At 37.3% G+C, this 123,115-nt stretch overlaps 11 protein-coding genes across 17 annotated transcripts; 3 read left to right on the forward strand and 8 right to left on the reverse strand.

Annotated features, from left to right (window-relative positions):
- Nucleotides 1–1,304: 1,304 nt before the first annotated feature.
- On the reverse strand, nucleotides 1,305–2,674 carry LOC121599542 (probable chitinase 10). Its single transcript, XM_041927413.1, has 2 exons — nucleotides 1,972–2,674; nucleotides 1,305–1,898 (listed from the first exon to the last, which is right to left on the reverse strand). Exons 1-2 carry the CDS (start codon nucleotides 2,550–2,552, stop codon nucleotides 1,586–1,588), a joined length of 894 nt encoding a protein of 297 aa, XP_041783347.1. The 5' UTR covers nucleotides 2,553–2,674; the 3' UTR covers nucleotides 1,305–1,585.
- A 2,835-nt stretch (nucleotides 2,675–5,509) lies between these two features.
- LOC121599549 (probable endochitinase) lies at nucleotides 5,510–6,350 on the reverse strand. The gene has a single exon (XM_041927425.1). The coding sequence runs from the start codon at nucleotides 6,202–6,204 to the stop codon at nucleotides 5,575–5,577; it is 630 nt and encodes a 209-aa protein (XP_041783359.1). The 5' UTR covers nucleotides 6,205–6,350; the 3' UTR covers nucleotides 5,510–5,574.
- A 121-nt stretch (nucleotides 6,351–6,471) lies between these two features.
- On the reverse strand, nucleotides 6,472–7,191 carry LOC121598701 (peritrophin-1-like). Its single transcript, XM_041925924.1, has one exon. It carries the CDS (start codon nucleotides 7,189–7,191, stop codon nucleotides 6,472–6,474), a length of 720 nt encoding a protein of 239 aa, XP_041781858.1.
- A 1,769-nt stretch (nucleotides 7,192–8,960) lies between these two features.
- Nucleotides 8,961–10,347, reverse strand: LOC121599540. The gene has a single exon (XM_041927411.1). It carries the CDS (start codon nucleotides 10,243–10,245, stop codon nucleotides 9,229–9,231), a length of 1,017 nt encoding a protein of 338 aa, XP_041783345.1. The 5' UTR covers nucleotides 10,246–10,347; the 3' UTR covers nucleotides 8,961–9,228.
- Nucleotides 10,348–10,887: 540 nt separating this feature from the next.
- Nucleotides 10,888–11,731, reverse strand: LOC121599547 (protein obstructor-E-like). Its single transcript, XM_041927421.1, has one exon. It carries the CDS (start codon nucleotides 11,702–11,704, stop codon nucleotides 11,006–11,008), a length of 699 nt encoding a protein of 232 aa, XP_041783355.1. The 5' UTR covers nucleotides 11,705–11,731; the 3' UTR covers nucleotides 10,888–11,005.
- A 105-nt stretch (nucleotides 11,732–11,836) lies between these two features.
- LOC121599538 (peritrophin-48-like) lies at nucleotides 11,837–13,435 on the reverse strand. Its single transcript, XM_041927408.1, has 2 exons — nucleotides 13,327–13,435; nucleotides 11,837–13,252 (listed from the first exon to the last, which is right to left on the reverse strand). The coding sequence occupies exons 1-2, from the start codon at nucleotides 13,331–13,333 to the stop codon at nucleotides 11,913–11,915; spliced, it is 1,347 nt and encodes a 448-aa protein (XP_041783342.1). The 5' UTR covers nucleotides 13,334–13,435; the 3' UTR covers nucleotides 11,837–11,912.
- Nucleotides 13,436–14,916: 1,481 nt separating this feature from the next.
- On the reverse strand, nucleotides 14,917–16,322 carry LOC121599541 (probable chitinase 10). The gene is made up of 4 exons (XM_041927412.1): nucleotides 16,214–16,322; nucleotides 16,060–16,130; nucleotides 15,273–15,984; nucleotides 14,917–15,184 (listed from the first exon to the last, which is right to left on the reverse strand). Exons 1-4 carry the CDS (start codon nucleotides 16,218–16,220, stop codon nucleotides 15,018–15,020), a joined length of 957 nt encoding a protein of 318 aa, XP_041783346.1. The 5' UTR covers nucleotides 16,221–16,322; the 3' UTR covers nucleotides 14,917–15,017.
- Nucleotides 16,323–17,407: 1,085 nt separating this feature from the next.
- Nucleotides 17,408–18,565, forward strand: LOC121599548 (peritrophin-1-like). Its single transcript, XM_041927424.1, has 3 exons — nucleotides 17,408–17,521; nucleotides 17,608–18,203; nucleotides 18,272–18,565. Exons 1-3 carry the CDS (start codon nucleotides 17,506–17,508, stop codon nucleotides 18,317–18,319), a joined length of 660 nt encoding a protein of 219 aa, XP_041783358.1. The 5' UTR covers nucleotides 17,408–17,505; the 3' UTR covers nucleotides 18,320–18,565.
- Nucleotides 18,510–19,521, forward strand: LOC121599552 (probable chitinase 10). Its single transcript, XM_041927428.1, has 2 exons — nucleotides 18,510–18,602; nucleotides 18,667–19,521. The coding sequence occupies exons 1-2, from the start codon at nucleotides 18,599–18,601 to the stop codon at nucleotides 19,266–19,268; spliced, it is 606 nt and encodes a 201-aa protein (XP_041783362.1). The 5' UTR covers nucleotides 18,510–18,598; the 3' UTR covers nucleotides 19,269–19,521.
- Nucleotides 19,522–24,677: 5,156 nt separating this feature from the next.
- LOC121598583 (pleckstrin homology domain-containing family G member 5) lies at nucleotides 24,678–117,074 on the forward strand. 7 transcript variants are annotated; one of them, XM_041925619.1, is made up of 17 exons: nucleotides 66,569–66,624; nucleotides 68,675–68,865; nucleotides 90,229–92,097; nucleotides 96,274–96,363; nucleotides 98,987–99,454; nucleotides 101,193–101,284; nucleotides 104,250–104,341; nucleotides 104,424–104,707; nucleotides 104,807–104,969; nucleotides 105,100–105,194; nucleotides 110,782–110,916; nucleotides 111,051–111,377; nucleotides 111,736–111,987; nucleotides 112,896–112,967; nucleotides 113,235–113,863; nucleotides 115,566–115,673; nucleotides 116,106–117,074. In XM_041925619.1, exons 3-17 carry the CDS (start codon nucleotides 90,607–90,609, stop codon nucleotides 116,452–116,454), a joined length of 4,647 nt encoding a protein of 1,548 aa, XP_041781553.1. In that variant the 5' UTR covers nucleotides 66,569–66,624; nucleotides 68,675–68,865; nucleotides 90,229–90,606; the 3' UTR covers nucleotides 116,455–117,074. The 7 variants fall into 7 exon arrangements, 6 of the variants coding, with proteins under 6 accessions (XP_041781549.1, XP_041781554.1, XP_041781553.1 ...); XM_041925616.1 differs by having other exon boundaries at nucleotides 90,255–92,097; XM_041925617.1 differs by having other exon boundaries at nucleotides 66,602–66,620; nucleotides 90,255–92,097.
- Nucleotides 37,473–40,197, reverse strand: LOC121598584 (protein snakeskin). The gene is made up of 3 exons (XM_041925621.1): nucleotides 39,854–40,197; nucleotides 38,002–38,328; nucleotides 37,473–37,912 (listed from the first exon to the last, which is right to left on the reverse strand). Exons 1-3 carry the CDS (start codon nucleotides 39,902–39,904, stop codon nucleotides 37,817–37,819), a joined length of 474 nt encoding a protein of 157 aa, XP_041781555.1. The 5' UTR covers nucleotides 39,905–40,197; the 3' UTR covers nucleotides 37,473–37,816.
- Nucleotides 117,075–123,115: the final 6,041 nt, after the last annotated feature.

Below are 123,115 nucleotides of genomic sequence, written 5' to 3' on the forward strand. Positions count from 1 at the left end.
ACTTAACGGCTGAATTGAAATATGCAGTAGTAGACCCACAGGCATAACCTAACCAAAAGCTAGATTGCAAATGTTTTTCAGAGTGACCATATGTAGTTCTATCGATTTTCGATCGAATATTGGTTTACAATTGAGCACACTAAAACTCAATTTTTCTGACCGAAATTCAAATATTTTTCTAAGTATTCACCGTTCAACAATAAATTTGAAATTTAATAAATTTTGTGAGTGAATAAAAAGTTGTTTTTACCGAAAATTACCGAGTTTGCTTTAGATTTCCTACCGATAACCTCTAAAAACAATCTGGTCACTCCGTGCCAGCAACCGGCCTGCTGAAATCAATTGCTGCTAGTCAAAAATCCATTGATCGTAATCAAAAATAGAGGATGCTAGTCAAGAATCTATTGCGACTATTCAAAAAAAGTATGCTTCTAGTCTAAACTCAATTGGAAAACCCTGTACTGTGAAGCTGTCATCAGACTGTCGGTGTCGCTGTAAATACCTCCAATTATGTTCGTCAATCGTACTAACTTAGCATGTTTAATTATGGTTCCGCAGCAGGATTTATTTAGATTATCTTGTGTACAGCTGAATCCCACATGAAAACAACTCCAAATGATGTTTAAAAAAAATATCATTATTGATACCGAAGCTTTTTTACGGCACCCACAGTCTAATGACAGCTCCTCAGTATGCTTTTAAAATCCCCTAATCGATTGAAACACTCCCCTATATGATTGCAAACTTCCACAGCTTGCTTGCAACATTCCCCTACCGATTTGCAACATTCCCCTAAGTGATTGAACTATTTCCTTATATGATTCGAAACCCTGTAAATAGCTTTGTTGCAAACTGTTGTAAGGTTTCCAAAGGACTGTCAGCAGAGGCAATGTTTTGTGTGTGTGCGCTAGCATATAAAAAGTGAGAAAAACCGCGGAAATTGTTTTAAGTGACCAAAATACGTACGAGCGAAAATGTAAAGAAAATAAAGGAAAAAACTTTTTTATTATCGCACCTTAAGAACCAGTCTAAAGAATTTAATTTGTTTTCTTTTTTAATTAGAGCGGCAATTTTTAACAAGCTGAATAGAAAAAATGTTAACCATTTAAAAATCTAAATTTAAATAAGAAGTAAATTTAAATAAGACTATAAGAAATCATACTCATAAAGAAATTTCTTCTTTAATAGTGAAAAAGTGGTCAATTTGAGATTTTTCCACAAGTATAAATTCATCTCTCGGGCTTATTGATATATCATCACTTATTACAGGAAAGTTCTTTATGAATTTATAACTGTCCCGCTACTTAACAATTATAAAAAGTAATTGATTTTATTTTCCATTAAGTTACGAAAACACAATCCAAAACAGTGAAACCTGTACCATCGGATCCAGTGCATTTTTTATGTTTTTAATTTTATTTTAGTCATAGTTCACATCAATTGAAACACAAAAATCAACACGATTAGTAGAGACAAGACTTTCACCTACATACTTGCATTTGCATTCCCTTTATGGTAGTATCAATATTTTATTTGATAGTTTGCAAAACTTCAATCCAAAGGTAAGATAACGTTTATCCGTTGATCAGTTTTCATAGTTACACGAGTGTGTTGTTTCATCCCAGATGAGCCCATCATCACAGCGTTTTAGCAACGACTTGCCCTTGTAGCAGAGATAATAATGTCGTTCGCTTTTTGGATGCTTGACCCAACGGGCATGGTCGTCCATACAACTGACTTTTTTTGGAACCAACGTCGGTTCGTTCACTTCCATGTAGGGTGTGAAGTTTTGACACTTTGACTCCGCGATTGTCGTACACCAGTTGTTTAGTGGATCCCAGTGTAGTCCTGGGGCACAACTGTGTGGATGGAACTTTCCGTTGTAGCAATAGTAGTACCTACACGGGGTAAGGAAATTAGATGTGAATATTATTAATTACACGGTTGATGCTATGCATTTCCGACACTCACTTGGAACAATCAAAGCGATCTGCTACAAACACAAGCTTTAGTGGATCGTCCTTCTCAGGACACACATGCTCCTGCAAATCGCAACTAGCTAAGCTGGGGAGAGTGCACTGACTTTGCGCTGCATTAAAATGAAGTCCAGGGGCACATCGCTGCAGCACGGCAGTACCATCGAAGCACAGAATATACTGTGAACAGCTGCGTCGATGTGGTATGCTTAACACGCCTTGCAGTGGGCATGTGTACTCTTCAGTCTCAAAATCGTCTGGCAGACTGTTGTGGTTTTCATCCAGTATAATTCCATCATCAGTTGGTGGCACGTAAGGTGTGGTCTGAACAGTTGTAGTAAGTTTGGCCGTACAAGACACTAGTGCCGCTGGTAGACACAGCCGCCGAAAATTATCCCAGGAAAGTCCGGACATGCATTCACCGTGAGAAAGATATCCTCCGAGACAGACCCGATATTTACTACAGCTGTACTCGTCGGCAAAGGTGGCTCCGTTGCGTTTGCCAATGCACTCTTCATCGAATGCCATTGCAACACTCACGATACCGACGAACAAGGTCGCGGCTAAAGGATTCATGATCAGGATGTATTTGACCAGCCTACTAACTAGTAAACGTATTGTAATACCAACACTATTGATTTGCAGTCGAGCTGGTTAGTGTCCAGATCACTGTTGTTGAACGCAATGAAACAATTCACTTTTAAAGAATAGGTTTTTATTTCCCGATCGGCTACAAAATACCGGGTACTAAATTGATGTGAACTATATCAGTCCAGGTGATCAGTTGTAATATAAATTGGAAAGCTCGGTAAACAAGCTTATCAAATTGTTTCTGGCATGAAAATTATCTTTCATGCAAGATCGCGATACTATGCGAAAAAGGGTCTGTTTCGTTTGTTGTCTGCGCTTGAAATGCATTTTTTGCGCTGCCCTGAAGTTTGATAACTGTTCACAGAAAACTTGTTTCTTTTCTTTGATAGAGTGTACGACAAAAGATTTCAATTTTTCCATTGCAATAAAGAAAAAATGCACTTTTATCAATTGAGTTCGTGTTATGGCTAAATGTCGCAGCGAGAAAAACTGTTAAATTAACTTATCTCGTTATTCGATCGTGCCTGAATTTGTTTATTGTACATAAATGCTTTAGTAATATTCAGTAACACAATTATTGAATCATGAATTGAGATAGAGTATGTATGTACAGAAATCCAAGATAGAAAGATAGATTCTGATTTATTTTGTCTTTAGAAAAATAAGAATCCAAGCAAAACAAACTCCTAACCAGTCCCGTACCACTGTCTTCAACTCGTACGACTCAATAACATACCTTTGATTGGTTCAAGCCTCAAATGAACCGTCCCCGGTAGCAAGGGCAGACTATCCGACTGCGTGGTACCTCAATATGTCTCGAAAGCCTGTGTAGGCCGGTATCTCTGCGTAGGACATAACGTGAAATATAAAACCAAGGTAAAACATAAGCAATAAATGTATCAATTACTATCTTAACTAAAAAAATACATAATAGGCGGATTACAGCAGTATAGACACCCTGCTGGAATCTTGGAGGTCCAATTTTAAAACTCCTACGGATTAGGTCTCAAACAGCCTGCCTAGTTAAAGACTAGACGGGCATATAATGGAATCAAAAGTGCTTGTAGTGAAAAATATGAAGAACATCGAAAAATTATTGATATGTTGCACACTAGCTTAAAATTTTTAGTTATTTTTGTACTTGAAGTAAAATCTTTTTGATATTTTAGCTGCTGATAAGAGCCAACATTATTCTTGCTTATCGCTAGAGCAATACTTTGTTATCAAAAGCAAAAAAACAAGACGATACGTCACACGATGTATTAAATTTGCGCTCTGAAGTAAATTCTAGAACAAACACAATTGAGGGTAGAAGAAGGGTACTGCTGAAAGCTAGACGTGGATTATGCGCTTCCGCACAGTTATAAATCAAAAGCAATGAGCGCCATCGCAAAAAAACAACAAACAAAACAACTAGAGGTCTGCTTGTCTGGAGGGTTGGTGAGAAATAAAAATTTACCCCCCAGCACGGAAAAAGTGCGGCACCTTCGTATTATTAGCAACTGTTTATTGTCGGATTAGTGATTTTTTCATGTCTTGAAACCATGGCAAAAAACAGTACAAGGCGCAATTACTGTATTGTTATCAACTCGAACGTTTCATCAGTTTGTCTGGACTGAATTGGATGACGTTTTTTGGAGCAGACCAGACGAGACAGAGTAATCTGTATACATTTGACCGTCAGTGACGTAATATTGAAGGTGGCAGGAAATTCTAGGAAACGGTAGACATCTTCAAGCTTAGGGACAAATGGTTTTTAACACCCGTGGGTTTTTCACACCCAGACGTTGTTGTATAATATGCGCTGAGTGGGTTGCCTCTAGAGTAATAAATATTACAGCTGCAGGCCAAATTTTAAAGCGAATGCCATTAAACGCTGTGTCGTATCTTAGCTCAGGTGACGAAAACGTAATCACGTGTGAATTGATGTTTCATATTGTCGCGTATGTAATCATGCTTAGACCATACTTAGAGCGAACTTATGATTTTTAGATAAAAATGAGACGTCTAGGTAGCACTTAGTCTTAAGCAAGTAAGAAATAGGTGCAGATTTGGTGTAAACGACCAGTTATCTTTAGAAATATTAAATCCATCATGGATGGTTTGGTGCCATGGAATGTTATAGCTATTCCGGGCGCAAATCGAGTATGGATCGAGTCTTCAACTGGTCCTGCTATCGATTATAGATTATCTTACTTAGTTTTTAGGGGGTTCTTAAGGAAGCAAGCGCTGAATTTCCTGTTACGAAGTATTGTATAAGTCTCGAAAGCCTGTATAGGCCATCATGTCCGCGTAGGACGTGACGTCAAATAGAAGAAGTCCTAGTCCTTAGCACATAGGTAACATACAGTTTTTCATTGATTTGTTTTACGCTTTTTTAAAATACTACACTAACCAGGGTATTGTTAAGTCCTTACACCAGATGAATGCCTTTTGTTTGGGATTGATTCCTCTACCTACCTTGTAGGATTCATCGCTTAAACCATTAGAGCAGAGTTCTAAATATTTTTCAGCTCGCGAGCCGCATTGCTTCGCAGATAACGGTGTTGAGGGCCATTCAACGTTGCTTTTAGGTAATGCGATCGTTTAAATTTCGTTTTGTAAGAAAATACAAACAGAACATCGAAATATCTATAGATTTTTATGATTGAAGCTTAGTCTACGTATAGAAAAAATAAAATTAGATAACTCTACGGTTGTTACGCTAGTCCAGTTTGGTGTCCCGTGAATCCCGATAGAGGTCATTATTTCAGTGGTCTTGTGTCCCCATAGCCGAATCCCGATCGGGATCATGATTCTCGTTGCTTAAAAATACTTGTTTTTGAATTGAATAGCATATTTCGGGCGAACGACAGAGTGTGGTTGTAATGTTGGCAACAGAAGGTATATATATTCTTTCTCTTATTTCACATTAGGCAAAACATTTTAATAATACATTTCAATTAAATTTCATTTCAATGCATGCTTTATTTACCAATTGGAATCTGAGGAAATGTTAGTATGTTGTTTAACATTTTTTAGGATCACCAAAAGCGCATAGCTTAATATCAGAGTAGAATACTTCATTCTTTCCACAAGACTGGATGTTTGGTTTGCCCAGTACACAAATTACGAACTTGTTGCAGTTACCCGGGTGAGCAATCATGTCAATGACAACACCTTTGCACATACCCTTCAGTTCGTTTTGCGTTGGTTCGGGACCAGTTGTCGGTACTTCCGTTGATGGTTCAGTGACCGTGGTAGAAGATTCGCCTTCTACGGTACATACCACATTTGGTTCGTAATCGCACACTCCTCTAGATGAATCAAAGATGGTACCACTCGGCACACAGGTAGCTTCAGAAGCCTCGACTTCTCCCTGGCAAGTGACAAAGTTAGCACAGGTCGTCAAAGATGGTAGAATGGTTCCATCGGGTTGTCCAGCACATCTGTCACTTGAGGAGGCCGTTGTTGTTGCGGGTGATTCCGTACTGGATACCTCCTTTGAAGAACTCTCATTAGAAGCGCTCTCTTTGGAACCGGAATTTTCCTTAGATTTTTCTTTTGATTTTTCCTTAGAGGATTCCTTGCTCTTGCCGGCAAATGTTGCCGAACAGAGAACGGTAAGCACCAGAAGAATACACAACTTCTTGTTCATCTTGAAGAGATTCGAGTATGTTACGATTGTGTCGACCAAAGGCACCTTAAATACTATTTCATGGCAGTACTGTAGAGATAATGAAGCAGACAAAATCAACAGATCAGGTCTAGCTTGACTGCGGTCTTGTCTGGCGGTGACAAGCAAGCTATAAACAAAAATTACGTTTTGTTTATCGTGTATTATACAGGAGGTTCACAAAAAGCACAGATTAAATTTGTTATTGTTTTATTCCCTTTAAACACATAGATATTACGATGAAGTTGTTTAGCGAACGTATGAAGTAGCTCGTCGGTAGGAGTCAATCCAAATTTGGCTAGCGGCGCAGGTCTCTGTATCGCCGAATCCGCAAGTTGCAAGTTCCGCAATAAAGATGGTATTGTCTGGACACTGTTGCACATTAGGTTGTCCCAACACACAGATGACGTAACGTGTACAGTCGGTGGGATGCTCTATCATTCCTACGGTAACACCACGGCAGAGATCCGTGGGAACATCTGGATCTAGTGGAGGACGAGTAGGTTCAGAAGTCGGCATCGGTGGCGCATCAGTACTGTTTCCTGATGGACCCGATTCAGCACATTCCACGTTCTCTGGATGATCGCATACTTCCCGCTGCCAGTCGAATAACGTTCCTTGTGGCTGGCATGTGATTTCTTCGGCAATGTCTTCATTTTCACAACGGAAGAAATTGCTACAATTCCGGGAAGGCGCAAGAGAGCCATCGGGCCTACCAGCACAGGCGCCTCCTTCATAACACTGCACGTTCTCTGGATGGTCACAGACTTCTCGTTGGTAATCGAATAGTGTTCCAGCCGGTGCACAGGTAACTTCCTCGTTTTCTAGTTCGTTCATGCAGATGATGAAGTTAGAGCAGTTCGTGGCAGGGATGAGAGTTCCATTTTCTCGACCAGTACAGCGATTTTCTTCCGTCCAGCAGGTCACAAACTCGGGATGATCACACACCTCGCGCTCGTAGTCGTACATGGTACCTTCCGGTAGGCAACCCGTTTCTACCTCTCTACCTCCCTCGCAACTGACAAAATTTGAGCAATTACTAGAGGGAAATAGAGTTCCATCTGTTTGCCCTTCGCAGCGACCTCTATCTGCTGACGAATTGCGTGGCACAAAATTGCCCTGAATCAGTTTTGTTTGACGTTGAAAAGAAGCCAGTCCAGCTCCTAAGAGGCAGCACAAGCCAGCAAATACAAGCAATTTTGTCATGTTGTAGAATGTTTCGTTTTGAGGCCCTATACACACTGATGCCGAGTGTTGGCTTGTACGGTAGCTTTATAGGGCGATTCGTAGATTAATGATTAGCCTCTTCCCCCAAACATCATCAGTTATCGACAAGAGAAGGGTAGGGGAGTCAGGTAGTATCTGCTATAACGATTACGTCTTTGCAGAAAATGATTAGATATTGCGGCCAGGTTAGGTTAACTTCAAATAACCGGCATAACCAAAATATGCATGCTTGTAACATTTAGTGTTATTCATTCGCAGAATGTAATTCATATAGTGTTATATCATGTTCATGCAGTGTGTAATGTAACTCATTCTAATAATATATGTCTCATCTAGTGATGAAAAATATTCCCAACGTTTTGTAACTAGATTTTTTTTATTTTCTTACTATGAGGGTTGTATAATAATGTCTTGAAAATATTACGACAGCTAAGATTTATGTGATACATTGGCATCGGCTGTTATTTATCAGGATAATTAGCATTTTTTCAGATATTCATAAAACCTTATTTAACGTCTTTTTGGTACTCAAATCATAATTTTGCTCACCTTATGCAAAATAAAAGTATGAGAGATTTAGCCAGTCCACTAAAACTAATAAACCACATAAATAACTAATCCTATAGATTTTGATATGCCCAATTTGTATGAATGGAATGACACTAAATCTTTTATACATATTTCAGACACGTTTACACTTCTTATTCTTCTGCTTCTTCTATTTGGCGTAAACGTCCTACGCGGACATGCCGGCATATATAGACTTTCGAGACTTTATTCAGTATCACGTAGCCGAATAGTCAGTCCTTGGTACAAGGGGACGGTCCATTTTAGGCTTGAACCCATGACGGTCATGTTATTGAGTCGTACGAGTTGAAGACTGTACCACGGGGTCTACGCATATTTTGTATACTGGATTGTAATACAGTAATATAATAATACGTATTATTATTAGTTAATATTTCACGGGTCAACCGGCCTATTTAAAATAAGTAACATTTAAAAATTACATAGCAAACACAAGCATTTTATCACAGTTCCCTACAGCCACGGCAGAAACCGACACATTATTGCATTCAGCCGACATGCGGAACATAGGGTCTCATCGACCAGCGCTGAAGCGAGGTTAATCCAAACCGTAAAGTCTGCTAGACCTGAGTAATCGGGATGGTTCGTAGATATTGATGCGATGCAGCATTGATTGTTGATGTTGCCGAAAATTCGATGGAGTGATTTAGCAGGCCAGCGATAAAAGAGCACTATGCATTGCGTATTCTAACCGAAAGAGAGTCAAGGCCTAGAGGACGACACTGTCTACCACACGAAGGAAAATCATTACGATCCTGCCAGGGAAGTAGGCGTAGGACATGTCATGTGAGATTTCATTGAATATTATTGTTATATTTTATTGAATGCAAATAGAACACAGCAATATATAAGAAAGCTGTTGAGCAAGGCTGTACGTGTTAAATACATCACTCTCCATAGCAAGGATACAAAGTACGCTTGTATAGGTCAACATAATCGAGAAGGTTGCAACTCGAAAGAAGAATAATTCATTCTAAGTACAAGAGTCAATTCAACAGTAGAAAAAAAATGAGACAAAAAATGCTGTTTGTCATTTATTTTACTCATTGTTAAGAAAATGGTGAAAGTGTTGCTAGCAGTCTGAATATATTTGTCATAGTTAACAATCCAACTATGAATTGTATTTGCAGATGATTCAATCAACTATTTCAGCATCCTAATTATTAGTTATCAGGTTTTTTGACAACATGTTTAATGGACATACGAAACTACTCTCTGATAAACTTCAACCCAAGTTCTGCTAGCAACACAAGTATTTGGGTCTCCAAAGCCACAGGTGGAGAGCTCAGGTATAAAGATGAAATTATCGGGGCATCGTTGGATTGTCGGTTGCCCTAAGACGCAAATAACATACTGTGTGCAATCACTCGGATGTACGATCATTCCTACTGTAACTCCACGACATATATCGCTGGGCACATTGACATCTAGTGGAGGACGCGTCGGTGCAACTGAAGAGGTTGGTGGCCTATCCGTACCATTACCGCTTGATCCAGATTCCCAGCATTTCACATTTTCCGGATGGTCGCATACCTCTCTTTCCCAGTCAAAGTGAGTTCCGTGGGGTTGACATGTGAGCTCTTCGAATATGGACTCATCCTCGCATATAAAAAAGTTACTGCAGTTCCGCGAGGGAGCCAGAGATCCGTCTGGTCGTCCGGCACACATGTCGCTTTCCCAACACAATACATTTTCGGGAAAGTCACAAACCTCGCGTTGATAATCGAACAGAGTTCCAGCCGGTGCGCAGGTAACCTCTTCATTTTCCAACTCGTTCATGCAAATAATGAAGTTAGAGCAGGATTCGGCCGGAATAAGAGTACCATTCTCCCGACCAGTGCAGCGGTTTTCTTGACTATAGCACGTCACAAATTCAGGATGGTCACACACTTCACGCTGATAGTCGAATAAAGTACCCTCGGGGACACAGGCTACTTCAAGCTCGTTACCTCCCTGACAGGTGATAAAGTTGGCACAGTTCGGCGAAGGGAAGATACTACCTTCTGGCACCTCATCACATCGATTGCGGTTGATGGGGGGTCGACCGGTTGAGACCCACGGAGGACGTCCTGTAGACACCCATGGAGGCCGTCCATTTTCATTAGATTCACTGGAAGACGACGACGATGATGAGGAGCTTTGCAATGAGCTGTGTACTAAACAACCCACCATAATCACAATAGCCACTAGCCAATAGAACTTATTCATCTTGGTGATTTTTGTCTGACTCTTAGTATTGGCAGTTGAGGTGTACCTTAAATTAATGTACCTCGCAGTCCTATATAAGAAAAATCCCGCGAAACGTCGAACAGTTGACCCGATGTTGTTTGTTTATCAGAATTAGATTACCTTACATGATATATAACCCCTACGAAACATATCGTATAGATGGCGTGTAAACCGCAAAAGATTACGGCCAGACAAGCGATATAATTGTAGATTAGATGTAAGTAGTTAATTTTTTTAGTCTGAAAAAAACGACCATGCTGTTACCAGCGAGTTACCAGGGTAAATGTTTAAAAAATAAAATAATAAAATAAATGAAAAAAGGCGGAAAAGTTACGTGTAAACTATTCAACTGGTATGACGTGAGGGATGGCGTTTTACGAAATGGTAAACGGAAACATGACGTCACTAAAAACGGTAGTTGCTACGTCTAGATTGTTATCAGGGTCTTTCTATTGAGCATCGATAGGACTATTACGTATAGCAAAGAAGGGTGTTTCAATTAATTCCTGGAATTTCAATTACAGAGGTGTTGGTTAATCGATTTGTTATATTGATGTGGTGGTAGAAAATGAAAAACCGTGTTATTTTTTGTTAAAAAGAAACGCCTAAATGAGTTATCAATGATTTCTGTAATTAAAGAAATTCGTGTTTATTCCTCAATAATCAAAGGTATTTATAACCGGCCATATTGTTCAAGCTTTATAATATGTTTTTGTTCGAGTTTGCTGCAGGATCATATTTATTGAGGAGCTTTCGTGTTAGCTGGACACTCCACATTTTCCGGATCATCACACATATTGGTGTTAGGATTGAACCATAGACCCGAAGGACATTGATTCGGATAAGCAATACCTTGATAACACGAATAATATCTTTCACAAAGCGTATTACTAGGTATAAGCTTGAAATCTGGCTGACCATAGCATATATCAAGAGGATCAACTGTGGGTGGAGTAGGTACTGTAGTGGTAGTTGACGCCTCTATGTTACATTCCACATCGTAGAGCGATCCACATCGTTGAAGCGTTTCGTCAAACCAAGAAAATAGTGGACAGGAGAGACGATATGCTATTCTATCTATGCACTGGTAATACCACTGACAGGAGTCAACGCTAGCCACGTAACGAAAGTTCAGTACATCATCACATAGTGGGGATGGATCTGGTGCGGGTGCTTCTGGCAAAACGGGTGGCTCGGTTAGGTCACATTCTGATTGGTCTATCGGTGCACATTGCTGCTGCTGCATTGAAAACCATTCGTCTGGAGGACAAATTTGTGGGTATGCGTTGCCATTGATGCAGCTGTAGTATAAGTAGCAAGCGTTTGGGCTGGGAATGAAGCTTAGATCCGGGACTCCTTGACAACGATTATCTTCAGCAAACACAAAGCTCTGGAGTACGATGAGAAACGACAGTACATTGAATTTCGAACACCACATGTTAGTAACTTCACATTCACTAAATAGCTCCGCTGTCAACGGGCAGCAGTTTTATACACCCGGTTTGTCTTCGGAAGTACAATAAACCATCAAAGGAAGCGCTCAGATAAGCAACCTTATAGCCACAATATGTCCAGCAATAATCTGAGAGTAATATTTATTGGAATTTTTCGTAAGACAAAAATATTTACTTCTTAAACGCCGACTGTTAGACAGCTAATCTGGGGAGCGAGACATTGCACGTCACATTCTCCGGCAAATCACAAAGCATCGTTATTGGGTTGAACCACAATCCACCAAGGCAATTGCTGGGATATGCGCCACCATTGAAGCAGATGTAAAAACTGCTACAGTCAGCTGGGCTTGGTAAATAAGTTCCATTCGGCGATTCATTACATAGTTGGTTACCCTCCTCTGGTGGTCCGCTTGGTGGGACGGTAGGGGGGATAGTTGGCGTTGGGGGTGGAGTCGGTGGTGTAGGAATATTACAGATGGCGTCGGATGGTGAAATACACTCACGAGTGTTTTGGTCGAACCACAGCCCGGGTGGACAATATAGAATGTAGCCGATTTCTCCTGCGCAAACGTAATAGGCTTCACAACGTTCTGGGCTAGGTACGTATACACCATCCGCAACATCAATGCACACGCTTGGTGTCGGTGTTGTTGGTGGGCCATTCGGGCAATAGACATCTATTGGCTTGCCACACGCTTGTTTTTCAACGTCCAGCCATTGGCCGTCCGGGCAAAGTGTCGGGTAAGCGTTACCTTCGACACAAACATAGTATTGATTACAGAACTGCGGATGTATAATCATCACACCGTCTTGTACACCGTCGCAAATGCCTGGAGTTATACCTGGAGTGGATCCGGGAACATTCGAATCATCGCATTGTACTTCTTCCTCCGGCATGCAGTCCTGAGCGATTTCATCGAAGAAAAATCCATTCCGACAGATCATGGGGAACGGAGTTCCATTAAGACAGTAGTAGAACAGGTGACAAAATTGCGGACTTCTCACATAAGAAAAATTGGGACGCCCGAAGCACAGGTTAGGTTCTGATGGCCCTGGAGGAGCGGTGGGAGGTTGTGTTGATTCCTCAATATCACATTCAACCTCAAACATGTTACCACACCGTCCAAGCTCAACACTGAACCAGTAGCCACGTGGGCACGACAGTCTGTACGCGAAATTATCAATACATTGATAGTAGAACTGACATGATGTACTGCTGGGAAGATATGTGAAGTCCGGCAAATCCTCACATTCCGGAGACGGAGGTCTTGGCGGTGCTTCCGGTAGCTCAGGTGCAGGTTCGATGTCACAGTCTGCTTCCTCTTGCGGCACGCATCGTTGTAATTCCATCGAGAACCAAAGATCATCGGGGCACGTGTATCCATATGCCTGACCATCGATGCACGCATAGTAAAGGTAGCATGCTTGAGGGCTTCTCACATAGGTGAGATTAGGGACACCATTACAAATTTCATTGTATGCGTGGCTGGAGCACACCAATAGAACGCAGACGAACAAAGTCTTCACCAGAGCTGGAAGTTGGAAAATTTCATGAAAATACATTAAAATGGAAATCCATATAAACTTGACACTGTTGATTTCTTACCTTTCATTTTCTAACACTTCGTTCTAATTCATTGTACAAAGTACCATTTGTGGTTTATATAGGAAAATTATGTACAGAGTCTTTATACTTGCTGACTGTAGATTGAATTAACTTATCTGTTATCAGCTATTGTGAATTGATGATACTTCCGACAAACTGTTTTGCTTTATGGTCCATGCTCTATGTGGTCAAACCGGCAATTTGAAGATAATTCAGGAAGGAAGTTGTAAATGTACCATGCCGTTACAATCTGCACACCCGGCACCTTTTCAAGGTAAGGCTGCGGCATTCTTGTAATAATTTGATGTCCAATACGCTATTGAAGGATTACGAAACGATGAATGATTATAGCAGCGCGTCAAAATTTGATTGGATTGTTTCATCTACACCGATCATGCGCTAAGGCAGGGGTATTAGTACGGTGTGTTCCTTTTCTCGGAAAGAATGGAAAACTTGTCTGTTTTAGTCTTTCTTTGATGAGTATTATTACAAAAGATTCAGCGTGTTTAGCTTAAATTACCAATTAAATTACAGGATTACATTACCAATCTTCTTCTTGTTTGGCTCAACAACCGATGTCGGTCAAGGCCTGCCTGTACCCACTTGTGGGCTTGGCTTTCAGTGACTAATTGATTCCCCCCCATAGCAGGATAGTCAGTCCTACGTATGGCGGCGCGGTCAATTTGGGGATTGAACCCATGACGGGTATGTTGTTAAGTCGTACGAGTTGACGACTGTACAACGAGACCGGCATTACCAATAATTACCAACAATTCTAGTAGTGTTTGTAGTTGGAACAATTGGAATGTCTGGTGATCTTCACTTTAAATTGTGGTGGAACGCAGTTAAGAGCAAAACAAAATTTGCTCAAATTTTTGCGCATTTAAGAGCAAAACAACCGGTTTTGTGGTATAGAAAAATGTGCAACAAGACTGTGGCGGACATGATCAATATCTATTTACTTATCAAACATAAAAACAAGCGGACATCAAAATATCTGATAATACGGTCGATCGTGAAAGCGGGAAGGTTATGATGGTTTAGATTTACAGTCGGTATACTTTTGAGGTAAAGAGCCAAGTTTAATAAATGATCGAGAGCTGCGAGCTATGAGCAAGCATTTTTTGAACTTTTTGGATTTTTTTAGAAATAAAATAATTGGTTAATCATATTAAGTATTGGGAGTATTGATATTGCTGTTTATATTCTTCTGTAACTGTAATCTGTTGTGCCGGTGTCATATTGTTGTTGGCAATTCGTACGACTTAACAACATCCCGTCATGTGTTCAATGCTCAAATAGACCGTGCCGCCATACGTAGGACTGATTATCCTGATATGGGGGATAATCCAAAAGTCATTTAAAGCACTAGCCCTACCAGTTGGTACAGGCAGGCCTTGACCGACAACGGAGCCAAAAAGAAGAAGAACTTTAATCTGTATATCATCTAAGAAAGGTTCAAAAATGGTAGTATCTATTATTAAACTAACGGTAAAGATATATTAGTTATGGATGGACAACAAGTTAGTAAAAAGCAACAGTTCAGGTTTTTTTTTAAATATTCGTTTAAAAGATATAAAGTCCAACAGATAACAACCGATCGTATTTTTATTTCATGATCAGATGCGGAAGAAACAATTTATTCATGTTTTTCATCATTCAAAATAATCATTCCTATAAGAGGAATTTTGTTATTTCTGCGCACATACTGCATTACCAGGCTGATCACATTGAGATGTTTTACTATTCCACAAATAGCTGGTAGGACAGCTCATCAATATTGGCTGTAGCCCGATGCAGATGTAATACTGACTACAGTCGTTGTAGTTGGGGTAAAAAATGTTACTGCCGTAACAATCTGAAGGAAAGAAGAAGAAACATACTTTATGCAAGCAGCACTATCTGCGACCACATGTGATTATCATTTTCCATTTGATAAGCCTTACCCGGAGTGCTTGATATCGTTGTTGTTTCAGCGGACGGGGTAGACGTTTCCGGAGCGGCCGGATTAGGGAGATTAGTGCAGTCGGTATTTTCCGGGAAGTCACACTGATTGGTGGCTGTGTTCCAGTAAACACCATGTCCACAGCTATGCAGAATCAGCTTACCGTAGGCACAAATATAGTAACTCTCGCATGCTGTTGGGTGTGCGATGAAGCTAAACTCTTCCGGGGTACAGAATGGATAAGGGTTCATGGGTGGTTTGAACTGGGGAGTGGTTGTAATCACTGGACGTGGGGTAGTTGTTGGACGTATCGTCGGAATGGAAGTAACGACTACAGGAGGTCGCAGTGTGGGTGAAGCGGTAGGAGCTGTAGGAATATATGGAGGCTCATACGGGATATTAGTGGTTGTTCTCACTGTTACAGTTGTGGGTAGTGGCGTCGGTGCGGTCGGTATGCTTGGAAATCCTGTTGGTGGCCTGTACGTAGTCGGAATTGCAACAGAAGTGGACGAGGGTGCAAGAATAATTGGCGGGAGCGACGGTGTTTGTCCACACTTGACAAAAGCGGCCCAGTTGCATACCATCGAAATCGGATCGAAAAGGGTGCCGTATGCGCAGCGCTGAACTTTTTGCACATTGTACTCGCATACTATGTATGATCCGCAGTCATCAGTAATAGGAAGCTTCTGACCATTTGGCATTGCCAGACATATCTGGAAAGTTGAATGAGTTTTTGGTAGGTATGTAACGATCGTGTCGTAGGTATGTAACGATCAATCAACACTTACGTTATCAGATATAAATCGAGCTGATATTTCCGTTGCGCTCAAAATGAACGCTATAAAGACTATAACAACGACTAAAAAACAAGAAATAAAATAAATAAATGCTTAAGGAGTTGTTTCTTAGGGTGGTTTTGTTTTAAAATAATTGCCAGTGTACCTTGCATTTTAAGTCAAAGGCTGAAGCAGGTGTACTTGCCAATGTGAAATTTGTTGTCTGACTAAACACAGCGTCCAATTTTTGTCATCTCTTTTAATGGGGGGTATATTTATATCTTCAGTCAATTGAAAGATACTACTTGAAACGTAACTCATGTTTCGGACGCTTGTTTTTTCAGATGTTGTTTTTTGATATCTTAATGACCATCATGAGTACTGCGACTTTTTGTTGTTGTTACAGAATCGAACAAAGCACGAAAAATTTAAGCCATACAAAAGAAAAGAAAGCTAATGGGAAAGTAAGTTGCACGTATTCAAAGTGAAAGAAATAAATATAAATACAATCTGTTATCGAAAAGATATGCAGTCTGTACAATGCCATGAAAAGTTGTAACAACTTGGAAACACTGGTGGTAGGTGGCAGGTGGTAAATTCGGAATCAATCTACAAACTCAATCCACAACTGTTAAAACGGGTATATCGAGTTTAAATGAGCTTCACATATTTGCTCTGAAAACAATGTCGAATGTCATTGTGCTAATAATAACAACAACTATGATGAATGTACGGTAAACTCGTTTTTTACTTAATCTGTATACTGTTAATCTATATCTCATATCGATAAAGTACACCTAGCAATGACTCGTTAGACAGGAGACAGGAAAGTCAAACCATTGTTTTAGATCACAAACCAAAGAAGTCTCCGTTTGCTGTCCTATTTAATAATTTGTTGTTCTTTAGCCTGTTTATAGCTATAAAATAATTTATAAAAAAGAGTTGCATGAATATCATTCTTATCATATCATTTTATCAATATCATATTCATTCTAAAATATGAAGATATCATCTGAAAACATGCGCATTTATTTGTTTAATATTAATGTATTGATATATTGATACTTACTTAACTCGTCATTCAGATTCACTTGCGTTGAATTAAATATTTTTTACCGACAATAAAAGAATTACAACCAATGAGTTTGACAACCCTAGTTTGACGTATGTATTGTACTTCAAAATAATATGAGCATTTCCGAGGCCTTGGATGTCGCAACAGATATTCTGATGACGAATATTCTATCATGACTATTTTGTGATAGCGATTTGCTATCAGTTCACAATTGGTTACGCTATTGTGTTCGATAGATTCGCATGTCTGAGAGAGCTTAAATCACCACCATAAGCGATTTGATTTGAAATCGATTAGATAGCTACCGTTCTCTCGAAAACGTATAAAACACCAACGATATTGAGCCGTGATCATTGTGTTTAAATTATTACTGCAAGATCAGGATGATAAAAGCAACAAGTAAGTATGTTTAACCAAGGCTGAGTATCAATTAGAAAACACGATTTATGAAACTTTCGTTTGTAACACCGTGTTTCTTGTCCTAGGATTACTTGCTCTTGTGGCTATTATTGGTTGTGCTGCGGCACAAACAACTACAACTCAGTCTCCAGCGAGTGATCCATGTGTGGAAACGGCGACAGCTGACGGATTTCTCCCCCATCCAACTGAATGTACCAAGTACTTTTCGTGCTACGGCGGCAAAGGATACGAGCAGACATGTCCTGATCAAAAATATTTCGATCCAATTAATTTGTTATGTGACATTCCTGAGAATGTAGACTGCGTCGTGAACAACTGCCCACCGAATGAAATTGTATATCTGCCCGTTAATGGCTCATGTACAGACTTCATACGATGCATTGGTGGAGTGGCTTATGAAAGTACATGCCAGCCAGGATTGTTTTTTGATCCTGCACTACAAGAATGTAATTTGGAAAGCGCGGTAGATTGCGTAGTAAATCCCTGCACACAACCACCGCCAGACCCTCCTACCCTGGAAATCTATCCAAACCCAGGAAACTGCAAAGAGTATATCCTATGTTTGGATGGCGAAGCAATTGTTCGGCAATGCGCTCCGGGTCTGTTCTTTGATGAGCAGGCAACGAGTTGTGTAGCTGGCTTCGAGGGTGATGGCTGTACTGTAAGTATAATAACTAGTTGCACTTCAAAATGAATGTTCACATATATTTTTATTTTGTTTCCATTTAGAGTGAAATTGCTACCGACGCACCTGTAATGAATAGAGCTCTTTGGTAGAAGAAGCTGGAATTGGTTAGGTCTGTCGTATATTGCTGTTATGCAAATAAAGACACTGAACACCCAAAAGTTGTGACGTGAAATTAAACATTGTTATCTAGCCTCATGTGTTTCAACATGGCTTACGTCGGCGGGGTGTTATTCGTGAGACATACAAATTGAAGCTATATAAGCAAGTTTGTACTAACAACGGCAAGTTATTTGAAAGAATACACTGGCAGGCTTATCCAAACCATTCATAGCATACGCATACATAGTGTGACTTTTACTAGCTGAGAAATGAGTAAGTAAGTATCTGCTACAGAGCGATTAAAGATTTTAACATATCTTTTTGTTTGTTCGGTTAGACGCAGTACGTGGTTTGCTACTGTTGTCAATAGTTAGTCTGTGTGCTACCCAAACACCTCCGGTTTGTGATAGCACAGTAACTTCGTTTCACCCCGATACAACTAATTGCAATCAATACTACACCTGCTATCAGGGGGTAGCTACACTGCAGTCTTGCCCAGATCAGAAATACTTCGATGCTTCTAGAAGCTTGTGTGATGTTCCAGAAAATGTGCCATGCACCATCGGGCCTTGCACAGGAAACACCGCACTAAAGGCCGTGGAGATACCAAATATATGCACCAGTTATACATTGTGCGTCGGCGAAACAGCATATAACAGAACCTGTGCTGAGGGTACCTTGTTTGATTCAGCCTATGGAGATTGCGTGTTGGCACGCGACAGTTCATGTGTAGAGAATCCTTGTCTTACGGCTGATCCAGCTACAGCATTACCAACCACTTTATATCCAGTGCTAAGTTCATGCAAAAAATATATCATTTGCAATAAACTAGATCCTGTGGTGCGTACATGCGCCGGTGCAGCCGTATTTAGCCGTACCGTATCGGATTGCGTTGATCCCGCCAGCTATGTTTGTCCGCCAGGAACTTCCGACGTATGAACTGATTAGAAATTGTTTTTGGGATTACTGAAAAAATACTGTTTATAAAGGAAACATGCCACTTTATTGAGTAAAATAATGATTCTATTGTCATATAAAATACGTCCATCACACATTATGAAAACGTTTTATTATAAACGTTTACAACACATATTTACATATTTACAACACATTATAAATACTTAATGGTCTATATCATTGTAACCTAAACAATAAAACTGGGTTGTCGAGCTGTAGCGCATGTTAAACTAAATTCATCTGTATAAAGCAAGTTATAGTTATATTCAGTTTGTATGTATTATGGGCTGGTCTGGTGGTATAGTCGTTAACTCGAACGACTTAACAACATGCCCGTCATGCGTTCAACCCCCGAATAGACCGTGCCCTCATACGTAGGACTGACTATCCTGCTATGGTAACAATAAGTCACTGAAAGTCAAGCTCACTTCACTAGTGGGTGCAGGCAGGCCTTGACAGGCAACGGTTGTTGAGCGAAAAGAAGAAGAATAAGAAGAAGAAGAAGAAGAAGAAGAAGAAGAAGAAGAAGAAGAAGAAGAAGAAGAAGAAGAAGAAGAAGAAGAAGAAGAAGAAGAAGAAGAAGAGATTTCAAATATGCAGCAAGCATTTTCTGCACCTACACGCAAATACACTGCTTCTATTTTCTATAGCTGCACCCTTAATTTTGTGTGTTTGCTGTACATATCATCAAAATATATCAAAAAAAAAAATCTCAAATAAACCTGCTATTGTATTCCAGTTAGCCTTACTTACGTATTCTTGATTAAATATTAAATTTGTTCTTGTTTTTTTTCTTTTTTCTTTATGTGAAAGTTAACTTGTATTGTACTCATGAGCAAATTAAGACAACCTCTCTTGTGTTGGTTATTATAGCGGCAAAACTTTTTTGTGTACTATGGCTAAAGTATTTTTTGATATTATCTTAAAGTTTATACTATCTACACCATGTTTAAATCTACCTTTATTTGTATTTTCCATTCCTTCATTGATGTACTCTGTTCTTTCTTGTGTGACCGCCCTTATCGTTTCAGGCTTATGAATTTATTTTGGTAATTTCGCTCAGGAAACTTAATATGCCCTTTATGTTAACGTTATTGCTGTTCTTCTATCTCAATATTTTTTAGTAAAACCCTGCAGACTCCGAAACAAAACTTGTGCTCTCTTACACAAGTACATTATGTTGTTCACACCTTCCAGATATTTTATTATTTATTATTATACGCTTGGCTGTGTGCTATGCGGTATAGTGAATGTTGTTAAGGACATAGGTGCGTTAGACTTGGCACGATTAATTAACCGCATGCTTCTGAATAGACAAACATAATCACGTACGACCAACTACCAAAAACAAAAGAAAAGAAACAACAATATTGTAGTCAATTTGAGAAAAGCTTAGAAACAAAACTCGTATCGGGTTTCTACCTTTTTCATTTTTATTCGTGTAAATATTTGGTGATTTCATTCTTATGGATTTTTAATGCATTTTTGTCATTAATGGGGCCCTTTACGATTCTAGTCAGTTTTTTGTATGAAGTTTGACAGTTCGAGGCTGAAATCATGAAAACACTCCATACAAAACCGAACACAAAAATAGCCTTCAATTTTCAGGCTAGAATAATCTCTAACCTCAAAGTATGAATTAGATTCGAGCACCTGCTCGAAAAAATGGCAAAACAAGATGGTGTTTTCATTTATCCCAAGGTGAATTAAAGAGATCAGGTAAGGGAATCTAGATTCCAAGTGTATGTAGACTAGGTGGTCTCATAGCATGTTTTTTATAACCAAATTTAAACTTTCTGACAGCACGGGTGAAAACTTTTGCCCAAATTGGCTTTCTGGTAGCTGGAAGAATACACAAAAAAAAACTCTTAAAATCTTCATTCAGAAACAGAAGCAATAAAAATCAGCCTTCTAAATACACACATCTTGGGATAAGCCCGCCTGCATACTATACCCAATTTGACAGATGCCCGAAAACTGCTATACAATGCAAACAGCTGACAGGCTGAAATTTCAGCATACGATCTCAAAACGGCGAGGGGCCCAATAATAAAAAATTTTCTCGAAGGTATATATTCTTCTTCTTTGGCACAACAACCGCTGTCGGTCAAGGCCTGTACCCACTAGTGAAAGTGAGCTTGGCTTTCAGTGACTTATTGTTACCATAGCAGGATAGACCACCAGACCGGCCTCGAAGGTATATATAAAACATATTATTTTTTATATTCTTATATGCAGTTTAGGCAAATACATCATGGTCTCTTTACCTAAATATTTAATTAATTTTATTATATTTCTAACATGATCGTAAAAAAGGAACTGTTGAAAGATCGTTTAGCAAGATTGAGAGGGTGCACAACAAAACGCTTAACAGATTATCCACTGATCGAGCTGGATAATTTGCGTATTTGTCGTACAACTACGGTTTAAGCAAGGGCATATATGTTTGCATATATGAATTAATTGAATTAACAGCTTTTGGAGTTAAATACTAAATGCATACTTAATATATGTTTATACTAGTTTCAATAGCTAAGTCGTATTGCTTATGTAAAACAAGCATGCCTATTGCAATACCTTTTCATAAACAGAACAACAACCATTTCGATCTGGGGGTCACATTTGTAACAAAATTTTCTTGGCTGGTCTCATAATAATGATTCTCGACACGAATGGTCATACAAGTGTTTAAGCACTTTCTGTTAAAAGTTGTAGCAATGATGTTTTCTATGTTCTTCATTTAAGATATGTTCCAGCCATGTAATAGATATTAATTACATACAATGTGCTAAAGCTGACATTAACCGTTGCATTATTGAAAATCGCCCTATTTAACGCCAACGACAATTTGTAAACACGTCTTTACCGTTGCGACAATAATACAGGTTATTACAGTTGTAATAACACCGGTGTTACATTTATACATTACCTCAAAGCCCTAGTTTGGAAGTATCGTAACACGCTTGGCATAAAACCTAAAACCTAACAAGGCAAGCAAAATTATACGAAATTTATTAAGAAATATTTTCGCTAGAAACCTTTTGACGCATGCGGAAAAATTTGAAAAAATAAACCGTTATAAGACCACATTGTCATGACAAAAAATAACGCTAAAATTCATTGCATATTTCAAATATTCTCATTGAAAAAATATGAAGTTAGTAAAAACTGGCTAAGTTTTACCATAACATTAAATACATTAAAACTTCAAGTATTTGTGGCAAAGTATATAATTTGGCCCATTATTTGTGTTATTCGAGTATCCGGGCGAGGTCAAGTCCCGATTAGCACGGATGAACGGCGTTCTCCTATACTTTTTAATATGCAAGAGAGGAGAGTATCGTCTGAAACATCACGTGAACGGTGGGGTGGGGGGAAGGGACGTATGGAATGAGGAGGAATGTTAAAAGGAGAGAGAAGTGTAACCGCATCCGCTAAACCAAGTGTTTGTTGTTTTAGCTTTAAATGAACTATGGTAGACAAATTTTAAAAACAATCAAATTATTCATACATTAAAGCTTAAAGTCGAGCAGTAATGTACGGAATTTATAGACTCTCCATTAATAAGCTTTCGCAAGCTTAAAGCTCTGCTGAATAGCTTTCTAGTGTAGCTTTCCCAGAATTTTGTTTTTTTTTGTTGTTGTTCTGGATTCTGGATTCATAAAATATTACCGGAGATTTTCCTTTATTTGAATGTTACTGAGAAAATTTTAAGAAATATTTTTGAAGAAAACAACAGATATTTTTTAAAAATGTGGAATAATACAGTCTGCTGTATTATTGAATCACGCGGATTTAGAGATACACAGAAATTGACTGTTACTTCAGGAAGGAACACATTAATTTGGCTCATATGGTAAAATCTATTATAAAAAAATTAAAATATGCTAAGATTATGCACAAATTGAAGTTAACTAATAATGTAGTATAAAATCACGAGATTAAATAAAAAATAGTTTAATATTGGAGTAACAAAGCTATATAAACAGCGCAAAACGTTGCCAAAGTTTAGTATGTAACTTAGGTTCATTCATGCGTAATTCAGGTTAATATTTTCCAATGTTTCGTTATAAACAGATGACACATATTAAGATTTATCTAAAAACACATTTATAACTGTAATCACATGCTATGATAACTCCGCTGAAGAAAAAAAAGTACTAACGAATTAGCAACCAAATGTACGGTTACTTGATGATTTGAGTGTGTATTTTATTTAATTGGAAAGAATATAACGTGATTGACACTATTTTCGAGACTAAATCATGTTTCAATCTTTCATACTTATGAATTCTTATTGTCGCCCTCGTCTAGTTAGATTTGTCGTCAATTTTGCAAAAGTTGTACGTGTGGCTACGAGAAAGCACGCGCTTAATAGACAAAATCAACCGTTTCCGATCGTTTGTCCTTTGGAATATAGTAAAGCCGCCACATAGAGACTGTAATCCATACTAGCTATGAATACAGACCCCAGTATATGATGTTAAGTGATTGTTAAATACACAACAATTATTCCATGAGGCTTATATTAGCTTTGAGTTATTGAATGGCAAAACATGACATTATTCTCATATAAAACTTGCGCTGAAAAAGGGAATAAATATATTTGTTAGTCAGGATGCACCATACCAACTAACTATCGATCATCAATGAAGAAATGAATATAAAAACCTGTATAGCTGGCGGCATTAGTGTAGATCAAGAAAAGCTCACAGAAAAGAATCTAGAATACATATTTCAATACACATTCGTAATACAAAGTTTTCGTTGTATGATTACCACCGTTTTGAACTGATGAAACTGAAAATTCACAAAGAGATTCACGGCAACACACGAAAGCTAATGTTGTTTGATTATCACTTCATAATGAATCTTCTATTTGCATTTTAGTTCTCCCTCATTTTAGTATCCCAACACACATCGGACCGCTGTCCTATGACATCATCAGTTGGCATTTTTTATGTTTCTTTCATTGGAATGCTTCTCTGCATGCTATGTATGCTTCTGTTTGTTTGCAAAGTGTTGATAAGCGTTGTTTAGTGGTACAAGGTAATCATAGTTTGTTGATATATGTTTTAGCCCATTGATGAAGTGTGGGTTCAGTTACGCTATGCTGGTAAGTGATGGTTGGAAGGGTAACTAGCTGACCTACAACTTAACGCTACGGTAAACGAAAGTACAGCGAAAAAGGGTCGCAAAAACACCAATCCCACAGTTGTCTGATTCACCGGTCAACAGTCGCGCTTACTCACATTACATCATCACCGCGGTAGTAAGTGTAAACTGTGAAATTGTCCAGGTCAATGCTTACCACCAGTGCCACTGTGGGTAGATTGTGTTATTGCGAAGGAATAAAAAAGGCAATCACAACAATCTATGCACGAGTTGAACAAATCATCGGATTGAATCAAACCTGATCACTTGACTGATCGGCCTGCAATGGGACCAGTGCGTAAGAGAGAAGTTCTCTGAGAGACCATGTCTCGTGATCGAAGCTCCCGGGAGAAGAACCCCGATCGTTCCGCAGCGTATTTGGTCGCTCTCCAATCACCGGGCCAAGATGTCATTGCGAGCTCGGAGCACAGCACACAACACATGCACAGATGAACGTTTACATTGTGGATCTAACACCGAGTTTGCCGTCGATGATCGATAATGTGCGTGCGTACTGCTACGTAAACAGCTGATTAATTAGCGGCACAGCGTCTCCAGCATTGACAATTGTTTCAATGTGCGTGTAGCAACCAGTGATCGCACACTGTCAACGCGCACACCGGCAAACCGGTTGCTGACTAAGGCCAGCGCGCACACTGGCAGTACTGGTGATGCAGCGACCCAAACCATTGCATCGCTTACCCGCTAATGGTGCGAATGCTGTGACAGCCTAGCAATCTGCCGGACAGACGGATCGCAAGCGACGTGTATCGGGCCTGTTGCTGGTGACACTTTTACAGCTCGTTAAGCTATACATTGAGAACGCCTGTTATCGCGCTGGTTGGAAGAAAGAGTGTTGGCGCGGAGGTACGGTGTGGTGCTAAACGTTGTCGTACTGATAAGGTGTAAAAACTATTCCCCGAGCATGCCGTACATACTGCCGCCCTTTACCTTACGGTACTGTATGCTGTGGAATGTGTACGCTCGGCCAGTGTGCCGCGCTGACAAGAGTTGTGCGCCAGTGCAGGTGCCAGTGTGAAATCGATGCCAGGAAAATAAAGTATTCCGAGGCAAAAGATATTGGTTATCAAACGAGGTAAAGTGCAAGTATCCAGCAATCTTTTTCGGTCTGAAAGAGCACATTGTGCGCTTGTGTTGGTGCTCAAAAGTACACAGTTTGTGTATGCCAATTGCACTGTTTACTCCTTCGTGGCGGTGTAAAACAAACAAAGCGCTAAAATACGTATGGTTGAGTGAGACGACAACTCTCCATCGCAATGCAATGGAGATAGCCAAGGGATAAGGGCGTTCGGTGTGTCAAAGAGCTGGTTATATCAGCAGCAAGAAGAAGTCTCCCCAAAAAGTGTACACGAAAACATAAGTGGTTGCGTATGTGTGAGTGTGTAGATGACGACCTGACGAATACTCTCAAGGTATCTACAACGCGTTGATGGCAAGAAACATTCTTCGTGTTACGCTACCACTTTGCCGACAGCTTCTAGTTCCTTCTCCTGAACTGACCGTTGCATCTAACAAGAACTAGATAATGGCTACACAACACTGTGTGTAGAAAAGGTTGACTAGTCCACGGTTTTTAATTGCTGCAAAGACAAAGTGTTGCTGTTTGGTTGTGATCGAATGGGATGGAACTAACCGTGCCTTACACTAGAGAAGCGTGAAATACTTTTATAACTCTTTGCTAAAGAATATACGTTGGGGTAGGTTTTAAGGGTCAGTAGCAAAGGAATCAGAGCATGTTAAAGATGATGAATCGCGCGAAAAAAAATAATTATCAAAGCAGCCAGCGCAGCAAGGACGCCAAGGCGGCCCGAAACGGAGTGGGCGCAAGTGCGAACGTGGGTCCGGCAAAACCATCTCTGGCGCAAATGGGACCGCAGCCAGCGGCAAGCGTTCCAGGTCAACCGACGACCCCCAGTGCCAGTGTCAGTGGAGGTGGACGTACGAAAAAAGTGAAACAAACGTCCGCGAACAAAACTGCTGCTGCTTCTGTTGGTGGGACGGCACGGCGAGCACGTGCCACAGCAAAGGAAACGATGCCGTCGAAGGCTAACGAATCAATTCGGTCCGAGTCTAACGCCGACAATGGCGTTGGAGGCCTGGCCTCGGTGTCGGAGCAGCCGGTCGGACCCAAAATGGAACGATCGAATAGTTTCTTCCTGACGCGAAAGCTCTCAAGCCTGTATAGCAAGCTGAGCGGAAGCCGTGAAAACGTGTCCACCGCCAACGCGGTCTCGCCCGTAACCGAGGCGCTGCCATTTCAATTTGTGCGCAGTCGCAGCATGTCTTCGATACAGTTGAAGCGGGCGTACCGGCGCAGCCAGAACGAGTCCACTTTGCAGAATCTGCACGAGGACGCGATTTTGGAGCGATCGGAAAGCACAGAAGAAACGGCAGCAGTTGCGGGTCCGGAAGTGACTACAGCCGTACCGGAAGTAACACCACCACCGATACCTCGGTTCGAGCGATCCAACAGCATTCTTGCTTCGATAAGACGTAAAATTAGTTTCCGTTCAGATAGACGCTCTTCAAATGTATCCAACTGGAGTGCATCGTTGCAAAATCTACGCCAAGAAGATTTTATGATCAGCTACGATGATCTAAGCTTTATAGATTACGATCAGTTCAATAGTTACGAAACAAATATTTTGAAAAGGCGGTCTAGCCGTGTGCTGGAGCCTGGCACCAAAGGATCATTCATGGAGGATATATCTAGCTTAACAAATTGTGCTAAGAGCGTGCCGACCTCGGAGCATTTAGAAACAGTCCCAGTTACTGAAGCTACCAACGGTGGTGTCGTTAGACGAAGAAGGAAAAATGACACTTTACTACGGACGACACTTATTCGGAAAAGTATGGATGTCGAGGGTAACCTCGATCGTGATAAGAACGTTTACCGCAATAGTCTAGATGCGGATAAGCTGATGTGTATTAGTAACGTGAATCGAAAATCGTTTCGTTGGAGTGCGGACGTTGAACGAGATGTAGTAGCGCTAGATCTGGAGAGTGCAGATTTTGCAGATGCCAAACCTCTAGCAAAATTGGTTACCGGTAGACAAACCCCGCCCCCTCCATATGATGTTTGTGACAGTGGTATGATCGACGGAAGTGAAAGTGTCAAATTCAGTGCGATTTGTGATAGTGCGGGCAACACCGGAAGTAGTGTCGGCTATGTCAGTCGTAGTGAAAGTTTAAAACGATGCCGATCATATGGTGGTGAGGGTGGCTTTGCTTTCGAGGAAGGATTTGGTCGTCCTGCTAAACAGATAGAGGTGAGTAAAAAACTTTTATCAAGCAATAAAATGACATACTTTAAATACTTGAAATTGTGAGCGATACATATAAAACTTGCTTGAGTACGAGAAGCAAAACATTTTGAGCGGATTTATATGCGTTTTTATAATGAGGGAATTGCGATACTGTTTCACACTTATCTTGTAATTTTGAATCACATATTATTGTTTGCGTCTGTTCAGTCATCTACAACATGTTGGCATTATTAGCCAAAAATCAGAGCATCGAAAGAAAGCCCCCAAAAAGAAGTTGAAAATGAAGACCGAGGGACAAATGGCTACATTGCTGGATTAGTTTGGCCGGGTGGTGGATGTAACCGGCCAAACAGTGAAATAGTAGCTGAGAAATATGAAAGAACCTATCAAGAAGCAGCATGGAACCTATCGCGTCTACTGGTTCCGCAGTGGCAAGCAGTGAAGCTAAAATTCAATTCGATAATGTCAAGCAAATTTTGACTGATTTTTTGTACATCCTATTGCTGCGTCTCATCAAAATTGTCTGGACCAACATGGTACAAAAGCATTACTACATCAATTTTATCGCGAAAACTCAGGAGAAATTGATAAAAATCGAAGGTAGATACTAAAACATGCCTGCACGCATGACTTTGTTCGCCATGGCAAAAATTAACCAGATTATATCAACCTAGTAATTAACGAACTAAAAAACCTACCCGTCATGGGTTTACGCCCCGAATGAACCATGGCCCCATACGTAGGACTGACTATCTTGTCGATGGTAATCAATAAGTCACTGAAAGCCATGTCCACTAGTAGTACAGGCAGGCCATGGCCGACAACGGTTGTTGTGCCAAATAAGGAGAAGAAGAAGTAACTAACGAAAGGCTCGCAAGATCGTAGATTGATTTTTGCTAGTAATCTTAAATAATTTACTTTCAAAGAAATTATCTCTTTTAGTTGTTTATTCTACAGCCAGCCGAACAAACTCAATATTTTAATGCATACGTAAGTGTTTTAATCAAACCTACATTTATTACGCAAAACTGTAAGGAAAAGATGTACTGTTATTTAAGCTTAAAGGTTTCTGTATTTATTTGTAAATAATAAATAAGACACAGACACGTGATATTCGATGGTACTTCCACTATGCAAATGTTGCTTTTGTTTCCTTAACTCAACTTAACGGTTTTTTCAGTCCGATACCCCCGTTTGGGATCAAATTTCCTATATTTGTATCGTTTCATGTTTAATCCTATTGGGACTAGAATCTTGCCTGATAGCGATATAAATACGCAAACCTAAGAATGAATTAACGTAAGCAGTGCGACTAAGACTAAAGTATTTTTGTGTAAGCTATTGATAGATTGCAAGATGACTATTTTCGGAATGTCGTACTAGTGTGTGTTTTTTAATGTGAGTCCCATATCTAATGGTGGGTAACGCGAAGAAAACCTAGTAGTTTTTTATTGTTACTTCAGCAGTTCTAGATACAGTATGGTTGGGTTTTGTTAGGGGTTGGGGTGGGGGTCCATTTGAGGCTTATATTCACGACAGGCTTGTTGTTATAAGTTGTGTGAGTTGACAACCACGGGACCGTCCCTACACTCAATCTTTATTTTTGAAATTATTTTTGAGGGATCTTATCATACATACAATAGAATTTGGTTTCTGTTAAGTCATCTCATGTTTTTCTTTATGTTAAACCATGTAGCATAGGTTCTATGAACTATTGCTTGTTTAAAAAAAACAGAATAACTCTTTTGGTGAACAATGCAATTTGCGGACTGTGCACATTAAGGATGAGCGGCACAACCCGCACCTACCGGGGTGGAGCCATTCGTATAAGTTTCGAACTCGTTCGGGTCGGCCCGTAAGGTGCCACTAGGTTCAGTACGTACAAGCAAGCATAAGCGATTCCGACTCGTTGGTGCAGCTAGTACGGATCAAGCAAAAGTAGGTTCAAGGCGTGACCCTAACTCGTTGCATCTAGCAGGAAAATGTTCTCAACCAGAGAAGGATTGAGTAGCAATTTTACTTGCAAGCAGGGGGTGGGTTCCATTTTTTAAGGCCCCTCAAGACCACAAGGCCCCACGCGACCGCTTAGTTAGCTTAGCGCACAATCCGCCACTGTTCCTATGGCTCGACCTGGCTCTTACTCGCAGTACCAACGGGTCGGAGTCACTTATACTTGCTTGCACTTACTGATCGATCTGGTCGACCCGAACGCGCTGCACCCACGGGGTGAATTTGGTTCTGGCTCCGACTTAACGTACCAGCTGCACCCACGAGTAGGAATCGAATGGCTCGTACCCGACTCCAATTCGGGTCGTGAAAGGGTACTGAAACCTCTAGTTCATATTTACAGGGTATATATATTTGAGGGTCCAATAATCAACTGTCCACTTGTTTATAACAATAGTCGTTTTGAATAGACACCGCTGTCTACCACTTGCTCACACGTTAGATGGTGTAAGCTACTCTGTCCAATTCAATAACACAATTTTCGCCTTCGATTAGCAACTCTCAGACTCGGCATACACACTATCAGCTATAGACACATTGTAACACACTTTGGAAAGCCAAACCACACCATTGTAACACATTCATTATAACACATTCAGTAAATCCGATCATACCATACCAAAACACCCGGAAGAGTTCAGGCCGTCGATTCAAACAAATAACAGATGTGACACACTCCGGAATCAAATGTGCGAAACCCTTAACTTCATTTGAGTATAAATAAAACCAATTCCGACCGTGGCAAGTCAGATTCGTTCGGACTGTCAAGATAGAACGTTACGCTGCCTAAAAACTTCGCCTTCTAACTAATTTCAAGAGTTTAGTTATGTCCCCCTTCCCAAGGTAAGGTTTCTAAACTCCAACGTTTCCAGTTCCCTTCTGGATTTCTATGATCGCCTGGACGATCAAGTGTTGAAAAGTCCACTTCGAACAAAGTATTATTCTACCTCGATACATGTCAGCGAAACACTGACCTACCGCGACGGTACTCGAGGTACAGTTGTACGATCATCCCATTACAGTAGTATGTTTCCCTAGCAAAAGACTAATGGCAGGCCCCAGGGCATACTTCTAGAATATTTAATAACTTTAAAATTATGTATAGAAATAATACCTTCTTCAAAACTCGATGATATTAAAAATGTCTGATTCAGACCGTAGAGCGCTTGGTCTTGGTTATGTAATATATAAATGACCACCCAAACAAGCCGATGGATCTTTAATAAATGAAATCAAATGGTTTAAGGACCATACTGGTAAATATTGTCAAGCTACGTGGTAATTTTGCTAAGAAATGGAGACTGTCCGACTTTCAGTGAATCGCATAAATTCCATACCTTATATCACAATTATGAATTGTGTTCCGAGATTTTCAAAGAAATCGGTCTGATGTTTTGTATGTGCATAGCTAAAGAGTGTTTTCAAATACACGTGAAGACGTGTTTTCCGATAGGTGGTCTAGGGAACTGTCCATGGTGCTGCAAAGTCATATAAAAGGTGAAAATCTGAGGTGTCCGACTTTAGGTGACCGCCACTGTATGTTCGATGACCGATTACCATGGATCATCATGAATGTAATAACATGCTGGTGCGTATGTCCACGTAGATCGTTCAAACGCTTTCTAAAGCTTCTACTGCAAATTCTCACCACTATTCAAATTATGTAAGCAGTTATATCGGATGTACGCGATCTTCAGGTCTATGTCTCGATTTTGTTATCATTCTCGTCGATGGAAATCGGCTACCAAGTCATAATATGCGCAACCATGATCGATGGTAACCATGATATATAAATAAGAGGGATACAGATTTCACAGGTTTTTCAAAGTAGAGGGACAAAAATGTACTGAAAATGAAGGGACTGTGGAAAATGTTTAAATAAGAGAGGTTTTCCAAATTGGAGAGGGTTCACTGTATAAGTTTAACTCTTTAACAAGATTTTAGATGTTCAATGATAGTATTGATACAATGTGTCTAGTTTCAAAAGATTCATGCACATTTTCTTGTTTTTTGCTATATGTTTTAAAGATATGATATCAGTCGATATGGGGTAATATTTTTCTCATTATATTTAGATAAACACTCTTTTTCATGCATGTAGCTCTTACAATAATTAATAAACGTTCTTCGCCTGGGCGCCTTTTTTGGGCGGTCCCATTGTACAGTCGTCCACTCAAACGACTCAATAACATGCCCGTCATGGGTTCATGGGTTCAAGCCTAGAATGGACCGTGCCTCCGTAGCAAGGATTGACTATCCGGCTGCGTGGTAATGAATTAAGTCTTGAAAGCCTTTAAAGGCCGACATGTCCGCGTAGGACGTTACGCCAAATAGAAGAAGACTTTGCCTATATTTCAGAATATTTTTGTTTTAGTTTTAATTGTTTCATTTCGATGCATTTTGTGCATGTTCAAATACATCGAAAATCCTATTTGGTCTACTATTGACACAATTTATCAAAATTGTTTGTCTGACTACTTTGAAGTTTTCAAAAACTTCTTTTAACTCATTTGTATCGTAAACTTACCCGTATAGCTGAATAGTTTACGCAATTGGTCGGTAAAAGTATTGATGAGGATTTACAAAGCTAGTATCAATTAATATGATTTGCTAAAAATATATTTGATAGGCGCGCAAAAAGAATTCGTATATTCGGGGTTCGGCGTTATATGATCTATTAATTTGTTTTCATCAGTTTGTTTTCGGGTGATATGGTGTATTAGGCAAATGTCAATTCTTTGTATTTTCTCTTGCTCGACTTGGCCTTGAAACATGTGGTACTTTTTAAGTAAAATTTCTCAGTACTGTTTCTCAAAGTACTTGCAACATGCATGCAAGATTATGTTTCCCAATTTCTTTTCTTTTAAATTTGAATAATTTTGCTAGCTCAATTTTCAACATTGAATCTAAATATCATGGCACAATGATGTTACCGTTACACGAGATTTTGCTACTGCAAATAAGTACACTGTTTACGCCATACTAGACGATGATCGTATGACCTCGATGTGTCAAACTCATTTAAATCCGCTGATATAATCTTATTTGAAGTGAATTTCTTTATTATTTGATGCTCCTTACCTAATTAGGCCACTTTCGACTGATATTATTGATCAAACACAACATTTTCGTAACAAATATCGCATTCAAACTAAAAAATGACCAATTACAATGAATTCCAAGATGACCCACCGACATAATGTAACCTTAGTAGCTAGCTAGCTTAACTTAATGGCCATCGCTAAATGCACTGATTTTTGGGTTCTATTTGATTTTCGGGCCTTTCGTGCCTTCAGTTAGATTAACGGTCAAGGTTTGCTGCTTAGTTGTCAGTTTGACACGTAATTAGTGTCAGAAAAATTGTCAAACAAATGAAAGATTGGAATGTTCCACATGGGCTCTGTTATATTAACTCCTCCGCCTTTAGTGCCTCTCTGGCCGCTCCAAGTGCAAGTGAAAAAACAGAAATTCATTAATTTTGAATCAAGTTCTTGCGTAGTGTCATAAATGAGTCATTCGGGATAACTGACGAAAGGCAATTCGCAAAGTCTGAGATAAATTTGTGCAAGTAAGCTTTAATAATTACCTTTCAAATGATGTAAATTTAAAGAAATTGTCTCTCCTAGTTTTTTTCTACAGCTAGCCGAAAAAAGGCATTTTTTCACATAAAAGTTTCGGGAATATTGATCTTGAGTTCAGACATAACGAACGACTCGTCATTCCATAGTCTTCTTCTTATTTTGGCTCAACAACCGTTGTCGGTCAAGGCCTGCCATTCCATAGTACTTTAATTAAAATTGAAAGAGTTCGATGGCATAAAATGCTATTCTAAAAGATAGTTAGTAATTTGTATACGAATAGTTTCTTCCCATCTTTCAAAATCAGTCAAAACCTTTCGCGGGCCGGATAGAATGTTGCTGCGGGCCGCATTTGGCCCGCGGGCCGCATTTGGCCCGCGGGCCGGACTTTGCCGACCGCTGTTCTAAGGGGTTTGGTCTTATAATATACCCATTCTTGGATAATTATAATTCTTAATTCATAATTCATAATAATTCATTCTTGGCTACCAATAATAGCACAAGGACCTGTGTCAATGGTGTTTCAATCGCATGCTTATAGACGTTAAAAACCAAGCAAATGAATTCACGCTGTAATTTTCTTAAACATGTACGGGTCAGTATCAAACTTTCTACTAAAACGCTGTTTATTGGAGCTTTCTTTATCCCATAGTCCAATTCCGTGACTGTCGTAGTCGACATCTGCCGTATAGAACTTGAGATACTAATTCAATTGGGGATAGCTCCATCAATGCGGTGGAATGTGGTTGGCTGGTGAGTTGAATTGCTCAAATAGTAAACTGCTACTGCAAATCTCGGATACAGTTTTATCCTTTTCTGCAGAATCGCCGTGATCACTACGCTTTTATCAATCTACGGACGGTGTAAAGTACCGAATATACTTCTTCTTCTTCTTTGGCTCAACAACCGATGCCGGTCAAGGCCTGCCAACACACTTGTGGGGTTGGCTTTCAGTGACTTATTGATTTCCCCCCATAGCAGGATAGTCAGTCCTACGTATGGCGGCACGGTCTATTTGGGACTTGAACCCATGACGGGCATGTTGTTAAGTCGTACGAGTTGATGACTGTACCATGAGACCGGCTATACTAGACTCATTGAATTGCTTACAGATATTGACTAGTCCCTCTTATCTGGTTGCCCATCCATTGATGAGTTAAAAGAAATACATTAATTGTGGCAACTGCTAATCGTATCTATAATAAAGCCAGGTCGATGCCTCTCTAAGCATCGCGGCCTCAGATCCGGTTCCCCTCCTACTCTCGTTTCTTTTAACGATGAATTTTAGAATTCTCGTCATAGCTCACATACTTTGCAAAAACTGCTCACTCGCGAGAAATCATCCATGCTCACTGCTTAATTTCACTCCTGCTAACCCAACCTTTTAGTCGACAATTTTGCAACGATCTTTACTGAGATCATCCATGCTCACTGCTTAACTTCACTCCTGCTAACGTCATCAATGTCTGTTTACCTACGATTATCGTTGATCTTGTTTCTGGGCCCATCGCTAGACTTACAATAAGCCTTCCTTTGTCCCTGGGTTCGTTGATTTCTTAGCATCAGTCATAAAAAAATGCCGATCTTAGCCGGTCTTAGAATCTTAGTCAAACTGTTCTCTAAATCACACGTGTTGTGGACTTTTGCCTGCTGTATGGAAATTGAGCTTGCTTGTATCTGTCTTCCCGCTCGGTAGCATCCAACTATCGCGGTATATCAAGATTGTGTACCAGTACAAAACTCGACGAATCGGTGATTTTTCCACCATTAATGTATGATAGTAAACCGTGGTTAAGTCTTGCCTAATACCATTTTATGGCTGGCAGATCGTCAACGACTAACCTTGTAACCTTTGCATTTTTAAAAATAAATTGATTCCGGTTAAAAAAGTTTGATTCCGGTACATCAGTCGATGCTTTATATACTGATTTCTATGCTTCTTTTGAATGAGTTTGTCGTTGTTTTCTGTAAGCAAATCTACCCAAACTTGACTTCTAATCTGGTTATGTTGACTGGTTTGTGTATTACTTAAACTGTCGCTCGCCCAGAGTAAAGATTGGCTAGAGAAAACACGCAGCTTCGGTTCAACACGGACTCATTAAGGGACATTACTGTCCAAAAGGAATTCAAAGCTGCTTTAGACGAGTCTAACTGTGCAAGAAAGTCTAATAAACTTTGCAAGAAAACACTTGCTTTCATGCTACTGATCTTTCGGGTCGACCCGAACTCGTTGCATCCGCAGGTCGGATTTGATTTCGACTCCTACCTAGCGCACCCGCTGCACCCACGGGTCGGAATCGATTCCGGCTGGCTCGCACCCGACTCCGGCTCAGGTCGTGAAATGAATCGTATGACCCAACACTAGTCTGCGGCTCTTCTATGTAGCAGAAGCCTACCAAGGGATTGAACAGGCAAAGAGACTCGGATTTCAGATAAACGAGGCAAAGACCGAACTGATGATGGCAACATCAGCGGCCCTACCAATAAATAATCAGAACCTACGTAGGCGTGATGTTCAGATAGGTGAACGCACTTTTGAAGTCGTCCTATAATTCACCTATCTTGGGTCAAAGGTCAGCAACGACAATAGCATGGAAGCTGAGTTGCGCGCAAGGATGCTGGCTACAAATCGGTCATTCTACAGTCTAAAAAATCAGTTCACCTCAAAGAACCTGTCGCGACGGACAAAGCTGGGACTATATAGTACTTATATAGTTCCGGTACTCACATACGTCTCTAAGACATGGTCACTGTCCAAATCTGACGAAACCCTCTTTGCCGCGTTCGAAAGGAAGATGCGCAGAAGGATACTTGGCCCCGTATGTGTGGAAGGACAATGGAGGAGCCGCTATAATGTCGATCTATACGAGATGTACGACGACCTCACTATCATGCAGCTTATCAAGCTCGCGAGGCTCCGGTGGGCTGGCCATGTTGTACGCATGGAAATGGACGACCCAGCCCGTAAAGTCTTTTTAGGCTGTCTACAAGGACAGAGGAGGCATAGTAGGCCCAAACTGAGGTGGCATGATTTCGTGAAGGCATCTGCCATCAAGGCCGGGATAACAGACGAAGGCGCGAACGCTTACAAATGTTGGAATAGTTTATGAAATCATATCGGTCCTGATTAGTGTTGGCCGTTCCGGTCCGAACCTAGTAAAAAAGTTCCGTTCTTTATGTACGCCGTTCCGTTCCGATCCTTTATACAAAATCGTTCCATTCCGTTCATTCCGTTCTTTCCGTTCTTTCCGTTCTTTCCGTTCATTCCGTCCCGTTCCGTTCATTCCGTTCATTCCGTTCCGTTCCGTTCATTTCGTTCTTTCCGTTCATTCCGTTCTTTCCGTTCATTCCGTTCCGTTCAATTCGTTCTTTCCGTTCACTCCGTTCCGGTCTTTGCCGCTTCAATATTGTCATCAAGGTGCTATCGTTCGTGCGTTCCGTTCTTTGAAAAAACCGGCTTTGTCCGGCTGTTGCTTGCTGCATGCAAGATAACTGTTCACTCTTTCTCGCACACAGTATGTGTTACCTGTGCACTCTCCCATGCTCACAGGAATATTCATCGCACTTCGTCGCGTATCGATTTATGTGAAAAAAAAAACTATTTGTTTTAAGTAGTAAGTGAAATTCAAATAATTAGTCAATCTCGTGATACAATCGTCAACTCCTACTACTCAATAACATCGGCATGGGTAAAAGCCTCGAATGGATTGTGCCCCCATACGCTGGGATGATTATCCTGCTATGGGCATTTAAGTTACTGATAGCCAAGCCTATTAGTGGCACAGGAAGGATTTGACCAAAAATGGTCGTCGCATCTAAAAAGTTTAAAAAATGCTAGATAATAAATGCATGCTTTATGTTAGCACAGCTGGTACAGCTTACTGGACATAGGTTGAACCCATCTGGATTTGGTGATTTCAGCATGATGATTTAAGAAACGCCTTTTCATATCCTGTCTCAAGTAAACCCCCCCCCCTCCCATGAATGACAGTTTGGCTTCTAAGCTCTAGGTCGGTTCATTTGCACCCAGGTTCACGTTTCGTTCTTTTTGAAAAATGAACTAGTTCCGTTCCGTTCCTTTTTTTAACGAAATTCCCAACACTAGTTTATACCTATCAACAACACTTTTACCGCAGTAAAATTACCTAGACATTGACGAATATGTGTAAAACTTTTATTGTAAAAGAACTACAATCAGGTTGTTATTTTTGTGGTTTGGTGGTAATTCCTACCTTTTCATTTATTCGTCATTTATAGGAATCACTTGAACATAATTGTTGCAAGGCTATTGTTGTTGGAGGATTAAACTTTTAATTGAAAAGGGCGGATATTATGAGGAAGCATAGAGCTACACTTCAATGCCTTAAGGATTACGTTCTCTTGCATAATAGTTACCAAAGTATATGAATCTAAGTAATTAAAATAAATGCCTTAGCCTCACTAATCGTACAAACACTACATTCTAAACAATGTCAGCAATGTTCACTTATGGTGTATTCTAAAATTAGGCATATTTAGTGTAATGAATGAAGGCAAGCACAGAATCTGCTAGATAGAGGGCTCCGTTGATGACACACAAGGCACCTAATGCCAATCCAGCCTGAAATATAAAGCAAAAAGTGTTATTATTGCAATTTGTCTAATCTCAATCTATTAGATCTCAATCCATCTATCTACTATTAGACTTACCGTTCTTTCGGAAGTGATGTTTTCAAAGTCGTGCTCCGCTAGATAACCGTGCCAGTAGTGTAGTGCAGTACCACCGACAGCAACCCACATGAACGTACCGACCACGTTCATGATCGTGTCGGAAAGCTCGTACTTGTGTTTGGTGGTACCGAAACCAAAAGTAAGTAGCTGCACTCCGGTATAGATGATGAATCCGACAAATACACCTGACGCGACGATTTCTGCATCTGGGCTCTTCTCCTCGTTAAGGTTCCAAGTACCACCGATACCGAGGAAATCTCCTCCATATCCCGTTCGGTAAATGATCAGTACTACAATGTTGATGACCTGCAAAATGGAATCGACAGATACACCTTAAGTAATGGATCTAACATGCACACTGGGTCTCCCCGCAGGGTATCATAAACATTGTGTCCAGCACTAATGTTGTTTGCGCAATTTAATTTGGGAATGCATCCTGCTTAGATTGTGTCAGGGGTTTTATGTTTCTCGTTTCACGACCGAAGGTCGTTACAGACAAAAAATAGCATTCTATCGAGTGTACTGATCCCTTCTTGCGTGTACGTAAAATCGTGCGTGCGAAATAATCTTACTCGGTCCACCGCACCGTAAAAATAGCAGTGAAGAAAAAAGTTAAGTGCAAAGCCGTAACAATGTAGTCCTTCCATTGGAATGCTATAAAGATGGAGAACGTATGTGCTATGCCTCATTATGATACAGGAAAAAATCAATGTTCTACCCTTTGTTACAATATTTGTTCTGGTGTCCATTGATGCACATCCATACAACTTTGCGTTTACGGTTCTCAACATTGGTTTAGATGTTCTCTTTTCTTGAAAGCAACGGTTCGTTGATCGTTGGTATCATTGTATGGGGCGATATGGTGGAAAAAAGGCAACTCTCAATTGGTTGCTGTTGTGTGCTTTATGCCAGTGTATGGTCGCATTTTTCCGGTATGAGTGTTACGTCAATTTTTTTATTCCATGTTTAATAAAAATGAAAATTTGGACTCAAACTTAATAAAATTTAAATATTAACAGTGCAATTTTTTAGCTAAAAAGAAAGTAATATAAAATTTTACTCTCAGAAGAATCGATATAGCTAAAAATATTAGTGGAATTGTTTTTGGATAGTGCTGTAACCTACCGTAAAAATGTAGACAAGTGGAATTGAATATTTTTGCCATGCCGTCAAGAACGAACATTGCTAGTTGTTAGTGGTGACAATTCTTATCTTATCACTTGTGCGAACGCAATGTTGGATACGATAACCCTTTTTTCCGAATTGACCTGCTAGTCATCAAAATGGCATAAGCTCACGCATATATGGTGATAGATCGTTTACTATAAACTATTACTGGTTTTCCTCAGGCAAATTCGAGCTTCATAACAACCATAATATTTGATAGGGTAACGTAATTAATGTTTTTAAGAAATTATCAAAACAAAATATTATTAAAATTTGTGACTAGCTTCGATAGAAATATTATCTATGTTTAAGCAAATTAATCGTTTCATAGGGAGTGATAACATACAACACTTCACTATGGCACATTAAGATAAATATGTACAGGGAGTGGTCGTTTTGTTGATTGTAAAATAGACCCTTTAAAATCAATATCTTATGCATTAGCCAATCGTGAGACATGAATTTGATAAGGAAAATCAAACCAAATCAAATCTCCATGATTTTTTCTATGCTTTGCCTAGGGGAATTAATCACAGCAGAGTATTAGATGATAGTTAAAAACCACACTTCTTTAAATTTGTGTATTCCAAAACTGTCATTAGATTAACTAATTTATAAGATTTCATTCACTGATTTTATCCGTAACTAAGTTATAAATGCTCACCACTTTGAACACTTTTATAAAAATGGAACCAATCGTTTCTGCAGACACCATTTTGATGTGTGGGACAGTTGCGTATAGCAGCGAAGGACCACGATGACCACTTGTTGTTGCGACACCTGTAGCGTAACCTCAATTTAGCGGTTTGGCTGTTTAATCTTTTCACTGGTTATGCGCGGATTGGGTCTAAAGAACGATAGAAAAAGGATTCAATCTGTCACTATAAGGGCGTTGTGCGGTACGATGGTGGTAGAGGAAATCTTTTAGGATCGTCGATACGCCGTGCACGTACGCTCCTTCTGACGGATGAAACGGTTGAATTGACTCTGTCCAGGGAACGATACTCATAACCGCATTTCTGTATTCACTATCGTTGTTACCAATACGACCTGCTTATCAGCGTAGTGGGTACGGTTTGTAGATTAGATAACGGAAAATATGTTCAGTCTCTAGCTAACTAACCAGCGACACCTTCCTTTACATGACCTCCAATGTGTCTGTATGTGTGGTGAAGCCACACGTTGTTGCAAGAGATAAGGTAAGTTAACCGTAGTGAGTAATATCCGCCCAGTGCAAGGTGTAGACAACTCGATACCTGTAAAGAAATATTTCAAAATATTTGGAATATTTGCGGGTGAAATCTATTGGTATAATGATGCAGGTCATCAGCTATATATGATAGGTATTTTATGCTTCGTGGCAGTATTTTGAGAGATGGTTTCACTGATGTGCTGTAAGTTACTAAATTTTGAGATTTTTAAACAACGAGAGAAAGTGAAAACAAAACTTCTCAACACAATTAAACACTATCAAATAACTAAGTGATTGTGGAACATTTGGGCTCCAACATTATAGAAAACTTTAGTTTTGCCTATTTACATCATATGGCAAGTTATTTAAAATCATCGCTTTTCGGTTGTATGATAAGAACTTTGAAGCATTTATCATTTCTAGGTATATGTTATACGAATAGTTGTGATGACTAAGATACCATGCATTGGGACTGAGTATTATGATACGGATGATTCATTGTAGATGTCATTGTATATAGCTCATAGCTATCTTAGTATAATTGATATTAGTCTAAAGCAGTGGTCGACAAACTTTTTAGGTAAAGGGCCAAATTTATTAAATGATCGAGAGCTGCGGGCAGGAGGGAGATTTCTAAAAATATTTTTGCTGAAATTATTACATTATAAAATTTTAGAAACAGAATAATTCATTGATGCCATCGGACGCTCCAATTGTTGATAGGGTTATTTTTTGTAATTCGGTAATAATTGTATATAATATCGGCCAAACTATCTTCAAAATTGGTAGTTCCTATTTTTAAATCGCACAAAGATTCATAAGTTAAGGATCTGTTAAAAAATTATCGAGACAAACGTACATTTAGTAACTATCAAAATGCTTTTCGAACAAGTAATACCATTTCAGGAAAATTGATAACAGATCTTATAAAAATGCACTTTGACAATTGTTTCACTGGTAAAATGCGACAGTGTTGAAACGCCTAATTCGTAAAAACAAGTGAAAAAAATGTATGGACCTTTTTCACTATTACTAAAACTTTGTTTTGCATATATAGTTTTAGCGAATGTCGAATATCTCTCGTCGTAAATCGCGTTCGCTCCGCGTCAGGTCGTTACGTTTGTGATCGTCGCGAATCTGACATGTCACGCGCCGCGTTTATGAACTGTATTCGTGCCATACGGACTACTGGGTAAAAGTAAGGCTCAGCCCTCTACGTTACGCTAGCGTTACGCGTAACGCCAGTTTACCACAAACCCAAGCACATTTTTTGAACGCCTGTTTTAACCGTCGTAGATGAGCAAATTGATATATAATAATGTCTAATATTCGAAACTATATGAATGTTCAGCAATCATTCATAAGGTTTAGATTCATTGATAATTCATTAAAATAAAAAAAATATGACTATTACCTTACTATATTTGATATTCATTAATGTTATTTAATTTAATAATTACTTTTAAAACGATTAAAATATTAAAATGCTTATACATTTTTAAGCCCACTGTTGGTGTAAAACTATGATTTTAAAATAATAATCATAAATAAAAGCAAATTTATTTATTAACCTAATTCATCGCCCTTATAGTAGTGCCTTTAAACTAAATGTAATTATGAATTGAATTGGCCAGAAACGTAGATTTCATAGACAATAAATACATGTCATATATTTAACAGAATTAAATATATTTTACATATTATTTTATTTTCTACTTTTGGAAATGGTACTCCAATTTAAAGCTTCAAGAGTTTTTTTAAACTGTTATTGACTATTTTTCACTTTTATTTTCATCGCAGTTTTAAATATTTTTTATTGGAAAAATAGACTCTGGTCTGTCGCATGGATGACAAAATTGAAATAAAAATGTTGCTTGGGAATGTTTCAAGGCATGTAACGCTTCTCCTATGTAACGTAGAGGGCTGAGCCTTACTTTTACCCATTTCGAGAGGGACACATAAGACCCGTTGAGTTTAACAAATAAATCTTCTTCTTCTTTTTGGCTCAACAACCGATGCCGGTCAAGGCCTGCCAACCCACTTGGGGATGGCTTTCAGTGACTTATTGATTTCCCCCCATAGCAGGATAGTCAGTCCTACGTATGGCGGCACGGTCTATTTGGGGCTTGAACCCATGACGGGCATGTTGTTAAGTCGTACGAGTTGACGACTGTACAATGAGACCGGCTTAACAAATAAATATAAAACATCAAATATCAAGTAAAGTCGCATGCAAAACTTTCAATAAATTTACTGCCACTAGATATTAGTTTATTTTCTCTAGAAAAAAATGCGCATGCCACTTCTTCCATTCTTAAAGACTCACTGTCGTGTTGAAACAATGTTTTTATAATTACATATGCGAATATTGAAGACTAGTTTGACCATACTGATTGGTCTGTCATTGCGCATTGCGATAATGAAAGTTGAAAGCTACAACGGTATTAAATTTCATTCTAAAAGATCGCCAGTAATTTGTATATGAATACATTCTTCCCATCTTTCAAAATCAGTCGAATCCCTTCGTGGGCCGGATTGCATGTTGCGGCAGGCCGCATTTGCCCCGCGGGCGAGACTTTGGTAGAATAAAACTTTGGTCGAAGCGATCTTTTCAAGTTAATTTTCAATTCAAAGTTCGATTAATTTTCAGTTTAATTTTCAATAATTTATTTCTTCTAAAATTATTCAATTTAATGATCAATCCGCCATACGTAGGACTGACTATCCTGCTATGGGGGGAAATCAATCAGTCACTGAAAGCCAAGCCCACAAGTGGTACAGGCAGGCGTTGACCGACAACGGTTGCTGTGCCAAAGAAGAAGAAGATTCTATCTGGTTGCTTGATACGTACTTATACCAGAAGCCTGGCATATGCTGGCATGACCGTGTAAGTCTTATTAGCATGGAATAAAAAGTACCTCTTTTCATGACTTCTTTTTCTTGCAATCCTGTAAACACATAACCGAGTTTACATCAGGGTTGATTGTAATTATTTCATTTAGTTTTATTGTCAAAAATATTGACAATTTTTGTCAAGCAGCCGATAGGCATACCATTTTCACCGCTTCTTGTTACGGGGGTTGGTTGCAGGTAGCGATATGGTTTTGCTAGCTTGCATGTCATTCGTATAACATTCTGGATAAGAAACATGAGCCCATTGAATGAAGATAGAGTGGAAAATTGTGCAAATTTAATCACGAATTCAAGAATGTAATCACTTAAGAATATTTGACAAGGGTTCTTTTTGGGAACGAAATATAAAATCGACCACACTGATGACCGCATCCCACCGAGAGCCCTTTCGGTCTAGCGATGGATTTACACTTCAAGGAGTATGGAGTATCGACGATTTTGTTGTTGCATGAATCGTTCAGCGCCAAGGAGCGTAGTGTTTGTGGGCGTTAGAAATTTGTTGAATATTTATGTAAATCAACCGTACCCTTGGTCTGCAAAGGACATCTTCGCAAAGTTTCTGTAGTGTCGGGACGAAGAAAAGGACATAATAAAGTGCTTCAATGTTATTGGTTGATTGTCGCAAACGTTTGCGAAGATATTTTTTTACAAAATAAAGCGCTGATCGTTCTGAGCAATGTAAACACAAAATGAAGTTTTTTGTTCATGACAATACTTCTATATCAGCTTGGAAATATAAGTAAAGATGATCGATTGTGTGCAATAAGCAGTAAACACCCTAGCGAATAAAGTCACCATATAGTATCATTTCACAGGAGCAGGAGGACAGGAGTTTTCAAGCAGAAATCGTGCCATGGAAACAAAGCTAATTAACATCTTAAAATTAGTATACTCTCCCTGTTTTTCTTTATTTACCTTTGCTCACGATTGAGCACGTTGTTGTGCCGTGGCTCGGCTAACGGTAATTCTCCAGGTTACTTACTTCTCAGCTACAGCTTTCCATCACACCCGTGATGCATCATTTGTCTCCACTCAAGATGCGCCGCTCAAATACGAGCAGAGTTTTAGCTTCCTCCGCTTAGATGGTTAAGGCTCATGTCCATAGAAGAGCATTCCACGAAACACTTAACGAAATATCTTACTGTTTTTCAATATTCAGTATTTCTCTGCGACATCATTGTCCGAAGTTCAAGAAACTACAACTCCTATACTCCCTCTAGGTAAGCGCATCGAACATGTTGTGGAAATCGTTCGAATCTCACTGGGGTCTGTAAAAAGATGTTGAACTCTTCTATCTTCTCTATAACATATTTCTATCCAAGATGGCATCGACGTATCCAATGTAGGCACCCACAGTCTGATGACAGCTCTACAGTACGCTTGCAACATTCCCCTAATCGATTGCAAAACTCCCCTAAGTGATTGCAAACATCCACAGGTTGCATGCAATATTCCCCTACCGATTTGCAAAATTCCCCTAAGTGATTGAACTATTCCCTTATATGGTTCGAAACCCTGTAAATGCTCTTTTGTTGATAGCTTTATTGTTCACACATGCACAGAGAAAAGATAGAAAAAAACACCGAAAAGGTTTTCTGACGATGGAAGGTCTGACAATTAGTAGAGAAATCTGCGAAGTTGAAAATCTCTTCATAGTTCAGGTGTCCGGAATGTCTGACATGTACTATCGAAGTAGAAATTCAAAATAAATGTAGGCCCAAGCCATCGCGGGCCAACGGTTTGTCGTATCTGCTTAAGGCGTTGCTACTTGGTTGGTTCATCGACTGAAGGTTCTGCAACGCGGTACATTTGGACGATCGAGAAACACAAAACAAACCAGATTCGTTGAATAGATTCCAAGTGGGTTAGAGGGCGAAAAGTTGTGAGTCATCCTACTACCGAAGCATATTCCAGCATCACATACTATCAAACATAACAAAATTCAATATAAAATATTATGTTTTAATCTTACTTACTTACTTACTGCCTCACGAGTGTCCGAAACCGCACATGGTCTCGCGCCTTCGTCTGTCAATCCGTTATCCCGACCTTAATGGCTTACACCTCCACGCCGTCTTGCCACCTCAATTTGGGCCTACCACGCCTCCTCTGTCCGTTTTCATGCGTAAAACATGGCCAGCCCACCGGAGCCTCGCGAGCTTGATACGCTGCACGACAGTGAAGTCGCCGTACATCTCGTATAGATCGTCATTATAGCGGCTCCTCCATTGTCCTTCCACACATACGGGTCCAAGGATCCTTCTGAGCATCTTCCTATCGAACCCGACGTGACATCTATGCGCATCGACGGACTGGACTAGACTGACCTACTTTATTACAAATACAAGTTACACTTTAAACTCACATATACTTATACATATTACTCTTAAACTACAACCTCACGCATACACTACATTCTCCCGGACTAACTTGGATTTACACTATTTACAAAATTTTCTTGTAGGCTGACCCTTTAATCGGTCAGATCGTCTGATCGGGGGCGATCTTGATTCACTTCGTTTCCGTTTGCGTATTTCATGGAATTTGACTTCTTTCTCTATTTCTATTGGAGGATGAAATTACCTTACGATACCTCTTTTGCGTATTTGATTAATGTGGACTAACCTTGAAAATCCATTTAAATTAACTAAATAGATGAGGGGGCTAACTTTTTTTAATACCGTAGCCGGTATCCATCGCAATAAATCTTTAAAGTGATTCCTGTACCATATTTTTTCACCATATTTATACACTACAATTTTGTTTCTTTGGTATTTCCCCTTACGATCCTTTCTATCTTGATTAAAATTTAGGAAGTTTTGTTCGTTCGGCTTAGTGACAGAATCTGATATAAAAGAGTGCGTTACATCGTATTGCGTTTTGGTCTATATGATAACATCAGTACTAGACGGTGTTACTTTCGTTACTGTATGCGGCGTATTTTTATAATTCATGAAGAATTTGTTTGTCTTCCTTACTAACGACAATGGTTTGCTTTTTCATCCAATAAAAATTTACTCAGCACTTCCTTGACAATTCTCACACCTCTCTCTGCTAAACCATTCGACTGTGGGTGGTATGGTGGTGATTTTGTAACTTTGACTTTATGTTTTTCTAGAAATACTTTAAATGCTTCGGAATTAAACGGAGGACCGTTATCAGACACTAACTCCTTTGGACTTCCGAAGTAAGCAAAGACTGATTCTAACTGTTCGATTATATCTATAGCTTTCAACATATTAAGTACTCTCACGTCAATGTACTTTGTATATGCGTCTACGATTATTAATAACGTACGCGACTCAAAATAGAATAAATCGACGTGTATCCTTTCAAAGGGGGCCGGTCTGGTGGTACAGTCGTCAACTCGTACGATGTAACAACATGCCCGTCATGGGTTCAAGCCCCGAATAGACCGTGCCTCCATATGTAGGACTGACTATCCTGCTATGGTAACAATAAGTTACTGAAAGCCAAGCTCACTTCATTAATGGGTACTGGCAGGCCTTGACCGACAGTTGTTGTGCCAAAGAAGAAGAAGATCCTTTCAAAGGGCTGTTCTGCTTTCCTCCAAGTGGTGTCAACTATTTCTCTCTTTACCGGTTGACGTGCTTGACATACCTCACAGGCTTGTACAAATTCAGTTATGTCTTTATCCAACTTCCTCCACCACAAATGTTGCCTTACGTGCATTTTCATTCTAACTATTCCTTCGTGGTTTCCATGAAATTGGTGTAGTATTTTCGTTTTCAAGCGTTTTGGTACCACTAATCTTTCGTCGAAATATAATACTTCTTGCTCAATCCCAAAATGATACCTTATTTTAAAGTATGGTATAAACTCTTGGTTTAGTTGTATCGTTGTTTAGTTTTTCTAGATCGATTGTCTCTTCTTCTAACACTTTTAGACTCAACTTTGTATCCTTTATCTTATTTTCCTCTGACAAAGGTAAACGCGACAGTGCATCAACATGCTAGTATTAACGACCATCTCTGTAATCTTGCAACAGTAATTTTAGACGTTCTAATTTTAGAGTGGACGATTTAGTCCACTCAAACTTTTTTTCTTTTCGCAACAACTGATATAAAGGGTATAATGCGGTTGATACATTTGGAAGGAATCAATGGTAATAATTCGGTAATCTCAAGTATGCTTGAAGTTGACTTATATTACTCGGTACTGGTGCTTTTACAATAGCTTCTACTTTCGATTCAATTGGGTGTATTCCGTTACTCGTTATAGTGTGACCCAAATATTCTATACGTGACACATAAAAAACTGACTTATTCGCATCGTTACGTTATGACTGTCCAACTCCATTACTTCATATAAATTCGTTTTGCATTCTTCCGCATTTTTCCCTCCGACAATAATATCATCTATATATGCCAATCCTTTCGTATTCCTTAATATTTGACCTATTATACATCTATTATACATTATAATACCATAAAGATCGCTGAGGCTGTATGGATTCTAAATGGCATACGTGTGTAATTGAACAATCCTTTGGATGTATTAATCGTGCATATTTGTTTCGCAGACTCGGACAATTTGACTTGTAAATATGCGCCTGATAAATCAATTTTACAAAATAATTTCCAATCAGAAATTTTAGCGAATACGTCCTCAATTTTTGGAAGTGGATAATGTTCCATCGACAAATACTTATTCAGCGTTGCTTTTCCATCTAGACATAGCCTAACAGAACCATTATCTTTTTCCACTATTACCACAGGACTCGCCCATTCGGAATACTTTGTTGGCACTAACACACCTTCTTCGACCATTTTGTTTAACTCTTTTTCGATTTTCTTTTCTAAGGTGAAGGGAACGGAATAAGCTTTATGAAAAATTGGACAATAATCTTCTTTCAATACTAAATTTGCCTCAAATCCCTTAATTGACTCATTTGACGCATTGATAGTGCACGGAAATTCTGTAACTCAGCCAGCACATCTGATTCTACACTTTTTAACTCGAATGCTTTTCTCCAACCCGGGAACAAAACATCTAACCAATTTCTTACTAGCAGTGGCGTAACACTTCTTTCGATCGAATTATTATTAGTTCTAATTCAAATATTTTAGCGCGCCTCGCTATTTCCACTTTTACACACATTTTTCCCATAGGCTTTATCGCTTGCCCTGACGCTGAGAAAAAGGATTCCTCGGTTGGTAGTATTTGTACATCGTTGAACATTTTAATATATGTTTCTTCCGAAATTGCACTAACAAACGCACCGCAATCTATCTCAAACTCTAATTGCTTACTATTACAAGCAAGACGGACCATCTGAGGATTCTGACTTTTATTGCAATCTTTTTTCCGTAACCGACCTCTACTAGCGTTACTCATATGTTTTTTCACAAACCGACACTTCGACAAGACACTGGACAAGTCGCAGGATTGTGCGTACGACAACGATGACACTCTGCACTTGACTTTTGCTCCTGGCTGCTTCGACGATACACATACTCTCGATCCAACTGCTTGCTCTGCTGCTGTACAGACGTTTTACGCAGGCTCGCTACCGCATGCATCTTGTAATGTGATCGAACGTACGCGGGGCCGTCGAGCACCGTTTTGCGGGGAGTCAATCTTTACTAATATGAGCTGAGGTGGAACGAACTATTCGAAGCGGACTGATTTGATCGTCCAGGCGATCATGGAAACCCGGAAGGAATTTACCTTACTGGAAATGTTGGAGTTTAGAACCCTTACCTTGGTTGGGGGACATAACTAAACTCTTGAAATAAGTTGGTACACGAAGTTTTTAGGAAGCGTAACGTCCTATCTTGGCAGTCCGAACGAATCTGATCTGCCGTGATCGGAATTGGTTTTATTTATACTCAAGATATGTTATGGGTTTCGTTGTACATTTGGTTTTGGAATGTGTTTCTGTCCTAATTAAATGTTATTGTTATTGGTAACAATTTATAATTTGAAGTGGTGTGAGGTGTTTGTTGATGTGTGCCTATGCTGCGGTTTTACTATATTGCGAAAGAAGGTTTCAAATATTGTTGCTAAAGAATTTTTTCGTTGATGTTTTCGTCGCATGCGTTCTCGGTTCACCTAGTTTTCTATAGTAACGCCTGATTTGCTTATTATGCGTGTTTCTGGTGTTTTCAGTAAGTGTGTCACAATTGTTTTTATATGAACGGTCTGGCCTGAACTCTTCGGGTTGTCTTGTTATGGTATGATCTGATTTGCTGAATGTGTTGCAATATTGTGGTTTTGGTTCCCGAAGTGTGTTACAATAGTGTGATTTGTTACCATGTGTCTATAGCTGATAGTGTGGTTAATAATAATTTGGTTTATAATGTAGTAGATATGCTAAAATCTTCTTCTCCACCATCGCTGCGTTCTGCTGCTGCGCCGCTTCCCACGAACGCGCTATTTCACACGCATCCGCAAATTTCACTCTCGATTCTCTCAGCAACCGCGTCCGTAGCTCATGGTCTCGGATTCCAGCAACAAACTGATCCCTTAGCGCATCCGGTAAAAACGATCCATAATCGCACGATTGCGCTTTCGCTTTAAGGCTGATAATGTAGTCGTTTATCGACTGATCCGATGACTGTTTCAGCTTGCGAAACTGGTAGCGCTCTGACACGATATTCTCCAGTGGTGTGAAATATTCATTTAAGGCATTCACTAAATCCTTATACGACTTTTCTCGTGGATTATCCGGTGAACAAATCTTTACAGCGGCTGAATACAATGACCCTCCCGCCATTATCATCATGATCGACACTTTCTTCTCTTCGTACACATCTTTGACCTTGAAGAACATTTCAAGCCGACTCGTGTACTCCTTGAAACATTCTCCCAAGACGTAGGGCTCAATGTTTCCAATAGTATTCATTTTTGACTTTTCGACTTTTATTACGGGCTTGTTTAAAACAGACTTGACTTTATCCTCGTCGCCAATTTGTGACATCTATGCATATCGACGGACTGGACTAGACTGACCTTGTTTATTACAAATACAAGTTACACTTTAAACTCACATATACTTATACATATTACTCTTAAACTATAACCTCACGCATACACTACACCCGACTCAGAGGGTTTCGTCAGATTTGGACAGTGTCCATGTCTCTCAGAGCTGTATGTGAGTACCGGTACTATATAGGCTATATAGTCGCGACAGCTTCGTCAGTCGCGACAGGTTTAATTGTTTAATTGTATAATGTCTGAGAATGTCTGAGGCTGTAAAATGACCGATTAGTAGCCAGCATCCTTGCGCGCAACTCAGCTTCCATGCTATTGTCGTGGCTGACCTTTGACCCGAGAGAGGTGAATTATGGGACGACTTCAAAAGTGCGTTCACCTATCTGTACGTCACGCCTACGTAGGTTCTGATTATTTATTGGTAGGTCCACTGATTTAGCCACTATCAGTTTGGTCTTTGCCTCGTTTATCTGAAATCCGAGGACCTCTGACGCCTGCTCGATCCCTTGGTAGGCTTCTGCTACATAGGAGAATCGCAGACCAATGATGTGTATATCATCAGCGTATGCCAGGACCTGGGTTGAGTTAAAGAAAATGGTTCCTTAAGTCTCCAGCCTACATAAAGGACAGGAATACACCTTGTCAGATGAAGGTGGATGGAAAACTCTCAGGGCGTTTTGCTATCACCAAAGGTCTTCGCCAGGAGGACGGGCTTGCCTGTCTCCTATTCAACTTGGCGCTAGAGAGGCCCATCCGTGCCTGAGTAAAATATCGTGTTTTCAGGAAAAATACCTTCGAAGTTGTATCAGCTTGATATACAGATGGTTTAAGCTACTATGTAAATATGTATACAGTATTCATTTTTTATTTTTTTTATTTTATTTTTTTTTATTTATTTCATATATAAACCGATGGACCATCGTGTCTAATCGGCAACCTTATAATTAAATTAAGGAGCATATAAATAAACCTCTAGTTATAAGCAAACATTAAATGTGACGTAGACGCAATTTCTCCTTGAACGTGGAAGTAGACATGCTAAAATCGAACAAATCTAACACTTAATTGAACTCGAGGGACATACGTATAATAGGGTGTCCCTGGCTATGGTTGTTGCGGGTACGCGGTACATGGAGATGGAAATTGGATCTAAGAATCCGACAGGGAGCGAACAAATTGATGCTGGCTAGTAATGCCGGGGAATCGATCTCTCCGTTAAGGAGCCGGAATATGAAAAGGCATTGGGCGTTTTTACGTCGAGAGCAGAGTGGTTCAAGTCCGAGAAGCAGACACCGCTGATGGTAGGAGGGCCGAGCGTGGTGGGATTGCCATGGAAGGAGTCGAACCGCGTACCTGGTGAGTCTCCGTTGAATGGCTTCGAGGCGATTGATGTCACCAACGCCAAGCAGGCACCAGATCGCGCAGCAGTACTCCAGCACGACCTTACGATGGCACAGAAGATCGACTTGACGCACATGGGATCGGTAAACTCGCTACAGATCCGCGTAATTAGACCGAGTAGCTGATTTCCCTTCGCAACAACGCTGTCAATGTGAGGGCGAAATGACAGCTTCTGGTCGAGTAGCACCCCCAGATCACGGATATATGTCGTACGAACCAAAGCCGTGTTGAGCATAGTGTATGTAAACGAGATAGGGTAACGGGCTCTGCTGAATGATATACACTGACATTTATCAGCACACACTTGGAGCGCGTTTATGCTGCACCAGCTGTCGAAATTTTCAAGGATCATTTGAAGGCGTACACAGTCACTGTCGTTTCTAACTGGAGCGAATATTTTTACGTCGTCGGCGTACATTAGGTGTTGGCCTGGCGGTAAAACAAAAGATAGGTCATTTATATAGATGAGGAAGAGTAGCGGTCCCAAGTTACTCCCTTGAGGCACTCCGGAGGAGCTGGTGAAGGAGCGAGAGCGATGAGATCTTATGCTTATGTAGTACGAACGACCAGTTAAGTATGAACGCAGCCAGGTGATGTGCCAGTCCAGGAAACCGAGTTTTATTAGCTTCGAGAGTAGAATATCATGAGAGATACTATCGAACGCAGCCCTGAAGTCGATATATACTGCATCAACTTGAGTACCACGATCCATGTGGTCGAAGCAGAAACCAACAAATTCAGCAATATTAGTGGTGGAAGATCTCCTTGGGAGAAATCCATGCTGACTAGGGCTCATATAGTTTTGAACTACTGTGAGTAGCGGATTGTATAGAATGATCTCAAACACCTTTGCACAAGCGCATAGGAAAACAATGCCACGATAATTGCAAGCATGAAGTCGACTGCCCTTCTTATGGATAGGAACCATTCGCGCGTGTTTCCAGGACGCAGGATACGTGCCACGCATAAAGGAATCATTAAATATTTTGGCAAGAATGGGTGCGAGTGATTGACGACAGTGCTTCAAAATGTATGCGGGAATATTGTCAGGTCCAGATGATGTAGATGGTTTTATATCGCTGAGTGTGCGCGCAACTAATGCTTCGTCAATTGTGGGTATAATGAAATCGATAGCATCCGATGGAGTATTGCGAGTGGCCTCTGCTAGAGTGTTAGGGTTGTGAACAGGAAGGGTGAATGCATTAGCGAAATGATTGGCGAAAGTGTTGCAGATATCGGATGTATCGATACTAGTTTCACCATTGTAGCTCAATGACGGAGGGATACTACTTATATTGCGCCGTTTGTTCCAGGAGCTCCAGAACCGTGTCGGCTTAGAAAACAGTTGCCTTTCAGTACGGCGAATGAAGGAGCGGTAGAGCACACGATTTTGTCGACGATAATTGTTCAGTGCATCGAAAAAAAATCTCCTACTGTAATCCGTGTAGGCTTTAGATTTTTTTTTTAACCGTCTTAAAGATGCATTAGACCAATCGGGGCCAGACTTTCGTCGAGCAACAGGAACGCAGGAGTTAATCGCTGAGCGCATAAAAAAGCTAAAGAAATCGGTGGCTTCGTCAATAGTGGCAAAGTTGGAGCAGTCAAAATTGCGGTCAAACGACACAATAAGAGAATTCATACGTTCAACATTCGTTTTGAAGAAATTTCTATTGACTGTAATGCGAGTGTGACTGTTGGTGGTGTGGGACAATTGTGCGGGATAGTAAATCATCATATCCAATGAAGGATGATGAAAGTCCTCACTGAGAAGTGGAATACTACATTGTGTTACGTATGGGAGGGAGTTCTCTAGAGCCGAAGTAACATTCACAGAGTACAGAAGTGTGATTGAGTCGCACAAAATATTGGTTGCGGCTAGGTTTGCGAAGACCAGATCCAATTGACGCCCGGATTGATTTGCAATACCACTCAACTGAAATAAACCGCTACTATGCAACCCATCAACGAAATCGGTATTAGCCACGGAATTGCATAAAGGTGCATAATGCATGACAGAATAATATGGAGAGCAATCAGTGGCTTCTGATGTATTAGTCAGCTCCCATCTGATGTCAGGTTTATTGAAATCTCCGTAGACGTATAATAAATCGCTCTCTTTAATGCGGCTTGAAATTTCACGTACACTATCATGTACGTATCATGTACGAATCAAAGCATTCATCACTGCGGGGTCATTCGCACGATGTAAACAGAGACACCTGGCAGCAATGTTTTGATCCAAAGTTGTTCCAGTATGGTATTAGGTCATGCGATTTCACATGTCGGTATTGAAGAAGAACATGCAATTAAAACACCCCCACCGCGTGAGAGGGCACTGTTGGAAAGATTCCTATCGCACCTGTAGATATGATAATGATCGTCAGTGAGGAGCGAAGAAGATATGGACTGAGTAAGCCAAGTCTCAGTGAGGATGATAAAATCATATCATCCCCAGATTCTGATAGCGCCAGGCGAAGATTTGTAGTTTTCGTTCGTAGACCACGTACATTTTGGTAGTAGATAGAGAGACTGGGATGAGCTGAACGAGGTGCATCGCCGGATGCAGTGCAAGATTGCTGTTTATCTGACGGGCCAGCGTCAGCAGATTCATCTGTCCGTTTAGCGTTTCGCTTCGGTCGTTTTTTAGGAGCGGCTAAGCATTCGGGAGGTGACCTGGTAGGTGTGGTGGTAACAAGCATTCGCTCATTAAGATCAAGATGTGGTTCGTTTGTAAACAAATCTGTGTCTGTAGTGGTTATGGCAGGTGAGGAAATCGTAACGGGCTGTGCGAGCGTATCTGTTGTAGTAGTCGGTATCGTGGCACTCCCTCCAGAATGTGAGAGAGGATTATGATAAGTGTCGGTAGCGAGAGTAACGTTTTGATCGAGCATCGAATTTGTTTCAGTTGTTGCACAGGTATTAGTGTTATAATTATTGGTCCGATAGTCACGGAACTCTCGGTAGGTAAGAGCAGAGGGCCATGTCTTAGGTGAGAGAGCCTTGTTGCGTAGAGTGGCTGGTATGCCCACCTTAAATGAGATAAATGAGAGTGTACTAGTGTCGGCACCAAGCTTCGTCAGACGGTGTACAAACACATCCCGCTTATCGAGTGCTACACGTACTTGCACCATGAGAGAAATCTGCTCAGTGGTAACCGATGGGGAGAAACGCGTAAAGAATAGCCACATTCGCGTATCAGTGTGTTGGATGGTGTCTAGTGTGTCAGAATCGAGCGGCGATCCCGATCCTCTGAGTAGTGGTGTTTTCGGGTTGTAAACTGGTGGCATATCGGTGAAGGATGACGGTTCGTTCGCACTCACACTAAGAGAAGCGGCTAATGATGGATACTGTTGTACTGTGGGTGTAATAGTACCAGGGATTTTTGACCACTGAATTAAACAATTTAGACGCTGAATTGTGATGAATGGGCCGTTGAGACGGTAAATCGGTGGCGGCATGCGTCGATCGCAAGCAGGAACGGATCTCTGCCTTTAAAACTTCCAGAAGCTCTAACTTAATGGCTGTGGTATGCTGTGACAGCTCGCTACGGAGGCCCGCTTTAAAGTAGGCTATGCTGAACGATAGGTCGACAGAAGTGTGGATGTAAGGGGTGGAAGACCTCAAGACGGCCGTACGCGGATCCTTATGAAACTTCACACAGGCCTTACAGGCCCAAAAAAGTTGTGCACAGGACTCAATTGTCGTATACAGCTCCTCAGAAAGTCCACTGCATGAGAAGTGAAACTCAGAGTTGCACCAACCCTGACACTTCACAACTACCGGCCATTGTTCGTGGTACAGTGAATGTTGAAGCGATGTTTTGATTGTAGGCCAGGAATCGTTCCCAAGTGATTGTAGGTGGGTGATCTAATTGTAAATGAAAACCAGGTTCTTGGATCCACTGCGCAAGCAGTCAGGTTGTGCAGAAAATGTGTTTTCACTGAATAATATTGAAAACTTTCCGGAGTGCAAAGAATCTTCGATCAGACACAAGGCGTTTGACGTTTGACGTTTTGTCCGGTCCTGTGGAACAGTCGTCAACTAGCACGACTTAACAACTTGTCTATCATGGATTCAAGCCCCGAATGAACCGTGCCGCCATACGAAGGACTGACTATCATGCTTTAAGGCAGCGATCGGCAAAGTCCGGCCCGCGGGCCAAATGCGGCCCGCCGCGACATTCAATCCGGCCCGCGAAAGGATTTGACTGATTTTGAAAGATGGGAAGCAAATCACGCAAATTCGTACACAAATCACTGAAGATCTTCTTGTATACCATATTAACCCATTGTAATTTTTCAACTTTTAATTAAAGATACTGAATGGTTCATAGTACTTTAATTAAAAGTTGAAAAAGTACGATGGTTCGAACTTTTTGATATGAAATTAACTGAGGCCTTTGATTTAATGAGTAACAAGTAATAGTTCATTATTTCTTCACTGTACGTCCGTTCGGTATAAAGTCCAAATAGCGAGAAAGTGTATGTGGTGCCGTAGAGTTTTTGCATCACGTTGGCGTAGAAAAAAATCGATGGAACACAGGTGACGGATGTTGGACCAGTTTGCGGATTAGGGTGTTATATCGAAATTCTGTCGAAATTCACCAGAAATGATTGCATTAAGTTTTTGCGTAATTGTTTGCCACTGCGAAGCCAGTGGATGCGATTTCTAATTCCTGATCTGTTTCTTCATGTTTCCCATTTATTATTTTACTGTTTGGTGGGTTGCATCGATATCCCGGTCCAGCTAATGCAGTAATGTAGCCACTTGACCTGACCCTCTGTCTTCATTTCAGCTTCATTTGAAACCTCAAAAATGAATGGCTTTCTTTCGATGCTTTGATTATTGCCTAATAGTGTCAAGATGTTGGCGATCAAAATGCCATTATATGCTTATTATATACGACGTCCACAAACTTCCGCACGGAGTCCATTTTGGACGCTACGGGGTGCCATTCTTTGATCGCGCACGCTTTTGATTCACTATTTTAGCCATCATGGTTAGAGTTCGTCTGATAGAGGTGTCAAATTTTGTCCGCTAACTAATGGGATACTACTACTCAAAGTGCAATGAACGTTTTGTTAGTGCGAGTCGAGATAAACCCATGCAAAATCGACAATTGTTGTCCATTTTTTAATGTAACCGTTATGTTATATTAACATTAGTTTAACACCACGATAAGGCTATCGGTATGAAGCTCGCATACGAAATTTTATGATTTATATTTTTGTACATTAAAATTTTTTTTAGTAGGTATTATCAATTTTGAACCATTCTTGGATGACACAATTATAGGAAAACAACAATAATACCAATCGCATTGCTAGATATCATTAACCAATTATTTTGTTTCTAAAATGATTTAATTTAATAATTAAACCACAATAATAGAAAACTCGCTTTCTCCTGGCCCGCGGCTTTAGATCATTTACTAAATTTGGCCCTTCGCCTCAAAAGTTTGCCGACCGCTGCTTTAAGGGGTAATCCTAAAAGTCACTGAAAGCCAACCCAAGTGGTACAGGTAGACCTTGACCGACATTAACCACTTTTTCTTTTTCTTCTTCTTCTTCTTCTTCTTCTTCTTCTTCTTCTTCTTCTTCTTCTTCTTCTTCTTATTTCATGTGAAAGGTTATATCACGCGGTTTTCGTTTAGGACCAGCAACTTTTAGACCATATATTCTAATTTTGATATATGCTGATTTGTATATTTGTAGTTCTTTAGATGCTTTTCTTAAAGAATCTGATTGTCCTCGCTTTTTTGTTTGTTTGTGTTCAGTTTCTGCTGTTGACTATTTCGAGTTCGTTTCTTTATTGTTAGGTGGTTTTTAGAACGATATTCTATTCCCTTTATGAATTTGATAACTATAATTAGTGTTTTTGTTTTTTTTCTTTTTCATGATCTGCTGAAATTTGATTCGTTTATTTATTTTTGTTTTTTTTTGTCTTTTTGCGGAATACTTCTAGCAGGTAAACACTCTGCTCTGTGTGATCCAGTGTCAGGTTCGTTACACACGCTGCATATGCTTTGAAATGGGCCATTAAGTTAATCTATCTACTCAATTTAAACATAGATTAGACTTAAGAACTTTCACACAGATCATTATTATCCATTGAATGAGAAATAAACAATAATAATAATAATTGTTATGTCCTTCTTCTTCTTCTAATTGGCGTAACGTCCTACGCGGACATGCCGGCCATATACAACCACGCAGCCGGATATTCAATTCTTGCTACGGGGGGATGGTCCATTCTAGACCTAAACCCATGACGAGCATTTTATTGAGTCGTTCGAGTTGACGACCGTACCAGGGGCCCGTCCTCTATACGTTATATATAACTAATTATACCAAGGATTTCCGAAGTGTTGTCAAAACATTACACATATGGCGACCTCATACATACCAAACTAGTCTGAAACGTTCAGCCTAAAAATGTCTTTATTTGTATTTACACAATTTAGAGAATCGTTAAAACAGTTTGAAACAATAACTCAAAATGTAAAAAATATATTAAAATGTAACCTATTTCAAACAGAAAAATTAAAAAAAAAGATTTTTCAACGCATGATTGTATGCATACCATTGTTGAAATCTAAAAAGGCTTAACGTAATCGTCAACTAGATAGAGAGTATTCAATTTGGTCGACGAATATATCCGCTGTCACAGGCTGGAATTTCATTTCTCTTTGAATCATTAAAGTGGACATTGTTTCCAATGGCAGTTTATTACAGCTGTTAATGGCTGAGTATTCATTAAACAGAACTTAGTCTGTTAATGGGGCCCTTTCCGCTGTAAGTTCGTAGGCTGAAATTTCAGCCTGTCCGTTGTTTGCATTGTATAGCAGTTTTCGGGCAGCTATCTAAGTGTGTATAATAGAAAGGTGGGCTTATCCCAAGGTGTATGAATTTAGAAGGCTGATTTTTATCGCTTCTGCTTATGAATAAAGATTTTAAGAGTATTTTGAGTATTCGTCAAGTCTCAAGAAAGCTTGTTTGAGCAAAAGTTTTCACCCATTCTGTTAAAAAGTGATATGCAAATTTGCTTTTAAAAAAACATGCTACATAATCTTTGATTCTAGATTCCACCACGTCATCTCTTTGATGCACCTTGGGGTAAATGTAAACAACACTGTGTTTTCGAGCAGGTACTCGAATCTAATTCTAGCTTTGAGGCTAGAATTATCTAGACTGAAAATTGCAGGCTAGTTTTTTGTGTGGTTTTGTATGGAGTGCTTACATGATTTCAGCCTCCAACTGTCAAACTCCATACAAAAAACTGACTAGAATCGTGAAGGGCCCCAATGGTAGAGTTTACGCATCTGTACAAGGGTTCATCAATATTGTTACCATTTGCATTAACACTGCTCGTAGTATTATAAACCCTGCTTAATCTGGTACAGGTAGAGCGTTGCGGATGTCTCCAAACGCTCTATTTTTGGCATTTTAAATGTATATTTCAACTAACAAAATATTTGCCAAAAGACTTTACGGCTAAAGCTTTGCGTCGAGGCCAAATCGAAACCGGATCATTGTTTTCAAGGTCAAAGTTTACTGTCTGCCAACACCATCATCAGTCAGCTTGAGCTACTGTATTAGCTTAACCGAACGTAAATATGTGCATTACGTCCTTAGGATTCTCCTTTTTAGAGGATCCTTGCTTCAAATCGTTTACGATGTTCGTTCGTTTACCTCTTCGTTTTTAGTCGTATGGTGTGGAACGTGAAGGTGCTGGCTGTCAACGTCTTTTTTGTTTGTTGCCGTGTCGTCTTCCACTGATCATGACTCACTTTTACAAGGTTTTAGGCTGCGGATTTAAAATGAACAAACGGGAAGGTGAGTGCGAGGTGTACTGCTTGATCCGAAACTTCAACATACTTTCACTCGAGATGCTTGCGGGCTAGATATTAATTTTTCATACCTTACACTTCAACGTAGCCCATTACTCAAACCAATTCTCTCTTGGGAGGGCACTCACCAAACAATGCCCATACTGCTCATCCAAAGCATTACACCTATCCGTCCAAGCCGTCGTCCTTGGCAAAAGCGATGCTTCCGCAAGAGGGAAGCACCGTTCGCTACTGCCTTCACTGGCGTTTTCTGCCATCATTGTCACTTCATCTTATCAGAAAATATTCCGGAATCGAAAGGATGAGGAAGCTGACGAAAAGATAACAACCCTCATGGCTTCAACGTTTGTTTGCTTTTCGCCACGCCTCGTGCCTATCGCCCTTCCTATTTTTGTCTGCATCATGATGTCACTCACCAAGGGTGATAATACGAACAATTTCGAACAAGAACGGCCTTTCGCATGCCGCTACATTTGTATAGGGCACCATCTCTTAAATCCTGGTTCAAATGTTTTACACCTCAGATGTAAGGTTTCTACATGGGGTATTTTCTCTCAGTTCAGGCAAGCTTTGCCGCAAGAGAGTGAAAGAGAAACAGAACACAAAACTGATTTCCGGTTCTTTTTTTTTTTAGTTTGTATCGTGGAGATTTTAGTCACGAGAGAGTAAACTTTACCTTTACAGTTTTGTCATCGTATGTTTGGGAATTCTTTTTTCGTCCCTTTTACATTGGAAACGCTTAGCCGTTAACAGTAACTGCTCCTTTGGGAAAGATAACATATAATCGAGATTGTGTACCAAATCGCCATAAAACCTTTGATACGGTTTAGTTATTTTGATTGTTCCAACGATTGTTGTTAGGGTTTTAATTGATGCAGAAGAAAATGTTGTTAGTGTAATATCAATTGCTTTTATTTCCTACTTGATTACATAGAACTTTAAACTGTTTGCATTATTAGAACAGTGTAAGGATATTTGTTTTACCAAATTATCTTCAACACTAATTGGTTATAGAAAATAAAAATAAAAAAGCATATATTTAAACAGAAATCGAATTCGATTTAAAGTTATTAAGATAAAAACATAATATTATCCACGAACCAATAAACGACTGTATTGTAACAATATCTTGAACGGTTCATGTTGAAAACATGTATTTGCAACGAATTTGCGTCAGACGCACATGTTTCAACCAACATATAGTTTATGTTTTGTCCTTTTAAATAATAGTTAAAAAAGGAGATTATTTTTAATTTTCCCTTGAGTGTGTCGTGTTTAGTTTTGTTTGTAAAATATACAAAAAATAAAATTTTAAATCACTTGATTTAGCGTCCCCGAAGTTCAATTTAATGTGAGTAATGCTTGATCTATAAACGTTTCATTCAGAAAGATGTTTAAAGTTTTATTGCATTTTTTTTATTTAAATATTGTCGCTGCATTTATACATTGTCATTTTGTGTTGCCGTGTTCTATTATTATTATGTGGATAATGGAATGGAATTTGGATAAGACAATGCGTAATAAATATGTCATTTGCACCTTTCTGATTTTACACTTGCGTCTTCGTTTTGTACAAGCTCTGTTGTTCTATTAAGGACGCAGGTGTTAGATTACGCTACGCTTGAACAAGTCAAAAATAAACACCATATTGATAGCTAGACATGGCAAGCACAGGGATAAAGCTCAAAGAGATCAGTTAAGTCGCATAGCAAGAAATCCAACGCGTACGATTAGTGTTTGTTTATTTGCTTCGCTATATACATGAGCAATGAAATGAGTGGAGTCCTTTGTCCGTACAATTCCAAAGAGAGAAGAGAATGAAGTGTTTGCGTGATGGTGGTAAAATCTTGAAAACAGTCTTTACATAGTTTGGCGTGAGAAATAATTTAATTGCAGAACACGCTATGCGTAGGTGATAATTAATGAGAGCTACCGTGCTCCTCCATATCGAGTGTACATATTTATATACTATGACAAGCATCTAAATAATTATTTATTGATTGATTGATCTATTAAACCTAAATTATAAAATTCTTTTTGTGAATATGTAAAACCTAATAGCTTCATTATGTTTCGTCTTTTTAATTAATATTTCCAGCAGATCAGGCGGTCATAGTTGACTAATATAATCTGATTCATGATTATGATTATATATGATCATCATCATAATATATGATGATTATATGATTATTTTAAAAATTATATTGAAAAAAAAAACAATAATGAAGAGACAAATATTAATATCATCCTCACCATTTCATTCCTCGTTTCATTCGTTTGATCACCGTTGGAACGGGAGAAAACTGGATATTCTTACACCAATTGTGTGTTAAACTGTCAACTAAGCAGCCTTCCTTGACCGTTAATCTAACGAAAGGAGCGGTTTGATGTCTAAAATATCAAATTTAACCCGTTTATCGGATCAGTCCATTTTTTGATGACCAATAAAATAAGGAGAAGAAGTGGGTCACATTTTGTAGATGGGTCATGCTGCATTGATTTGACACATCAATTATTTCATGTAAATTTTGATCGAAAGGAAAACATAAGATTCAAAATAATTCCAAATTGTAATGTTCAATCATTATCATATCAACTAATAAATTAAGTTGCTAAAACCAGCACGAACATGCGAAATTAAACAAAAACTAACTGTATATTAGCTGGATATCGCGTGATTCGGCTTACACGGTTATTCGAGATACGCGGTTCGAGCTTATATAGGGGACAATCAATATTTCGGCAAAACAAAAATTGAGAAAGAAAGAACGAAGGGCAATTCATTAGTTAACAATTAATTTATTTAATATACTAGATTATTTGGCTAAGAAATAAAATGTTCTGTGAGTGTTAGAAAGCATATTTACTATTGTGATTAGATTAGTATTATCAAAATGTACTTATAAGCGAATAGCTCCTGGAAAATTATTAATTTCTTTTGTTTATTTCTTTAATATTCAACCGATTTAAAGAACGAATCCAGAAATGAACTCTTTTTATTAAATAGATTATTATCAAACAATATGTTTGTAGTCAAGACGTATGAAGAGTACAGCATAATGCAAGGTGCTCGGTGAAGTAACAGAAATATAATTGAGCTTTTTATGACGCAGTTCAACGTTTGTCTGTCTGCTTACCCACCTGATATTTCGTTTCGTAGAACCGTCATTTGAGTTCTTACTCTCTCTCCGTTGCAAAATCCTTCTGCTTTTGGTCCTTCTAAGTCCTGCTGCTGCTGAACCTTGCTAATCTAACGGTCTGCTTCAGGTAACGTAATGCTTTACTGCTGCTTTCTCGTAACACTCGTAACACTGTTTGTATGGGAGTATTTTGAACGGTGTAATTTTTCTGTGCAAAAAGACAACATGAATCAACATAACAAGCATATCTTGTTGTTCCAAGCACGCGATAGTCCTCGACGCAGTGACCGAGTAAAGCTTTGGTAGAGGCCGATAGAAATATTGTCCATCTTGAATAACATACCAGCATATCGGCCAACACCTGTGAAAACGAAAAGCCAGTGCTCAAGCTAGAGGAAAAGGAGAATATACCAACTGGATAAAATCCTACGTACCTCATGGAGGAAAATTGGGGGGTTCCTCGCATAGAGTGAGTTGGATTTTTTACGAGTTTTGTGAGTGTGTGTTTGTTCGCGTGAATTAAAATAGCTTGAAACTTTGATGAGGATAGTGAAGGAGGTTGTTCAGCTGGTAGTGGAAAAACAAGCTTACTATCTTCAAGACGTTGTTTCAGCTTCTGGGTTTTCTTGGCTTCGTTCCGTTTTTTGGAGGTTAAGCTTTTCTCATCCACCGTTTGCTGCTAATGGTTGAATCTGGAATGAGCTCTATTTTTGGACTTTCATTTTAGATAATAAAACTGTCACGGTCGCTACTGTAACAAATCTTTACCAAGGGAATATAAGCGTAACTTATCGTTCGAGGTATTTGTATGATACATGTAAGATGTAGGCCAAAAAAGTTTTGCTATGAACACAACGAAATATTTATATGTTAAAAATGTTAAAAATAAATAATAAGCAAAATGACCGTTCTGTTCCATTCTGTAGACTAAAAAAAGGGATTTGTTTCGCTTATTTGTATCTAACATCTGGATCTACCCATTCATATCTTCATGTTATTTTATAAGAACATGTTATCGAATCATAATAGTAGGTTGGTATGTTTTTGAATCGCCACTGTGCTATTTGAATGTTTTTTCTCTTCTTCTATCTCTTTTTTAGTACAAATATTCATATATACTGTACGAGTATATGTCATATGTTATATTGCATAATTAACAAATATACTCAGGCCCGTAGCGTAGTGTTGGCCGGCTACCACCAAGGGCGCCAAGGGAGTAAATTCAATACTTAAACGTTTTCTCAGATTATTTATGGATGTTTGATTAATCTCAAAGGATTTTTGTATTCATCCCAATTTTATTTTGGATTTTACTCATGAGCGTTCAATTTAAAAGCACATGACAAGGAAATAAATATAATCTTTTTCAAAACCCTAGAATCTGTGTCATGGGATGCATCCATTACGGTACAAGAAAATATAGATAAGTGTATTAGATTTAAGCACGTATTGAAAGTTGTAGTGGGAAATTAAATACATTTTGAAGAAACAACAAATGTTATCAAAAATTGTAATTAAGAAAACTCAAACTAGAGATGGTTGAGATAAAGATGCATGCAGGCAGGCTGAGAGGGTAATTGAGGCTAAAAAAGAGTGTGGTACCTGATGTTGTTCAATGATCCAAAAAATGTGCTTCTTGAGATGAGCCCGTGAACAAGATAGTTTGTTTATAAATTGCTAACATTACACTGTTCAAAATCAAGTAAAAAACGAAACTCATGGAAAAAGTCACCTCAGCACAGAAATCACAGCAGTGGGGAGCGCCGTGTATGTATGTTTGCCAAGGACGCCAGGATACTACACTACGGCTCTGAGTATATTTGCACCGTAAAGCTTGTTGAAAAATGCAAAACTGAAATTGTAATCAAAAACTTTTTGATTAGTAATAAATCGTAGATAAAAGGCAATGTAGATAGAACATTTACATAGGAAATATAAGTGTTTCAATAGTTATAAGCTCGAGTTTTTGTAATCGTAAAAACTGTCAGTAGTTAAAACTCTTGACTCTCCTTGATGTTGGGATTGTTTTCCGATACGTGAAATGCAATGGAATTAAGAGCCTATGATTTATTAGACGTTTATTTCTTGTCTTTTCTGATTGCAGGTATATTTTAAGTAACTGAAAAGCAGTATTCCCCAGTTGCAGCGAGCACTAAAAAAATCTTTAGTCTATGGGGATCAATAAGGTCAGCAGACCATTGGAAAAAGTATGGTGAAATGGTATTTTCGAAATGCGCTACTTCATAATCAAAATTGTTTTTAATGTGATCTACTGATGATGTCGACGAATGGTTTACGAGATCGAGTAAAACGATACTTTAAACCTAATAAAACGTGGAGTTAAAAATGGTAAATAGTAAGTTGATAATAATAACAACCTGTTACCCCAACACAGATTTGAGAAGAACAAAAGTATATTTAAAATATGTGTAGTATAATCGTAACTTTGGGACTCAAATGTATGAGCACGTGGTGCCATAAAAAACGCATTGATAAAATCACGATTTCATACACACTTCTAATTCCATTAGCCAAGTTTAATGTTGATGCTCTGGATCTTTGAAAATAATTTTAAAAAAATACGATAGTTTGTGAATGTGTTTTGCTAATGTCTATTACAGGATGGTATGGTATAGTGCAGACGTAACACAAAGTAAGGTTATACTAGCATCGATACCGTTTTTGCTGATTTTTTTCATTGGAATAAATGATGATTTCTAAAATAGAATGCTTAAAATAATTCACAATAATTGAAGTGCCAGTGCCGAGAACGAGAAGCATCCTGATATTTCGTGAGCGAACTACAAAGTTTAATCAACGGTTCCCTTTAGTTTGAATCAGAAGGTTGGTTCATCCCTTTTACACACTCCATGTTTGTGTGATGTCACATAAAATAAAACTACCCCAACCTAAACCCTACTGTGCACACAACTTTATGCTGATCTCAGCTCATTGATGTGATGTTTCACCCGGCGAGTCTGTATGTTTTTTTACCGAACCCTTCTTGAAAGCCTGACAGAAGCTTTGTAAGGTTCACTTGAATCGGCTACGATCGGGTGGGAAAGTGAGTGCTCGTGCGGAACGTTAAGCGTATAAAATCAATAATCAAACGTAGAGCAAGCAACCAGCAGGGAACACTTCTTGCACAAACGAGTTGTAGGGATTTTTTGAGAGCAGGAGAGAATTTCAGTAAGGGATGAAGGAAATATCTGATAGCAGGAGGGGTTACTACACCGGTTTTGAGAAAGTTAAAAAAGGAAGAGAAATTATTTTCATTCAATGTTATTTTCCGTACGTGAGGTTTCCGTTGTAGTATGCTTTTTTACCATTTTAGGTGGTTTGGCATTGATGATTGTCTTGTACTGTTTTTTCCTAATCATTTGATACCACATTATTAAACTTGTAATAAATAGCTTTTTATAATAATTTTTCGAATTAGTGCTCCACCTGTTCTGATGAAAGTTGTCACAGTTAAAAACCTCCATTCTATTGTCATTTAACTCATTTCAAAATAGATAAAAAATAGATGTTTCTTTGAAATATTTTTTAACTTCCACTTTATAGCACATCAAACATCAAACAAACCGAATGAAACGCCGCCTAATTTCCTTTTTTTAAGTACTTCTATGAGCTCGAAAGCCAACCATGTTTTGGTCTGATCCTTCTGTCTACAACTCAAATCACATGGTACCAACACATGCAAAACCGTCGAAAGCTTTACCATGCGCTTGCCTGCTTTGTTCTCGCAAGAGCTTTTCATTCATTTCGCGTATCCTTTCACCTTCCTTGTGTTGACACCGCAGTCAGATGGTTTTCCCGAACTGACATTTCGAGACAACGAATTCGTTCGGCGTAGTTCGTCTTACGTTCGGGTGTATGACGAAGGCGTTGGAGATTGGCTCTGAGCAGAAACCATCGCATACGATTGTACTTTCAGTCAGTTCCATTTTCACAGCCCAATCGGTAACATCTACTTGTCTGTATGTTTGATAGTGTGACACATAGACACACACTCACACACACACACACACACACACACACACACACACACACACACACACACACACACACACACACACACACAAACTCAGTTATATACCCCGCTCTACTGGCAAATCTCCGTGACACAGGCTTTAATCGTTTACACCCTTTGCCTGTTCCGTTTTCAAAACAAAAGTTGCATCATGGTTGAACTGCTATAGTTACTGCAGTGATTTGTTCAAGTTGCAGAAAATACGGACAAAGCACTCGGAAAATGTCGTTGACATTGCAAATTATGACGAGTACGTGTAGAGGACACGGTTCATTCGATGCCGTCTATAGAATTATTACACCGTTTCACAGATCTAATCCAGTGCTGTTTCAAGTTAAAACAAATTGTCCTTAAAGTGTTGGGGTATTAATATTTCAAAAATATACATAGGTACAAAGATTAAATGAATAAACACGTAAACACGTAAAGTCATTTACGTTTGTTTGGTTGTGTGTAGTTTCGGACTGTCCGCTAAAGAAAACATAAATAAATGAAGTTGTTTTGTGTGCGTAGTGGGGAAATCAATGTCGGAGTTATCAAACCACGGTCAAATCATTCAAAATTCTGTTTCTGTGTGTGAGTGTTGTGCCTCAGTTCCTCTAGACCGATAATGACAAAAGGTGTCCCTTGCCACACGTCACCGTTTTGGCATTAAACATATTGGCGGATCCTAGCATTCGCCATTATAGTCGTGATAAATGAATGCAGTGCAGTTCACGAAGAAGAATCTTGTGGATAAATGTTGCATGAAAATAAATAAGTGATTTTAAGAAGTATATTGTACATAGCCACACAATATTTAATTAATATCAATGCAACCTGGAAAATAAATATTGTATATTTATTATGTTTCATTTTAAGAGAAGATATTCAGGTCAGCATACATTCAAACAATATCCCAGCCAAATTGATGAGCAGTGTAATCGTAGCCCGACCCACAAACCTAACAAACAAACGCCTCCTAGACACGCTGCGACCCTTTCAAAATCAATATGGCATGCTTATAGCTTTGGCAAAACTTAACGTTGATCCGCAGCACGTGACAGTGGTAACACTTTGCTGTGGTGAGCAACACACATCAACAGAATCATTATGTTGAAAATTAAGACTATACTAAAGTCAATTGTATTATTAATGAACGGTTCCTGCATATTTTGAAATAAAACTATCTCTAAAAGGCTATATCATGAAAAAATTGACATCTGGTAATCGTGGATTGTATGGTTTTCAATTTTTACTGAATAAAGAAAGACGCTGCAGGTGTATAATGGATTACAACAAGCAAACAACGATACAAAATTAGGAATGTGTAGTTCATCGATCGTCTCTAAACCCGAGAGAAGCCGAACATTAGCGGTGTTATAGCCTTCGTTACGAAACGTTCGGTCAAGGGTCCAAATGACCACTAAAATCGAAAGGCAAACCTGGCTACAATAAGCTTTCGTGTGCATTTTATTTAAGAAGGGTGAAATCAAACTCATAAAGGGTAAAAAACCCCGACGGCAGAAGAAAATGAAGTTTGCGGAAGTTAAATTTCCTCCTCCTCTCCCATTCCAACCATATTCTTGAGGTTGATGGTAGAAGAGTGTACGGTTCCAATGAGTAGTAGCTATTTCTCATATCTTTTAATGTTTTTTAAATGGGAATTATTGTCCTATATGGACTTTAGAAGATTCATCGCAGGCTTTGCATATCAATGGTATACAAAATCATTGGCCAAAAAACCTTTATGTATACAAATGCCTCGTTTTTTTATTGGATCACGATAAATGTGTTTTGATTAAGTGTTACAACTAATGTGCCAATTGTTGCCCATAACACTCTCATAAATGATTAATTTATGTTATGCATACAGTTATGGATACAGTTATTCCATATAATCAATATCTACTTTTTTGTTGGATTACTTCTTATTTTAAGATATACTTCATGTGGCTGTTGCTTAGACAAATATCGTATCAACTTATGTCAGATGTGTTACATTTATTACTCCTTAGATAACTTGATTTCTCAAACCAAAGCGTCTACTTAGAGTTTAAGTGTGGCTGGTGTTGTGTAAATTTGCAATTTATGCTTTGTGAATAGGCTATTGTTCGGAAAATAGCTTGTTTAAATAATAAATGTCATACTACTAGTGAAAATCCAATAAGGAATATCTGAAATTTAAGTGGAATGCTGCAAAGTGAAGGTAAGATTAAATATTATGTACTTGTCTAGAACATGTGGAAGTTAGCGATTGGTTTTTGATGCAGTTGGAAGAATGGTTATAATAAATCTATTTCACCCAAAATTAAGCTACAGCTTAAAAATGAAATGTATTGTTAAGATATTAAAAAAAAAAAACATGATTTAACTGTGTGCATGTGCTTTCCGCTTGGAACTATTAGTTTATCTTGGAAATACGCATTATGACATGTTTATGTATAAATAGAGACACTTTAATGACGTTCATGAAGATCAGCTATTAAACATAAAAAAATACACACATTCCGTAGAAATCACATAAGAATAAACAGGTCGGCCAATATTACTTAGTGAATATTGTAAAAAAAAACAGAATCAACGGTATAACTTATGCAATACCTATTTCATTTTTTCCCAATTGAACATAAAATGGTTGAAAAACTACAATATACATCAATATACATACACAACATACAGATTTACTTTATCGTCATCCAACGACATTTTCTGGAGTAATATGCATTAATGGGATTAAATTTTACCCTAGCGCTACGGTGTGCTTAGAATCTAGACAAGAATTATGTTAGTTGAACATGAATACGGCTCAGGACTCACCTGATTCAGTGGGTAGCAAAAGCTATTGCAACTATAGTAGCAACAGTACGTCATCCTCTCGTGTGAGCTATCATTTTGATGCTAAATGTAGCAGAAAGATTTTAAAACGATGCTGCAAATATAACAAATTTCTAGTCCTTTCTATTGCAAAATGTATTGCATAGTTTATGAAACGGTACTTCTCGTGGGAACGAATGGCAGAATATACTCTCATCCTTGAAGTAATGATGCTCACAAGCATATCCCTCTATTTTTTTTTTTTTACTTTTTCTTCAAACGAACTTGTACAAGCTTAATGTTATTGTATGAAATTTTTGCTTGGAAATACGATACATACACTTAGTACGAAATACGTCACAGTGGGAAATAATACATTACTAGCGCAGTGCTGCCGCTGGTAGCGTAGTTGATAGTTGTAGATTTGATGTCTGGGAGGTATTTGTTTAAATTAACAAAAGCCAGCAGTTATCGCTAGGACAAAGGCTGGGACTAAGTAGCTAATCGCTATTGATACTTTTCTTGATTAAGAAGTACATACCTTTTTATTACGGGAGCCTTAAACGTACTTTGGCAGTGTGCAGGATTAATTTTGTTACAAACGATTGATTTAAATCAGATCTTATTTTAAAAAAAATATCAATTTCAAAACGTAGAGAAATTATTGAAGATATGGATATCAGAAACAAATTATTATTGAACTTAGCAAACAAGAACGAATTTTTGTATTATCTCATCAGCGATATTGCATTTAAGAGCATACAACATTGAGATGTAGCATATTGAAAGAATCTACGAAAGAAAAAACTGACATAATGTCACACCTTCTGTTCTCCCTATGTTGTAAATATCCAAGTTCGAAAACGGTCTACTCTACTGTTGTTTAGATGGCTGTAGTGTCATTGATACAAATTGAATTTTTGTCGCTCTGCAAACGTCGATAATGTGTAGCGTCTCGGCAAATTATTTATCTTACACCAGGGAAAATAGACACAGCACACACACACACATAGAACCCAATACAATCGTAATCTAATCGAGATTCTTGTGGCATGGACAACCACAATCATTGGCCACCGTATCGGAAGAGGCTGGTCTATAATTCTCTAGGTCGGAAATAAAACAGTTTTGTGATAGAACGGTGAACTTTTTTTAACCGTCACACGTACACGGAAATGTGTTCTCAGAAATGGACGAGGTATAAGAAGGTTGTTGTCTCTTTCCCTTAGGTTCTTAGGTGAGTGACGTTGTGTCGATGAAACAGAAGTTTAACCATGATTTTTGATGAATTACCGCAAACATATATTTCATACATCTTCATTGGACAATTTTCATTGAAGTACAGGAATTATAAAGATGATTGTGAATTTAAAGAAACCCGCTTAACATCAAGTTCTTCAATGTTATTTTTTTAAGTGTTTGTAAAGTAATCGATTTTGTTGGTGTTAATTAATTATTGATTGTTAGTTAGAAATATGTTTTTTTTTTTCAAGCAATACGGCACAGCCGTGCCTCCCAAAAGAACTAATATTAATGTTTTTTTTTTTTTACAATGCTTTACAATATTGTTTTCACTATAGAAGGCACAATAACTGTAGATATGTTACGAAATATCGTTACGTTCCAATGCCATTGAAGTATTTCACCGCAGCTGCAAAGCGTGTGTGACCTATACATAATACAGTCTCGAGTTACGCGGTTTTTTTTCCGAGGAATCCGCATGAAACGAATTTCGCGGTTTTCGTCCAAAATAACTGAAATAATTGATAACTCTGTAATTTTTATTTAATTTAGTACTTTCATACACTTTATTATTCATTTGATATGATTCATGCCGAACATTCTAATAATATTGGCTTTTTAGTGTATTAAATTTATTAACAAAAATGCACTTTATATTGTATTGGACAGTTCTTGAAGTAGTTTTTCTAATTTAACGTTTGTTCTGTCAAATTTAGAAAACCACGTATCCGCGCAATTCGAGAACCGCGTAACTCGGGAACAGACTGTATAGCTAAAAAGGAATTGTGTTCTGTGGCTAGTCTGTTGCTGATGTTTTTGGTAGCCATTGAAACAATACCCGAAGAAAATGTTCTGTGATCCGATTAAGCGAACGCATGGTACCTTAAGTTTACTCAACAAATACCTTTTGATGGTTGAACAACGGTCAAATAGCATTTACTCCAACATTAATCAATACGTATTAGCCTCAGCTAGCTATTAGTTTAAGTAATCGTATGTAAGTGTAATAGGAATAACTAAATCTGATTGAACCAAATTGGCTTCCCCGTCCAGCAAGATAAGGAAATAATAATACGAATATAAAAACAGGTTTAAAATGTTTAATGCCTTGCCGCATAACAAAGATTCATTTTTGCACCACCCTATATTGATACACCAAAACAACTACAAACAATTTATATGTTCTGTTAATGTCAAATAAAAACAAATAATTATCCAAAGCTTCTCTCCTTCAACGTATCTATTTTTTTGGAAAATATTGTGTATGTTTTTTTTAATTATAATTTGCAGCCCTTCTACCAAGTAGTATTCTAGTTGGATTTTTATACGCTAAATTTTCTCCCAATTTACACAATAATACCACCACCAAAACGAAAGGCCCTAATTCAGGTCGGAGTCTATAAATAGATGGGTAAGACGAATGTCTCCATCATTCGATTGCCATTTGCTATTGTGGACGACCAGGCGTTTCCATTGAATAGGTTGTTTTGTTCATGGATAGAACAAATATGCTTGTAGTGCTCGATGTCTATTAATGCAGTGGTGCCGTGCCTGCGTATGGTACGTTGTGGAGTGAATAGCGAAGGAGCATGCTGAGCTGGAAGAAAATAATTTATTTGACAATTTATGATCATCTGTGTGCCCAATTCCTCATTCATCGTCAAGTGTTTTTGAGGACTCCTTTTCGTTAACAGATTTTGATGGTGAGTGTGGCAAAAATAGCCTTCAGTTTGGGGCTGCAACGCTTAGGCTATGTTGAAATTATTGTTTTGTTCGTGAACTTCGCGAAAAGAATCACGGTAATATGAACACATGTTTGGTAGAATTTTCTTTATCAAACCTTCGCGAATACGACTAAAGTTTTCAAGTCTGGAAAAGTTTTTTCCGTGCTTTTACGACATAGACGAAGGGCACGCATTAGATATCGAGAGTAGAGTGGTAGACAGTATTCCAAGAAAATACACTTCCATTCGAGGGAAAGGCAACCCGAATGGTTGATTCAAGAATAGCTTGGGGAGAAAAGCCACTTGCTATTAGGTAAAAGCTGAAAAACAGTCATACGATTGATTGTGTGATAGAAGTGTGGGAATCAAATTGTGGCACAAACGGCCTTAGCTGATAACCGCAAACACGGTAAGACGCGGAACAAAACGAGGTTTAGGGTTACGAAAAATTATATCGAATTGAATTCAGGCAGGCGTAAAAGCGGATCTGGTGCTGGAAATAATTGACTTCAAGTCGTAAAGTCGAGCCAAAGGATCGTCTTCAAGATGGTTCACTGAGTATCTGTGAGTATGTTTTATAAATAGGTTTAGCCGTGTAAGCATTAAGCCACAAAAGAAAAGGACACAATAAGAGCCTAGAATCGAATAGAGATTATTTTTGTAAGTTGGGTAGAGTCATTTAAATTGCATGATTGACATAGTCATGAAATTTGTAAAGAAGAACAAATCGACCTCGTAACAGCGTTACTTAAATTATTGAATTAAAATTGAATGATATAATTAAAATGTTCTTAAACATATTGTTGCGTAAATGTACAGTTTGTAACTCGTATTATGTATATGTAACCAATATAATCGTTTTTGTGTTTGTTTTTTTTTCATTTAATCACCGGTCAATTATTCATCGCAATCACAACCTAAATGTGACAATGCATTAGTGTTAGGGACATTACCGAAAAAGCATCGTATATTATTCAAGACAAGGTACACTCTTAAAAGGATTCTTCATTGCGTTATGTGATGGAATAGTATTTGCCCCAACGGTTAGTAAATGCCCAAAAATCTCATCACATCTCATCATCCTTTACGAGCACCATTTAATTGGAAACACTATGACTATAGAACAAAATGTTAGTTATGTCACCTTTCGAACGAATTACTCCTTCATAGTTCTTTGAACTCCTCTAAGATAATGGGAATTTCATTCATTAATACTTCAAACCATCCGTTAAAAGTAAAGTTCAATAGACTTGTCGAAGAGAGATTGTTAAATGATCCTTATATCATTTTCAGCAAAGCAATTGGATAATCTAAACTCTTCTTATTGAAGGATCAGAAAGAAGGTTATCTTTAATGCATCCAGTGAACACTGTAACATACGAAATAATTTGGCGCCAAAGCAGAACAACAAGCCATGTAACGTTCTATTTTTTTCGATAATTTTTTTTTGCTTCCAACTGCCCACTTCTGAACCTCGCTTAATTAACCAATAAAGTAAACATGTCACAAACCGTGTAGCCGCGAGCTTGTCTGGACAGATGGACGTGACGAAGCGAAAAAGAAACCGCTTGCTAAGAGCCTCCAGTTTCACTGCCGTACCATTATGGTGTAGGTCACGCCTTGCAAACAGCCCTTGGATGTAGGAAATACAGTTACGTCAGCAGGAGTAGTGGGGTGTTAGCGCTGCAAACATGGTCGTTCTATTTTGCGTTGGAAAAATTATTGATGCATGTGCCCTTCTTAAGTTTAAGTAAAAATCTAAGAAAGCAGAAAGTAGCCTGTAGGTAACAAAAAATAAATACACTTTCTTAACTATGGTTTATACTTACATTTATTTGAATGTAAACTTAATTTTTATCTCGAGTAAATAGTATATAGTATAGTAGACAGTTATATTTTTGTCATTTACCCGAAGGATGAAAGATTTTAAATAGAAACATAGTGATGTTAAAGTTGGGTTAGATTAAGGCATAAAACATCTTATTCAATTGTCGATTGCAAAATATTGTCACAAAGTTCTGTCCGACTACTGCTTGGTCAACGAAATGCTCTGCAGCAGTAATAATCATAATAGTTGCGGCCATTAGAAGTATAATAACAATAACTGTAAGAATGACAATCATTACGGTCATTATCGTCATCACGAAAGTTTGTAGCTGTTAGTGAGCATCCGGCACACAATCATTCATGCGTGGGAACTGAGGAAAACTCTGAAACGAAGTGTGGCTGGAAAAATAAAGGACAACGAATGCATCATTTGGTGATTTGATGGAGGACAATTCGCACCGAAAGTGTGTGACACGTTCCCAAGGGGCAGAACAAAACCATATAATCTGTACGAATCAGTATTCTCAGCGCAGTATTCGGCTAACGCAATGGTTGTCATTTCGACAGTGTCCGGATGTGAAACTGTACACCTTTCCCGTTTTTATATACGAATAAATTTTATTTCGTTACCAAACAATTTTGGTGATGAGTGTTAGGCACAGCAAAAAATTTATATTTGCACACGGTATCTAGCTCAAAGTAATGTGTGGCTTATAGCTATTCGGTTGACATATGAAACGTTATGTTAATAAAGATATTTTTAACTAATAACAATACTTTAATTTAATGGATGTGGTCGAATGAAAATGCCGCACAAGAATTTTCAATTGCTAACAATTCATTTGGGTTTCAATAGTAAATTTGTAGTTTATTCTGTGATATTTGATATGTTATGTTATGTGAATTTTTATTTTATGTCATTGCTGTTATTTGTTTTGTTTAATGGCGATCTCTAAAATCTTACCTATCACTTCATTTTGACGGAAAAAATTATTTCATCAATACGAATTGCAGTCAAAATTCAATGAAGATGTGCATATTGCAACTGATGCACAACATACATTTGTCTGAAGTGTGAAATGTGGGTTAGCACCCTCCATAGTGCTTTTTCCAGTACCACATTCAGTGATTCTGGAACTCGATAGTGCAAATTAATGTTTAATCATTGTTGAATCGATTTTCATGGAATAAAACCGGAAAGTTCTATTTTCTTCATGTAAATTTTTGTTTTAGATAATCTATCTGCCAAGCGTATGGAATTTCATACGTCAGGTATCTCAACATTTACACAATTTAAAACATGTGTTAAACAAAACATGTGTTTCCCTTTGTTTTGATATAAAAAATTAGTCAAAAATATGGTTGCACTTATGATATTTTTCTTATCATCTGTGTTGTCCATTAGTTTTTTAAATTTTGTGTTAAATTTATAAAATTAAACATTTTTTCAGTTTATTATTTATTGTTTTTTCTGCATAAAATGTTCGTTTCTCATGATTTTTAATTACATAAAAATTATTCGTATTAATGTTCTACAATTCGATTTAATTCTTATGCCACACACTAACTCTGTTTGTGGTGATTCGCTTTTATCACAAAAATCTTGTTTCAGTTTTGTTTTAGTAAACTTTTACAGTTTTCAAAGTTTTCATTAAATTGTAAATGAAGTATGTCTTATACACATTAATTCACTAACATACTAGAGTCAGGGATATCTAAAACTGTAGTGTAGGGCTATTGCGAAGTTATTTCATAACAATGTAAATTTCACCTAATATTTAATATGGTAATAATTTTCGTATTTTTCTCTTGAGATGTTATTCAATTTAATTGTAAGTGCTGAACTTGTGTTGAACAACAAAATAAGAATTGAAGATGCTAATCTCGCAAATCGTTTCAGTATTTTGAAGTAGAATTATTAATACCGAGTTTTTTTATGAGCTCTTGATAAGCTCAGGAGATGACTTTTGCTTCTAGTTTCATTTTCTGTTCACTTTATCTGCTGCATTATTCGATTTTAGGTGAAATTTAATAGATATCTTATTTAATTTACAAACTGTCCAAGCTCACGGTGCAAGAACCCTTTGAGCGTAATGACAGTTTTTCCGCTTAGTATTCGACATAAGATCATACATCCCGTTCTAAACCAAGTCTTTTAAACAGATTGAAGGTTACATGTCAGCCTGGGTCATTCAGTCGGAATGGTGGCACATTGAATGTCAGTGGTCGGATTTGTGGTTACGGTCCATTTCACCATCAAAACGATACCCAAGCGCTCAACCTTCTCCGGCAGATTTCAGTAGTTTATTTTTTCCTAATAGCGGGTTAAAAGTTTAAACCGTATCGTCAAGGAATGGAGTGGAATGAAACAGGGATACCAATAGAAGTGAATTGTGCTGCCGCCCATTTCGATTCGTCATTCTGCTTGCTAGCTGTGCTAAGCGGAATTGCTTTGCCTTTCGCTATCAGGATAACGCAAGGGTCAATCTTCTTGAGAATCTCTTAACGTCGGTCAATCGAGTACTTGAGCAAACGATGACAACATGCCGAAAGTGAATCACTTTTTCAAACGATTGAAAAATAAAAGACTAGAAGCGCAAGGCTGGTTGCAGATAACTTCTCTTTAACAAGACTTGATGTCGGAGAAAGCCGAAAATGGAATTTGAATTTTATTTTAATTTATTTGTCAGTATATTTCATACCCTACAAAACTAACTCGTTTAAAATATTTGCTAGGCTGTGTTGAAAGTGGTACTATCGGATGATTCAATTCAATAAAAAATTTCCTGCCGTTTTCTGTGTGTTACTTGCATTCAGTACGTGTTATGTGTTTTAGCATTTAGATTATTTTGTTTATGATTTCTTCAATTTACAAGAATTGTGACAATTCCTACATAAATGAATTAATGAAATTAATATTTCTCTTGAATTGTATGTATCATTATAATTGAATAAGAGAATTATTTAAACTCTTAGCTGATGGCATAGAGAATATTCAATAGATTTCAACAGCAACACCGTATCCTTCACTTGTTGACATTTTTTGTGTGTTTATTAGTCAGTTAGATGTTTAGTTAATTTTTGTAATGGTCTAGTTTTTTATGTTCAGTTGTAAACATTATTTTTTTATATTTGTTTAGCTTCAATCAAACTACTGTTTGGAATTTTGATTTAACGATAAATCAATTAGAAATCATGTTGAAACTTTATATTTTCGTATCACAAGAATAAGAATTCAAAAGGATATGATTTCAAAATATGTGAAAAAAAACAAACTAAATAACATTCCCCACATACTGTTAAAAACAAGTATATTTTGGGAAGGTTAAAAAAAACATAATGAAAAAAAAATCATCGCAGATTTTAGTTCTATTCATGCATATTTTTCCTTCGGAGAATACAATTTGTGCGGTGCACCGACCAAAGGACCGATTCAATGCCGCATTCAAGTAGCCGTAGCCATTGTTTGCAGCATAATGACGGCCCGTTGCCGTAATGCGATGAATCCTGGCAGGTTTTTGCACGCTCGCGTCTGACAAACGGTTTGTCACGCTCGGTTAATTATCCCGGTGTGGAATCATGGTGCCTAGCGGCAGCAGTGCACCGTGCAAAGGCACACTTGTTTGCTTGCTCGTCGTCACCTTCGGATCTGTTTGAGGCATAATGAAACAATGCAAACTGTCTGAAACGGAATCGTAAGACGATAGCTCCCGAATAACGCCAGTAGCGTGGAATATTTTGACACAACCATTTCAGTGGCTGTCAACAACTAGGTTGAAAGGAAGCTGGACTAGCATAAAGAGCAGTGGGAAGGATAGCCCATTAATTATCTGTGGCGAAAGGAAATTGGGAGCCGCCGGCGAACAATTAAGGGTGAAAAGAGAATATGATCCATTTCTTCACTGTTGCTGTACTTTTAAGCTACCAAGCATTTGCAGGCAAATCAAGCGTTGGACCAGCATATTGTACGGTTGGTGCATAAAGAAACAATTTTAGGAGGAGCTATTTTAAGGATAATCAGGAAATGATCCGCGTGAAAATGACACGGAAATCAGGAACAAAAGACTCTTTTAAGGATGTAAAGCTTAATTGTCTGCTGAAAAGCATGGCTATTTTTCATGAAAATGTACGTACTTGCCTAATTTAATAAAATTTTATTCGAATGTATATGTGTGAATGTGTTTTATTATTACAAAACACATCGTTTTAAGGGAACTTAATTTATGACTATACTTTAAACTGTATTCGTGTACAATATTCTAAAGCCAAAGTTACAATGTGGCAATATAAGACTAGTAAACCAAAATCGCGGGGCGTTTCGCTACACTTTAGTACTGTTATTCGTTGAACGAGGCATGACATTGCACAGTGTATTGTGTGTTGTACACTTGTACCTGAAGAGAAGTAACAGAAATGCGAATAAAATAACACAAAGCACTATAGGAGCACTTGAGAACCACTTTCTTTGACAGTGGCTTTTTAGGTTGTAGGAAAGATGTGTCCTATAGTCTGGTTTATCTACTTCATGCAAGGGACTTCTATTTGACTTTCTCATACCAATAGTTCGACACTGATCCAATGCCTATCCTGGGGCACATCATACCTGAGCAAAAGGGGGAACTCGTACCATTGTATGACGCTAACACGGAGCATTGCTTCGGTTCCGGTCGTTCATCAAAGACGGACGTTGGAAAGAGAAGAAATCTAATCAACTTTTTATGCTACCCAACGCTCGCTCTTGCTTACCGAATACCGTAGATGACATTTTCGATGTCATCTGCTGACCTTAGATTCTAGGAATTTCAGTTGCATCCGCAGGATATTCTATCCCTAATGGGGTCACCATTTTGCTAGAGGAACTTCGATTTTCGTATGTGGTACGAATAAGAATATAAAAATGAAGGAAAGGAAAAGGATGAAGGAAAGAAAAGAAAACACTTCAAGAAACACGACATGATTAAAATAAAAAATATCAAAGATTTAGCACAGAGGTGTATGTATGTTTAAAAAGCAATAAGAGTTTGTTTGCAGACGTAATTTACTTTTTCGTTGTCATGCTGTTAATGCACAATACTAAACAAAGTCCTTTAAATGTTATCAAAAATTAATCGCACATCGCTCGTCTGTTAAACTGGTATTACTAAAATATTTCTGAAAATTGGAATAAAAAAACTGTATGGGAAAAACTGTGCATAAAATTTTAAGGAAGCGTAGTCAAAATACACTCATCTTAAATCTACTTGCTTACTTGATATGAAACCGTAATGTTACACATACCCAATGTGTATGATGAATATTTTCTTAAGCTGCCGCATAAAAGTACCTCAAAGAACGGGTTAAATATACTGGTTCACTTGTTATCATTGACGAAGCGGAACGAAAATTTGTGGCACGCGACTGTAAAGGGCACAGATTGGATTTGGGTTTCTAACCGCTCTTCAAAGCATCATAATGATAGCAAAAGTTAATTCCAAGCCGCACATTCTCAATACGCTTGAAATACCACTTGGTGGGTCATGAAACTTTGTAAAACCTTTCGCGGCTAAAGGCGTGCAAAGTTTTTTTATGAGAATCATTGGATTCGGTGTGGTACCACAATGTCTTTAGCCGATGATGGTGGTACCGGATTTTAAGCAAAATGCACGGGCAAGTGGCAAAGTTCCGAGCATAACGTGCTGGAGTTGATTTCAGTAACTAAGTTAAAAAGTGTAAAATAGCTTTTCAAAGCGCGTAGTGTTAACTATGTCATGTTGTGGGTAATGCAAGAGAGGAAAATGTTTGTAATACCGCAATATATAAAGCATTTCAATCATTTTAATGTATAGTGCGATGCATTACAATCGAAACCTTTTTTATTAAGATGGAATGGCCCGGCCGTATTGCTAGAGAATTTATATAAGTACGAAATCAAATTGTCCAATTTATTTTCTTTGCTCGCATGCATAACGGTTAGCGCAATCCAGGTATTTTTGATTGCAGTTTTAGATTTTCCTTACAGTTTTCTAGATAAACTAGAATTCAAGGACATGTTCACATCATCCAATAGCTACAAAGTACAACGTAGTTTATTTATCTAGGTATAATTTTTTATACTACGAAATACACTCATTGGCACAAAAAGTCTTCCTGATTAAAGGTCTGCCATTTGCGAGCTTGATTATCCGTGACTAATTGTAGTAGAAATGGTGGTGTATCTAGGCTATTGTTTTTGGATAAAAATATGAGATAAATATATGGATAAATATTTGGAAACTCAAAGACCAAAATGAGTTTCCAAAAATCTTCATCAAATATTTTCCCTTAGTTGGCAGCAATTGCTGTAGGCTTATGACTGGGTATTTTAAGGTTCAGGTGTTTTTTTCCTTTCTTTTACTTTCCAAATTCAAAAGAGCCTCACAATCTTATAAAATATTCTATCAAATGTTTCAATAAAATGCACTCATAACATCCGACTCCGTCTTATATTCTTCCTTACAAATTTAATCGATTGTTTAACCGTCCCTAATATTTCCATAAGAATACCATGTATGATAATAATTTTAATTGATGTACAATATGTGGGACAAATACATGAAGGGTTGAAGAAATCAATTGTAAATGACTAATATGAGCATATGAACTATATGTTCCAGTAATTACTGCAACAATCAAACTTACTGCTAGGTTTTTAGGTAAGTGCGTCATTTATCACGTAAAGAAGGCACACATTAAAGAAAAAAACACATTTATAATTTCAAACATACTGCTAAAGCAATATATCATTTTGACTCCAAGGAACATGTTTACGAATGTAATAGTAAAAAATATCCGATTGCGATACACTTAATAATTTTAGAATGTCTACATAAGCCTAGAATTACCGCTTACATCCTTTCCGCACTAGAAACCCGAAAAGATTTTCAGCTGGCATTTATCATCACAGACATCACTATTGCCGAAGAAAAAATATTTGCAAACATAACTTCGTACCACTCATGTTTTGTCTTTGCTATGGAGAATAACTCATAAATTATTGAAGGTGTTGTGAATACGGTGACAATATATAGCAGTTAGATCGCTGAGAGTATTCTTAATAGGTGAGCTGCATAATCTTACTAGCCGATATTTGGATACACTACCTACCTATTCGGTACGGCGGTCCCGTGGTACAGTCGTCAACTCGAACGACTCAATAACATGCCCGTCATGGGTTCAAGCCTAGAATGGACCGTCCCCCCGTAGCAAGTATTGACTATCCGGCTTACGTGGTAATGAATTAAGTCTCGAAAGCCTGTATAGGCCGGCATGTCCGCGTAGGACGTTACGCCAAATAGAAGAAGAAGAAGACCTACCTTTTTATCAAATTTGATTCTAATTATCCTTGTAGTTATTGCGTGATGCAAGCATCTACATAAGGACGAAAATACAAACTTTCTAGAAATAATAAATTTGTGTTCAATGCAAATATTAAATTTTGAGAATACAACAGATAATCATTGCTGTTGACGTAATGGAGAGGAGTTGTATAAATATTTGTTTAGCGTCGTATTACTCATGTATTAAAACAACATTAAAATGCAATATAAACATGTTAAAATGCTGCAATATACATATAGAGGTGTAATTTGTTTCGCGTCTAAACATGCTTTGCAAGTTTACAACTCCTCTGAATAAAATTTTAAAAGGCCTCAGATTAAATCTTTTTGGAATGTTGATCTTTTTCAATGAATCCTGAATTTTACATATGCTGTCTTTTGTCTCATGTTTCATTAAAAGTTTTAGTATGTACAAGCGATGGTTTTAAAAACCATTGCACGGCATCGAATTATGGTTTTATCACGGTTTTCCTAGAATGCACGATATCTTATGGTGAGTAGAGTAACGAAAAAAGAAAGCAGTAAAAGATAGCAAAAAAAAACTCATTCATTTAGTGGAGCATAAAATCATCGTTCATAAGCTCCACGCTCCTCTGTCATATGCGATGTACTCAAGAGCTTTGTTGCTTGAATAAAAAAGTTAAAAGGAGTGTGAATGACATTAGCTCCCATATCGACAACATCTTGAAACCGTTAGATTAAGATCTTGAAAATCAATTTTTCCTCCATTTGCTTCCATATAATAGATTACTGAAGGCTAATAACACCACTTCACGATCGATTATTTATTAAATTAGCATTTTATGTTACTCGTAGGTCGCGCTTCTTCTTGTATGTTTAAGATGTTAAACACAAGAACTTCTCTAACTGTAGCCTTACAATTTCTCCTTTTGCAAGGAAATAGCCTGGCACGTTTATGTACATTAGAAATATACGTAAATGTGAGATTCATCTTATGTTCAAGTAATAATATAAACTACCCTTTAATAGCTATGCTGAATTGCATTTGCTTAAGTGTAAATAACGAATAAAAAAAATAAGAAAACGCCTCTCTATTTCACTAGAAATAAAAATTGTTAAGATCTAACAATCTTATATTTTCTCAGTCAGAAGGGGTAGGGTAGGTCCAAATAGAGGTAGCAAGATGTCGTGGAGCATTCCGCCATTATTTGTATACGTATTTGTATTTGTATTTCAAATTTATTGATCATCCTAAATTGGCTCAATAAGGGTCTTAAATTTATGTAATATAGTAACGAAATATATACATATACATATACAACACTGCCCTAGCTGCTAAGTTTCTTAACACCTCAAGTAGACAAAGACCGCAAATCGATTGTAGCACCAGATACGTCGGTAAATAACCAGCACTCATTGCATGTCGTCCATATGTTACTTACTGAGGTGACGTTAGTTGTATTAGAATCCAGAAGCCTCAATGTGTTCCTCGGACTAAGAGCGCATTCAGATGTATATACAGGGTTTTCCGATTGAGTTAATAACGTTTCTCGTTGATCTCAACCTCATTAAACTCAATGTTAATCTTTTTCATGACATCCATCCATACTGTAAACATTGTTCCCTTGGATGTCAACAATGGCTGCTTCAATGTGATAAAATTCTTCATTTGAATTCATGATAAATAGCGGCTTGTAAGCAGTGTCACGCCACAATTTTTCCTATTATTTTGTTGTTTATTTAGTTTTGAGTTCAGTTCATAAGCGGTGTACAATTCTCAATTGTTTCTTTCGTTTTATTCCGGGCACAATGTTACCTGTGCAACATAGTCATTGTGATTCGGCGGTTCAAAAGAGTTGTTTGTTTACGTACAGTTGAGCACTGTTAAATCAGGAAGTAGACACTAACATTTGATTGCATTAACATATCCACTAAATATCACTATACGTTGTTTACAGAATCGATTTTTCCATTTCACTAATGAACCTTTTTGCTCTAATCAAAACCATTAAAAATAAAATTGTTGTATTCTCAAATTGATTATTAAAACAAAAACGTCAAACAAAAAAAAAACAACAACAAGAAACCAGTCCAAAAGGGAATTATTTTTTTATTATTTTCATCATTTTTTAGTAAGTTGATATTCAATACGGAACTCTATTGGTGTACAACACTCTGCAATGAGTCCTTATGGAGACAGATGTCGGTTGCTCGGTATGCAGTCCCTCGAAGCTCGACGCTCAAACGCACAAAGCGACTTCATAGCTTCAATTCTTCTTCCCCGCCGTACTGTAGTGGGTCTGACTCATCCATTCCCCCTTCCTCTGTATTAGCTTTAGGCGAACAGTTTAGATTAGTATTTAAGACAACAATTTTGTACAGACTCTTTGTGAGCAAATAAAGTATAACATTACCACTATTATGATAGCCATACCAGAATTAAACAAAAAGTGCTTGACTGGCTGGGAAACATAAACAAAAATAGCCTGACATTCGAAGTGTTCAAACACTCCAGGTTAAGGGAGTTTTATAACAAGCCCTAAAAATTGTCTATGATGTTATTCTTCTGTGATATATTGTTGCTATATTCCTGTTCCGCCGGGAAATAAAGTTGTTGTTCTTTAACATTGGTCGTGTAGCGATTTTATTTTTATTTTTTTTTTCTCGATATAATGTTACTCAAACACATTTTGCCTTCGTCAAATGACAACGCCAAATTCGTAAAATGAAACGTTCATCAGAAGAAGATCGGACACATACACACACTAAATCCTGGCACTTTCAGGACAATCGAGCAGATTTTGGATAAAAATCAAGAACAAAAGTAACTTGGATATTTATGAGGTACTGGGTAATGATTATTTTTAATACTTTACTACATATAGAGTAAAATATACCTTATATACTATTTTACTCAATATTCTAATTCCATGAGACATTGGTTAAACTTCTAATGGTAGGAAAAGATGCACAATCTTATGAAGACATACTTATCGACTACATAACACCTTGCCACTAAAGCTAGAATGATGGCTTTTGGAACAGCATAAATAATACTTCTGATTTTATTGCTACCTTGTTCAGTGCCTCAGAAACTTTTTCCGCTTATTACTTTTGATGGTTAGGGTTCCTCCAGGAAGTAGGCAATCGCGTTTGATCGAGTACCGAAATTGCCAAAGTTTTTTCCACAACTTCGTAGCATCGAATTCACCACACCATCATTACCTGTACGGTTCACCTGTGGGATATAATTAACTATGTTCGATTTTCACCGGAAGCTTACTCGACAGACTGGTGTTTTAACTTTGCTTTTCCGGTACATATTATCACGTCCGGTTGTAGAGTCAATTTCGAGAAATTATAAATGATATAATTGAGCAAAATGGTACATTTTGATGAGCCAATGATTTATCAGGATGTTGTAAAGTTTTAAAATGCATCTTTTACAATGCAATAGTAGAGAAAGGTGATTACACCGTACAGGTAAATGGAAGTATTAAATTATTACAAAAAGTGTGCATAGTTATTTTTAATAAATACTCTCGTTTTCATTATAAGACCATTTTTACACTAATGAGTGAGGTTTGAATCTAATTGAACTAATGAAGTTTTTCAAGGAATTCAAAGTAAACCATGTTGCAGCATTGCCAGCACAAGCTTTAAGTAGAAACTAGTGTAAATAAGAAAATAAAAAGATAAATCAGAAGCAGGAATCAAGTGATACTTGGAAAAGAAAATTATCGCAATGGTTTTAGGATGTAATCTTCTCAAGCATGTACAATATATCTCCTTTGCGTTTATGTAAAGTGGATCAATAAATCGATGATACCTTCAACTTTTTATTGATTTATTGAAGTCATCTTAACCAGCGATTAATTTGATTAAACAACATGCATATTTCCTTGGCAAAACGTAAAGCATTTGAAATTATTATTTATTATTTAGCCAGGGACACCCTATTATACGTATGTCCCTCGAGTTCAATGAAGTGTTAGAAGAATCTTGCGAAGTGTTAGAGAAATTGCGTCTACGTCACATTTAATGTTTGCTTACAACTAGAGGTTTATTTATATGCTCCTTAAATTAATTATAAGGTTGCCGATTAGACACGATGGTCCGTCGGTTATATATATGAAATAAATAAATATGATTATTCGCTAGACCAACAAAATTGTTGGAATAATTAAAACTATAAGAACTCAAGTTGTCTCCTATGCCACTCCATCCATCCTATCAATTCAGTGAGCCTCTGTATAAGATATAAAACTTTCTCAAAATCATAAACAGCAATGGATCCTTGATTTCTCAGGATAAATAATATGGCGTCCTAGATAAAGTTTACCCTAAGGTCATTTGAGGCAATTACGTTGTACGCCGAAGAGATACGCAATAGGTCCTTGTTAGGATTGATGATCATCCGCTTGGATCTGTTAGTAGTGCATCAAATTAATTTCTTCATTTCAGTGGTTCATAATTTAACGCGCACCACATGCATCCATGTTGAGAAGGAAATAGCGGAAGTACCATGGCAAGGTTGACTGTGGTTTAATTAAACTCTACTTGACCCTTGTGAATTGTCGTTTTATTAAGCACTTATTTTTCCCCCTTTTTTGCTGCCATGACTTACTTGATGTATATAGTGTAGCATTACTATATTTATATAGTGTAGCATGTAGTCACAAGACTCAAAATCTCTCAAAGTGCACAATTTTTGTAATGTAATGTTGTTGTAAGAATTGCAAAACAAACAACTATAAATTCAACAACAACAAAATTTTGTTTTATCTAAAAAACTAAATTAAAAAAATGTGACAAGAATGTTTATTTATTTGATATTTTCTATAAAGCATATATTTATTTTATATTAAACTAGAAGCTTCAATATTTTTTTCTATACATCTATAATTTCCTCCAAAATGTGCATTGAATTAAAGTATGCAACGTATATAGTTTATTTTCTTGAGCTTGAATTAAATTTTTCAAAATAGAATCAATAATGCTTTCTATATGATCCATATGGCGATGAACCAACCTTTAATCGTTTCGTGTTGCATTTGATTTTCGGAAATTGGTTATCACTCACAGGCTGTCGTTGATGAAGAAGGATCAATATTTAAACCAGTTTGTTGGATTGCTTAGCATATCGATTTTGCTCTTTTTTCTTCTACTTTATTTCTATTTCAATATCATGCTACTTCTAACATCCTTTTTATGTTCTGGGTTGTGGGAAATATTTCACAAACTACTTAAAATATGAGATCCACTTATGCTCAGTGTTTAAATTTTTTATCGAAACCCCAGAAACTTTCTATAATATTGAAGAATTTAGCTGAGGTGCAATTCTGAGATGAAATTTGTATGCTTGCAAAATACACCAGACGCTAGACAAATACGCTTGATCAGCAACCACAAATTATTTTTATTTGTTCATACTTCTATACCTATGTGTTGATGATGGTGATACGTTCGAGCGCCTACCTCAACTTCAAGCTTGTCAATGCTCGAATAAGGCAAGGGCCATAAAACCTGAAAGCGAATTAGTTAACCCATGATGTCAAGTGGGAATAATAGCTGTACATTTACGTACGAATATCTCCATGCGGCAGTAACGTGCTTTACTACATCGCAGGCCAACGACGATAGAATTCATAGCTTAGCAAACCTGTGAACATTTCACAAAATGATGACAATTTTCATTGGAGAACCCGATACGGAACTAAGGACAGTTGGTATTTACCGAAATGAGAAAAGGAAGACCTTCGTGAAAGGGGAGGAATTAATTGTCAACTTAGGTGCGACAAGATTCAAGCTGCTTCGAATCTAGATTTCTCTTCCCTTCGATGGGAGTTTCGGTAAACACCTTAAGACTTATTCTCCAGAAGTGTTAACATACATCCTTGATTACAGACTCCCAATTAAGACAGTTTGATTAAAACTAAACAAACTGTAGCACACCACCACCAAATAGAAAGCAGAACGGAAGCACACTGCTCAATTATTATTTACTTTTTGTGAGTGTGACGTAATTGAACCAACTTTTTCTTCTTCTTTGGCACAACAAAAGTTGTCGTGGTTTTCAGTGACTTACTACTGATTACACATAACAGGATAGTCAGTCCTAGGAATGGGGGCACGGTCCATTTGGTATTTGAACCCATGATGGGCGAGTTGTTAAGCCGTACGAGTTGACGACTGCACTACGAGACCGGCCAATTAAGCCAACTCAATTGAGAAAATCATCGTTTGACTACAGAAGTCATGTTTTTAAAAAGGAAACTTTTTACAGTAACTGTACAATATTTTTGTCATGCTCAGTTTTGATCAAATAAATGGCATTGTTTGTGTTTATGATTATTTTTATTTGTATATATAATTTAAAAAAAGTTAAATCCCTTTAATAAATTTTCAATCATGAGTATACTCTGATCTTAAATATTATATTATTTAGTTTTCTCAATTTTTTTTAGCTGGTCTCGTAGTGGAGTCGTCAAATCGTACGACTTAACAATATATCCGTCATGGATTCAAGCCTCAAATGGACCGTGCCGCTATACGTAGGACTGACTATCCTGCTATGGTGGTGGTAATCCATAAGTCACCAACCCCACAAAAAGTACAGGCAAGCCAAGACCGACAACGGTTGTTGAGCCAAATGAAGAAGAAGGAGAAGTTTTCACAAAATTGGACTTTGTGTTTTCAGTTTTACAAGATAAATTTATGAGCGATATGTTGCATCTAAACATTGAAACTAGACTCATCCGAGCAGATTATTTATTGTAATGGCAATCAGAACGCGATAAAAGTTCTTCTATATTCCCAACGTATGACCCACCAAATACATTATGTATGACGCTTATAAATGTTTTATTGCCTGCATCGCATCTCATCAACCAAATCCTGCATACATACATCGAACTAGCGCACAATATGTTATCGTACCTGTAAAGCATGAGCAATTGCATCCATGCATTAATGTGCACTCTTTTCTTACCCAACCTAAGCAAGACTCACTTTACTAACGAGGAACAAAGAGGCGACAAGTAATCCGATTCCATAACAAGAACCCCTTCCGTCACGGTCACCCAATGCTTCCTTTATCCATTCAGTTTACTTTCTGTTGTTCATTTACAAAACAAATAATAGGGTACAAGGGTTCTCCCACCTTTCTAAGTAAGCGTGTGTATAACAGACCATCGTTTCCTACCAACCTTTTGCTTTTTTGCAACTGTAGCTTCTTTTAACGGCTGTTTATCAATCTTTCTCTTTGAGCGGGTATTAAAACGGCAAATATTCGATCGCATGCAATACATCATGTTTGCGTTCGTATTTGGCAATCAATCATCATTTCTTCACCTTTACTCAAGACTTACTGAATCCATAAAACGGTCCTCATAATCAATACTAATAAATCCAGTTGCGATATTTATTATTTACTTCCTAGATGAACAACTGCCCAACTAGCAAATATATGAAGAAAGCATATACAAGATTAGTAGAGGGTATGAAAATAATGCCACTATTTTTTCATTTTTTAACATATCAGCGTTTAAATTAGGTTATGCGTTGGACGACCTAAGTGTGCAATCTGTGAATGTGATTTTTATGATAATTATATTATAAAATGTGTTTATTAACAATTTTATATTTTCATGTTTCATATTTCGGATGTAATATGGTTTGAGTCTGTCTGGTGGTACAGTAGTCAACTCTTACGACATGCCGGTCATGGGTTCAAGCCCAGAATGGACCATGCCCCATACGTAGGACTGACTATCCTGCTATGTGTAATCAGTAGTAAGTCACTGAAAGCCTAGCCCGCTAGTGGAACCCAGGACGAGCATGTTATTTTGTTAACCCATGCCTTGTACTTATATGAACACACTCAACTGGAAACCAAATGAAGACGTATGATTAAGAATGCACTTCATCAAAATTATATAGTTTTGAATATTTCCGGTAAAAAGTAAGAGATAATGTATGGCACTTTTCAATAAAACAATATATTTTACCGATATTTTATTCTTATGTGTAATAATCAGAAGCTGGGGCTCATTATAGTTTAATATATCATCATAATCAAGCCATGATTTACTCAATACATATTTTGTTATCAAGTCACGTTGATATTTTCATTCTATTTCTTTTCACAAACGTTATCGTCTCTATTAGTTAAAGTAAATTGCTCCATAAAGTTTTAATCAAATTCTCATCATTCGTAAACCAGTAATTGCAAAAGAGATATCGATCGGTTAAATATTGATTTTTCATTGCAGTTGTAATTGTTGAACTGGACTAAGATTAGTGGTAATTGCTGTAGAAGTGTGAATAACGTTGAAATTATGAACCCGAACAGTGTAGAATTTTTAACAAATACTTATTTTTCGAACAAACATCTTGAGTTTTAGTGTAATTGTAAAATAAGTAATTAAATTTGAAATTATTAAATGTTATTTATATGTTATATCAAAACGATCAAGATACATTCATTATGCTAGGCTGGCAACAAAGCATCACAAAGTGAACGTTCTGTTACATAGTGTGAGGGTGAAATAGTATTTACTGCATCAACAACCAATTTGCCAATCTAGAAGCTAAAACTGCAATGACCATGCTATTATAATACGATTTACTTCAATGGTTTGCCAGTTACGTATCATGTTTAAACTTTTCAGCTGTAAAACAAGTGACCAAGGACAACACCTCTCTATCGGAATGAAAACATTTCACACAGCAAGCCACCGGAAGCGAGTGAGCTATCGAATCGGGTACAGTTAGGCCCAAAATTCGCACAGGAAGTAGTGTTGTTTGCAAGGCAGCAAACTGAAGCGGGGTGAAATGAAATGGCTCAAACTCCTCTTGGGATGACACGCAAAAGTCCGAAACATTCGACACGTTGGGCAAATATGTTGCAATAATACACCCACACACTCCTTTCCAGTTTCTCACGTTGTATCCGTCACATTAATCAGGTGTGGTGTTTTGTACTGGAAAGGGCCATATCAAAGCAACACCTTTCCACCAACGATGGATGAGAACGTGCAACGGAGCAACGAAAGTATCAAACAACGAAATTTGGTGCACAGTATCGAGCAGATAACGCCTGTACGAGATTTCCATTCGATTCTACCAGAGTCGAATGTGCATTCAACCGGTCAGTCCCAAACGCTTCATACGCAACCGTCTGCATCATCTTCCCCTACGCATATATCAAATACATCACCCAGTGCAGCGACATCGCTGTCAACGTTACTCTCCCCTACTAAAACTACTCAAGACGTGAATCTGCAGAATTCTTCCAAAAATGGAGCGCATCAAGAAATTATCTCGAATTCGCTCGCTACCGCAACTGCCGCAGGCTTTAGCTTAATTTTGCCGCAAAACCTAAACAGAAGTTTTGATCAAACGGCTGCTCAATCACCGCCAAAGTATCAGATTTATCATCAGTTTAGCCGCATATCCAGCACTACGCAGCAGTTCATACAGCGACAGCAGCAACAACAATTACAACAGCAAGAACAACATCAGCAGATATTTCACCCTCAAGCTCAGCCACTGCAATTGCAACAGTCTCCACAAACACAACCTGCCTCACCGGTTACCAACTATCAAACACCACTGTTTCGCAAAGCTAGTTATGGCTCATCGCACTATGCACATTATTCAAACGTCGATCCACTCACAGTGAACGCGAGCACCTTATCTGCTCGACCCAACAACACCTACCATCAATATCAGACTACTCACCAATGCTCCAAAACCGTGGACCAACGAAGCAATAATCCTTTTATACTCAACTTTAATAACATTTCCGGATGTTGCCTAAAGAACTCACCTACGTCCTCCAGCTCCCCGCCAGCCACTTCTCCAACTGACCGATCGATAACTTCCGCGCCCATCACTGGTAATCCACAATCCGTAACCAGTGGTAGTTCATCGTCTGCCATCACGGCGGTTGCAACTTCCGGCACGAAACGGACACGATCTTTGCTGCTCAAATCGACCTCACCGTTACAGCAAACCACGCGTAGTTCGCCATCGCATACTGTCTCATCGCCACAGGGTCCACCCGTTCCACCGAGACTATCACATATACATGCTATTGGTTCTGTTAGTCCAGCAAATACCGGTCCTACGTTTAGTAACCATCCGTCCATTGATCCAATATCAACTACAACAAGCAGTAACGCATCGTCAGAGACAATAGTTATGTCTTCGATCGTTACCGGAACATGTTATGTAACGCCTCCAACTCCTGCACCGTTAATTCCCAGCGATAAACACCGAGAGTTACCTTCGATGACTTTCGGTAGCATGACACCTACGGTCGTGTCGAACACTCTGCCCGATACAACAACATTAACAGCATCAGGACACAACAAAACGCCAACAGATGAGAACGAGAGTGGCTTGCTGTCAAAGGAGATAATGGACAAAAGTGTGCGTAAAAAACGAGATGATTTTCTCAGGACAACTATGAAAATATGTTTGGTTGTATCTCCTCCGTCAAAGCTACAGGTAAGTGCTGTTGGTATCCCTTTATCGAATAAGAAACAGCAATATGATCATTGTTTAATTTTAACTGTTATTACAACAATATCGCATCACACAAGATAAAAAAGTAACGTTTTATTCAAAATGACAAAGAAAGTATTATTTCTTTTCATATAAAATGAATTTTCTCCCAGCATCTATTGTATTCAAATTGGTCTTGACCTTATGACCATTCAGTAAAACTATAAAGATACCTTTCATTTATTAAATTATATTCCTTGATGTGTATGCTTTTGTGATTTGAAAAGCAGAACTCTAGTATGACACACACTATAGTTTGTGCTGTGTCCACGAAAACATTCTAGCTATTTCGATTATTATCTCCTATCGCTTACTTAATTTTAGATTTTATCTTGAGTTTAAACATTTTTTCCGGGTCCCATGGTACAGTCGTCAACTCGTACGACTTAACAACATGTCCGTCATGGATTCAAGCCCCAAATAGACCGTGCCGCCATACGTAGGACTGACTATCCTGCTATGGGGGGAAATCAATAAGTCACTGAAAGCCAACCCCACAAGTGGGTTGGCAGGCCTTGACCGGCATCGGTTGTTGAGCCAAAGAAGAAGAAGAAGAAGAAACATTTTTTCCAATATTACTAAAATTATGTTTTGTCCAATTAGTCATTAGCCATATCATTTCGTCAGAATGTCAACTAGCATCACATTAGATCGTTAGATTGTTGCGTATTAACATTTGAATGATGATTAACCTATCTAAAGCAGTGAAGCAAGCTTTCACTTAACCAAGAACGCGACACAATCAATTGAGGTATTTTTCATTGAAAGGTAGGAAAGTTCTTGATAAGAATGATGCTATATAGTTGTTAAATATTTTAATACAAATGAGAAAATCTTCGGTTATAGTTACACCTGAATTATATCTATTAGAAGAAGAGATTTGTTTCACATTGTTGTAAAAAATTACGAGGTTTTACTAGGGCTATACATGCTTTCTAAGCGTATTCATTGCTACGCCACTAAATTTTTCCTGTCTATTACATCGTATATATATTTCCCCATCGTTATATATATTTTATAAAGTCAAATTGAAAAAAGCACTGGTTGGTCCCATGGTTTTTTCGGTAGATGACACGAATCCTACTAGGCTGAACGGGATCGATTACCAACAGTCCTCTCGCAGCAAGTCGAATTGTAACTGTCTTCTGGTAGCAAGGACTGATGAAAAGGATGAAAAAGAAGTGAACAAATACCGGATATCAATTTATATATAAGTTACTATTAATCGAGTTTTGGTACTAATGCTGTGTCGTGTAGAAATGATGAAACGGAGATACTACTTGTATGCTAATCGCACCGTGACCAAATTGTGGAACTCTGATAATTGCTTTCTGTAAGTGAAATCAAATGATTTTTTTTATTCTCTCAGTTTTACACAGATATTTGCAGTGGTCACACTGGGATCACAGATAAAACAGATGATTTATTTACATGTGGTTTGTAAACCTGACTTTCCGTGCCATCATGAACAAAGTACCATGCGTCTCCATTTGAAGTTTTTTTTTTATTTTTTATTTTTACATTAACTAACCCGTTAAAACCATTTATTTTTAAATAACTATAATACACCATGAAAATACGACCAATATTATATTTATATTATATTTATATATAAATATATATATAAATATTTATATATAAATATATATATAAATATTTATATATATATATTTATATATAGCTATATATAGCTTAATCATTGTAATTTTTTTTTTATTTCAGAATAACAAGGATAGATGTGTGTCAATAACAAAAAAAAATCATTTCAAAGCTGTAAACGCTCTTCGCTAAAGTATTATTTCTAATATTTTTTATTACTTCCTTTCTAAAACTCATTTCTACACAACACACAAATGAACATATACCTGGATAACAGATAACGAAATAAACGTTGTACCATATTATTATTTATTTTATCCATACCATAGGCGAACAATTTATTGTAAAGTGCTGTTGTAATATTTGTTATACGCACAAGGATAGCACATTTAGCTACACACAAATTCTTACTAGCAGTACTTACAACTACACATCTACGAAACACATCTGAGTGTACATCTCAAAATAAGCTCCCAAAAATGGTATCTCTTTGCGCTACCTACATTATTCGTTAACGAGCAATACGCTTTTCTTATTGAACGGTACATCTAGAATTGTATTTACTCATCGCTTACCGCTGGCTTTTCTTTCTGATGATTTTCCACTTCTCAGTTCTCGACATCCCGCCGAGCAAGGTTGTCATTTTTCAATTTAAATTTATTTCTGGAAACATGCTCCCTTACTGAGCCGATCTGATGTTGAACTCCTAATGCTTCATCCTCTTCGGATGGCGTTGTGTTTCTACGCATCGTTTACCTTTCGTTTAGGGCGTCCCTGCTAAACTCTTGAAGTGACTACCCGTGGCCATATTCGAATGAGTTCCCTTTTCAGACATTCTTCCTGGTTCAGTTGCTTCCGTACCACATTTCACCGCACGATTAACAGAAAGCGAAGCATTTTAATGTTGAAAATCACAATGAATTTCATTAATAACACATTTTCGTCGTCAAACGGCGCTCGGCTGCCATAAATTGTTGCAGAGCCCTCCGGGCAGGACATTTGATCCGTCGTTACGTTGCTTTGTTCCCTTCACGCTCCTGGTTCAGCATTCCGGCGAGGATGCCAATGTTGACTTCCAGCACAAGCAGCACAAACATTTCGGAACAGACAGCTTCTTCAGACTGGCATCTCTTTCTTTCCACAGTTTTCCAACGTTACAGAAATCTAGACTATTTAGTTATTTATTCCGGCAACATGCTGATAATAGCGTCAGCTGAGAATTACGGAAATCGATTATGATTGCTTCACCGACTTTTGAACTAATGCTGAAAACTGGACAGCGAGAACAGTTCGTTTAATTTAAAATGGTAATACAATTCGGAACCTCGCAGCTCGATCATATCCAACTTCACCGAACAATTTACAAACACGAATAATACTTATTTTTACTATTTTTCTAATTTAGTAAAACTGCCATTAATGTTATAAAATACTAAAACCACTTTTTTATTGCAATCCTGTGCTATTAACTGCAATAATTCGTTATGTGACCAAGCTCCTTGGTTGCATATGACTTTATGGTCGTTTCTTCTTTGCAAAACAGCTACATTCACGATGATAGTATTTCATCTTGTCGTACTTTTTACGGTAATTATCACAGGCATGGCTGCGTCTGCAGCGAATACTTTTTCGACCGGTCTTTGTTTGGTACGCATCGCTGAAAACTTTTTTTTGCTGAACATTTTGTCATTAAACTGACAAAGAAAAAGGAAAACCCAAACATTCCATTTTACATTCGTGACAGATGATAGGGATAAAGTCGACGATCCTCTCGCCGTGAAATTCGTTTTCCTTAAACAAGATAAGATTGCTCATTTAGAGATGTTTTAGAGAGCCTCAATTAGCATCCGTCTTGGGATTGCTGTTTGCCCTTTGACATTTTTATACCATTTGCAAATGTTGAAACAGCCAACATGATCCATAAAAAAAGATGAAGAACTGCCTCGACCGTTCCATTTGCATATTGAAATGCGTTGAAACCAGTTTAAATCAGGATCATAAAGTAATTTAACATTTTTACATGCAATTTGATGTATCATTTATACTCATTTATATTGAATAGAAGCATTTGCACAAAAACTCTATATAATTTTCAAGCAATAATGCCAGACAATAAATGGCCGATATCATATAACTTGATTTGGCACTAATGAAAATTACTATTCTAATCTGCCAGCTTGTAAAACTTCATTGCGTATAAACTTGGAGTTTCATAACTTATTTTGGCAGATGATGCTCCACAAAACATTTACGTTTTGAAGCAATTTATGCTAACGCAAGGTGAACGAACAAAGCAAGTGTGAGCAAAGGCCGCCAACCAGTGATTGATGACTACAGAAAATATTTGCAAAGTGTAGGGAATGATCTACATTATCTCTAATGTCTCTTGTTTGTTTTTGTTTTGGTTTTTCTTTTTCTGTATGTCTCCCACTCTCTACTACTTCTCATCTGTCATTGGAATTCCATCCTGTGCATGCCATTTGTGCTGGAACTTGGCTGGTCGGTTGGTCGTGCTGGCAGATGAAATCTTTGAGCCTTACCCACCTGGATGAAATCGAGCGTCAGGCAACGACTCCAACAATTATAACAAACGATCCTCACGTAAGGAAGGTATGTATAGAGAAAAATGATCTCAGTTTTACTTGTATAGTAGATTTCTTTCATGTAGGTTGCCATTATTCTGTTTTCGTTTTAAAACGATACTTATAAAATATGTTATATGTATGTAACTTATAAATTAGCTCTAAATAGTAATGCTATGTTTATAAAAAAGCTGAATTTGTTTGTATGTTTGTTTGAAATAAAGCTTTTTTGTTAATGCCAAAAGTGACATATAGAAAATTTTTAGGACAATAGGAAATACGATAGAATTTTAAGGAATGTATTTGTACTTTATCGTATTGCAGGTATGAGTAATGGCAGATCTTTTAAAGATAATTAAACATCTTTCAACCCACTCATTTTTAATTCAAAATTAGAAATCATATGGAAGTTCTTTCGAAGACACATACACGTGCGTTTTACTAAAATTGATTGGTTTTTATACTACAGAATGTTTGACACCAATTTTACATAACATTCATCAGCAATACTTGCGTGACCATAATATTTTAGACATCGTAGGCTATTGGCAATGTAGAGCTATAAATTGAGCTCTATGCGATTTGACATAACGCATCGTGGGTGTTTTGTGACCCAATAACATTTGGTGCCAATGGCACATCTTCTGTCATGATAATACATTAACGTGAGCAAGCATTTTCTCTTTCAGATATTAATTATTCACTAGTCGCGTGGTCAACGGCTTTGAATAGACACACTCTTAACATCATGAAATTAGGTACTTTTGCGAAGAGCGTTTATAGCTGGGAATCTTTATCAAAAAGTTGCTTTGCAGTGTTAAGTAAAACATATTTGTATGTTGTAATCACATTCCTTCATAATTTTAGCGTTTTAAAGTAATTTTCTAATAAAACAATTTCTACAAAAAATCTTCGAGAATTCGTTTTTGGTGTCTTATTAAGGTATCCTATAAATATCCCATCAAGCTAAAAGAAAATGCTTGGGCAAATCGTTTTTGATTTTGTCTTTGTTAAATATTAACCACAGCTTTATTGAAATACTGCAGGCCTGCCCTATATTATTTCTGGAACCTTGCATGTAACTAAATTTTACCAGTAAACATATATTTGTCAATATAACCAACATAACATTTTCTAAGTATATTTTTTGAATAATTCGATTACATGTTTGCATTTTTTGCTTTGTGTTTGCTTTTACTGTACGTGCAAGTTAAATAGTCCTTCCCTTAATTGAATTGTGATGAGTTATTTTTAAACACTCTTCAACATTGATAAAATCGCCCTTCATTCATACACGTTACAAAACCACAACGTAGCACACACAAAGGTTGGCATTGAAGAGGTATTGTAGTATTTTCCAAACTACACACACATTCTTAGGATTTATTCTACCATTCTTTACTTCGCTCGGAAGTTCAGTGTGGTGTGTCCGGATGCAATGGTGGAGCTTCGCCTAATCAGGTATTAATCAGTAATGATATTCAAGGACATCGTTGGAAGGGTCGAAGCGATAGCTAGCCCTTGTGAACATTAAATCACATCAAAATAATCTTCACTCGACTCTGCATTCAACGAATAGCATATCCAATTTCTTCTATAAAATTTTTTTCAAGGAGTTATTGCATAAAATATATTTCAATTAAATTTATACACACTACAGCTTATATTTACTAAGCGTATTAACTACTTATTAAAAGATAGTTGCACGTAGCTGAAAGCTAGATTAACATAATTGCTATTAGTAAAAGTAATATAATAAAGCACATTAATAGTGCATCCCTACTTGGTAAATTAATTGATAAAATTCTATCAGAAATGAAAAATGCTTTTTGAATACTACTAGTTTCAAACTACTGTTATGTCTGTTCGGACACCCAACGGTGATATAGAAAGTTTCATAATTGCATTTGGCTACTGTAATGTTGCATGTATGTGTTTTGTTTTCTTTTGTTACATTAAAACAAATGAAACATATAGTTTAAAAAAAAACCATAACCAAATTTTACCAATGCTGTAAATTAGTAGAACACTTGAATATTTAATTTCCCATAGTGTTGTGAAAGCACCAACGCCTGAAAGATTAAAATATATTTGTAAAAATTAAATTTATATTTCTCAAAGAAAACTGTGTTGGTAATAAATACAAATTGATAACAACATCAAATATAAGGCTAATAATAAATTTACTAATGTATTTCCTAAATTGTGACGATAGTTGTCGTTTGTAAAAGGTTGACGCTGATGGCGTTCTAAATTTTTATCGTTAAATGTTGAATGTTAATTAAATAGTCAATTAAATGTAAATGTAACATACACGTATTTAAAAAAATATTAAATAATACTCTAAATCAACACAACGTAAATCGTATTCTCTTCTCTGTCTTTCTCTCTCTTTCTCTCTCTCTCTCTCTCTCTCTCTCTCTCGCTTATTCACTCTGTTTGTTATTATTTTTGTTATTATTGAAATTATTTCGGCTTTGCACACAAACATGTGAAATGTTCTCGTTATGTTTTTTACTCACAAATTGGTTTGGTTGTTGGTTTTGTTTATCTGTGTATTTTTATACAACATTTTTGATTTGCTCGTTGTGTTAATTTAACCCTTTTACGTTTTATCATTTGAAATCAATACTACGCTTGCTATTGCACAGAGTGATAATTCCGATACGTCTAACACTTCGATTGCATCCGCGAGTGGATCAGCTGGGTATGGCGGCAACACCGTGTCGGGTGGATCGTCAACTCACGCCGTATCCCCGAAAGACGTTTGTCTAACAGTCACCTCGGGCAGTGCGTTGATTGACATCAGCAACAGTGATGGAGGATGCATTAATCCTGCCTACGACAATGGGGAGGGGTCCCATCGTTGTAAGGCGGGAAATAGTTTCACAGTCAGCGAGGTAGACGCTAGAATCGTTCAAAAACAAAACAGCACAGAAAAAGTTCACGAATGTCAGAGTTCTGGAACGTGCTGCATGCTTTCGTCACCTTCCTGCGTAAAGGCTGCGCTGGGCTATTCGACTAAACTAGGCGGAACCAGCTCAACATCTTCGCTCAAAAAGAAATCCTCCTCCTTCCTGCATCGGGAACGCAAGAAGCCGGTTCTCACTCGCAGCCAAGTGAGTACATTGCGTGTTTGTTGTAGAGGATGTAAGAATTTCCAGGAATAAGAATTTCTTGGATTTTTTTAAACCTTTTGTTTACTTAATTTATTAAATGATGGATTATCTTCATAACTTGTAAGGTTTTATTGAACTCATTTTGTATTCACGAAAGAAGATTTTTACTAGATTTTTTTTTTGTAATCAGTATGAATCCCATACAACAATCAAATGGTAGTACTTCCTTTTTTATACAATTATGTTTAAATATTTTGGATCCTTTCATAATCATATTATATCATATCTTCTATTGATTATATATTTTACTACACAGAGTTTTCCAGCCAGCTCAGCACCATAGGCAAATAATTCGAATGCTTTAAATACTTTTTAAGCAATAACAATGGCATTATTTCAGCAATAACAATTACACTTCGAATGATCTATAATTGGTTGTTTTAAGGTAAATTCGACATATTGTCGACAATGTAGAGAAACTCTATAAGTAGAAGTCTCTTTACTGGAATCTTTTGAGCAAGTAAAATAGTCATTAATTTCATGATAATTTTGTAGCCAGCTACTTCTTTTTCACCACAATGATCATGTTCAATACGTGGTCATGAAAGCCAAATACAGGCTTCCTAGATTAATTATCAACCGAAGAGGGCGATCTCGTGGTACAGTCAACTGGTATGATTTAACGACATGCCTGGCATGGGTTCAAGCCCACTATGTACCGTGCCCCCATATGTAGGACTGACTAGCCTGCTAAGGGTAATGAATAAGTCATTGAAAGCCAAGCTCATTAATGGTGCAGGCAATCCTTGACCGACAACGGCTGTTGTGACAAAGAAGAGGAAAAAGAAGAAGGATAGTCGGCATTTGCTTCTTGGGATAAACTTGGCGGGAACACAACAAAGACATGAAAAAAATATAACTGAAATATATGCTTTCTATTATTGCATGAGTTTCATTCTAATCTTTAAAAAAATTAAACATGTTTGGTATGCTTCAATAAGAATTATAGCAAAGATATATGTCGTAAAAAAATGAAGTCAAAACTCCTTACTTAAGTCTCTGATTTGTATGATTCTAAAATATAATCAGTCATGATTAGTAATTGTAGATTAAGTAACGCTTTGGACATTATTGGTAATTTGAAAATACTGTAATTAGTCCAGAGTATTAAGCATTCACATATGTTCATATTTTGTTTTACTTAAAATTACACCACGACTTCTAAACTTTTGTAGTGTTGTAATATTTAATAACATTTTTAATTAGATCATGTTTTTTTTCCTATGGTCATGATTTCATATCATGTTTTTGTTACGTTTTTAGTAGGGTCTATGGCTATGGTTAAAGTTTTTACAAAAGGGAAATCATTTTAGAGATGCACATTTATACCAGATTTTACAGTTATACTATCAGCTTTTGTAGTATCTATTTCAAAATCCTTTTTTTTCTTAAAATTCACTGTCACAAATCTAATTTAGACAATTTTTTTGCGTTGAATACTAATACAAATCAAAATAAATTTCTCATTTTTCTTTTACCATGTCACATCACACAACGAAATAATCTGCAATGTTTGTCAACATCCGATGGATAATTCAATATACTCCGATGATACCGAAATGGCTGGACGTGTCGATATCACTTTCACGTTCTTCATGGTTGTTGGCACTGAAACTTGTCTTAACATGATTATTTACATGGTACGGTAAATTATTCTGCCGCGTAAATTTGATGATAGGTTTCAAGTTCCGAGTATTTCTCTGTTTGCTTTGAGAGCGACCAAAACGATCCAGGAGTGCTAATACCGGCTACGAAAGGAGTACGACTTGCGTAAGTATCCAAACTGTATGTCCTCTTTGATTCCGCGTGTAAGGAAAGTGCAAGGAGATATGAATTTCATTCAGATTTTTTTTTGTATGTTGAATGTATGTTTGAAAGGTTGGTTAATTTGCTACCTTTAGCTGATTACAAGTTAATGATTGTATTTATTATTCTACTTTTCTTGTATACTTATGCATAAAATTTAATCACATAGTCAGTCTTTGTTACCGATGTATGGTCATGTTGAGAATCAAACACGCAAACTTTTCATTGATACAAACTTCTAATAAAAAGAATGCATCGAAAAGACTATGATTTTATAGCTTGTGTAAAATAACGTTGTCAACAACTGATTTATCTTTACCAAATAATTGAGCATATAGTCATAATTTAGCGATTGCATATTACACTGAATAGTAAATAAGGTGTATATGTTTTAATACTTCACAAACATTTTCAACTATTTGAACATTTCATTTTCATTTGAACTTTTTTAATCAAACCAAATAGATTTTATAATTAAGTTATAAGTTATAATTAAAACTCCACAGCTAAAAAATATAAAACAATAAACATTATTATTTAATTACTTGTATGACAACTAAAAGCCGCCCTCATGGTAATGTCGTCAACTCGTTCGACTTAACAACATGCCTGGCATAGGTTCAAGCCCCAAATAGACCGTTCCGCCATATGTAGGACTGATTATCCTGCTATGGGGGTAATCCAAAAGGCACTGAAAGCCAACCCCACAAGTGGGTTGGCAGGCCTTGACCGGCATCGGTTGTTGAGAAGAAGCATGACAACTAATAATACGTTTATACGTACCTATAGTGGTGGTAGTCCCAAAAGTGTATGTAATGCACGTTACGTATGAAAATTTTGAATTGAATCATAACTAAAAATTTTAAAATTAAAAAAAAATAATTTGTTTTAAGCAATAAAAACGGAAAACAATAATTAAGATATTTAATTGATGTACTAAAATTAACCGTGTAATGGCTCGATTTTGTCAATTATTGATTATTTTACCATAGGCAGAAAAATTAGGCTTGTTCCTATAGTGGTTAAAGTTATAAAATCAACAAAAACAGTTCATTTTGAAAAAAAAACAAGACGAAATTTCACATAACCAGTTGAATTAAAAAACGAGGTCAAATCAGGCACACAGTTACAGAATTGTGTTGACTATAGTATTTATACAATGCTACAGCCATTATTGTTGTAAATCAAACTAATACATTTTTGACGATTGAAGTTCGAATAAATTTGAAATAATGACCGAAATCCTAGCTATTCATATCAAACAAGCTCAGTTTGGTTCCTTTAATAATAACTATTTATCGGTTTTTTGACTAGTAGTCGATCTATAGCAACACAATATGACCACTATAAGAACCAAGCCACCATTGAAATTAAATTTTTCTCAATGTTTTGTGTTAATGGTACAATGATTATGTTTGGTGACATGAAACGTATTTCAATTGCTATGGGTATATATATATATATATATATATATATATATATATATATATATATATATATATATATATATATATATATATATATATATATATATATATATATATATATATATATATATATATATATTAATTTATTTACATATACTTATTAGAATTTATTTACATATATCTGTACCACTACAAATTGTAGCAAAATTAGTACGTTCACTCTAATTATAAAAAGGTATCACATGATTTTACAGAGTTTGTTTTTGTAAAAAAATTATTTGAACTTTCAAGTAATGGCTGTGTATCATGTAACATGTGTAACTGTGTAACATGTGTAATAATGTAGCATATATTTTAATTCTGATTTAATGTGTACTGTCTTTAAATTGCATATTAGCTCTAAGATTCCAAGGAAATCTCATGTCATGAAATGCACGTAAAAAACAGTATGCAACAAAAAGCAGTTCATAACACCGTATGGTACAAATAAAATGTGAACATCAAGTACATAAAACGCAAATGGTACCACGTGGCAGAACAAAAAGCAAATAAAAGCCCAACGACTCTTAGGGAGAAATTTTTCAAAAATAAACAGGAATGTAGCTTCGAAAGCAGTCGACTGGAATGTCTGGACCAGATTCAATATAAAGCAAGTACTCGCCCATCTGTAATGTGTTAGTGTGATTTAGTTAAATTTGAAAATTATGAAGTGTAATAAAAAGTTCTGTTATCTTCTGAACAAATCAATGCAAATAATTAATGATTAACCGAATGATTAACGCCGCTGAAATGCTTTTCTGCAAGCAATGTTTCAGATTCTGGATACCTTAAATTAAAATTATTCAAATAGATAAAGCAAATAATCTTAAAAAAAATAAATTTTAATATTGACATTGTATGATAAATATCAGCACAATTTGGTGAAAATGTCCCTACCTGGCACCCCACGGCTGCCGGTTGATACCCTGCGACTAAGAAAGCTCAGTGTTCATTTCGAGCTGCCTAGTTATTTAGAATAATTCGGTTTATCGTGACTTATCATTAAATTCTCAGCTGGTTAAACTAAAGAGACACTCAAATTCCCAAATAAATAAATTTAAGTGACCTCTCGTATAGTTCAATTCATTAAACAGACTCAATCGTTTTAGAAAAAAAAACTTGTTAATAAACTCGACTCAATAGTTTGTGTGAAGTGTAAAGTAATGAACATTTTTATCAATCTGAAACAAGCTTTAGATTAACAGATAAAAGATTCAGAACTATCGCATGAATACGATTGTAGCAAATATAAAGAAATATAAAAAGTGTTTTAACTCCTGTAACAAAGACAAACTACTCAAATGCGGACTAGTTATAAATTCTGAAAGTTTTTAGGCCGGCATATAAAATTTATTAGAAACATTATATTTATGAGAGGATTCATATTTAAAATTTCAGCAAAGTGTGAAAAACTCATTGAAAAAACGAAGATTTACTTATGCTTTTGTCATTATATTTTACAGTGAATGTTTGCGTGCCTCACTTTCAAGACGGAGCTTGAGTTTTTCCCAAATTTATGTGACCGATAATGGATTTAATAATCCGCACGAAACAGGTAACAACATGGAGAATATTAATTTTTTTCTGAAATTTTCAAGAAAAAGGTAATAATTTCAGTATGATTACGATATCCTTAGGCTTACGGTACACAGAACCACTCGATGCCAACATGGACATCTCGGCTTTGGCAGGCCGTACGCTAATTGTATCAGAACGTGATGGAACGCCTAATCGGAGGACTGGCGGGCATCTAACACTGCAAAAGGCAGCTTCAGTGGGCAATCAACCGTCAATAATGTCGTCGAACAGTAAACTCTTTACCTCCACCTCGACCGATGACAACTATGACCAAAGCCCTAAAGCATCGTCAGCTTCCGGAAAGCAATCGAAACAAAAATGGACAATACCATTCGGATCGAAGGTAGGATCAATTGGTTAACAGTAAATTAATGACAACCAACTTTTTTTTTCTTTTATTTTTGTCTGATTCTCTGATTCTACTTTTGATTCGTTTTTACAGGGACCACAAAAATCAAAGCTTTGCGAACTGCTGGACAGCTATAACAAAGAAATTCCCAAATCGACGTCTTCCTCCAGCAATTTCAATAACCCCGAGTATGTAGACGCTTTAGTTGGCCTTAGAAACTTACCTCAATGTTGGACGGATATCGTCAATTGCGCTGGTAAGTCGAAACATATCTCAGGGTTTTAACATTTCCTAGTACAGCATCTAAATGCAAAATCATGTTTATCTGATTTGTTTGTTTTTTTTCTCTTAACGTTTTGATTGCTTATTCGGGTTACTGTGTTAAGGGATGAGTGAGGCGGAAACAAAAATTCAATCCGCCATCTGGGAGCTGGTGACGACCGAAGTATACTACATTCTTGCTTTGCAAACGGTAACAGATGTAAGTATGCGGAATGTTTTTTTGTGCGAAAAAGGTTGTGGGATTAAGTAAGTTGAACCCATCCTCCAAATTTATTTCCTTGGTCCACTAAATCACTGTGGAATTTTGGGTACATTAGTATGAGATAAAATTCCTTATGCCATCCAATAAGGGATTCTGATAAGGATAAACGCTCACGCAGTAGTTTCCCAAAACTCCCCAAATGGATCGCTTGAGAAAACTTTTGGCCTCTGGTCGAAAGGAAGGTTTCGCGAAGACTGTGAACAAATGAATAGGTTTAACTTTTATTGCCCCATATTTCTGCTGGTAGCAGGTGTTGTGGTTAAATTTCTTTTGCATAATCCTGCCAGGGTACCAGCATAAATTAAATCCGAGATCCTGCAAACAACAACGCTCACTGCACGTTATCTTTGATAATGGTTAATCATCTAATTTGTTTTTCTATGTAAGAAAAAGGAATAAATGTTTCATAAAATTACCTTCCTCAAACTACAACAGAAAAATCAATCAAACAATTACGTGCCCTACCTCATGTACACTATACGTATAGCAATGCATTTCCTTGTCGAAGTGTCTTTACTGCTATAGTGCGGCCTTAAACTCTATTTTTGTGTAATAATAATTTAAACAATATGAAAAATAACTAACGACACACGCTTCATACAAACAGCGCCTACCATAACTATATGGACAGTCGTTTTTCGCAATTGTGTATTTAAAAAAAATTAAGACCATTGTTCATCACTTATTACAAAAAAACGAATTTAGAGTCATATCATTGATATAAAGATACTTCGAAAATAGGGTTTTTAAACCAACTAATGCATTGAAAAATCGTCCAAAAATACAAATAACACATTTAAAAAGGTTTACAGAAACATATTTTTTTAAACGATTTAAAAAAGTGGATAGTATCAAAAATATATCTTTTAAAATATTTTGACATTTTCTAACAAAATTTGTGTATAGCAAATGATTATTTTGAAAATACAAACCAAAGTATGTTAAAATATTTTGAAAAAATAATTTTAAATTGTCATGAGAATCTTATCAATTTAATTAATAACGGTTCAAAACTGATCCGATCAAACAAATGCGATACAAAAACAACGACTTTTTAGCAGAATCCAAATATTTGGTATTGTTTCATGCATAGTTAAATAATGTAGTCATAACTTTATATTTGTCCTCCCTTCACCATCGAAGTTCTCTTAGACCGCTATTTATTCTTCTTCTTTGGCATAACAACTGTTGTCGGTTTAGGCCTGCCTGTATTACTAATGGGCTTGGCTTTCTGTGGCCTATTGACATAGCAAGATAGTCAGTCCTATGTATAGGGGTACAGTCCATTCAGGGCTTGAACCCATGACGGGCATGTTGCTACATCGTACGAATTGGCGAGACCAGCCCAAGGCCGCTATTTACATTTATTATAAAAGATCCTATTTTTCGAAGTGACATTATCGTTATAATACGACCTTAAGTTCGTTTTTTTTGTAATATGTCACGTAAAAATGATTTTAAAATTTTTAAGAAAAAAAATATATATGAACATGTGAAATAGTATTTTGTACAATTCATAATTCACTTCATATCTTTTAAAATATCGGAACACTATGCATAACTGGGATAAAAGGTATGAAATGTATGCAGTCCACTGAAAGTCGGACAGTCTTCATTTCATAGCAAAATGACCACGTAGCATGCCTATATTGGCCAATATGGTTGATAATAGTAATTATTGGTATAGATTAGACATAGGTGTAAACAATGACGATATAGTTTATAAAAATTTCATAATTTTTTTTTTCTTCATTTGGCCCGGTCTGGTGGTACAGTCGTCAACTCGTACGACTTAGCAACATGCCCGTCATGGGTTCAAGACCCGAATAAACCGTGCCCCCATACGTAGGACTGACTATCCTGCTATGGTAACAATAAGTCACTGAAAGCCAAGCTCACTTCGCTAGTGGGTACAGGCAGGCCTTGGCCGACAGCGGTTGTTGTGCCAAAGAAGAAGAATTGGTTTTTGAATTCTTTATATTGCGTTTGTTATAGAATTATTAAGTTTTTACTCCTTGTAGGTTTTTTTCGCCTCTTTGTTAAATTGTTTATGTAATGTAAAATTGTCAAAATCTGCTCAAATAACTTGTGAAATTATCATGATTCCTACAAGAGTAAAAAATTGATGGCTTACAGACAACAATAGATGCGTTAGAGTCAAAACTTTATGCGCACTGTCAAAAATTGATACCTTGGCAAGAAAATTTGATAGCAACGACGGTAATTTTCAACCTTGTAGTAATTTTAAGTAAATTACAAAACGACAAAAAGACTTTCGATATAGTTATGATACGGACTTTACAATGACCGGAATGACTTGCCGGGCAAAATCCGGTCCGCGGACCAAAAATGGCCCGCCGCAACATTCAATCCGGCCCGCGAAAGGATTTCCCTGATTTTAAAAGATGGACACTGATTCTCGCTGGATCTGGAAAACCGTTACCAGCTTCAAATTATCGTCACACTAACGGTCAATGCTGTACTTGTTTATTCACAACAACATGCCGCACGGACTGCTGCTCGTGAGGATGAATCGTGCTTGCTCAACTTGCTCATTCTGCTCCCGGATCGAGACTCTGGAGCACAGGTTTGCCCTATGCTCAAGGGTATCTAGTGCTTGGAGCATATTAATGTCGGCTATGGAAGCTATCGTTCCAAACCACAACAATAACTTCCATCCTCTTATTTATTTTAAGACACACTAGCATAAGTAAGAGGATTCCCATATTACGTTTGTTTGCAAATTACATAATCCACATTGTTGGAAACAACAATGCTGTGATTGATGAAGACATTCTTAAATGTTCTTTGTAAAACCTGTACTAGATTATAAGTTGTTTTAAAGAAATTATTTTTATTAAAAAAAAATGATAAGACAATATTTGTGTGCAAATTACTGACATCTTTTGCATTTCATTTCATACCGTCGTACTCTCCAAATGTCAATATCGTAATATGGATTAACGGACCAATCATAAAGGTTGAACTCTATGTCAAATTTCCCGTATGTAGGTCTGAATCCAGTGATTTTATCAGGAATCAGATAATTTCGTGCTTTTCTTTGCAAAAATGGAAGCTCTATTGAGACAATCAGAGATTACGGTGTTCCAAGTCGAGTGGACTAGCGGGCAGCAAATCGAACAGCAAAATATCGGAATCATGTCAATTAATTTTAATCAATCAAGGTATGATCGATTTTTTGAAGCTTTTTAACTATCAAAAACACATAAAAATGTAAAAAATGTAATGTTCTTGGTCGAAACTTCATTCGATTTTCCGTTTCACCTGCCGTTCGACTTGCCGTTCCAACACGGTAATCAGGCTGAATACTTCTCCTTTATTGGAAGTAATCCCGTTTCGAGAGGGCCACATACGGCCCGTTGAATTTAATAACTAAATATGAAAATATCAAATTTAATAATAAATTCAACGTTCAAAGTATTTTCTGTCTTGTAATACTATTTTATCCTATGTTTTTTTTTGTAATCTAAGGTTTTCATCCCGAAACCGGGTTGTCTGTTTGGCCACTATCCATGTAACGGTAATTTGTTACCTTATTGCAATAGGAGTCTTGCTGGTCAGTCAAATCATCTTCCATCGACTACAACATACAATAATCCGAAGGATCAATGTCTAGGCTACACAGCGGGGGAATAAAACTTCAATTTTCAATGTGTTATGGTCTTGCCTATGCACTTAACTACTTTATTGATACACTTATAGAACATACATAATAAATAAACTCATAATATACGTTAAAACGATACGATACGTGAGGGCCGCGCAACAGCCGCACCGAGCGCCCCTGCCGAGAACTACTACTACTACGGCTCACTAACACAATCTACCAGGTGCACAGCATAGATAGATGGCATTTATCTATCTTAAAGACTTATGTGACCTGCTGGTAACTAGTTTGACACACTTTTTTGAAATTGTATTATTAAAAAAACTCGGTCTCATGGTACAGTCGTCAACTCGTACGACTTAACAACATGCCCGTCATGGGTTCAAGCCCCAAATAGACCGTGCCGCCATACGTAGGACTGACTATCCTGCTATGGGGGGAAATCAATAAGTCACTGAAAGCCAACCCCACAAGTGGGTTGGCAGGCCTTGACCGGCATCGGTTGTTGAGCCAAAGAAGAAGAAGAAGAATTATTAAAAAAAACCTGTATGTACAATCATGCTAAAGCCACTGTTTTGTGTCATATTTGTAAAAATCTATGTTATCTTTCCAACATTTAGCGCTTCTTTCTTTATATTGGGCCACATTTGTATGTCAAGTATACAGCAATAACTTGTATGCTCTAGTCCCGTTCAAACATGTATGTCAAACATGTATTTTATTTCCTATTCATCCTGTTTAATTCTAACGCTTCAGTGCCTTTTGCATGTAAAGGGTAGCTTTTAAACAAATATAAATTTCATAAATTTACATACATGTATATCGAATCCCAAATGCTATTGGTAGAAATGGTACAAGTCACTACAAATATAGAATAATTTTGACACATTTCTGTGCGCGAACCTTTGATAACCTTAAAAAGGTTTCAAGTGTGAACAAGCGGGTAACAAGCTGGTATTGTATTTTGAAAACCCTGATATCCCCATTTTTACCCAAAGGGGCGAATTGTATTCATTTTGCTTTACGTAGGGCTAAAAGGCAAAAGAAAGGCGTATGACAAGTAAATGATTTTCAAAATTTTCTTGTGTGTTTGAGGTATCAGAAGAAGAAAAACACAAACTAACGCAAAGAAGATCGGGTTCAGGACAATTACATGGCTTTTACGTTTCGCATGCTTTAACATATCCACACTTTGTTGGCGAACGATTCTCCCGTGAAGCGTATATTGATTCTAATCGATACGTTTAGCACATGCTTCCAGGCATTGATTTATTGCCTCATTAAAGAGTGGTTCTGCACGGGTTTCCAGAAGTGCACGAAACGAAACGCAATCGGTAAAACGGGGATGGAAACCATAAGATAGAAAAGGCAGAAAAGGCACACCTGGTTTCACAGATGCAGGAAACAACCATTCCCATCTATCGCCATCCGTGTACGTGTATGTGGTGTGACTCCTGATTGTTCCTGTTCGAGCAGACCGATGACTCAGACACAAGCTACATGTTGCACGTTAGAATGTGTGAATAATTTATAGGTCGAAATCTTCTTTTGCGTCAAATTTAAATGGATATGCAATCCAATCGGCACCATACTCGATCGATGAAACGAAATGGTTTGGTATCTGAAGAAAGCCCTTCCCTATAGTCGATTACTATGTGTTTTATTTCTTTTTCTAGAACAACTAAAAATTTTAAGAGTACTTTATGATACTTTATATTAAAAACACGTTACAATTCCAAACTAAACAAAAGACTAAAACAATAAACACATATTGTAGGAAAGTTACCAAAATCTATACTTGGGCAACATCTTTTATGGGCCTCATCTTTCAATACCAAGCAATAAACACACATAAAGTTGAAATTATGGAATACAACATACACATATCTTTTGCAGCTATTTCTCGCTTGTTTAGAAGACATTCAATCGCAAAACATTCTTACTGATGTGGATCAAAACAAACTATTCTCGAACATACGAGACATCTGGGAAGCTAACCTACGCTTTTGGACACTGTACCTTCACCCAATGGTACGTATATATTTCTAAAATGTGGAAAAAATGACAGCAGCAATGCAGATTATAAAAGCGGCAAAATTTAGTTTTTTTTTTTTTTTTGCTGTGTATATTAAATAATGTTTTTCAATCATTTTATCACTTTACAGGTAAAACATAGTCAGCGAACAAAAGACCCAATGAGCATCTATTACTTCCAAAGGGGCTTTGTCGATTTCGCAACCATCTTCACGCCCTACACCAAGTACTGTGCTGAGCAGAGCACCTGCCAATTCTATTGCAAAGAGATGTACCACAATAATGCGCTATTCATGACCTACTGTGCCTGGTGCGAATCGCAAAAAATGTGCAATAGGTTGCGACTAGCCGACATTCTGGTACGTCCAATGCAACGACTAACCAAGTACGGACTGTTGCTGGCGGCTATCAAGAAACATATCAACGATGAAGCAGAAGGCGAAGCAATTGATGCAATGGTAAGCTTAACATTCCTCCAAGGAGCTCTCCTTGTGTAAACTTCTACAATACTTTAAGGCAATCAGTATTTTTTTCGATAACACTTGCAAAAGGCCTGTTGCAATTTCTAATTTATTTAATCTAGTCTTGCCAGCAATTATATCCAGATTAAATCGAGTTTTCCCTATGAAATTGTTGTTGATGGATTAGTTTGAACGACATCGGCATCAAAATGGCTTAGTAGTATCATGTAATCGCTGCTATCCTCATGGGAAAGTTATTTAAATAATGTAGCGTTCAAATGAAAAATATGCATTTTAGCATGAATGTAACATATTATTCGATTCTGATTGTTTTTCTAACCCTCTTAATGTTCAGATACATTCTGTAGAAGAGTTCGTCGCTGGAGTAAATTCTCATCTAACAACACGACAGGAAAGCGAACGTTTAAAAGGAATAAATGCCAGGATTGACTGTTACGAGGTAGTCGATTCAAACAACGAAACTCTGGACCGTTTGGTCAAACAGCACAGTATCATGTTTGACCTGTGTCAGCCGATGCGTGGTATCGACCATGGGCGAAAGGTGTTTGTGGAAGGTGACTTGAAATACAAAGATGGTACTGGAAAGGTAAGAGCACTATGTCAAAATTTCACAGACAAAAACATAACAGAATCGCAATAGCCAGTCGGCGTGAAACAAATGTAATGTTAGCTTCTTTTAAAATATCTATAGAAAAGTTTCGCATATATTTTTGTGTACACTTTACTAGTCTGTTCATTCAAGTTCTGTCAGTCGGTGCAAAACAATAAATAACGATAATACTTCCACACACATTTATCATTTCTCTGTTCCATTAGACGTGCTGCTGTACATGGAACACACTTGCAGCTTAATTATGTACAGCAATCATAATTATGCACACCAATCATTTATCTTCTCACACAATATGTTCATCTCCCGTTGTAATAAATCGTTCCTTTAGTCTGCAAACACTCATAACATGAAATGAGATGTACATCCCACTTGCATTTTTCATTGTTGGCTACGTTAGAGAGTTCACTGAGGCATATTATTAATTGCTGTATGGTTTGCATTCCAATATTCACATGCAGGATTTCAGCTCTTTTAAATTATTCTACTGGCTTCACTGTCCTTCAGATTGTTTGGTTGTGTCGAGCTGCTGCGCTCGTGGATTTAATCGACCTTAGTCAATAATGGATGGAGGACATCACTTAATTTTTATGTCAATTATTAATTTGACTGCTGTTTCAATCACCATAATAGAACAAGATTAAAATGGTTTTGCATGAGTCAATTTAAAATTGCAAAGTAATTAAAACGTGGAAATCGAAAACATGGATTAGGAACGAAATACTCAATCTGATATAGAATGCTTAGTTATGGTTTATGAAAACTTAAGCAACATAAATATTTATTGCCTTTGATTGCCAATTTGAAAACAATATGATTAAATTAGTGGAAAATTAGTTGCATAGTGATAGTCGACGCTGATATTGATTTTCTTATCATTTCAGATGGATGTTCATTGCTTCCTCTTTACAGACTTTTTGTTAGTTTGTAAAAAGAATAAGAACGATAAACTAAAGGTAAGTTGAGTGTGTCTACAAAATTCTTTGTCTTACTAGGGATGCCATACATTTCACATCACTTACTTGACCCCTTTATACAAGAACACAATACAAGGAAAGAATGTGTTATACTTTAACGATTTCAAAGCGTTATGCACATACGTTCGAAACTTACTAGCACAGCGAGCATTGAAGCGAAGAAATTATGTCTCCATGCACTTTTTTACGTGTTTCATATAATTTTGGTTACAATTGAATATATTTTTTATTTTTTGCTTTTATCAGATCGTACGACAACCATACATGACGGACCGTTTGATGGTGCAGCTCAAAGATCAAGCAATTTACTGTTGCTATGTGAATGAACTAAACATGGTCGTAGCTGCATTCACGCTGCAAAGCGCCAAAGCTCAGCATTGGTACGATTCAATAACAAAAGTAAAACATATCTACAATCGTATGAAACAAGGAACGTTCGGTGATGTGAGGCAGTATGGGAACATTATCAACATCAGCAACAGCTGCAACAACTCTACCAGCAATAGCAACATGAACATCAACAATGATAATATAAGCATCAAGAAGTCGCCTCTCAACAGCTCAATCGGCAGCCGTGTGAGCAGTTTGAACAATAGCCATAGCGGATCAGTCGATCTGAACGAATCGAAGCAGGTATCGATTGATTTCGAGAAAACCAATTCTTTGTCTAGCGATGAAGGTGCAGGTGTGGTCAATGCGGTAACAGGAAGTGGACTGGTGATGATGCATTCAAAATACGGAGCCGTCAGCAGCCGCAAACCGAAGAATACCGTTTGCACTATGCAAACAAAATCATCCAACTCATTGACCGTTCAACCGTATAGTGGACTGGGACAGAGCATGCCAAACTTAAATCTGAATTCAATCCAAAATAGGTCAGTACTTGATAGTATTTTCTACATCCTTCTATAACTGTATATATTTTAAATATATAAATTAATTTTTTTAAAGCAGTTTTTTTGAACATGCGAAGCACCGTAGGATGTAATATGTTCAGACCGCATGAAAAGGTTACTGTAGACTTTATAATATAGGAATATCATCTGTGAAACAGTTGTGTTTTTGCTCTACAGCATACCTATTTCTATTTGCATTTTGAAACAATTATTGTTCCTCCTTATGAGAAACAACGTTATCTTCTTCTTCATGGCGTGATAAACGTTCGTGGTCATGCTGTCCTAAGCTTTTCTTTCTAGCATAGTGAATTAGTTAGTATGCGAAACATATAATCTTGTAGGTGGTATGGCTGATATATATTGGTACTGAGTTTACATCATCACTGCAATCACGAATCTAACATGCCAGACGATTGGAAAACAAATTCGTGTCATGTCAATTGGTGGTGTTTTATAGCTGGAATTGGAAGCTTTATAGCTGTCCAACACACCCCAAAATGTGAAAAATTATTTAATATTTGTTCGAACTTTGTTAAGTTTTCCGTGGCTCTGTCTATTTGACTTATCATTCGAGAGCCACAGAAAATAACAATTATTTGACGGTAAATAGAAATCATACCTCGTCGCAACTAATTAATGAAATGCATCGATGAAAGCAACTCATAATAAAACGTTTCAACAACATACCATAAGTTAAATGATTATATATCGCTTGTAAGCGGTTTTGTTGTAATAGAAGTTCGCAAAAAAGCAATCTGAAACAGTGTTGAATACAGCCGACATGCGCAACACAGGGTCTGACCGGCCAGTGCTGGAGCGAGGCTGAACGGGCCGTAGAGTCTCTCTAGGCCTAAGTGGTCGGGACAGTGTGCAGATATCGATGCGATGCAACAAAGGCGGTGAGTCGATAGAGCCAGTTAGTAGACCAGCGATAAAAGAGCACTGTGCATTGCGTCTCCTAATCGAGAGAGGCTCAACGCCTTGGCACCGCGTATCATACGAACGAAGATTATTGCGATCCTACCAGGGGAGTAGGCGAGTTATTTAAATATTAAAAAAAAAAACAATGTTTTAACTACGCAATTTCTTCTTCTATGCTTAGCCCGATGGCAGTCCCCAAGGCATGCCAGTGAAATTTCCCGTATGTCGGTGGTAGGCCTTGGGAACTCCCATTTGTCTTTTGTTAGGGAAACAATAAACATTGCGATCAACCGTACTCTACCCATATATATAGCAGCGGTGCACAGGTAGAAAAATCGTTGTTCTAAGAATTATTGCGGTAGACGACAATCTTATCGCACACACAATAGTATTGATGCTTACAGATGAATTGAAATTAAAGCAAAAATCGCAATTTTGCCTCATGCTTATGTTGGTTCAAATTAAACTGCTGGTTTGCAATGTCGGCGTAACGGAAAGTTGACGAAAATCAGCGCCGGGCTAAACGTGTTAAACACGAACCCTGCAGTTTACTTACCCCATGCGCGCTCAATGAAAAGAATCAATGTGCCCTATCATTTCCGGATAGTCAGTAAGTTAGACCGACTACATTAGTTACGACGAAGAAGAAGAAAGAATCTGATATATTGCGGTACATAGATTGATGAGATGCATTAATCTTCAATCATTAAAGAATGGCATTAGGTAACCTAAAAAAATGTCAAACTAAAATTCATTCCAGCAATACTCTCTCGGTGCCTGGGACATCCAATAGTCAATCTCATTCTGGAATGGTACTGCTTTCTCCCAGCCAACGGGGTATATCATATCCTCCTCCATCTCCTACTAGGTTAGTATATAAATAGAATCTTCCATTTGTTTCATTTGGAAAACTTTGTTTATTTATACAAGGTTTGTTTTTATGTTCCCATTATTATGTTGTTATATTACTTTTTATTTCGATTCGATTCGATTTTTTATTTCCAGATCCATAAGTCACTGTTAATGTAGTACTGTAGTAGATTTGTTGCAGTTTGATAGCTTAGACAAGCTCCTTTGGTTAGTATTAATTAGCAAATTATTCGACGTGTGCCTTTCTGTTCTCTTGTATTTTTATTTAATATTATTAGTAATCAATTTTCAACCTTTCTATTCATCGTACAATAACCAAATGTCAGTGTGTGGCAAACATATCATTCTAATACGTGGTATTTTGTTCAATTCCGGTTTATCCCTGTTTCATTTCATGTGGCTCTGCTCCTTTGAAATTCAACTTATAAAGGGCAACGCTGCGTCGCGGGTTCGCATTCTCTACGTCAATCAAAAACCCACCGTTAATCAAAACACGCAACGTGTCCTCGCAGCAAAGTTTCGCACTGTCACAACAACAAAGCTTCAACTCGGCTTCACTCGCGCAACACCAGCAGTGTCTGCCATCGCCATCTAACACCTCGCACAGCCCTCCTAACAATTCCGGAACAAATTCTGCTATCGAAGGATGTGCCGTTCCCAGCGGGCTCACGTTGTCTTCGGCGAATGTATCGTTTTTCAAGCGTAAAAATAGCTTCCAAAGTGTACCGAACAACAGCGCCACGAGCAGTGTGGACCAAAGTTTGCCTAACGAAACTTAAGCAATCCGTGCCGCTTATTTTAAACGAACCCAGGCATACTGAAAGGCGAATTGATAAGTGCATCCGTGAACCGCCATTATCAACTGGTTCATTTCTCCCTACCTTATCTTTGATGGCTGCTGTTAAAAAGTGCATCGCCATGTTGACACTTGAAAGGAAGTTAGTAAATGATAACATTGGCTAGCTACAACAACCTAAAGACGTATTGATACCATTGAACTCATCCTGTATATACACTAGTACCATTTACATAGGTGATTTATTTGTCCTATTTGGATGCGCTCGATAAATGCAATTAAGAAGTGCATAAAGGAAATCTATCTATAATGCATTTTACGCCAATTGTACTTACCTACAAAGGCTGAAAATTTGTATAATTTTTGTTGTGAAAAGCAGTGGCACACATCAACAAAAAAAGGCAGAACAAAACAAAGCTGTGAATTTTAAGGTAAAATTACAACAGCCACTACCGCGCTTGGCAACGTGCACGATAGTGGCAACAGTCGTAATTAATCCTTTAAATCGGCCTTTTTTGGCGGATTTTTTCTACGTTCCCTTTCGATATCCTTGGTGCTAACTTTATGCTTGTTTTTTTAATTGTGCAAAATGACGAGTAATGGCAGATAATATAAGAAATATTTATTAATTTATGTTATTCAATTATGAGCATTTTATTAGTTGAAGCTGCCTGAATGATTAACAATATGATATTTTTAATTGAATCCCTCTAGTCAGCATGACCTTCGGCAGAATACAAAACGTACCGATTCATTTAAAAGTGACACACGTATGGTGTATGTTTTTGTACTAAAATAAAATGTCAAATTTATGAAGTTTTGAAGATTTTTTATTTAATTTCTTCATATTTGCTTAACATTATCTATACTTAACAACTTTATGAATTATTGTTAGTTTAGAAAATCTATTATGTACATATTACGGTTCAACGTATTTTATTGTGAACGGAAGGAATGTATTTTGAGGTAATAACGAATAAAAAAAACTTACTCCTATTTGTAGCTTTAGTGACATAACAGATTGTCTTAATAATTTGACTAGCTTAGCTCAAACATGCAATTAAAGAGGTTTAAATGCAATAGTTCAGTATATGAAAACAACCATTAAAATTTTAATCACTCTGCGTAATCATAAACTAGAAAGCAATAACAGTTTGCATGTCCAGATAACCGAGTGGTAGGTTTTATATTTGTTTGATAGGTAACTGCGATTTATCAGAGAGGACGGGCGGGATAGGGAGCAGGATACCTATGCTCCCTTTCCAATTGGCTCTACAACTGTTTTTTGGTATGTCTTGGGACTGTGACTTATAGTGTGACTTATTACGAGTGATACTGTCTGGTCAATGTGGTTCGATGTATTCGAAATTTGAGCTTAGCTTAGATTTGAGCTGGCACGTTTGCTAAATGGTTTATAGACGACCGAATAGGGAAACATACCCAGAAAGAACATTATTGGTATGAAAATTGGTAGACAAAACTATAAATAACTAATACAAATTATGATAAGTCAATGGTGTATATGAAAAGCATTTTTTTAGGTAATCATAACTCACAGTAGTGGAATGAAAGTCATTGGCAATGAATTTTAAATCTAGTTCAACTTTACCAGCAATGCGTTATTTAGTATTTTCCTCAGTATAACAGGGTTAACCTATGTTTTCCGTGCGCAGGTCGTATTGGTACAAAATAGGGAAAGTTGAGGACCATTTTCATCTTATCTTAGTTATTAGATGGTCGTTAATACCATATTGCAAATTATTTCCATCTTGATTGATTGTTCTAATATCGAAGTCCTCTAACAATACAAAAAATCCTCTAGTTTTTTTTCCGAAAAAATACCTAATATTTCAAATTTTCAAATATGAAAGGCTCTCGTGAGTATCGTTCAGCACGCGCGTATTTGTATGGGTAACACTTATAGTACGAAGGCGGCATAGGCCAGAAGACCGGAATAATAATACTAACATTCCATTTCTCCTGTGTAGTCTGGCTTTTGTGTGAAAAAAATAAAACGGCTCTAATTAGAAAGTATCATGCTGTACATTTTATAGAACGATAAGGTTTTATGCAATGCTAGGAGAAATAGGTAGAAAATGAAAGGTTTTATTTTAGTTTGTATGTTGAGAACTAGTTTGACAGATATTTCAACAAAAACATTTAATAGTATTCTTAAATTTTAAGAAACACAAGTTATTAACATTAAAAATACTAGAATCTTCTTTTTCTTATTCTACTTGGCATAACGTCCTGACATGTCGACCCTTATACAGGCTTTCGAGACTTATTCAGTACCACACAACCGAAAAGTCATTTCTTGTTACGGAGGGTGGGTCCGTATGAGGTTAGAACCCATGATGGGCATGTTGATAAGTCATGCAAGTTGACGACTGTACTACGGGACTGCCACGTATAAAATATATTAAAATGCATCAGTTAAACTGTGACTAATGGCAGTATCACATGTATGCTGAACAAATGTGTACTTTTTTGTGATTCAATATAACACGTACCATACGAACGTTAGCTTTTTTGATGACGAATGAAAAATCTGTAAAATTAACTGCAAGAATCTTTTTTATATGGTAGTCATTTGAGTAATATTCAAATTCTACCTATTCAGATTTTATTTCAAAACGGTTGGAAAGCTAGAGAGCGATGTCTTAACGCTTACATTGTTGGTTCAAATGAATCGCAGAAAAATATCTAGAACCTAAGGCTGGATTCAAAACAAATTGATTTTCCTGTTTTCTTCGATATCTTTTATCAACAATTATAATTTTATTTTTGTATGCAGTTCTTCCCCGAGTTACGCGAATTCGAGTTATTATTAAAAATAATTTGCAATTTTCTAAAAGTTTTAAATCTCTAAATAGACAGATATTACTAAATTTTCCACATCAATCGCATAAAAGAAGTAATAAATTACATAAATGAACTAAATTAAATAAATGATAAATGATCAGGTATATTTTGACTGTAAAAAAATACTCGACATACGCGAAAATCTGAGTTACGCGAATGTCCCCGGAACGCATTATTCGCGTAACTCGGTGAAAGACTGTATTTGTTTAGCTGAAATTTAGAAAAATGTGTTTAACATAACCATACCGCTCAAAATTTGATTTTGAAACATTCATGTTTTGTAATCTGAAATGTTAACTGTTGGTTTTTTACAGCTGAGCTTTTTTTGCACTTAAATTTGACCGTATAGTAAGATATCTTGCTTTAAATTTTTAGTACAAGCTTCAACTTCTGAGGCAATTACTACGGAAATTTTTCATCAAACCTAGTATAAATATTTTGGTTATTTGGGACGGTTTCCAAGAATGATTAGAAAAAAGTAAACTTTTATAATTTCATCCACTTGCATAGCTCCATTGCAAAATGCTGTATAATCGTGCCACTGCATAGGTACAAAAAGTGCTTTAAAAAGGGAAAAATAATCGCCAATCTGAACCACGCTTAATGAAGTTTAGGACTAAAAGGGGAATAAATGCTGAGGTGTGGAATATATAAACCAAAGAATTGTTTGAGACGAGTGGTACAAGCTGCCCCCAAGAAGTATTAGTATCATAGTGATTGGTTTTTGGAAATTAATACAAGTATCCTTCATCCTGGCTACGTTCTGCGAGCACAAGGTGGGTAAGCGTTTCTTTCTAAAACTGTCAATCCAATGCCATGGCAATGGAATATTGTTAGCATTTTAATAAGCGTGTCCCCACAGAGCACACAAATGTTTCTCGACCGGGCCATACGTTGGTACTGCGTTGCGATTTATTTGTGACGCTTTCGCGCCAAACGCATCAATGTACAGTTTTATAATGATACTCAACTAAATAATTCTAATAGGACTGGAATATATCAGTTTAACTGTAGTTTACAAAAAATGGAAACTTGAAAACATTACATACAAACACACGAATATACATGCAAACAGACATGCTATATATATACATACCTATATAGATATATATACTTATACAAGTACGAAAAGAAGATTTGTCTTATTTAAGCATGTTTGAGCTATATTTACAAAATTTGAATCACAAAATCAAACTATTTGAATGTTAGCAGATGATTCAAGCGAGAACGCGAAATGTAAAAAATATCCAAAATCAAATTATTTCTAATGGAACTTTTGGACAAATCAAAGGAATCGGGGTTTTTATTTTCATTTCCACTTTAATGGAAATTCCATACCACATAGCACATAGTGCTGAACGTTACATGAACGGCTCTAAGCATTGTCAAAATGCTTTTTTAACACTAGATTAACATTATCAAACAATAGCAAAAGTTCAGCAGAAGAATGACAAATAATCAAAAATCAACGAATGATTGCTTCACATTTCAAATCGGAACAATTTTCGATGACACAATGTTTTATTGTATTGTCAATGTTTTAAAATGATACAAGCTCAATCGTTTCAACTGATATTTTTAACTATTGAAATGCATCAGGCATCACTGGGTATAAGGTTGAGCTATGGAAAAATAAGCATTAAACTGTAAATCAAATTACAGGTAAAATAATCACATGCTTGCAATATAGCCATTAAATTTGAATTCCTTAATTGGAAGCAAATTTGCTAAATAAACAAAACTGAACTCATTCAAAAGCGGACCTAAAATATCAAACCATGGAATACAAATCCACATTAATAGAGAAACAAACAATGTGGAATCAAAGAACAAAAAATAAAATCAAAATTACTGAGCAAAAGTAAAGTGTAAAATCTTGAGGAGAATACTAAAAAAGGAATCCATTAAAAAGGAAAGAAATAAGAAAATATGATATAATAATAATACAGCCGTTGCCACCTAATTTAGGCACTGAGGGCGGTGGCAACGCTGATCGGATGCGATTTTATCGGACGAGATTTATATGGGATTTGACAGATAACGTCGGACGTGCGATTTCGTCGTCCGACGTTATCTGGCAAATTCTATATAAAAATATGACAGGCCGTCCGATAAAATCGCATGCGAAAAAGCGTTGCCACCGCCCTAAGGCATCAATTCCGCAAGTACGCATCCATTTACGCAAGTACGCATCCATTTTTGGACTTACTTACTTACTTACTTACTTACTTACTTACTTACTTACTTACTTACTTACTTACTTACTTACTTACTTACTTACTTACTTACTTACTTACTTACTTACTTACTTACTTACTTACTTACTTACTTACTTACTTACTTACTTACTTACTTACTTACTTACTTACTTACTTACTTACTTACTTACTTACTTACTTACTTACTTACTTACTTACTTACTTACTTACTTACTTACTTACTTACTTACTTACTTACTTACTTACTTACTTACTACTTACTTACTTACTTACTTACTTACTTACTTACTTACTTACTTACTTACTTACTTACTTTACTTACTTACTTACTTACTTACTTACTTACTTACTTACTTACTTACTTACTTACTTACTTACTTACTTACTTTACTTACTTACTTACTTACTTACTTACTTTACTTACTTACTTACTTACTTACTTACTTACTTACTTACTTACTTACTTACTTACTTACTTACTTACTTACTTACTTACTTACTTACTTACTTACTTACTTACTTACTTACTTACTTACTTACTTACTTACTTACTTACTTACTTACTTACTTACTTACTTACTTACTTACTTACTTACTTACTTACTTACTTACTTACTTACTTACTTACTTACTTACTTACTTACTTACTTACTTACTTACTTACTTACTTACTTACTTACTTACTTACTTACTTACTTACTTACTTACTTACTTACTTACTTACTTACTTACTTACTTACTTACTTACTTACTTACTTACTTACTTACTTACTTACTTACTTACTTACTTACTTACTTACTTACTTACTTACTTACTTACTTACTTACTTACTTACTTACTTACTTACTTACTTACTTACAGTTCACAGCAATCAACGATTCGGTTCACTCACGTTCACTTAAAAGAACTGAAATGTCCACCTCCAGTGCGAAGCCGGTGATTCGGAGCCAGCTTTATTTTACCCATTACTAATTTCTATTGTCCCGACCCTATTTTGTATTTCATTTAGTCGAAATGAAATAAGTGTTTAATGTAAGAATTTTACTTTAAATTTCAACGAGATTCAAAAATTATAAGTTCAAATAAACTACTTCTAAACAACAGCAGAAAATAACCCGTTACAACATAACTGTGCGCAGTGCATTCTTTTCGCTAAGCATTATCATTGGACGTATCCCTATTATTTTGCTCTATAGTATAACAGTACATGACAAATAATGTGTGGAACAGGACGAGCTAGTCCGATTCCTATTTTCCGTAACTCGGCAGGTGTCACTGAGACCTTGAGACTGAGTTTGAAGGACTATCGGTCAAACAGACCTTTATACGAATGATTTCCCAACTTATATTGAATCACTTTTCGTTAGGGGCAACTTTTGTATCTACAACGAATAGACCTCACTCCAACTAAAGTATGCATCTGCGGGATGGGATCCACGATATAGACCATCTCTTATGTTCCTGTGTAGAGTTCAAAATTGCTAGAACTTTCTTGCTAATAGACTTCGAAAGAATCAGAAAACAGCCTGGTTATTCGTGATATTCTGGTGGCTAACGAT

The sequence above is a fragment of the Anopheles merus genome, chromosome 3L, assembly GCF_017562075.2.
Source record: "Anopheles merus strain MAF chromosome 3L, AmerM5.1, whole genome shotgun sequence".
Lineage (NCBI taxonomy): Eukaryota > Metazoa > Arthropoda > Insecta > Diptera > Culicidae > Anopheles > Anopheles merus.

Bases quoted from the DNA above. Each gene is read 5' to 3' on its own strand.
- LOC121599549 (XM_041927425.1), bottom strand. From the start codon at position 6,204: ATGAACAAGAAGTTGTGTATTCTTCTGGTGCTTACCGTTCTCTGTTCG.
- LOC121598584 (XM_041925621.1), bottom strand. From the start codon at position 39,904: ATGGTGTCTGCAGAAACGATTGGTTCCATTTTTATAAAAGTGTTCAAA. The intron at 38,329-39,853 runs GTGAGCATTTAT...TCCATTTTGCAG, and splicing joins TTATAAAAGTGTTCAAAGTG to GTCATCAACATTGTAGTACT. The intron at 37,913-38,001 runs GTAAGTCTAATA...TTTATATTTCAG, and splicing joins ACATCACTTCCGAAAGAACG to GCTGGATTGGCATTAGGTGC.
- LOC121599542 (XM_041927413.1), bottom strand. From the start codon at position 2,552: ATGAATCCTTTAGCCGCGACCTTGTTCGTCGGTATCGTGAGTGTTGCA. The intron at 1,899-1,971 runs GTGAGTGTCGGA...TACCCCGTGTAG, and splicing joins GATCGCTTTGATTGTTCCAA to GTACTACTATTGCTACAACG.
- LOC121599548 (XM_041927424.1), top strand. The intron at 18,204-18,271 runs GTAAGTATAATA...GTTTCCATTTAG, and splicing joins TCGAGGGTGATGGCTGTACT to AGTGAAATTGCTACCGACGC.
- LOC121598701 (XM_041925924.1), bottom strand. From the start codon at position 7,191: ATGTACGACTACGAGCGCGAGGTGTGTGATCATCCCGAGTTTGTGACC.
- LOC121599541 (XM_041927412.1), bottom strand. The intron at 15,985-16,059 runs GTAAGTGTTGAT...TCAACTTTCCAG, and splicing joins CTCGATTTATATCTGATAAC to ATATGTCTGGCAATGCCAAA. The intron at 15,185-15,272 runs GTAAGGCTTATC...TCTTTCCTTCAG, and splicing joins AACGATATCAAGCACTCCGG to ATTGTTACGGCAGTAACATT.
- LOC121599547 (XM_041927421.1), bottom strand. From the start codon at position 11,704: ATGTGGTGTTCGAAATTCAATGTACTGTCGTTTCTCATCGTACTCCAG.
- LOC121598583 (XM_041925615.1), top strand. From the start codon at position 26,195: ATGTTAAAGATGATGAATCGCGCGAAAAAAAATAATTATCAAAGCAGC. The intron at 101,285-104,249 runs GTAAGTATCCAA...TATATTTTACAG, and splicing joins ACGAAAGGAGTACGACTTGC to TGAATGTTTGCGTGCCTCAC. The intron at 112,968-113,234 runs GTAAGTTGAGTG...TGCTTTTATCAG, and splicing joins ATAAGAACGATAAACTAAAG to ATCGTACGACAACCATACAT.
- LOC121599540 (XM_041927411.1), bottom strand. From the start codon at position 10,245: ATGAATAAGTTCTATTGGCTAGTGGCTATTGTGATTATGGTGGGTTGT.